Here is a 114,877-nt window from a genome sequence, read left to right on the forward strand (position 1 = left end):
CTCCTTGAGACATTGTCACCATAGCTGGCATTTTTGTGTGTGGATTTATAGCCTAAATTACATGAAGTATTAAAAAAAAACCCTTTATGTCATAAATCTCACTTAAAGTAGTCTTAAACTGCAAGTGTCTCTAAATGCCCGGCAGAAGCAAACTCAAATCCTCTCTGGAGGATTGCACCTTTATGCCATCCTCATCCTCAAAGAATCTACATTAGCAATTTTTCAGGGACAATGATCAGAACATAGTCAAAAATAACCAAGCACATAAGGAATAAGGCACTATGAGAACCATCTGAAACAACAGATAGCAGAAACAAAATTGCAGTAGTATTTGATTATAAAACAATTATGATTACTATATTTTTGCATTATTTAAAATTTTTATTTTACTTTTAATTGTGATATAACACGCATAACATAAAATCTGCCATCTTAACCACTTTTTTTTTTTTTTTTTTTGAGACAGGGTCTCTCACTCTGTCACCTGGGCTAGAGTGCAGTGGCGGCGTCATAGTTCACAGCAACCTCAAACTCCCGGGCTCAAGCAATTCTCCTGCCTCAGTCTCCTGAGTAGCTGGGACTACAGGTGCGAACCACAGTACTCAGCTAATTTTCCTATTTTTGGTAGAGATAGGATCTTGCTCTTGCTCAGGCTTGTCTCGAACTCCTGGCCTCAAGTTATCCTTCCACCTTGGCCTCCCAAAGTGCTAGGATTACAGGCATGACCCACTGCGCCGAGCCCACCTTAACCCATCTTAACCAGTTCTAAGTGTACAGTTCAGTAGTGTTAAGTATATTCATTTTGTTGTGCAACCAATCTCTAGAACTTTGTCATCCTGCAAAATTGAAACTCTATACCCATTAAACAACACATTTCCATTTCCCTCTCCCCCAGCTCCTAGAAACCATCATTCTACTTTCCCTCTCTATGAATTTGACTACTCTGGAAATCTCATAAGTGGAATCATATAGTATTTGTTCTTTTGTGACTGGCTTATTTCACTTCACATAATGTTCTCAAGAGTCATCTATGTTGTAGCAAGTGTCAGAATTTCCTTTGCTTACTACATTTAAATAAAGATAAAGTTAAAAATACATGTAGAAACAGGAAGCCATAGAAAATGACCTAGCAGATTTGAAAAAGGACCAAATAGAATTTCTAGAGATGAAAAACTCAATATCTACAATAAAAAATTTAGTGGACATAATTGGTAGCAGATTGGACACAGATGGAGGGAAAATTAGTTAACCAGAAGATAGAAAATAAGTCAGGAGGTTGGGTGTGGTGTACACCTGTAGTCCCAGCTACTCAGGAGGCCTAGGTGGGAGGATTGTTTGAGGCCAGGGGTTCAAGACTAGCCTGTGCACATAGTGAGACCTAGTCTCTACAAAAAGTTTTTAAAAATTAGCCAGGCGTGATGGTGCTCGCCTGTAGTCCCAGCTGCTCAGGAGGCTGAGGCAGGAGGATCGCTTGAGCCTGGGAGTTGGCGGTTGCACTAAGCTGTGATCATGTCACTGCACTCCAGCCTGGGCAACAGAATGAGAAGAAAAAAAGAAAGAAAATAAAAAAGAAAAAGTAAAATAAGTCAGGAGAAATTATCCAGGATGTGGCCGGGCGCGGTGGCTCACGCCTGTAATACTAGCACTCTGGGAGGCCGAGGCGGGTGGATCGCTCAAGGTCAGGAGTTCGAGACCAGCCTGAGCAAGAGCGAGACCCAGTCTCTACCAAAAAAAAAATAGAAAGAAATTATCTGGCCAACTAAAAAATATATATAGAAAAAAAAAATTAGCCGGGCATGGTGGCACATGCCTGTAGTCCCAGCTACTTGGGAGGCTGAGGCAGTAGGATTGCTTAAGCCCAGGAGTTTGAGGTTGCTGTGAGCTAGGCTGACGCCACAGCACTCTAGCCTGGGCAACAGAGTGAGACTCTGTCTCAAAAAACAAACAAACAAACAAACAAAAAAAAAACCCAGGATGTACATAGGGAGACAAAAAGATGGAAAATATAGATGAGAAGTTAAGAGACATGAAGGATATAATACGATGTTCTGATAGAGAGAGAGAGAGAGAGAGAGACAAAAAAGGATGGGGTAGCATGTTTAAAGAGCAATTACCTGAGGATTTGCACAACTGAAGAAAAACACCAATGTACAGATTCAAGAAACCTAACTGATTGCTAGTAGCATAAATGAAAGGAAATCTACACAGAGACATATGATACTGTTTACCACCACATAGTAAAAGAAAATCTCAAAAGCAGCCAACGGCCTTTTTATTCAAGAGACCAGTGGTTATACTTCTAAAGGAGACCAAAATCCAATGGAATTATACTTTAATTGCTAAAAGAAAATAACTGCCAACCTAGGATTGTACAAACAGCTAAAATATTTTTTGAGATTAAGAGCACACAGCATGAGGAAAACCTTTTTATAAAATTACAAAACAACTAGGCCGGGTGTGGTGGCTCATGCCTGTGATCCTAGCACTCTGGGAGGCCAAAGCAGGTGGATCACTCCAGGTCAGGAGTTCGAGACCAGCCTGAGCAAGAGCGAGACCCCATGTCTACTAAAAAATAGAAAGAAATTATCTGGACAACTAAAAATATACAGAAAAAATTAGCCGGGCATGGTGGCGCATGCCTGTAGTCCCAGTGACTCGGGAGGCTGAGGCAGTAGGATCGCTTAAGCCCAGGAGTTTGAGGTTGCTGTGAGCTAGGCTGATGCCATGGCACTCTAGCCAGGGCAAAAGAGTGAGACTCTGTCTCCAAAAACAAACAAACAAACAAACAACTAAAATTAAATAATATATTGTTTGGCCATACATACATATGTGAATAAAACTTTATTTAAAAAATAAAGCAATAATAAATACGAAATTTGGAATAGTGCTTACTTCTGAAGTACAGGGGTCAGCAATAGGGTGGAGGCACACAGAGAAATGTGGGGTATTGTTAATCTATTTCTTGGGTTGAATGAGGGATTCACAAGCGCTCATCATAGTTTCGAACAAACAAATAAATTAGCAAATAAAAGAACAAAAGTGAGCCATGCATATATTAATGATGACTGTTCTTTATGACCTAGGATTATAAGCAATCCAACTCTGTACACCTCAGTTCCCTGAGGAAAATACAGGGTACAAAAAGACATGTAATTTAGTCTCATACCCATGCATGCTGTGGCATAATTGGCCCTGCTGTGTTCATTGCCTCATACCCAACTGAAACAGACAACAGACTTCCTTTTTCTATTCCTTAAAAATCTCTTAAAAATTTTGGGCTCCCATTGGTCTATCTCTTGCAAAGACTGATAATAGTCTCCCAATATCCATTTCCCCCTTCTTATTTTTAGTTTTAGCTAGACACATGGCCACCCAGCTAATGACTACATTTCCCAGCTTCTCTTGCAGCTTTATGTGGCCATGTGACCAATGGGTCCAATGGGTTGCGAGTGGAAGTGACGTGTACCATTTTAAAGTCTTGCTCATATACTCAGAATCAGGAGTATTTTCACCTCCTCCCTTTTCCTTCTTCCTGTTTCTTAGTTATGATCAGAACTGATCTTTGACCCAGACATGGAAGCTCTTGCTGAATGTGGCAAGCACCCTATCACACATGGATCATTGCTACTTGAAAGAGAAATAAACTCTTACCATAAATAAGCCACTGTCTTTGGGGTTTTTTCGTTACAATGGCTTAGCCTGTACCATAATATAGTACCTGAACTTCTTTATTGAATAAATCCAATGAGTAGCCATCCACTGGGATCTAGCACTTCCCTTGACTCTGTTCTTTTGAAGAATCCAGCAGATTCTTCTTGTCTACGTATGTATCTCACTGAGTCTATGCTACTCCACATAAAGAGATATGTCCCTTTAATGTCAGGGTCACTATTGTCTCTAAAATTAATTTGGTAATAAATCATGTATTGTCTTGTGCTAGCTTTTATATTGTTTTAAATTGCTATTTAAATATTTTATACTTATAATAATCATCTTAATGGCTACCAATGAGGACATTAAGAGTTATAGAAGCTTAATTTTGCCTGAGGCTGTACATCTGCTCAGTAGCAAAATCAGGATTTGAACGCCCATCTTTTGGGCTCCAAGACCAATCTTGACTCTCAACCCACTTGTACCTTGTCTGTTTCAGAGATTCGTGAGCTCACTGAGTCTGGAGATTCCCTCCATCCCATAACTCCTAAAGAAGACTTTAACTAGAGTTAGGCCTTGGTTAGAACAGGCCCTTGGTAAATATTGGCAGTTCTTCCTCCATTGTCTCATCTGAATCATCTGTCCTCAGTAACTCTCAGGGCCATTATGTTCCTCCCTCTTTTATCTCTCTCTTTCCTATTCTTTCTCCTTTCTTCCCTTCCCTCCTTGCCTCTTCCCTCCTGTGCAGCAAAACTTCTAAGTGTGATTCCTGATTGCTCTAAGAGAAGGCAATGGTCTTTAACCTGGGAAAGTAGAGGAGACCAGGAAATGCAGGGAGCAAAAAATTGCAACACGGCCTTCAAATACAATTTGTTTGAACAGCATGATCTTTTAAGGGAATTTGAATTCCAATGCTTTCAGGCAGGTGGACGCTGTTCTGTTGCTACAGTCTCTACCACTCCCTATTATCTTATACCCCTCCACCTACTCACTTATTCTGCTTGCCTGGCCCTGAAAGGCCTGTTACAGTTGGAAACTCTTGCTTTAGAAGTATCTCTATCTCATTTGATAGAGCAAATGTGAAATTTTCTCTAACATGAAAATATTATTAATTTTTTTCTTTATTCCTATTTGTGACTTTTAAAATCTTAGTATTAGGTCATTTTTTCCTGTGGAATTACATCGCTCTCAAGTTACATACAAAAGTTAGTAGAAAATTACACTTTCATTTTGCAAATTAAAATATGTACTTCTCATGAAAATATCAGTCAAATGAAATGAGATAATAATAATAATAAACATTTAGTAACAGCTTACTTTGTGCCAGGCTGTGTTAGAATTTCACAGCAGTCTTACGAGTATAGCTATAATTGTATGTATTTATTTTCTCTGTGATAGTGCTGGGGGATGAGGGTGTATTGGTGTTTACACATTCAGACACCCAGATGTGGATTTTTTTACCTGCCAGGAGAGGAATCGTTCGTAGTTACTAACAACCATTCAGAATTTAGCTCCAGGTTGACCTGGAGTAAGCCCCTGCCCTGTGGGAGATGGCTCTGTTAATTTTCTGATTCTTCAACGAGACTTTGAAGAATCTCACCCATCTCCCTAGCAACTTTCAATTTTCCTGGTAACTTCATTGGATTCATTTTATTATTTGGCTCATTCTAAGGTAAAAGCATCTGTAGATTTAATTTCTAGTACTTTCCCTTAATTTGCTGACTCTACAGTTGGCTGTTCATTTGTTTTCTATTCCGGCTGTAATAAATTACCACAAACTTAGTTTAAGACAACACAAATTTATTATCTCACAGTCTTGTAGATCAGAGGTCCTGGTTGCCTCAGTACTCAACATGCAACTGATGTCTCTGCCCCAGGTTTTCAAAGGCAGAAATCAAGGTATCCTTGGCTGGCTGGGCTCTTCTTGGGAGATACTGAGGACGAATCAGCTTCCTACCTCTTTCAGGTCATTGGCTGACTTCTGTTCCTTATTTTATAGTTATGGGACTGAGATCCCAATGTCCTTGCTGCCTGTTAGCTGAGGGCTGCCTTTTGCTCCCAGAGGTCTCCTTCCAGTCCTTGCTCCTGGGCTCTTAGGGCAGCAGTTGTGCATGAAACCCTTCTCATGCTTGGAAACTCTCTGACCTCTTCTGCCATAACTCTCTGCCTCTAGCTGGAAAAAGTTCTCTTCTTTTGTGGGCTCATGTGATTAGATTGGGCCCACTTGGATAATGCAGGATAATCTCTTTATCTTTAGTTCCTTAACCTTAATTACATCTGCAGTCTCATTTGCCACACTCACAGGTGCAATACCAGGGGGCAAAGGACATATGGGCTGTTATGGGCTGAATTGTGTACCCTCAAAATTTGTATGGTGACGTTCTAATTCCCAGCCCCACAGAGATGTGACTGTATTTGAAGATAGGCTCTTTAAAGAGGTAATTAAGTTAAAATTAGGTCATTAGTGTTGGACCTAATCTAATACAATTGGTGTTCTCTTGAGAAGATTAGGACAGAGACACACACGGAGGGAGGATAGCAATCTACAAAGTAGGGAGTGAAGCCTCAGAAGAAACCAACCCTACCAGCACCTTGATCTTGGACTTCTAGCCTCCAGAATTGTGAGAAAATTAATTTCTATTATTTAAGCCACCCAGTCTGGGGTATGATGTTATGGCAGCCCTAGAAAACTAACACAGGTGCTGAAATTCTGCCTACAACAGTCATGAATGGCATTTGAAATCTTTGGATCTGAGTAAATTGCCTCTCTACAACTTGGCAGTTTTGTTACAAAAACTAAGTTAATTTTTTTGAAAACATATTTTAACAACGACTTTTCTTTTCAGTGAAAACATCATAACAATACAAAGATTTTTCAGTTAGGCTGTGGGATTAAACCAAATCAATTCAAAGACCTAGTTAAATCACTCTCAGTATACTCCGTTACATTTTAAAGAAATCAACAGAAAGTTCATGCTATCTGGATGTTCTATCTTTAATATACATTTTTTCCAACGTAGAGAGAAATGAAAATTTTGTTTTCAGGAGGTGGGGCTGCCCTGTTCCTAGATTTTCTTACCATTTTTAGACTATTATTTGTCCTCAAACCCTGCTTCCTAGGTCTTCCTGTGTAGCTTAAAAAAAAAAAAAATATATATATATATATATATATATATAGAATTTCTGTCCCTAGCCCAAACCTGCTAAAATCAGAATCTCTGAAGGTGGGACCCAGACAAAAATCCCAAGCTTGCATGAACCCAATAACCTGCTTTCTCCCTGCCTGAAGCTGGGCAGCAGAATCAAGCTAAAAGAAAAGTCACCCTATGAGGCGTTTTCTTGTTTGCTTGTATAAGTTTTTTGGGGGTGGTGGTGAAAACAAATTTATTCTTAACTCTGAGGTAATATATTTGATTACCAGATACAAAAGGACACCTTGTTCCAAAAAATAGAATTTTCTCAAACTGATGCAAATAGAATTAAAGAACGCAAATAGAATTAAGGAACACAAACAGAACAACATGCTGAAATAGCAAAAGTCAGAAGAACTCTCCTCCAAAAAGTTCCTGCCCATAATGGATTTTCTTTATTTTCTTTTTCTTTAATACTTTTTCCAAACCTCCAAGGATAATCTAGACCAAGGGTCCTATGAGATAGTTTTATACTATCAATTTACAGTCACCAATTTTAACCGGCTCTCAACTTTGCCGGGAAATCCTACTACACTTCTCTGGTTCACTTCCTTTCCTGCTCTCTAAAACGACTAGTCAAAACCTTTTGCCCCCAGATCCACGAACCCCATTTCCACATGCATACCCCGTTCTTTAGTACAATGAGGCAGCATCTTTCTTCCTCTATCCTGTTATCTGCCCATGCTCCTACCCTCTCTGGAACCTTCCATTTATCACTTTGGTTGACCACTCTTTATCTCTTCAAGCATCTTCTCTTCTCTTGGCTTCTGATACCACACTTACCTTGTTTTTCTTCCACCTCTGGGGCAACTTTTCTTCAAACTCCTTTATTGGCTTCCTTCTGTTTACTCTTAAATGTTAGCCTTCCTTGGTGTGCAGACCAAGACAGTTTTATCACTTTATACTCTCTCCCTAGGTAAACTCACCATGATTCTACTGCCACCTACGTGGCTGCCACTGAGGACTCCCACTACACCAATGACTCCCAAATCAAATCTGGTCTTCTATTTGGAGCTTCAACCAGCTTATTCAACCAGTGTGCCTCCATTTGGGAACTCTTCTTGGGCTGCTCAAACTCAACATGTCCCACACTGAGCTTACAACTTCTCCCATTCCCCACCCCAACTGCTGCTACTCCAGAGTTTCTTATTTAAGTAAATGATGTCAACATGCATCTACCCATTTTCCAGTGAACCTTCCTCTGGCTCATCCTCTACATCCAAAAAAAACAAAAAAAACAAAAAAAACAAAAACCCAAAAATAAACAAACAAAAAAATCTCACTACATTCTATCAACTTGCCCTCCCATCCGTCTTGTGAATCACTGTTTCTCCTAGCCATCTTATTCCATTTGTGCTATATAACACAATGCCACAGACTAGGTAACTGACAAACAACAGAAATTTATTTCTCACAGTCTGGAAGCTGGAAAGTCCAAGATTAAAGCACCAGCAGGGCTGGCTTTCCCTGCTTCCAGGAGGGCACTTTTTTGTTGCATCCTCACATGGTGGAAGGTAGAAGGGCAAAAGGCAGCTCTCTGCAGCTGTTTATAAGAGCATTAATCCCATTCACAAGGGTGAAGCCCTCATGATTTAATCACATTCCAAAACGCCTACACATCTTAATACTATCACCTTGGGGTTTAAGTTCTAACATATGAATTTTGGAGGAACACATCCATTCAAAACTTAGCACTATCTCCACTGCTACCATTATAGTTCAATCACCATCATGTCTCCTTTGGACCACTGCAGTTTTCAATACAGACAGTCCCCGACTTATGATGGCTCCGCCTTAACAATTTTTCAACATTATGATGGTGTCAAAGCTATATGCATTCAGTCAAGTACCCATACAACTATTCTGTTTTTCACTTTCTGTACAGTATTCAATAAATTATATGAGATATTCAATACTTTATTACAAAATAGGTTTTGTGTTAGAAAATTTTGCCCACCTGTAGGCTAATGTAAGTATTCTGAGCATGTTTAAGGTAGGTGAGGCTAAGCTATGGTGTTCAGTAGCTTAGGTGTATTAAATGTATTTTCAACTTATGACAGGTTTATCAGGACTTAACCCCATCATAAATTGAGCATTTGTACTTGTAATCTTGATAAAGCCACTAATGATGATACAGTCACATTGTGAGTTTGGGAGGAAAGGCAGTGGGTAAGTGTGTAGGGGATAAGGAGGTCACATTTATCTTCATGGGAAGTTAGTAGATAATGTTTAAAAATGATTAATCAAGAAATATTGGCATAAGAATATAATTTTGAGGCAAAGAGGTAAATAGAAGAGGAAACAGAAGAATTGAAGGTGGTTGCCTGAGGAAAGTGTGAATAGGGGTAGGGAGGGAGGAGTGGAGGAACGCTGGTTTATTATAAGGCTTAAGTATTATTGCTACACACACAATTTTAGTAAAATATATCTATGAAAATATAATTATTTCATATAATAAATCCAGATCATTAAACAAATTCCATTGGCTCCCTTTATGTTGGTGTGACTTTTTAAAAAATACAGTATCTTTGTAGATGCAGAAACAGTTTGATCTGGTAATGTGTAAGAACAGCTGGATAATTACATCATTGTCTAAACCGAGAACTTAAATCATTACCACTAGAAGTAGTTGGGGTTAGTCACCTTTTTTGTTTATCTGTGAAATTTTCTGGAACTGATTCATTATTTCAAATACTACACAATTAGAACTGATTCCAATTCCACCTTGGAAAGTTTGCAACATTTAAATTATTTTGAATTAAAGATATCTTAGTCTGTTTGTGCTGCTATAACAGAATACCACAGACTGAGTAATTTATAAAGAACAAAAATGTATTTCTTACAGTTTTGGAGCCTGAAAAGTCCAAGATCAAGGCACTGGCATTGGTGTCTGGTGAGGGCTGTTCACGGCTTCCAAGATGGCGCCTTGTTGCTGTGTCCTCACATGGTGGAAAGAAGAGGGGCAAGAGAACTTAAGCTAGTTTCTCCCACCCCTTTTATAAAGCATTAATCCATTTATAAGGGCAGAGCTTTCATGAATTAATCCCTTCCCCAAAGTCCCCACCTCTTAATACCACCACAGTGGGGATTAAGTCTTAACAAATGAATTTTGGGGGGACAAAAATATTCAAACTATAGTAATGTCTTTATGTAGATTTTTAAATAAACTATTTGTGCTAGAAGAATAAACATTTATTAATATAACAAAATATTGTAAAAGAGCTGATTTTTATCCTTCTATCTCATTCTAGCATTATCATTTTTGAACTGAAAAAAGTGTGTACTGTTTATTTAAAATTATTCTTTGTTTTTTAGGCCCCGAACTACATTTTTAAATTACTTGGGCAGATCTCATTTGCCAATCTGAAGCTCAGTTTTTCCCTTTCTGAGTGGGTTATTTTTAGGGCATTGTCATGTGTAATTTTTTGGTGGTAGCATTGCCCTTCTAAGTTCAATCCCAGGGTTGGGGGAGTGAGTTAATTAGGCATGTTCTGAGTCCCCATGGGTATCCTGAAAATGCAAGGGAAGAAATAGATTATCGGCAATCGTAAGGGAGGTGTCAAGGTTAAGATGAGCAAGTTTTCAAGTCAAATGGCCAGAGTTTGGCCAGAAGTGGTGACTTATTCCCATAATTCCAGCACTTTGGGAGGCGGAGGCAGGAGGAACACTTGAGGCCAGGAGTTTGAGACCAGCCTAGGCAACATAGGAAGACTCTGTTTCTACAAAAAATAAATTTAAAAATTAGCCAGGTGTGGTGGTGTGCACCTATAGTCTTAGATACTTGGGAGGCTGAGGTGGGAGGATCACTGGAGCCCAGGAGTTCGAGGTTATAGTGAACTATGATTGTGCCACTGTACTTCAGCCTGGGCAACAGAAACAGAGTGAGACCCTGTCTCCTAAAAAATAAAAAGGCCAGAATTCAAATCTTGGCTTCAACATTTACTGTGAATTTATTCTTTCTAGGCCTCAGCTTCCTCATCTTTAAATTACGTATGATAGTTATTTTTTACTAATTTTACTAATTTGTATAACAAACTACCCCAGAACTTAGCAGCATAGGACAACCATTTATTATGCACATGGATTCTGTGGGTGAGGAATCTGGAGAGAGCACAGGCGGTTAGCTTAATTCTCTGCATGGTGGGGAATTTGGACAGGGCACATCCAGGATGACTTGTCAGTGCTCTCTGAATTTGGGGGCCTCTCCTGGAAGACTCACTCACATGTCTGGTGACTACTGCCGGCTGTTGGCTGGTGGCCTCAGTTCCTCTCCACCTGGGCTTCTCCATGTGGTGTCTCTGTGTGGGCTCCTTTGAGCCTCTCCACAGCCCGATGACTGGCCTCCTCGGGGTGAGTGTCTCAAAAAGGGCAAGCCAGGTGGAAGCTATATCACCTCTTCTTAACCTAGTCTCAGAAGTCCCACAGTAACACTTCTACTGCACTCTGTTCTTTAGAAACGAGTTACCAAGGCTGGTCCACATTCAAGGGGAGAGGAATTAGATTCTACCTTTTGCAGGAGGAGTGCTAGAGAATTTGCCAAGGTTCAGGGGATTCTGGTTTTCTGAGTGTTCATAATCCAAGTTCCCATATTGGCCAGGTTGCCCAGGGAAGCAAAAGTCATCATAACAAGGAAATATTCACCAGTGAATCTAGATTTCCTGCCTCCTCTCTCGCCCCAACATTCTTCCTCACTGAAGCTGAGCACTCTGTGCACCGAGCCCCATCAAGTCAGCCTTTATTGCTCAGCCTCCCCCTGGTAGCCCAGTGTGAATAACTGCAACACACAACACAAGGCAAGTCATTTGCAAAGCATTATTGCAAGTCTTGCCAAAGGTTCAGGATCTCATGCAGCCATTAAAAAGGATGTAGGAAAACTGCTGGAATCACATGCAAAACCATTAGCAAACATGGATGTGACAGAGTTAGACTAGTTAATAAGCAGAAAAAAGAAAATCAATAAGCACATAACAGGCACTTCAAGAAAGCATGGTTTTAGGATAAATAAACTGCTATGTATTTGGACAACTGGAATGTTAAATGGTCATCAAAATGAGTGACTATGACTATAGCAACACACAACAATACGGTAGAATCTTAGCAATTAAGTGAAAAAAGTACTAAAAGAAGACATACAGTTAAAAACAACTATGTGTGTGTGCATATATATACATACACTATGCACACACACTTATTAGGACTATATAGAGACACAATACAACTATTAAACTGCCTGAAAAAGAAAGTAAAGGATAATGAACTCAGGGATCTGGATAATGATCACCCTGGGCCTGGGAGGAAGTGAAATGGGTTGGGGAGACTATACAGCCAGAGGCAAATTGCTAACCAGATCCTAACTTTATTTTGGGTGGAGGATTTGAGGGTGCCTATTACACTATTAAAAATAACTAATATTTTAAAAGTAAATAAAAGAGAGCCATGCATGGACCAATGAGGATATGTCATGAACCAAGAATTATGACAAATCTAATTGTACATATGAGGTACAATAAAAAATATCAAAATAAAACAAGGATAATAACAACATTTACCCATAAAATTGTTGTGAGGATTAAATGAATTAATATATTTTAAACATTCAGAACAGTTCCTGGCACACAGAAAGCACTCTACTATAGAAGTACTTCTGCTATCCTTGTTTTTACTTTATGCCAAGGGTTAACTGCTATTTATTAGCATGTGAAACTACTGTTTATTAAGCCGTATTGCAGCAGACACTGTTAGCTTCCTTCCCAGATACTTATTTCCTCTTTCTTTGCTACCAGAAATCTGCTTTTTTTTTCAGGATGGCAATGAGCCCAGACCCAGGCAAAATATTTGCTTTTCCAGATATTTGCTTGTGTAGAGGGTGTCCGTGGGAAACAGTCCTAGCAGATGACATATAAGCAGAAAGCTGCTAGGGGCTCTAGGAAAACTTTTGCCTTCCTGATAAAAGAAGATGTTGTGGCTGGCACTATCCTTATATCTTCCTTTTCCTTGCCTTAAATGTGGTGTGATGCCTGGAGCCTCAGCAGCTATCTTGTTACTGAGGCAACAGGCGTGAAGACAAAAGCAGCTGTGCTAAGGATGTCAACATGAAGGAGAAAACGAGTCTTATTTTAGTTTTTGCATTTTATTGCTTACTCTTCAAGTTGAGCATTCTTCTAAGTACTGATATGTGATTTTAAAAAATCTACGTCTAAATTAGCCTTAGTATTATTTTGACAAGCATAAAATAAAAAAATTCAAAGTCATGAGAAAGCATTGAGGTATAATTTAATTAATAGTATTTTTCTCTCAGTGGGACCTAAAATAGTGGTGCATTTTGTGGTTGATGGCATCTTAGATTTACTCAATTATGGCAAGAACTTTATATTTTTAGTTGTTCTCACAATTTGATTTGTGATCCTAGCAGAAGAGTTTGCTGGATCTCTTGTAACACTGGGTCGGGGAGTGGGGGTTGTGGGGGGGAGGAAAATTAAAATGTCAACGACATTTTAATTAAAATGACACATTATAAAGCTTTGCAGCCTAGTTCACCTATATCAGTTAAGAATGCATTTGGCTGCAGGGAACAGAGACTCAAACAATGATTGATCCATCGTGTAAACAAATAGAGATTTATTTTCTTTTCAAAACAGGAAATCTGGCAGTGGCAGTCTGGGTCGCTAGGAAAAGGTTAGACAGAAAACTACTGGGTTTTTTTTTTAAGCTTTTGAATATATTTAACTATCTTCCCCCCTCAACTATTGTATTAGTTATTCATTGCTGTGTAACAAATTACTTCAAAGCTCAGACACTATGATAACAAACATTTATTATCTCACAGTTTCTGTGAGGGAGGAATGCAGGAGTGGCTCAGGTGGGGTTCTGCTCAGGGTCTCCCATGGGCTTACAGTTAAACTGTTGGCTGGAGCTGTCCTCACTGAAGGCTCTACTTGGGGGCGGGGATCCCAGTCCCAGCCCTCTCACGACTGTTGGCAAGAGGCCTCAGTTCCTTGCCGGCTATGGGCCAGAGAAGTCAGTTCCTCACCTGGGCCTTTCCACAGGCTGCCTGAGTTTCCTCAGGACATGGCAGCTGGCTTTCTCCAGAGCAAGTGATAAGAGAGAGAAATAGAGAGGGAGAGAGAAAGAGAGGACAAGGGAAGCCACAGTATCTTTTACAATTTTATAACCTAATCTCAGAAGTGACATCCATCCCTTCAGCTGTATTTAGTTGGTCACACACACTGACCCTGTTGGGGACTGTGGGAAGAGGACAACCTAAGGGTATAAATACCAGGAGGCAGGGATTATTAAGGCAAACTTGAAGCTGGCTACCACATCTGTGTGTGTGTGTGTGTGTGTGTGTGTGTGTATTTGAAAAGCATAATTAATTAAAAATGGAAAAATAAATAAAAAACCTAGATAAAAAACAAAACGCCAAATAGCTGCTACTAATTCACTCTTCCACCCAATATATATATATATATATATATATATAGGCCTGTTTCAGCACATATTTGCTATCCTTTGGTTTTATTTGAAAATCCTTTTTTATTTAGATTTATTTTTGTCATTTAACCTATGTAGCAGGTAAAAAGTAATATTTTTGTATCTTATTGCTTATTCTTAAGGTTGAACATTAAAAAAGTATTTGTTAACCAGTTTTACTGCTTTTTCAGCAAGTTATGTCCTTTACCTAGTACATTCATGTATTAGAATGTTATTGATTCTTTCAGTATGTATGAGTTTTATATATAAAAAAGGTATTACTTTTTGTCAAAAAAGAAAAAAAAGAGGTGTCTGTCTCAATGGTGGGGAGCATGGGGACCCTGTATTCCTCTGTGGCAGAGCTCCAAGGAGGCAACAGGATTTCAAAAGAGACATCTTGATATTGTACCTCGGGAGGGGACTGGACCCCAAGTACTAGAGACTCCCCGCAAGCCCAGTCTCAGTAAGGATGCCTGCAACTCATGTGGGACTATAAGTAGGAGCTGGTGGGCTTCAAGGCCCCCATTCCTGGGCTGGCATGAGGTGGCTGTCAGTATCCCTGATGATGCCTCAGGTAGAAGGGCTGGCCCGTTTTTGGAACCAGGTGCTACATCTGGATTCTGAGGCATCTCCAGGAGCCAGGGGAGCCCCAGTGATAACAGAGATTGAATTTTCTTCTAGTCTGGCAATATCAGGTCAATTTAATTAGATTTTAAAAATGCAAATGGATACTTTGTATATATATGAGCTTAACTTCTTAGAGACATACTTTCCATATTTTCTTACTTAAAAATCCATCAACTTAAAAAATAAAGCTACTGAATGCTGAGTGCAGTGGCTTACACCTGTAATCCTAGCACTCTGGGTGGCCAAGGTGGGACGATTGCTTGAGCTCAGGATTTTGAGACCAGCCTGAGCAAGAGTGAGACCCCATCTCTACTAAAAATAGAAAAATTAGCCAGGCCCAGTGATATTAGTCCCAGCTACTCAGAAGGCTGAAGCAGGAGGATTGCCTGAGCCCTGGAGTCTGAGGTTACTGTGAGCTATGATGATGCCACTGCACTCTACCTGGAGCAATAGAGCAAGACTCTGTCTCAAAAAAAAAAAAAAAAAAAAAAAAGCTACTGAGATAATTTATGACCTCTTCTCATTCTTTTTCTCTTGGCTTTGTATACTACAGTATGAATTTGCACTTCAACTGAACACTGTAATGCAAGAAGTGGCTTTATTATCTTTATTTTTAAAAACTAATATAAAATCTGACTCAGCCTGCTTCCTCAAGGAGTTAGGGAGAAATCCTAATTCTTTCTTTCTTTCTTTTTCTTTTTTTGCCTGCCCATTCCTTTGTTCCCAAGTTCAAACAACCTTGGAATCTCAGGGAGGAGTTCTGGACTTTAGGCCAGTGTGGTCACTGTGAGGGGCTTGATGCCCAAACTTCAGTGGTCCTCACTGCTCAGTAGGCCTAAAGGGTATGGCTTAGAGCTCAGTCCAGCCAAGTGTCCACTCAGCGAACCTGTCAGACAGTCTGCCGCCCCATGCTCTGGGAGGAAGTCAGACACATGCCCCAGAATGGGCAGAACCTACCACCTGTCTATTTCCCCAAAGGTAGGGAAGTCCTACTTGCTGTAGTGGATTGGGAACCATTCCTTCTTCCCTCAACTTTTCAAATCAACACTCCCTACTCACCCATGTAATCTAGATCTTTGCCTTTAAGAGCCTAGATTTTCCAAAACAAAAGTCCTTTAACTCTCCAAAGGGGGAAGAAGTGGGCAGTCCTCTTAAAGCTACAAAGAGAAAATGCCTGTCATGCTTTGGTGGTGAATCAGCAGGGAAACCATCCCCAACTCGGAATGAGGTCATTCCGACAATAAATCACACTCCTGCATACAAAGCCCTCGTGGTCTGACTCTAATCCAACTTTCCAGGGGTGCCTCTGAGCATTCCTTCTCACGTATGTAGTACTTTTACTTCCTCAAATATCTTTTCTTCCCTCTCCACCTAGTTCATCTCTCAAGGTCATTCAGATCCTCAAAAAGGTGTCAGGGCTCTAGGTTGGCCTCTGTAATTCTGTTGGCCTTTCTTTTGTGGTTGTAAGCTGACTGACACAGTGCCTCACGCAGTATCCCAGGCAGGAGTGTGCCAGTAAGCTTTCCTCCATGTTTGCCTCTTTCATAAGAAGTAAGACATTTCCCAGAATCCCCCAGAAGTCCTCCCCTCATGGCTCATTGGTCAGAACTGGGTCACATGGCCACAAACAGCTGCAGGGGAGGCTGGGAAAGCAAGGTCCTGGCAAAGTGGAATGGGATCGCCATAACTGGTTTAGACAAATCATGATTTATGCCCAGACCAGAAACACAGTGCCGCATGCCTGCAAAAAAATGAGCCCCTTTGACAAGAAAAAAGGGAAGAAACGGCTAAAAAAATTTACCACAGAGATCTTGTTCCATTAACTATCCCTTCTTCTCCTTTAACACGTCAGGAAATGCTACTATTCTATTTGCCCCTTCCACTGAAACAGAGTGTTTAGATCCATACGTGGTTGGCCAGAATAAGGTTTACATTTCCCAGCCTGTCTCGCAGCTGAGTGCGGCCATGTGACCAATTTCTGAGAATGAGCCGAAAAGGGAAGAAATGGAGGTAAAGTCCAGGTATTAAGGAGAAAGGTCATTTTCTCCCTTTCTCTCCTCCCAGTGGCTGAGGTGTGAATGTGGTGGGGAGCTACCTGGGACCACACAGACCACCTTGAACCACCATGTCCTTACATGATGGAGCAACAGAGGAGGAGCCCGTGCCCCTGTAGCTTGCACAGAGTGAAGCTGCCACGCCAGCTTTGGCTTTCACATGAGAGGAAAACTTCCACCATGTTTGCGGCCACACTTAGATTCTAACAAACACAACTGCCTCCAATCCTCTGCCGATCAGCATGCGAAAGTCTCTCCTGCCTCAGTTTCTCCCTTGACCCTTCATTTCTCTCTAATCCACCTTCAGTCTTTCTCTGTGTTAGTCAGAGTGAACAACAGATACCAACTCTTGTCTGATTTATGCAGAAAAATCATAGATCATAGGCTTGCAGAGAAGCCTGGATAATCATATCTACCAGCTACCTATTGCCATACTGATGCCACATAAACGACCATAAAGCCTCTGAGGCATATAGCAATGAACATGTATTTAGTTCACAAATCTGTGTGGTTCACGTTATCTGTGCCTGGGGAGCTGGGCTGATCTCAGCTGATTCACTCAAGTGTCTGGGGTCAACTGTTGGCTGGCCAGGCAGCTCTGCTGATTTTGGCTGAGCTAGTGCATATGTCTGAGGCTCATCTGGCTGTTGGCTGATCTAGGATGGGCTCAGCTGGGCTAAGTCAGGGAGACTTGGCCTAGTTCCATATGTCTCTCATCATCCAGCAGGCCAGCCCAGACATGTGCTAATAGCAACGGCAGAGGGTAACAGTGAGGGCAAGCCTGGTCACACGAGTGCTTTTCAAGTCTCTGCTTATATAATATTTACTAAAAGCCCATTGACCAAAGCAAGTCACAAGGGTGAGCCCAGAGTCAGAATGGGAAGTTCCAACAAGATAAGGCCCTGAAGTGAGCTCATGAATGCAATCAATCTACTACACCACGTTCACAGGCTTTCCCTACAGGGTGGTAGCCAGCATCACAGCACGGAGCTGGGTCACTGAAGACACTGCTACTGCTACTGATGAGCATTTGACTCCAGAGTTACTAGAGGGTACTATGATCATGTAGTACCAGATCCTGAGTGCTGACGCTGCCACAGGTATTTTCCCAAACTGGGTGTTGCTGCCATGGCACTGCCCATCGATAGAATGGGTTCTTTTCTGCTTCTGTGTCTTCACATCACAAGCTCCTCCTAGGGTGGGTGCATTTTATTTAGCAGAGCCTATGACATGTGGCCACGACTTAGTTAACAGGAAGGGTGGGAAAGTGAGTAGCTGGCATTTTCAGCTACAATACTGGGAGGGGGGTCTGCTTCCCACAAAGTTTCATATTAATAGAGTGGGAAATTCTCCATATGTGGGAAAGAGGTTTAAACCATGGGAATCTACAAACCCAAAACAGAACAATAGTGACAAGGAGGAGGAGGAAAAATAGGAGGAGGAGCCTCTCGTTCTATTCACAGCTAAGCTTCTTGAAGGAGTACTCGTAGCTCACTTTTCTACTTCTCCTCTAATTCAATGCTGTAGTAATCAGCTATTGTCGCAATAATAATGCAACATTCAGTAGCTTCAAACTACAAGCCTGTGTTTTTCTCACTCATTCTCCAGGCTGCAGGTTGGCTGGGGGGTGGATTCTAGGCTTCAGTATGGGTTTTTGTCTGCTTCACAGTCTCTTATCCTCCTTGCAACAGTAGCTCCCCGGGGCATGCTCTTGACATGGTGAATGCCTCCAGTCCCCTGCCCATAAGCATGCGAAAGTCTCTCCTGCCTCAATTTCTCCCTTGACCCTGGGTTTCCCTCTAACTTATCTTCAGTCTTTCTCTGTTAGTCAGAGTGAGCAACAGATACCAACTCTTGTCTGATTTAAGAAGAAAAATCATAGCTCACAGACTTATAGAGGAGGCTGGAGAATCATGTTTACCAGCTATCTATTGCCACAAGAGTGACAAGAGGGAGAGTGAAAACATGCGATGGAAACACCCGTGGGGAAGAGGTGGAAGTGATAGAGGAGAAGGCAGTCAACAAAGGGTGAGCTATTAAGCCAACTGCCACAATGGACAATGTGAGCTGAATCCTATAAAGAAACCCTGGGAAACACATCTCAGAATTGTCCTACTTAAGTGCTGAAGGAGCTGGGGTATTTATCCAACTACTCCTGAGAGTCATTGGTTGAGGGCTGCTTCCAGGAGGAGTTAACTCCTACGCATCTCTAATAGGCTGGGAGTGTGAACAGCACGGCTTTCTGTAGCTCTTGGGAGTTGGTGGAAAAGACTTCAGGCAAAGAGATGCACCTGGCACCCCAAGAGGTCAATGGATCTTGGTGAGGCACTGACAGCATCTCCTACATGGTTTCTTCAAATGCAACTTCTCTTGTAGACCTCCGTAGTCCCACATATGCTTTATCCTTCTGCCTAGGGTGCTTTCCCCTCCCTTTCTACCTGGTAAACTCCTATTCATCCTTCAAGACCCTCCCAAGCTTCCTAAGCAGAGAAGACCACACTCCACTCTGTGTTTTCTTAGGACATAGTACACATCTCTATTTTTATCACCTCTCATACTGCTCTACTTACTAGCCTGACTCTGCCACTAGATTATACACTTGTTGAGGGCAAAGACTCTGTTCTTCACAGCTTTTCTTTTTTATTCTAGAGTGCAGTGGTGCAATCATAACTCACTGCAACCTTGAAATCCTGGGCTCAAGGGATCCTCCTGCCTCAGCCTCCTGAGTAGCTGGGATTATGGGCATGCACCAACACGCCCAGCTAATTTTTAATTTTTTTGTAGAGACGGGGTCTCGATATGTTGCCCAGGCTGATCTTGAACTCTTGGCCTCAAGCGATCCTCTTGCCTTGGCCTCCCAAAGTACTGGGATTATAGGTATTAGCCACCTCACCCGGCCACAGCTCTTAATATGGTTTGGTGTCTGAAATATAGTAGTTGCTCAATAACAGCTAGTTGGATGGAAGAATTAATTTCTGTCTACAGACTGTGACCATGATATGGTGTAGTGTTGCATTGAACTGAGGCCAACCTGAGGCAAAATCCTAGGTTTTTGGTTTTTTTTTTTTCTCCTTTATCACCTTCATGGTATTCCCTTTTCTGTTTTTTGAGACAGTCTTGCTCTGTCACCCAGGCTAGAGTGCAGTGGCGTCATCATAGCTCACCGCAACCTCGAACTCCTGGGCTCAAGCGATCTTCCTGCCTCAGCCTCCCAAGTAGCTGGCCATAGGCACATGCCACCATGCCCAGTTAATTTTTTCTATTTTTGTTGGAGACTGGGTCTCACTATTTCTCAGGCTGGTCTCAAATTCCTGAGCTCAAGCAATCCTCCTGCCTCGGCCTCCCAGAGTGTTAGGATTACAAGTGTGAGCCACGGCCCCCAACCTAAATTACCATAAATTTAGTGGCATAAAACAACAGAAATTTATCCTCTCATGGTTCTGGAGGCTGGAAGTTCAAAATCAAGGTGTCAGCAGGGCTATGTGCCCTTCAAAGGCTCTAGGGGAGAATCCTATCTTGCCTCCTCTGTGTTCTGGTGGCTCCATGCATTACTTGACTTGTGGCAGCATCCACATAAACTCCAATCTGCCTCTGTGGTCACATTGCCTCATTCACTTCTGTCTGTATCCTCTCTTATAAGGACATTTGTCCTTGAGTTTAGTACCCAACCAGGTAGTCCAGGATGATCTCATCTCAAAATCCTTAACTTAATTATATCTGTAAAGACTCTTCCCAAATAAGATAACATCCCAGGGATTTGGACGTAGACATATCCTTTGAGGGGGCCACCATTCAACCCACTATATACCCATTTGTACATTTTGAATTGGTACTATGTACAAATTTATGACAAGAGAAAAGAAGGAAGAAAGATTTATGTGTGACTGAACAGAGATTAAGGTTTCTACTTTTCTGTTTCCTGTTCAACCCAATTTTGTTCTTCTCTTAGGATCTGACTTTGAACCCTCCCCCCATTTTTATTAATACTTACTGTTGAAACCATATTATAGGAAATGAAAATAGAACTCTCATCCCCTGTGAGTGAAAGTTTAAAGTAGTACAACCACTTGGAAAAACAGTCAGGCAGTTTTTGCAAAGTTGAACATAGGAACACACCCTTAACCAGTAATTCCACTCCTACATCAATATTCTAGAGAAACACTGCTACTTGTTCGCTTACCTGGAAGACATGGATGAGAATGTTTACAGCAGCAGTTCACAGGGGCACAGCATGTGAAACAACCAAATGTTCATAGCACAGATAAAATGTGGTATTTATAAAATAGAATAGTGTACAGCAGAGAAAATGAGTGAACTACCGTTATCCTCATTGACAAGGCTAAATCTCCAACCATATTATTGTCCAAAAGCAGCAGGCAACAGAAGAATAGATAGAATAACAATATCAGCCTTACTATTAATATAAACAATATATTACTTAAAGTTACAAACATAGGTGGAAAGTATGAAGAAAAGAAGGGGATGATTAATACAAAATTCTGCACAGTGGTTACACCTGAAAGGGAGAAAAGGGGGAGTGCTCATAGGACAGGACTCCCAAGAGGCTTCTAAGGTACTGGTAATGTCCTATTATATAGCATGGGGAGCAGGCACATGAGTACAAATGTTATTTGTCAAACTGTACATATTAATTTTATACATTCTTTTGAGCATATGATATATTTAACATGCCATGAGAAAACCCTCCTTTAGGTGAGCATGTGGAGCAATAGAAAATCACACTCATTGCTGTGAGGATGAAAATAAATTGGAAAGACCACTTGGGAGGACATTTCACAATATCTAGTAAAGTGGAAGTTATGCATGTTCTGTGATCTAGCAATGCCTTTCCTAGGTATTCCTAGGCTGCACCTGAGAGCACTGGTTTTCAAAATTTCTGACCATAACCTCTTACTGAGAAATATATTTTACCTTACAACCAAGCACATCTATTTATCTATCTCAAGCGCACACAAATGCATACACATGCACATACATCTAAGTATGTAAAAAGCTACAACAAAAATTTTGCAAAGCAATACCTGCAACACATTTTGAATTTGTCTATTCCTGTCTATTCTGTTTCATTAAAGGTCCAGAACTTTAAGTTAATTTCAACGTACTAATAGTTGATGCTATGGTCTGAATGCTGGTGTCTCCTCAAAATTCATGTGTTACAACTTAATCACCAGTGTAATGTTATTAGGAGGAAGGGTCTTTGGGGGGTGATCAGGACATGAAGGTGGATTTGTGCCCTTATAAAAGGGGCCCCAGAGAGATTCCTTGCCCTTTCTACCATGTAAGGACACAGCTAGCAAGTACGATCTATGAACCAGGAAACAGGCCCTCACCAGACACCAAATCTGCTGGCATTTTGTAGTTCCCAGCCTCTGGAATTGTGAGAAGTGAATTTCTGTAGTTTATAAGCTATCCAATCTATGATATAAGCTACCTAATGTATGATATTTTATTACAGCAACCCAGACTAAGACAGTTGAAAAACTGTAATTTGAACAAAATTGTACTAGAGAAAATTTTGCCCCCTAAAATGTATAAAAGAATGTTGACCGAGCAATGTTCAAAATAAAAATAATTGGAAATGAGAATTGAGGAACATTCACATAATAGAACAGTATATTGCAGCTAAGATGAATAAACTAGAGTTCCATGTATTAACAGAATGTTGAGTGAAAAAAGCCAGTTGCTGAAACATATGTACAGTATGATGCTATTTATAAAGTTTCAAAACATGAAAAACATGTTGTTTATGGATACGCACATATGTAGTAAAAGTCTACAACATGCATGGGAATGCTGAACATGTAACTCAGGATCGTGGTTTCCACCAGAGACAGGGAGGGGAATGGGACCAGAGAGGGACAAAAATGGGACTTTAATTATATTTTAAGATTTTTTGTTTCTTAATCTTTTTCTTATTATTATCTTTTCTTTATTATTTATTGCAGGGGTTGGCAAACTACTGCTTGTGGGCCAAATCTAATGTGCTATTTTTATGTGGCCTATGAGATAAAAATGATTTTTTACATTTTTAAATTGTTGAAAAAAGTGAAAGAATATTTCATGCATATGACATGACAATATTTCATAACATAAAGTTCAAATTCAATGTGGTTCAAGTTTTATTAAAACCTAGCTATGCTAGTTTATTTGTTATACATATTGTCTATAGTTGCTTTCATGCTACAACAGCAGAGTTGAATAGCTACAACAGAGACTCTGTGGCAAAGCCTAAAATATTTACAATCCAGCCCTTTATAGAAAAAGTTTGCTAACCTCTGGTTTATTGTGTGATATATATTTTATAATATTAAAAATATGGTAATATTAAAGAAAAATTCCAGAAAAATAAAAAGATATATAATTCTACCATCTACCAAAATTTGCTTAATTTTTCCATGTTTTCTTCTAGTCTTTGACAAAACCCATATATTTTTATTGAAATCAGGCAAAGGCATTCTGCATTCTACTTTTTCCCTGCTGTACATCTTTTCATACATGTGAAATGTAGCTATGTAGCATTCAAATTTGCAGCCTTTAATGGTTCAATAGGGTTCAAGTTTACAGACCACACACCATAATTTGTGTAACTGCCTTGTTTAAACCTTTATATTCTTTTCATTTCCCCCTGTTTATTACTGGTTACAAGGCAAAGAACATCTTTGTATACAGAGCTCTCCCCCCCTTTTTTGACTTATATTCTTAGAATAAATTCCTAGGAATAAAATATCTAATCTTCCCTTTGCCCCCAAACTCTAACCACTCTTTCTTCCTCTCCCTACTCCAATAACCTCTTGCTCCTTTAGTTTATTCTTATCCCTTTGTCTTTTTGCTTATCCCCTTGCCTTCTCTAATGTAACCGATCTCTGTCATTTGGCTCTTCCTAGTGGTTGTTTAGGTACTAAAAAAGCTCTCTTGCCCTTAAGTCCCAGCTTGACCTCACCATCTCTTAGGTGGTGCAACATTGTGCAAAGCACTGTGAGGGCTGCTTCTTGCTCTAATTTCTTAACCCTCCCTTTCTGTCCTCACTGTGTCTACTTCCTTCACTCCACTCCTTTGCCGAGGTTAAAGTCTGTTAGTGATCTCTCTGTAAGTCCAAAGGCTTTTTTCTCTATTTTTATCTTCCCATTGGAGCGCCTGCTCTGAAACGACCTCCCTACCGTTCTTCAGGCCTTTCTCCTTCCCCTCCTGTCCTGCCTCTACTCACGGCTTATCTCTTTCATACAACTTTCTCAGCGGGTTGGGATATGCCCAGCTCTTTTCAGTCCATATTCAACCCAGGCATATCTCATTCCTTTAACTCAGCTTTGCCCCATTTTAAGTTGTTTTACTCCCCTTTGAATGAAGATGAAGGAGGGAAAAGTAAACACTTGCAGGCAGACAACATTAAGAGTCCTCTACTTATGGCTTCAAAATAATCAACCCTTGAGACAAGTTCAAGGATCACGGGCCATACTATGCTAGTCTCAGAAGATCTACAAAGTAAGGTCCATGGATTAGCAGCATCAGGGTCACCTGGGAGCTTGCTAGAAATGCTGAATTGTAGGCTCCACCCCAGACCTACTGAATCAGAATCTAGGCTTTTAACATAACCCCCAGGGATTTGCATGTGCAATGAATTATAAGCAGCATCGGTCCAGTGGACCACTAAGCACCTGCCATGAAAACCCTCCATCAAAAGGGCTCCAAAGACCCTTGGGAACCTCAAACCTATGATTTTTCATCTCTAGCTGGGCAAAGTTTGGTGTAAGGGTGATCTGGCTGTTGTAGCTATCACCCCTTTGATGGTAGCTGACCAACTGATATCCAGCTAGTTGGAGGGCCTCCCTTTGCTTCATTCTAGGTTCAGGTACATTCCTCTGAAGCTGCAAAAGAGTTTGAAGAAGACACACTGTCTCAAAAGATGAAGAGTGGTCTTCAATCAAGAGACAGACAACCTTACAGAATCTTTGGTACAGTGAGCACATCCTTTAGAGGTTGGGAAACATTGTTTCTATAAACTTTCCCAACAACAATGTGCATACATAACATAGAACCAAAAAGACAAGAAGTGTTTATATTCTTCATTCTCTCACTCAGTAAATATTTATTAAGCACCTACTACATGCTAAATACCATTCTAGGTGCTGGGGATACAGCTGGGAACAAAACAGACAAAGTCCTTGTCTTAGTAGAGTTTACATTCTAGGGAATGGAGATGGACAGCAAACAAGCATATGATATGTCTCACAGTGAAAGTGCTTTAAAGAAAAATAGAGTGGTGGAGCCCGCTATTTAGGATGGGTGTTTAGGGAAGGCCTCGCCAAGGTGAAGACATTTGGGAATATATGTGAATGAAATGAGGGAGCAAGCCATCCAGATTATTTGGGGGAAGAGAATTCCAAGCAGAGGAAATAGCTAATACAAAGGCTCTGAGGTAGGAACATATTTGGCATGTTCAAAGACTAGCAAAAGGACCAATGAGTGTGGTTGGAGCAGATTAATCAAGGAAGAGAGCGGAATGAGATGAGACTGAAGACGTCAGTGGAACCAAATCATGTAGGAGCTTAGATTTTATGCCAAGTGCAATGGGAGCCATTGCAAGGTTTTGAGCAGAGGTGTGACATGATACAATCTACATTTTAAAAGGCTCTCTCTGGCTGCTCTGTGGGGAATGGACTCTCAGGGGGCAAGCGTGGAAGCAGGAAGGCCTAATAACAGGTTGCTGTAAGGGTGTGTGGTTGGTTTAGATTAGGGTGGTCTTGGTGGTGGTGGGGAGAAAGGGTCCAACAATCTCAATGTCCCTATCAAATACTATTTAAAAAGTTATCACTGAGCAACTAAAGTGAATTTTTAAAATCTTGGATGGGAAATTGGCTTAGATGTAGAAAACTAAGGTAGGAATAATAGGGCTTTTCTGAGTTGAGCAATGTAAACAGTATCCCCTGGGAATCAGTGTTATTTAACATTTCATAAACGATGAAGAAAAAGGAATACTTTGAGACATTTCTAGGTACACAAATTATACTTTGCTTTCCACATAGTAAAATGTCAAGTCAATAGGGAGCATCTTCTGGAACATTTCTAAAGCTATGTAAGTAAACTGGAAAGTGTCTTGCCACATGGACAAGTGTAAGGCAGCTCACATAGGGGAAGACAATTCAGATGATATCTTTAAGACAATGAACTCTGAATGCAAACTGCTGTTTGCCACCAAGGTGAGGAATCTACAGAAGTTGTTGTAGACTTAAGACATCAGCTCTTCTAAAATCTGAAAGGCCAGCAAAAGTTTTGGCTGTCCAGAATAAAGGCAAAACATCAGCCTCAACAAAACCTCATAACATACCTCTTAGGGTTCAGTGTGCAGTACTGGTCATTGCCTCCTAAGAAAAAGAAGAGCCAGAGAAAGGCAGGTAAAATGATTAAAAGGACAGAGGGCTTTCGTTTCATGGGTTAAATGCCCATAAAGAAGATAAGATGAAAGGCTATAAAAGCTTGAAAGACTCAGAGAGAGTAAAACAGCCCTTCCATACAATCCCATGATTCTAAAATTAGAGGAAAAAGAAACTTGAAAATGAGGGTAATGTCTATGTGGAAAGAGGCCATTGGAGGACATATAAAAGAAGGTCCTTCTTTACACATGGGGTCCTTAGGTATTCTCCAGTATGTAGAAGGACATGTGGTACCAGTAAACGAGGTGGGGGAGGGGAGGATAACAGCCCATCTCAACAGTCCTTTGTTGGGACAAAAACTACTCTAGTTGGTGCTTGCTTTCCCTCTCTCCCCAAATCACTGTGGAATATAACCACAGAAACTCAAAAAGAGCAAAAACCACCAACAAGACATTCAAAAGATTCAAAATGCTAATATTAAAAGTCATTCTGGGTGAAAAGTAGATTGAAAATAAATTCAAGGGTGAAAGATTTATAATAGATTAATAAGGGAAATTAATAATGTTTGGGGGGGGTACATCCTTAATCTTTGTGGTTCACACCATGGAGATATACTATGTCCTCAAAAGAAATAGCACTTGGTAATCTGAATTGTGTGGAGAAAATAAGAACCTTTCCTTAAACTTTGAACTATGAACCTTTCCTTTCCTCGGCATCTGGGTTCTCACAGCCAGAAAGTGAGAGTTATGAATTGAAACAAGGATTAGATCATTTGCATTTCAGCCACACCACAAGTCCTTCAATAGTTTCATTTAACAGAGCCCAGGGAGACTTTGATGAACCGTTACTCGCCGTTACTCTAACAGTTAGTAACTCTGGGCTATCGGATCCCTACTCATCTTCCTTCCCAGAAAAACAAATCAGGATCTAAATGGAACAAGGAATGGGAGGGTAATAACCAGACCGTCATTGAGTTGAGAGATGTTAAAGGCAGGCCACAACCAACGCAAGGGCCCTTACTTTTAGGTCAAAGATTTATATATCTATTTATAGAGAGAGATATATGTATACATATATAAATAAAAATACACATTACGCTCTCTCCTTCCAAAAAATATTAGACTGAGGAACTTCATTCCCCACAAAGAAAACAAGCCTCTTTCCTCTAGTCCCTTTCATTACCTGCTTCTTCGCCCCTGGAGGTAGGAACTTTCAGCCCCGCCTCCCGCTCGCCGCGGCTCCGCCTTTCCGACCCACCTGTGTGCCCGGCCCCTGACGCCGTCGCTCAGCCTCAGCGGCCGCCAGGGTTCCGGCTCCCGATTGGCCGCCCGTCCACGGCTTGCGCGGCCCACCAATGGCAGCGGCGCTGGGCTGGAGGGTGCCCACATCCAAGATGGCGCCCCCGGGAGCTGGGAGCGGGTGACCGGCGGTGGGGAAGCGGCCTGGGTCGGCCCTCGGATTGAGGGGTCCTGGGGGCATCTCGCCGGGCACCCCGCCCTGGCCCGCCTGCGAGGCCTTCCCTGGGCCAAAGCAATGGCCGCCGAGAACAGCAAGCAGTTTTGGAAGAGGAGCGCTAAGCTGCCGGGAAGGTGAGCCTAGGACGCTGAGAGGGAGAGGGGATTGGACCAAACCCTTCCAGAGCCTGATCCCTAAATCCCCGGGCCTGGGGCGCCACCAAGGCCAGAAGACGGGTTTGGGGAACCCGGGCTGGGGAAGCTGGGGCTGCCTGGTGGCGGCAGGGCAGCTGTCAAGCAGAGGGGCGGGCAGAGAGCTTTGGGGACGGCTGGGTGTGGGTGCAGGTCCGGGTCTGGGGGCGGAGGTCTCAGGAGGAATGACCTCCGGCTGGGAGGTGGCTGAAGACCCGGCATAAGGGGCAGTGGAGTTGGGTGAGTAGCCGGTGTCTGTCCTGGGCTCGGAGGGCCATCCCCAGGGCTGCTTTCCACTTTAAACAGAACTCCCTTTCGGGGGTCTCCACCACGCACAGGTGGTTGCTGGCACGAGATGGCCCCTTTATTTGCTCCCCCATCTCGGCACGTTCCCAAAAGGTTCTGGTGGGAGTTTGGGGCGGCCTGCCGAGGGGGCTGGGCAGGAAAAGTAAGGACAATTCTCAAGTCTGACCTTAGTTTATCTTGAGTTGGCCCTTTCCCCTTAGGGATTATTGCAAGGTGACCACAGAATCGGGTTTATTCCTTTGGCATTTTCTAAGGATTTGTCCAACCCCAAGTGACCTCCTCCTCTTCTGCATTGTAATGCTCTTACACTACATGCAAATACACTAAATTCTTTCATTCTTCAGTTGTTTAGTTGGAGAGCAGACCTTCTAAGCTACTTTCTGCCCCACCGCCCCGCTTCTGTGTATGTTGAAACTCTTAGCAATTATCCATCCATCAATCAGCTATTGTTTTACAGTTTGAATTTGTTTGGGGCAGAGTCCCGAGAAGTACAAGGATTGTGTGTGTGAGGTGTGAATTTAAGATTTCTGCCAGCCACAGTCTACTTGGTGATGAAATTCATGTTTTGTTGTGCCCCACATGCTACCTTTTCTAATTGATTCAGGTCTTTTCCTTCTCGGATAATCCTTTGAACTTGTGACCCTACCCCCCCCCCCCCCGGGCTTTTTTTAAGCTAGAGAGAAATGAGAGTCAGTAGTGGCTATTAAGGATCCTATTAGACATATGGAGAATAGGGTGGGAGGGGAATATATCAACCTACTGGGTACTGTGAATACTATTTTGGTGAGGGGCACACCTATAGCCAGGACTCAAGCATTACAAAGATGATCCATGTAACCTAAAACATTTGTACCCCATTAATACTTTGAAATAAAAATAAAATTTAAATCACAGAATAAATTATATATCATATGCCAAGAACGATGTATGTTCTCTTCATGTGAATTTTCCTGGAATAAATACAAAGTTGATCATGATACTTCCAAAAAAAAGCCCCCCAAAACAAAAAAAACCCAAATGCTTGTGAAATAAAGTTTGTGTGTGATAAGTCTCCTATGCGTAAAATCTATAGTATTCGTTCCAGAGGTCAGTGAGAAAAGGTATTTCTTCATTGAGTTTTTCTTTGCTATGTAAACTGCATGTTACTGAACAGTTTAAGAAGTCTAAAGTATTTTTCTCTTTTCATCTTTATTAACTAAAATTAGAATTTAACATGTCTGAAATATTGAAAACTTGACTTTTCAATTGCATTGTGATATTGTATAAGCTGTTGCTTTTTTCTAACAGTTGATCAAGTAGAAAATAAAATGCAAATATAAAAGAAAAAAGCAAAGAGTGGGAATCAGCTTTTAGGAATACATATTAAAATAATACAAGGGAATGCAAAGATAGCTTCAGATTAAAGTGCTGTGGAATTACAGTGTTAATATTAGTGTTAAAGATGCTCTATGTTTTTAGATAAGCACCACTTCCTGCCATCTGATTCCTTTTTCCTTCCTGGTCTAGTGATCTCTCCAGTTGTGCTAACTGCAGTTTTCTGGGGGTTTCCATAATGAGATCATTAAATTTTGACATCCTGAGATTATAATCAGAATCAATAGGAAAATCATTATATCAGGAAGTAATTAATTTAAGAGATGTGAGACTTGGTGTGGTCTTTTGCCGTCTGACTGGTGGTTGCTATTAACAATCTTTTGTTTTCTATATTTCCTCTTTTGGACTACAGAAATACCTTTTTAAAAGCACTACTTTTGTGTGATATGAACAGAAGTCTTTTTAGTTTCTTAAAAGTTTTTGGCTTCCTTTTTCATATAGAGGGATAGAGAAAAGAACTTTTTTTTTTTTTTTTTGTCTCCTGGGCTCAAGCGATCCCCTTCCTGAGTACCTGGGACTACAGGCCCACACCACAACACCCAGCTAATTTTTCTATTTTTAGTAGAGATGGGGTCTCGCTCTTGCTCTGGCTGGTCTCGAACTCCTGAGCTCAAGCAATCTTCCTGCCTCAGCCTCCCAGAGTGTTAGGATTACAGACGTGAGCCACTGCCCCCAGCCGAGAAAAGAATTTTTGAGTTCAGAAAAACTTGGGTTATTATTTGGGCTGTCTTACCTAGCTAACCACAACAAATAATTGACTTAATTGCTTTAGGCCTCAGTTTCCTTATCTATGAAATGAGAATCCCTTTCACAGGGTTACTGTGAGGACTGGAGGAAATATATTTTTAAAGAACCTAGGGCAGTATTTACAACAGTATAGTGGCTTAAAAAATACTACTTATTAATTTTACTGTTATTAGAGCAAGTGAACATTGAAAAGAATGTTTCTCAGATCCTTACTGCAGCACTAGTTATTTATCTTCATTGTTTATTCTTAAGGCATTAAAATGTTTCCACAATTCATAATAGTTTTTTCTGTTTTGTTTTTTTGAGACAGGGTCTTGCTCTGTCACCCTGGCTAGAGTGCCGTGGCGTCATCCTAGCTCACTGCAACCTCAGACTCCTGGTCTCAAACGATCCTCCTGCCTCAGCATCCACAGTAGCTGGGACTAAAGGTGCACGCCACCACACCTGGCTACTTCTTCTATTTTTTGTAGAGACAGGACCTCACTCTTGCTCAGCCTGCCATAATTGTTTTTAGTACCTTGCTTGTTGAAGAGAAATATTGTTCAGCTGTGTGCTTTTAGCAGGGAAGCCCCAGGAGCCCCTGCTTATGGGAGAAAACTATCTGAGGTTCTTTTAGATAGAAGGGTACTTTGATTTAAGGAAAATGTTAGAGCATTTTCTCAAGAATAGAACTTCCGTTTGTATTTTTTAAGTCTTAGAGAAGAAAAACTTTTTCCTGAGTGGAGAAATGACACAAATGACTGTACTAGGTTCATTGAACCTTAGAACTGAAACTAGTTTACTCCTTTTTGCAAACTGAAAGGTTAAAAAATCAAAGTGATGGCAGGTTACTTTCAGTTTCTTTGATCATGATCCAGTGACCTTAGTGACAACAAATAGGAATTTTATTAAATAAAATAGCCTAAGTTCAAAATGAATGAAACATTTTTCTTTAAAATAACAGCTTTCTTGAGATATAATTCACATACCGCAAAATTCACCCTTTTGAAGTGTACAATTCAATGGTATTTAGTAAATTCATCTACAGTATAGGTGTTTTATGCAGTCATCACCACTAATTTCAGAACATTTTCAATATTCCAGAAAGAAACTCTGTATCCAGTAGAGTACATTAGCAGTCACTTCCTATTCCCCCTCCCTCCAGACCCTAGTGACTCCTATTTTCCTTTCTGTTCCTATGGATTTACCTATTCTGGACATTTCATATAAATGGAGTAATATGATATGAGGCCTTTTGTGACTGGCTTCTTTTACTAAGCATGATTTCAGGTTCATCCATGTGGTATTATGTATCAGTACTTCATTCCATTTCATGGCTGAGTAATATTTCATCATGTATGTATACCACATTTTATTTATCCATTCATCAGCTGATGGCAATTTGGGTGGTTTTTTACTTTTTGGCTACTATGAATGATGTTTCTATGAACATTCATCCACCGGTTTTTGTGTGGACATATGTTTTCCATTCTTTTGTGTATAAGTAGAATTGCTGGGTCATATGGTACCTTGATAGGATTAAACATGTTTTTAAGTTCTCTCAGTTATTCACAAGAGCCCCATGTACTTAATACATCAAATGGTGATTTATTGATGCTTAGGAAGATAAGAGGCAATCTTTACCATTGTGGTTAAAAATTCAGGCTCTGGAATCCGACTGCCTGGGTTCAAACCCCAGCTCCTCCACTTTCTAGCTGTGTGACCTTGTGGAAGTTAATTAACCATTCTGTGCCTCAGTCTCCTCATCTGTAAAATGGGAACAGAGTATCTACCCTATACAACTGTTAATATTATGAGAATTAAAGGAGCTAATGCATAGCAAGTGGTTAGGAGGTACTCAATAATGTTAGTTATTATAAGAATGATAATTACTACTATAGTAGCTCCAATTTTTGTTTTCTCCCTTTGCTTTAGTTTCTGAAACTGGAGTTGAAAAACTTTGATCTATGGTGTATTTAAAGCCTTCAGTGAGTCCTGGGCAGGAAACAAAAGAAAAAAACACAACTTACCACCCATTGTTAATTAGGCAGACGGTTTGTGGCGGCACAGAGAAGCCTAACGCAGGGCAGCTGTGGCTATCACGTGTTCATTAGTGATGAGGAGTATGATTCTGAGCAATGGTCCTGAAACTTCAGTGAGTCAGCTCCCTGAAGTTTGAGCCCTCACTCATGAGGGCTCATGAAGACATACATTGCCAGGCCCCACTTCCAGAGCTTCTGATTCAGTAGGGTAGGGCCTGAGAAGTTGAGTTTCTAACAAGTTCCCAAGTGCTGCCACTGGTTTAGGGGTTGCCCTTTGAGAACCACTGAGAACAGACCCTGAATTAGATTCAAAGAAACCTGAGTCCCAGTGCTGGCAGCTTTTGCCATGTGGATCTTGAACAATTAATGCATTTCCGTGGGGCTCTCTAGTAGGCATCTCAAACTTAACGTGTCCAAACAGAACTCTGGATTTACACATCTGCCCACCTCTGCAAAGCTGTTCTTTCCATCTCACTTAATGGTCCCACCGTTTACCAAGTTCCTCAGGCCAAAAATCCTAATGTCTTTAATTCTTCTCTTTCCCTTCCTGCCACATCCAATTGATTAGGAAGTCCTGATGGCTCGTCAAAATATATCCTGAATCTGAGCTGTTCTCACAACTTCCACCCCTACTACCCTGGATCAAACTGAATCCTCTCTTGCCTGGACTACTGCTATAACCTCCTCATTGGTCTTCCTGCTTCTCTTCTTGCCCCTCTACAGGCCTCCCATTTGTCATTAGAATAAAATCCAAATTCTCTAAGCCCTCCAGGTCATTAATGGTTAGAAAGATAGGCCAAATTAAGGGCTTTGATCTTAATCCTAAGATCATAATGAATCTGATAGAAGACTCAGTGTAATGGTCCCAGCCTGTCTGGGCAGGTGCGTTATAACCTATTCTTGGCTTGGAAATGTTTTACTGATAAAGTGAGTGACTAGAAGATATTAAATTATCACTAAAACAGCATAGATCCCTGGTTCTGGAAGACTTCCATGGAGTGAGTGTGTGAACTTGAATTAGTTGCCAAAGCATTTGGCATTTAAATTCCCATATTTGCTTTAGCTTTTTTCTCAGCACTAAACAAACACCTGTTGATTTTTCCTACCAAGGTTTTTTGCACTGTTCCAACAATGAAGTAAAACAGCTGTGCTAATACGTTCTGTGGTGTTGGTTTTGTTAAAGAGAATGACAGGTTGACCAGGATGTTGGCTCGTTTGTCTCCTGGCAACACATCCAATGGCATTCTTTACTCTGCAGATGCAGTGTAATTTCTTTGAGATGCAGCACACTAACCTCTAGTTTTTAGGTCTGTCTAGCTAGAGAAGCATCAGCCTAAGCAGAGGTATAGGTTTTGTAGAGTTCTAATCTTCACTCCCCAAGTATTGTTAAGTGCCTGCTGGTGTGTGTTGTGCTCTGCCAGGTGGTAAGAGGACTACAGAAAAAGACATGGCACTACCGTGGCTTTCTAGAAGCTGAAAATCTGTTTGGCACCATGGCTTCCCCTGGAGAGGACGCTGTGTATGATTGACTTTCCGGTTTTTCCACTTAGCATATGTTACTTTTGTAATCAGAAAAACTTAAAAGTGGAGTTGAGTGAAAACACATTGTTGAATGAAAAAAGCAAGATGTAGAATTATATGTACAGTGTGCAGTCTTTTATGTAAAGTTTAAAAACATAAAAAATACTGTGTGTTGTTTGTGGGTATATGAATATACGTAGAAGTATAAAAACAGATGGGAAGGATTCCCTCCAACTTCAGAATAGTGGTTATGCTTGGGGAGGGAGGGAACTGCAACTGGGATATCAGTAGCCTAACACTTTATTTTCTTAAAAAAAGAACTGTGATGAATGTTAACAGTTGTTACATCAGAGTGATGGTTAATGAGTGCTTGTTATATTGTTCTCTGTACTTTTCTTTGTGTTTGAAAATGTCAATTAAATGCTTTTACACTTGTGTTAGAGCAGATTTATTTTTTAACTTGTGTTGGAGCGATAAGCCAAAAGCCATGAAATTAAGTAAAATTTAAAGTAGCATTATGATTTAGGGTCATAATAAGTCATATATACAGTGATATTATTTATATAAAGTTTTATATGCAAAACAATATTATATATTACTTAGGGATACATAGAAAATAAAAATGAGTGTGAAAAATGCCAAATTTAATAGAGTAGCTTCCTAAGAAGGGAGGAGGGGTAAGCCAGGGGTTTTGACTTCATAATGTCCTATTTCTTAAGCTGGTTGTTGAGCACCTACCTGAATGTGCTTATATTATGATCTAACTCCCGTTTGTTTTAAGAATATATAAACCCTGATTTATGTATGTTAGGGAATCAGAAGGCATGAGTTAATGGATGCTGCGGGTGGGGACAAGAAAGTCTCATGGGGGTGTAGAATTTGAAGGTAATGTTGCAAGATGGATACAAGAGAAAAGGGATGCAGAAAATAGAAAAGCATTCCGAGTAGGGAAAAGAGCCTGATTTAATAATTCGAGTATGTTTGGAAGATGGAGTGGAGCCCAGCCTTCCCTAGGGTGGAGTTTGGGTTTGGGAGGAGTGGAGATGGTACAGGCTGATAGGTGAATTAAAAATGGCAGGAAATTGAGCACCTTAATCGTTGGTCTCTTTCAGTGTATTTTCATTTAGTCTCTGTAATCATGTTGGTTTCTCTTCCTTTTCTAACTTCTTGCCTGTCTTTTTTAGGTGCAATAAACTGATGTATTACACAAAGTGTTCCAGGTTCAGATAAAGAATATGTTAACAAATTCAATTTGGACTCTGATACCTTTGCTGATGAAATCCATCGTTTATCTTAAGGCTTTCTGGCTGTGCTAGCACATTGGGCTGACATCTTTAAACAATAGTTTACTGTGATTTTAAGATTTCTTTCCTAGATGGTAACTGATGGCCTCTGGCCCTTAAGCCTGCACAGTTAGGTTTGTTTTTTTTTTCTGCATGAGTTACTGGCAGGTGGTAATACTCTTTTAAGGGGAAGATTTTTCTACCCAGTCACCTAACCTAACTGGCCTGTTGAGATCTTCCTGCAGAGTTTATGCTCTGATTTTATATTTTACTATGAAGGGCTGGGCGCGGTGGCTCATGCCTGTAATCCTAGCACTCTGGGAGGCTGAAACGGGAGGATCGCTCAAGGTCAGGAGTTCAAGACCAGCCTGAGCAAGAGCGAGACCCCATCTCTACTAAAAATAGAAAGAAATTATCTGGCCAACTAAAAATACATATATAGAAAAAATTAGCCGGGCATGGTGGCACATGCATGTAGTCCCAGCTACTTGGGAGGCTGAGGCAGTAGGATCGCTTAAGCCCAGGAGTTTGAGGTTGCAGTGAGCTAGGCTGACGCCACGGCACTCTAGCCTGGGCAACAGAGCAAGACTCTGTCTCAAAAAAATAAAAAATAAAATAAAAATATATTTTACTATGAAGAGGGCTATGGCTCATCTTAGATTATTTGCAAATGCTAAAATGCAAATCAGTGGCCCTTTTGGGGTTTTTTTGGTGATTGTGTTTTACTTTTTGTTTTGTCTAACCCCTTTCCCCTAAGCCAAACTTTCCTTTTACTCTTTGGTTCCTCTTTTTTTTTTTTCCTTCTTCTTTTCCTCTGCCTGGGAAACCCTTTAAACACATTAAAGTAGTATTGTTTGCTTTTCAGAGTTTGTATTTCTATAGTAATATATATAATGGTTTGTTTATAAATAACCTTCCAGAGAGGTTTAGGGAGTATAGATTCTTATAAAGGTAGGAGCCATATCCATAAACAAGATCATACACAAGAAGATTCCCTCTGAAATCTCAATAGAAATAAATATGAAAATGATTGACTTGGCTACATTGTTATTTGAAAGCATCTTTAAGATCACCTCTGTTATGTGAAACAAAATACTGGTAAACTTGTTCCGTTTTCTAAATATCAGATAAGGATTAAATAATAAAAATGGAAGAGTGGAAGAAAACCAACGTTTCTTGCTTGGGCCCTGGGTGTGTGCTGGGTAGTGTTCGAATGTTTGCAAGTCTCCCTCACTACCTGCTTCCCATTAAATGAGTATTGCCACCCACCAGGAATTGTGCTAAAGGGCTTTTGACACATTAACCCATTTAAACCTTCCAACCCTTTTATGATTGCTTAATTTATTTCTTATAAAGGTGATACTTGTACATGATAGTAAATCAGAAAAGCACAAAGGGCGTGCAGTGAAAACAGTCTTTTTGCCACCTCATCCTCCATTTATCTGCTTCCTCTTCCAGACTGCTGCTGCTGGTGTTTATGTATTCTTTCAGAGATACTCTTTGCATGCATAGAGCTAATCATACATGAATATGTGTATATATCTTAAAGATTTTTTAAATGGTGACACATATATAGTTCTGCATCTTTTTTCAATTAATGTTGAGTTTATTACATTTCATTGGATATAGAATTGCCTCATTTTTTTTAAAAGGTGTACTATAATTTAACTAGTTCCCTGTTGATGATAATCCTTTTTCTTTTAATAGGTAAATTCAGCACATTTATATTTATTGGAATAACTGATATATTTGGTCTTAGTTATGTTTTTAATATTTTCTTTTTTAAAAATCTTTATTACATGGACTGTGCTTTGCGGAGCATGCGTGTATATATTTTAATAATTTGAATGATTTATCTTTTTATTCTAGTGATTACATTTAAAAGCATAACTTTATACCATATTTCTTCAGACAATATCTATTGAGTCCTTACCATGAGCAATGATGAAATTAGTAGTTATATTTTCTAACCCATCCTTCCCCACCTGCTTTTAGTTGATTATATTATTTTTCTTAGTTTTCTTTTTTTTTTGGAGGAAGAATTGGGGGTGGGGTTTGAAGCTGGAAGGACCCTCCATTGGGTAAGTCACTTCTCTTATTAGAGCCTCAGTTTACCCACCAGTGAATATTAGAAAGTGGAACCAAAATATGGAACACTTCACAAATTTACATATCATCCTTGTGCAGGGCCATGCTAATCTTCTTTGTATTGTTCCAATTTTAATATATGTGTTGCCAAAGTGAGCATTTTTCTGTCTTAAAACATACTATGCCTCTATCACTTGAGCTGTCAGCTTAAAATATCTTTTGAGCCCTGTCAGTAAAAAATGAGGAAATCACTGCACTTGTTTGTCCGTTTTTCCTCCTTCCTATTTTAACATTTGCCAAGTATATTACTTTTACATTCTTTTCAGTAACCATACAGCCTCAAACTTAAGACTTGGACCTAGGGTTAGATCGATTCCACTCATCCTTTTACCATGGTTTCTCCATCTCATAGTTAGTTGAAGTTGTCCTCTCATAGTTTCTTCAGGCAGGAGTCGAGGAATGCATATTCCCTGAGTTCTTACATGTTGAAAAATGTTTTTCTGTCACCTTTGTATTAATAATTGAACAATAGTTTGGGTCAGTATACAGTTATTCTTGGGTCACTTTTTTCTTTTAAGTGTGATATGTTATACACAGAAAAGTACATGAAACACAAATGTATGATACGGTGGTTGATGAATAATCACAAAGTAACACAAAGTGAGCACACAGAAACTCCCGTGTCCCCTCCCTCTTTTCCCCCAGAGAGACCTGCATCCTTTATGTTAATCCCCCCTTGCTTTCTTTATATTGCTACTACTGTGCATGTCTCCCTAAACAATAGAAATTATTTTTGTCAATTTTTGAAGTGTACACAAGTAGAATCATATGGTATTTACTCCTTTATACTTTGCTTCTTTTGCCCAACATGACATTTGTAAGATTCATCCACATTGTTGCTTGCAGCCCTACTTCGTGTATTGTCCTCGGTGTATAGTATTCTACTATGTGAACATACCGCAGTTTATTTCTCTATTCACTGTTGACATTTGAGTTATGTCTAGTTTGGGGCTAAGAAGAACCATGGTGCTTTGAATAGTTTTATATATGTCTCTTGATTCACTTTTGTATATATTTCTCTTGAGATACATATTTTGGAGTGAAAACACTGGGTCTTAGGGTATATATATTTCATTCTTTCTAGATATGGCTGAACTGATTTTTGAAGTTGTTTGTACCCTACCTGCGGTACATGAGAGTTCCTTGGGCCACCTTTCGCTTGGTAGTGTTGCTTCACTGTCTTTTAGCCCAGTGAACCTTTAAGGTAGGCCATATTCCCATTTTAGATGAGAAAACAGGCTCAAAGTAGTCAGGTAACTTGGTCCAAGTTCAAAGCAGTATTGAATGCCAGAAGTGCCATTTGAACTCTGCTCTCTCCAACTCTAAAGCCCATTACCTTTCCACGCCGTTTTCTGTACACATAGGGCTTCCTGACAGTCAGGTGTGTAAAGCACTGAAGCCCTACCAGGGAAAATGAACATTATCAAAGACTTTGTTTGTCTTTTTTTTTAAAGAGTAGGTTGCTCTCTTTTGGAAATGGCTTGAGTATATTCATTCTCGGAGGTAACCTATTTCTCAACATCCCATCCAATTTTGTGATACAGATGGTACTCAGCCAAAATATTTAGTTTCCTAACTAAACTAAACTAACAACTTGCTGCCTCCTTTTTTCATGCTTTTAGCATCCAGCCTGTGTATGGAGCACAGCACCCGCCTCTGGACCCTCGGCTCACCAAAAAGTAAGTCAATACATTTTTCCTTTTATGCCTCTACTTCCATCACCCCTGCACTCTCCTTTATTTTGTTGAAATGACAGTTTCTACTTTGGCCTTTTCCAGGTTCTCTTCTGCCCTATTTTGGACCAGTGGACGAGCAATCATCTTACTTCCAAATGGTCCATTACTAAATGGGAAATTAACTCACAGTAGAGATTTTGTGTTTTGGGGTTTGGTGTTAGATTCTCTGGTCAAAAGAGAATGTTAAAAGGTCTTTATTGGTCCCTGAACCCAGGTAATTGCTGACCCCCAGGTCTTCTAGCATGAGATCTGGTTTCTGGGACTTACTTGCTTCTGAATATTGATAGCTCTGCCACCTTTTCCTCACTTACGCTATGAGAACTGGGAAAATATAACTTTACATTGGCATTCTCTAGGTTCTCTTTCTCTTTGACACACTCAGGGAGACCCAGGCATAGATACAGAGTTAAAAGCTCTCTGGATGCTATTTCTTTAGTAAATCTCTAACAAATTATTCTCAAACACAACAGAGACTCTAGTTAAATCTTAATTTTAGAGACTTCTTTCTGGGAAAGTTGTAGTTTGTAATGATAGCTGAATGGTTTGGGAGGTGTAGACCTAGGTGCTTACCCTTCGGGAGCCTGTGTAATTATATCCACCCTTTCTTCCTTCACAGTCAATGGGGAAGTAAAGATAATGTGCAATTATAATTCCAACTATCTGACATTCTGGAAAAGGGAAAACTATGGAGATAGTAAAAACATCAGCAGTTGCCAAGGGGTGGGACTTAGGGGAGGGATAAGTAGAAGGAGCACAGAGAGTTTTTAGGGTGGTGAGAATACTCTGTATAATACTATAATGGTGGAAACATGCTCTTATACATTTATCCAAACCCACAGAGTGTACAACACCAGAGTGAGCACTAACCTAAACTACTGACTTAGAGTAATTATGATGTGTCAGTGCAGGTTCCTCGATGGTAACAAATGTACTACTGTGGTGGGGGCGGTTGATAATGGGGGAGGCTGTGCATATAGCGGCGAAGGGAGTAGATAGGAAATCTCTGTACCTTCCTCTTGATTTATTAAGAACCTAAAACTGTTCTAAATAAATAAAGTCTTTTACAAAAAGAAGGAAAAAATATAATGTGCATTAAGGTATTTTTGAATACTTACAAAAATGCTATATGAAATATACATTATCGGTATTTAAAAAAAATTTTTTTTTTTTTTTTTTTTTGAGACAGAATCTCACTCTGTTGCCCGGGCTAGAGTGCTGTGGTGTCAGCCTAGCTCACAGCAACCTCAAACTCCTGGGCTCAAGCAATCCTTCTGCCTCAGCCTCCCGAGTAGCTGGGACTACAAGCATGCGCCACCATGCCTGGCTAATTTTTTCTATATATATTTTTAGTTGGCCAGTTAATTTCTTTCTATTTTTAGTAGAGATGGGATCTCTCTCTTGCTCAGGCTGGTCTCGAACTCCTGAGCTCAAACGATCCTCCCACCTCGGCCTCCCAGAGTGCTAGGATTACAGGCGTGAGCCACTGTTAAATAACTTAGCTGAATATGTGGTATACTTTCTATAATTCTACCTACTTGTTCTTTTTGTGATTTGGCAAGTATGTAGAAGACACAGTCTTCTGAATTACTGTGGGAGCATGACTGCTGTTCTTGTCTCTAAGATGCACACTTATTATCTCAGAAACCATTCTAGTATAAGCTCCTTGAGGCCAGGGACTTTGTTTTGTTCACCCGTATACCGTTAGCACCTAGAACAGCATGTGGCACATAGTAGGCACTGAGTACATGTTTCTGGAATGAGAGAATGAAGCTATCTCGTTTACTTAAACAGTGGGCTTTTCTTTAATGTTCCTTGGTGTGCACCTTTTATATTAGCTCCTCACAAGGGGAGCGTGTTTTCTGTGATATCTGTGTAGTCTGTCCATTAAATAGAATGAATTCTCTTTCTTTCTTATCAAGGATAGATTACCTGGTCTGTTGGCACATGTGGCAGGCACTATTGATTACCTTGGTAGTCATCCCTGACCCTGCTTGCTTTTTCCATGCTTAAGAACCATAATTTTATTCAGATATTGAGTAAGCAAAAATACACTTAGGGCAGGTATTAGAATTAGTTTGAGCCTCTTATGATAATTTTTTTGTAATCCCAGTGACTGGTCTAGGGTGGTCTCATCTCATTTGTTCTGGCCTATAAAAGAAAGTCTCTTAAGGGTGGGTTCTTGGAAAGATATTCTTTTTTGATCAGAGAGATCATACGATGAAGGAAGCCTCTTTTTGCTGCCACTCACTTGTTCCCTGCTTTTTGAATGTGGTAGAATGGAAGTAAGATGCTGAAAGCTATGGCAGCTAACTGGTAATCCTGAGGGAAGGGCCAAGAGAATTGCAGACACACCAGCCCAAGTCCTGACATTGTGGTCTTTCCTATTTAAGCATCACAGTTGAGTATTCTCTTGTAACAAAAAGCATTCTCGTCGCAGCCAGGAGTTATTGATTAGTAATAGATCCATTCCAACACATTTTATAATAACCTTTGATAAATATGTGGCTAACATATAAATCTTTCCATCCACTCATATGTAAGTAGACCTATGATAGTAGGTCTACTGTCTCATTTTATGTTTTGATCAGGGTCACCATGTGCCATCTGCACCTGTCATCAACTGAGCTTTCCCTTATTCTATATTTAGGACATATCTTCAGAATATCACCATATCCCAAACTGCCAAGGCAAACTTTATATACTCTTGTTTTCTTACCTGTTAGTGATATAAAACAATGAATATTTTCACTGGTCATTCAGCAGAGTTGTAGTCAGACTTTCAACAGAAGTAATCACTTAGCTTTGCAATTTGGGGGGAATTTAATTGTCACTCAATTAATTGCTCACCTTTTTCATGTCTGTGGTGGTTTGATATTAATACTGCACAACATGAGACCACATCTAGGTCTGTACCAGATTGTTTTACTCTTTCAGATTGTTGCTATAAAACATTTATTGCCCTTATTTTAGTACCTTTGTTGGGACATTTTTATGACTTTCTCTGCTACATGATTATTGTTCCACTTCAGACCATCATTAATTACTGTGTGGCTAATCCCCATCACAGTGAAAGCCTTTATATAGGGTCTTCAGTCATCTAAACTGCACAAGCACAGCAAGTCATTCCCTGTCCATGTATATTGACTTCGATTTGCCAGATTATTACTATTAGTGATAATATTGGCTGCAGTAATTTTTATAGCTCAGATGAAACTAGTCTCACTGATGAGCAGCTCCACTGGCCACTTGATAGGATAGCAAGCTTCTAAATTTATTATTTTCTGAATTGGTGCTAAAGTATGATAGGTTCTAGTTCTGAGTTATAAAGCAAGTTCACATGAAGCCACACTGGTTACTAAGATGACTGATTTATTTGAATGTTACTAAATTTCTCCACTTGCTTCAAATCACTTACTGGTGTCAAACATTTGTTTAAAAAATTCTGTTAAGTGGAACAACCACATCAGTAAAACAGTGTAGTAGTATCAAATTATGGAATGGTTGTTTTTTTTTTTTTTTTGGTCTTCCCAATCAGTGTAACCTATGGCCACTCTTTTTTTTTTTTTTCAAACATACTCTGAAGTATTTGTGTTACTATTTAACAAGTTACTCTTCACCAGTCAGCAAACCTTTCACCAAGTCTTGCTCAAATGTGCCATTCGTTATGTTTTTGAAAGTTTTTAGTGTCACCTGCACTTTTCAGATCCCGTTTTCTTTGCCAGTTAATATCTCCATGACCTTGGGCATATTACTTAAACTCTCTGAGCCTTAATTTCTTCATCCATAAAATATAGTAAGACTCACCTCACAGAGTTGCTGTGAGGATTGAATGAGGAGTCTGTAAAGGTGTTTTCTAAACTATAATTTGGCATACAGTCGTAAGGTGGTATGGTGAAGGTATCCATCAGAGGTCAGTTGGGTTGTAACTTTCACATAGTTGTGTTTAATCCTGATTAAACTTCAAACCACACCGTGGCACTCTTGTACCTTGAGTTAGGTATAATAGTTGGGACCGTGTTAAAATGAGGTAGCCTATAAACTAAAGGTATCCCCAGCTGGAATTACCTGGATTAACTTTTTTCTGTAACTACTGAGATCAACAAGGAGGGGAGACGTCTCTCTTCCAAGGACCCCATCCCTAGATGTGGCTTCTTTCCTTCCAGGCTACCTAAGTGACACACACAGTCTATTCTGGGTAGACAGGAAGTTTCTCCTACAAGGTGAGAGCGTTGGGCTGTTGGGGAAACTTATAGCTGGTGTGGGGCTCAGTTTATTTGGCAACTCCTCTTCCCAGGCTGCAGATCCTTCTAGGCCTTTACTCTCTTCTTTTTAACTAGTTTTTCTAGATGGAGTAGTTAGCACATGCTGGCTCAGGAGTCAGGTAGACCTGGATTTGAGCCCAGACTTCAGTGCCTGCTCATGACCTTAGTTTAGTAAGCTTCAGTTCCCTTATCTATAAGTGGGAATAATAGTACCTACCTCATAGGCTTACTAATAATCATTAAATTAGAAAATGGGTATATATAAAAATTAGTACTGGTACCTAGTGAGTAGCCAATAAATGTTAATTTTTACTTATGTGTATATGTATGAGCTTAGGTTTCTCCTCTGGAGAGAGCAAAATTAATAAACATGGAAAAGCTTCAAAACCTTAAGTCTTACCATTGTTTTTCATTGTCCCTAGTCTGTAGAGTTTTCTTCTTTCTCTCAGAAGTGACCCAAAGTATCTTTTCACTACTTGCTTTCCTCTTTTGTTCTGGTGGGAGGTTCTCACCAACCTTGTTTTGTCCTCAAACTCCTACCCTTTGATAGGTGACACCAACCCCTTCCTCTATAATGGCCTCTTTCCTCAGGACAGAGATGACTTTTAAATTGGTTGGTTGAGTTTTGGTTTTGTGGGCTAGGTGTCCCTAAAATAATTTCTGGCAGCCTCAAAATGGTCTGCCTTGAATCTCATATCTTTCTGTCACAGGGAATGACAGCCTTTCCTTCCTCCTTTCTTCTTCATTGTGTTGGAAAGTGCCCTTCAATTTCTATTTGCAAGTATTCATTTGCATAAATTCCAGTTCATAATCTACTTCAATTGTATTGAATTATCATCTGCTTCAAAAATATAATGAAAACCGGGGCCAAGACGGCAGGCTAGAAGCAGCCTGCACTCGCTGCTCTCAAGGAGAGGATTAAAGGTTGTGGGCTAACGCTTGGCGAGAGCTTTGTGGATTATCAAAAGTGACTGGAGACACCCAAAGTGGGGGAGAGAGAACTGGGGTGATCTGCTCGACGAGATAGGAAGGTACCTGGGGGAAGCGTCCACACATGGGGAAGTGTTAGGGGAGAGTTCCCCAGGGCTCTGTGCTCCCCCAGCGGACGCTGCAACACAAGCTGTGAGGGGCTCCCCCACCACAGCAGGCCTCCACACTAATTAGGGAGCTGCTTGGAGACCGTGCAGCAGCATTGCACCGGAGAGCAGGCTCAGTGGGGTCCCGCCAGCTTCTGGTCTCAGGTTGCTGCAACAGATGCCACTGTGCACTCTCAGCCCCAGAGTGCCTGGTCTGCAGAGGGGTCAACTTCACTATAGCCATCTCCCCACTACCCCTGCCAGGCCCGGGAGGGAGTAGGGAGGGTAGGTACTCTCACACACACCATGACTGGGTGCTGTGCACCTTCCAAACTCCTCCCACTGGCCACCTCCCAGGGGTCCCAGCAGAGCAGGTGCCCACTGGCCCTCAGCATCTGCTGCTGCCATCTCACCATCTCAATATTGCTGCTGCTACCACCTGAGTGGCACCATAGCAGCTGCCAGAGTTGACTACCCTGGATGGAGGGAGAGCCCCAGCCACTGCCACTCCCTAGCTGGGCACTGCATGTCTCCCCAGGCCCACCAGCCATGGGTGGCCCAGCTGCTGTAGCCTGACGACCCACCCTGCCACTGGCCACAGTCCCACAACCTGCCCAGGCACCAGCCAAGGCCCCTTGACCTGTCCAGGCATCTGCCAAGGTTCTTTGACCTGTTCTGCTACTGACTGCAGTCCCACGACATGCCCAAGCACTCATGAAGCTCCCATGACCCACCCCACAACTGGCTGTGGTCCCCTGCTGCACCTAAGCACCTGCCGAAGTCCTGCAACCTGCTGTGCTGCCAGCTGCAGTCCCACAACACAGCCAGGCACCTACAAAGGTCCTGCAACTTGCCATGCTGCTGGCTGCGGTACCACGATGCTCCCAGGTACCTGCCAAAGTCCCGTGATATACACAGGCACCTGTGAAGGTCCTGTGACCTACCCCACTGCTGGCTGTGATTCTGTGGCACACCCAGGCACCCACCAAGGTCTTGCAACCCACCCAGGCTCTTACCAGGGCCCGCTGACCCATCTGGGTACCCACCAAAGTCACACAACCTACTTAGGTGCCTGCTAAGGTCCCATGACCTGCTCAGGCACTGGCCAAGGTCCTGCAACATGCCCAGGCATCTGCTAAGGTCTCACAATGCACCCAGGTGCCAGCTAAGGTTATGCCACCCACCTCCATGGAGAGGGACTTGCCTAACACCCAGGAAGAGCTTCCAACAGTGGCCTGGGAACCAATCCACCAATATGAACCTATGTTCCCCAGCACCAGCTTGGACTGTGACTACCACAGGGGAATGGAATGTTGCAGGAGAACAGCTGCATTACAGGTTCTCAGTGCATCCACCCCTCTCCTGCCAGATCAGTCCCCCAGAGTAGGACACAAAAGTGCTGTCTAGGGATCTCTCCTCTTTCTCACTAAGTAGGAAAGTTCCCAGCAAAGAACAGGTGTACTACAAACCTATCAGCCCTGAAGTGAGAGAAGAGGCTTCAGATGAGAAGAAACCAGCAAAAGAATTCCAGCAACATGAAAAAACAAGCTCATTCAACACCCCCAAAGGTTCACAACAGATCCACAGCAATGGACCCCAGCCAAAAGGAAATTGCTGAAATGATGGAAATGGAATTCAGAATGTGGATGGCAAACAGGATGAATGGGATTGAGGAGAAATCTGAAAACCAACACAAACCAAAAAAATATTTTAGGACGTGGATGAAAAATATGAAAAATTTGCTAAAGAGATAGACAACATAAGAAAGGATATAACAAAACTTAAAAAAATGAAAGAGTCATTTAGAGAATTATAAAATGTTGCAGAAAGCTTCAACAACAGGCTTGACCAAGCAGAAGAAAGAATCTCAGAGCTCAAAGACAAGACTTTCGAAATAATCCAGTCAGCCAAACATGAAAAAGTAATAAAGTAAAATGAACAATTACTTAATGCAACTATGTGAAATGAGCCAATATATGAATTATAAGTATCCTGAAGGGAGAGGAAGAAAAAGCAAAAAGCATGGAAGACCTATTTGAGGGAATTATTGAGGAGAATAACTCTGGTATCACCAGAAATTCATATATCCAAATACAAGATGGTCATTGAACACCAGAAAAATTCATAGCAAATAGGACATCTTCAAGACACACAGTCATCAACCTGGCCAAAGTCAAGAGAAGGAGAAAATTCTATAAGCAGCAAGATGAAAGCAACAATTAACCTACAAAGGAAAACCCATCAGGCTAACAGCAGATTTCTCAGCAGAGACCATACAAGCCAGAAGGGATTGGAGCCCCATTTTTAGTCATCTTAACAGAACAACTTGCAGCCAAGAATTTTGTATCTTGCAAAACTAAGTTTCATAAATGATGGAGAAATGAAGATTTTTCCAAACAAGCAAACACTGAGGGAATGTGTCACTATTAGATCTGCCCTACAGGAAATGCTCAAATAGCACATTAAATACCCACCAGTGTAAAAACACCCAAAAGTTAAAGCTCACAGCTCTTATTAAACAATAGCACAAGAGAGAAAATAAAACAATAAAGTATCATCTAACATGATGAACAGAGCATCTCACATATCAACTTAACATAAATGGTCTGAATGCCCCACTTAAAAGACATACATTGGTTAAATGAATGAAAAAACCCAACCCAAATATTTTCTTTCTCTCAGAAACAGATCTAAATCACAGTGACTCACGCAGACTCAAGGTAAAGGGATGGGAAAAAACTTTTTAATGCAAATGGAAACCAAAAGCAAGCAGGTGTAGCCATTCTCATATCAGATAAAATAGACTTTAAATTGACATTTAAAAAAGACAGAGATGGTCATTATATAATGATAAAAGGAGGAATTCAACAAGAAGACATAATAACCCTAAATATATATGCACCTAATGTAGGAGCTCCCAGTTTCATAAAGCAAATCCTTCTAGATCTAGGCAAAGAAATAAACAGTAGCATCTTCATTGCTGGGGACTTCAACACCCCACTGACAGAACTAGAACTGGACAGATCATTAAAGCAGAAAATGAATAAAGAAACACTGGACTTAAAGAGGACTCCAGAACAAATGAACCTAACAGACATTTACAGAACATTCTACCCGAGAACTACTGAATATACATTCTTCTCATCAGCACATGGGACATTTTCCAAGATTGGTCGTGTCTTAGGTCACAAAACAAGCCTTAGAAAATCCAAAAAAATAGAAATCATTCCATATATCTTCTTAGACCACAGTGGAATAAAACTAGAAATTAATTCCAAGAGAAACACTCAAAACTACAAAAAGCCGTAGAAATTAATGATCCTTGGGTCAATGATGAAATTAAGATGGAAACTCAAAGATGCCTTGAACTGAATGACATAGGGGACATAAGCTTTCAGAATCTGTAGGATACAGCAAAAGGGAAAGTTCAAATGCCTACATCAAAATGACAGATCACACATTAACAACCTAATGTCACATCTCAAGGAACTAGAAAAAGAGCAAACCAAACCCAAAGCTTGCAGAAGGAAAGAAATAACAAACCTCAGAGCAGAAGTAAATGAATGGAAACCCCCCCCCCAAAAAAATGAAGCCTCAATGAAACAAAAGTTGGTTCTTTGAAAATGTAAAATTGATAGACCACTAGCCAGATTAGCCAGAAATAGGAGAGAAAGGACTCAAATAAGCTCAATCAAAAATGAAAACAACTGATACTGTAGAAATACAAAATATCATCTGTGAATACTTTGAAAATCTCTACGCAAATAAACTAGAAAATCTAGAGGAAATGGATAAATTCCTGGAAACACACAACCTCTCAAGCCTGAATCAGGAAGAAATAGAAATCCTGAACAGACCAATAATGAGCAGCAAGATTGAAGCAGTAATAAAAAATCTCCCGACAAAAAAAAAGCCCTGGACCAGATGGATTCACAGATGAATTCTACCAGACCTACAAACAACTGGTACCTATCCTACAGAAATTATTTCATAACATTGAGAAGGAGGGAATCCTCCCTAACTCATTCCATGAAGCCAGTATCACCTTGATACCAAAGCTAGAAAAGGACACAACAGAAAAAGAAAGCTACAGACCAATATCCCTTATGAACATAGATACAAAAATTCTCAACAAAATACTAGCAACTGAATTCAACAACAGATCAAAAATCTGGAGGCATCACATTACCTGACCTCACTTGATTATAAGGCTATAGTAACCAAAACAGCATGGTACTTGTATAAAAGTAGAGATGTAGACCAATGAAAAAGAATAGAGAACCCAGAAATAAAACCATATAGCTATGACCAATTGATCTCTGACAAAGCAGACAATAACATACACTGGGGAAAGGGAGCCCTATTTCATAAATGGTGCTGGGAAAATTGGATAGCCACATGTGGAAGAATGAAACAAGACCACCTCTCTTTCACCATATAGAAAAATTAATTCAAGATGGATAAAAGACTTAAATGTAAGGCATGAAACCATAAAAATTCTAGAAGAAAACATGAGAAAAACTCTTCTAGACTTCAGCCTAGACGAAGAATTTATGACTAAGATCCTAAAGACATTTACAGCAACAACAAAAATAAATAAATGGGACTTGATTAAATTAAAAAGCTTGTGCACAACAAAGGAAATAATCAACAGAGTGAATAGACAACCTACAGAATGGGAGAAAATATTTGCAAACTATACATCCAACAAAGGACTGGATGTTAATCCAGAACCTATAAAGAACTCAAACAAATCAGCAAGAAAAAAAACAAACAACCTCGTCAAAAAATGGGCAAAAGACATGAACAGTAGTTTTTCAAAAGAAGATAGACAAATGGCCAAGAAACATATGAAAAAATGCTCAACATCACTAATCATCAGGGAAATGCAAATTGAAACCACAGTGAGATACCACCTTACCCCTATCAGAATTGCCATTATTAAAAAGTAAAAAAACAATAGATAGTGGCGTGGATGCAGAGAGAAAGGAAGACTTATACACTGTTGGCAGGACTGCAAATCAGTACAACCTCTATGGAAAACAGTATGGAGATTCCTCAAAGAAATAAATGTAGATGTATCATTTGATCCAGCAGTCCCACTGCTGGATATCTACCCAAAGGAAAAGAAGTCATTTTATCAAAAAAAAACACCTGCACTTGAATGTTTATTACAGCACAATTCACAATTGCAAAGATGTGGGACCAACCTAAGTGCCCATCAATTCATGAGTGGAAAAAGAAAATGTGGTGTGTATATACCATGGAGTACTGCTTAGCCATAAAAAGGATTAAATAATGTCATTTGCAGCAACTTGGATGAACTGGAGACCATTATCCTAAGTGAAGTATTTCAGGAATGGAAAAACCAGACACCTTATGTTCTCACTACTAAGTGGGAGCTAAACGATGTGTACACACGGGCCCAAAGAGATATAAAGGACATTGCAAACCAAGAAGGAGGGAGGTGAGGGAAAACAACCTGAGTACAATGAATACTGTTCTGGTGATAGACACACCAAAAGTCCTGACTTAAGCATTATACAAAGTATCCATGTAACAAAAACATTTGTATCCCATTGATATTTTGAAATAAAAAAGTAATGAAAACCTCTAATGCATTAAAAAGGTATAAGAAAAACATAATAAACACCCACATACCCCCCGATCCAGCTGATTTACCTCCTTCATTTGGATGGGAAGCTGGTCGTCTGCTAGAACCTGCCACTCAGCATGGCCTGCCTCTTGCTGTCCTGTTTTCTCCTAGGCCAGGGTTTGCATATGCTTCACCCCATATTAGACCATCAGTTTCCGGTCAGCTTTATGACCTGAGTGAAAAGTCAGCTTCTTGATTTGGTGATTTATTTAAAGAGTTCTCAAAGCTTCCAGTATTTATGCAATCTTTGTAGCCTCCAAGAAGGAAAACGATAGTAACCACATACTCCTGTGTAGTATTTCGTAGACGACAGATCTTTCTTACACATCTGCCGATTTGTTCTCAGCCGCAGACCCCCTGAGTTGCTACTGCAGGTGGTGGATCCTGGATTCCCTTTCACAAAGGAGAAGCAGTCGGTGGATGAGTGCAGAACATGCAGCCTCAGTATGTCTGCAGAGGAGCAATTTGCCTTTTGGCCAATAGGTGGATTTTTATATATGCAAATATTTGTGCTGCATTCCCTCAGTTTTATTTGCTTTGGTTTGGGCACTTCTTTGTTTCCTATTTTTCTTTCAATAGGCTTATGTGTACTCTTTGGGAATTGATGAAGTCCAGCAAAACAACCTTTTCCACTGATTAATAGAAATGATATGTTCATTGTAGGAAATGTGACTAATTCAGAGAATTATAAAAATGAAATTAAATATCACCTATAATTCCATAGCCTAAAGATAAGCACTGTTAAGATTTTGATGTATTTTCTTCCTGGTCTTTTTTATGCACATATTTTTTTTAATACAGAGATCATAAGAAATGTATAATTTTGGGCCCTATTTTCATTCACTGTATTGAGATCATTTGCTAATGTTAAATAGCCTTCAAGGTATGGTTTTTAATGGCAGTGTAACATTCCATCTGGTAGTTAAACCATAATTTATTACATCATTTCCAATTTCTAGATATTTATATTGTTTGTAATTTTAACCAAAATAACTAACCCTGGTATAAACTATTTTAGATCATCTTTGTATCTTATGGTCAGAGGTTATGAATCATTTTAAGGTTCATGGTGTGTACGTTGCCAGATTGTGTTCCAGAGGATTATACAACATATACCCCCTCCTGCAGAATTAGTTGGTCTCACTACACCTTAGTCAGCACTGAAGAGTATAAGTCTTTAAATCTTTGCTAATTGAATCGGTGAAAAATGGTATCTTGTTTCCATGGCATTTGGGCTGTTATAATCTTGTATTCTTTTGTATTTTGTGTAATAGATTTTCCTTTTCTTGTTATTAGTGTGCACAAATAATGCCACAGTGATACCACTTTTTCATAATAGGGACATTCTGATGAGCTGTATGAGTTACCAAACTGTATTTATTGACATTAATAATTTGAACTCTCTTTTACAGTAAGTATTGGACTCATTTAGGGAGGGAGGACAGGTTAGCAGACCACCCACCTCTATCTGAAGGGAAGAAATCTCTCTTGGAGATGGGGGAACTTCTGCCCTTCTGGCAGAGCCTCTAGAGTTACCCTGTCTTGCTAGGGGCAAACAGTGAGGCATTTCAATGATGTTTTTACTGCATTACATTCTGGTCCCCATGTACTGTAAACTCACACAAGACTATACCCTCTGCTTCCCTGTTTGGGGTCTGAGCGATGCTAGATGAGACTGAGTTAGAAGTGTCCTAACCAGTCTCCTGGAACGAGAATAAAGGCCCCCCAGACCTTAAGGGGGAGTGGGGCTCAGGACACAAAGAGAAAAAGCTTAGGAAGGTAGGAATGGTTCACATGACTCTTTGGACTAGGTCCCCTTTTCTCAATAGGTTAATCTAGTGTTTCCCAAACTTCAGTCATGTACCATATTCATGATTTTTTTTTTTGGCCATATTCTGTACTATTATTTACTAAATACATTTTAATTAAGTACTCATTTACTCAAATAGATTTATTTTTTAAAAATAAACCTTGTACTTCCATAAATGGAAAACCAATAATATTTGCAATAAATAGAAAGTAACCTTAAAAATACACACAGTGAAAAACAAAACAGTCTTATTAAATTCCACATCAAATCCTATTGCTAGCAAATATGTTGATCCTGACGCTGCCCTCATTTTGTTAAAAAAAAAAAAAAGAATCTTAAAGACAGAGTAGCACCAAACTTAGACTTTCTGCTCAAGGCTAGCAGAAGGACTTTAACAAAATAAAAAAGGGAACAACTTTTCATATTGCGACTTAATGTTCAATGCTATATATATGGAATACCTAAAATCATTTCCTGTTCTGCCAGTAGTTTATGTCCCACTCTAATGGATAGTTTAGGTTATGTTGTCATAGCAAATTAACTGTGAAATCTCAGTGGATTAACACGACAAAGGTTTATTTCTTGTTCGTGCTACGTGTCCAAAATGGGGTGAAGAAGTAAGGGTAGAAGCAGACTCTGCTCCACAGAGTCACTTGCTTACCCAGGCTGAGGGAGGCGCCACCATTTGAAACCTTGCCAGTCACCATGACAGAAGAGAGGTTATAGAGAACCCGTGCCTATTCTTTTATACTTTGGCCTGAAAGTGATTACCTCACTTTCCTTCTCAGCCTATTGGCCAGAACTAGGCATAGCCTTGCCTAAGTGCAAGGGGGCTGGGAAACATAGAGGAACACATGGGATATTTGGTGACCATCGCTATCTCTGCTGCATCTGTCTCTGCTACATAGGGCTGGCCTGGATGCATCTAGATGAGGAATGATGTGGTGGTTTTTGTTTGAAGAAGCTAATGTATGTATGGGGTTGTTTGTAATATTATTAATCTTGTATTAAGCTAGTGAAGGTGGTCAGGTGTGTCAGACCATTCCCTGGTAATGGTGTCTCCTTTCTTGAAGTTTCATTAAAGAACGGTCAAAAGTCAACACGATTCCTCTGAAGAATAAGAAGGCCTCCAGTTTTCATGAGTTTGCCCGCAATACCAGTGATGCTTGGGACATTGGTGATGATGAGGAAGAGGACTTTTCCTCACCTTCTTTCCAAACTCTGAACTCAAAAGTTGCTTTGGCAACTGCAGCTCAAGTTCTAGAAAACCACAGCAAGCTGAGGGTAAAACCGGAACGGTCCCAGTCAACGACATCCGATGTTCCTGCCAACTACAAGGTCATAAAGTCCAGCAGTGATGCCCAGCTCTCCAGAAACTCCAGTAAGTCCACCCTGCCCCCTCCATAGCCTCAGCCTTCTCAGCAGAATGCATTTTAAATAAAAATGATCTTTTTAAAAGGCAGCACTCAGATCTTCCCTTGGGTGACAAATGAGCAAGCCCAAGCCAAGGTTCCTCAGTGAGCCTAAGAAGTCACAAGCTGTGCTTGCCCCTCCTGCCTCGGTGGCTCTGGGCCCTCACTTACTGACACCCAAGTCTTGCCTGGCATTCTCCTCTCCTCTTCCTTTCGTGTAGTGGGGTCCAGAACTTATGTGGTTTGATGGCTTCATGTGGCTTTAGGCATGGTCAGGTTTACGAATATTGACTAATGCATGTAAAGTTGTTAGTGGCTGGATTTCACAAACGTTTTGGCCTGTTGTTTGACTTCTTCAGACCTGGAGAACACCCACTGTTTCCTGTTCCTGAGGGAGGCACCAACATGTGCCTGAAGGCACCAGGTCACAGCTCCCTGAGGCAGGCTGCCCATCGGGTAGGGTGGGCTGGGGTGGGTGGGACAGGAGGAGAGGCCTGCTCTGTTTCTATTCAGGAAACTGGCCTCAGTAACTGGTTGAGGCAAGGGTGGTTTTATAAAACGTTTGGGGGCTCTCACTATACTTTTTTCAGTATTCATTGTTGTGTTTAATGTTGCATTAATGGATGTTATGGAAGTTGGTTGTTCTGAGCTGGAGAGGGAAGTGCCTTCATTCTAGTGAGAGTTGAAATGGCTCACTGGTAAAGGATGAAAAGGAAGTGGAAGGTTGTCAGAGCCCTGGACTGTATCTGAACCTTCTGTGCCATGCCCAGATGGGCATTTCATGTTGATTGACTTGGATGCCCACAGCTACAGGCTGTGGAAGGTGTCTGTGCACCATGATTGAAGGTCTCCAAAGGTTCCCAGCATGAGGAAGGCCCCCACCACAATCCCTGATGAGCTGTCCTTGTGCAGCAAGGACCCCCAGAGCATTCTCCTCACGGAGGTTCCCTCCTGTGTGCATCTGTCTGGACGTAGCTGGTATCTGAGATGCACATCTGTCTCGGCTTTGCAGTGTGTGGTCTGCATTTTCTAGGCCCCCTGTTATACTAGGCATCCCACCCAAGTGCCTTGTGGCAGTTGTTTTTGTAAGCCTTCTAGTAGTACTAGTTAATTAGAATTCACTCTCTAATTTTTGTTGTAACTACTACTTTTTAAGGCCCAGATATATAAGCTCTCACTTATAAATTACTAAATCTCTCTGAGCTGTAGTTTCTCATCCGTAAATAGTTATAAATTCCTGCCATATATTGTAAGAACCCAATGAGAGATCATATGTGTAAGTGACCGGCATGGTGCCTTACACATAGTAAGCACTCGATACATGTTAGTCCTATACTACTTATTCTTCCTGCTGACCATCTGTTCTAGAAATCTCCAGAACCAGACAGAGTTCAGCTTGAGTCTGTGTCCTGTAATTTCAGTCATATCCTGGCAGAATTAAAAACTGGTTCATTTTGGTGGGAAACGTAGGAACAGAGAGGAACTGCAGCCACCCAAGGCAGGATGGCCTTAGGCCAGAGCTTCTCCCTGGTGTGCAGGGCACACTGGTGGGCCAAGAACAGGTTAAGGTTGTGCCGGGGATATTGATCCCCTTCGCCCTTGCGGTGGCCAGGTGGGGCCTAGGGCTTGTGGAGAGCAGCCACCTCCCTTACTGCAGTGTGCTTTGCAGTGTCATCATTTCTCGTGTGCCCAGTGGTGTGGAAAGGGAAGGAAAACACTGCCTTAGACCGTGTTGCTACCAAACAGATTATTTGGCACCGAGACAAGTTTCAGGTTGGGGTATGAAAGAAAACATTTGATTTTTTTGATTTTCCTCTGGAGTCATGAAGAAAGTTTTCTGAAGTTGCTGCAGCACCTGGAGCGTGTTAGCACATAAGGTGTCTTGGTCCGCATGGTGTAAATGCAGCCCTTCCTCTGGGCGGCGAGTGGAGCCGGGCTGGCTTCCCGCCCCCCACTGCCCCTCCGCCGGGCGCCGCGGGCACACGCAGCCCTGGGGGAGGACACAGATGCTGAACGGTTAGGTCTAAGGCTTTTCAGAACCTGTGCTCTTCACACAGCCCGTTCTTCTCTTTCCCATGACCTCAGGTGATTCGTGCCTGAGGAACCCGCTCCACAAACAGCAGTCGCTCCCTCTCCGGCCCATCATCCCCCTCGTTGCCCGGATCTCAGACCAGAACGCTTCTGGGGCTCCCCCGATGACCGTCCGGGAGAAAACCCGCCTAGAAAAATTCCGTCAGCTTCTCTCCAGCCACAACACTGACTTAGGTGAGTTCTTGTGAGCCCTGGGCAAGGTAGGGGCTTTGGTGACTGGAATTCCCAGAGACCTGGAAGCTATTGCTCTTTATTCTTCCTTCTTTTACTTTTCTAGCTTCTCCTGATATGGTGCCCAGTGCAGTGACATGCAGGTATTAAGTCAGAAGTATGTTACTAGGGATAGGGACCCAATTAGGTGGGACTGGTTTCTGTGGCCTGTAGACCATAGTGCAACTATTCTGGCTTGGTCTTTCCTACCTCAAGGGGGTTTTCACTGAAATCCACACCCACTGGTCTTTCAGTTCCCTTCTAACTCTCATCTCTGAGCTGACTGGATGGCTACTGCAGGGGCGTGTCCTTGGCACTTTGCTGCTCAGGGCTGTTGTTCTGGGCTTTTCCCTGTGCTTATGGGTAGCAGGTGGTGGTGGTCTGACTCCTTCGGTAGGAAGCATCAGGCAGTGCTGGTTGCAGTTTGTTTTCAGGCACTTGTGGGAAGAGCTAATCCAATGTGGCTGTGTTCTGTTTGCAGATGAACTGAGGAAGTGTAGCTGGCCAGGGGTTCCCAGGGAGGTTCGACCTGTAACCTGGAGACTCCTGTCGGTGAGTTCTGCCCACTGTGTAGAGAAGCGTGAGCCTCACACAGCCCTTCTTGCCTGATGAGGTTAGTCTGGACACATTGGTCTTACTCCATAGACTTCTCTCGTCCTGCTGGATGTGACAGAACTGTGGGACTGTAGTCCTGTTTCTGTGCATAAAGAAACACATTCTTGAGAGTTTATTCCTACACATATAGAAGAGCACAAGCTTGTCCCTATAGTCACAGCCTCCCTTTCTTAACAGTGAGGAGGAAGACAGGGTGGTCCCAGCACTAGCTTTGAGCAAGCTCCAGGATTCCTCGAGCTTCACTCCTTTTTTCAGTAGGAGTAACCAATGAGGTTGAAACGCACTCTGCAGCTGTGAAGGGTTGATAAATGGGCCTCCCCTGGAAGCCTTACTAGTGCTGCTTTCACCAAGTATGGAGCACTGTGCCAGCCTCCACGATAGGAACACTTGGGTTTCCTGAACTTGTAAAATTCATTCATTCTTCTATTAAGGATTTATTGAGGGCCTGCTGCTTTGCCAGGCACAGTGCCAGGTGCTGTGAACAGATACAGAAACGAATAAACCACAGCCCCTGCTGTCCAGGCACTCGCCGTGGAATGCATTACGTCAGCACTGCAGAGAGAGGAAGGGTCTCTCTCCTGGCTGCTCTCCCCACCCCACTCCTGTAACCATGTGAGCGTTGCCTCTGCCACTTCTAATAAGTTTGAATGCTATTCAGAGTAGATTTGGTGAGAACGGAAGGGGAACAGAAGATAGAAGAATTAGACTGGAATCTGGACCAGGGATGAGAATGACAGTTGGCCTGGAGCTTTGGCTAGGAGGGGGCTGCTGCCAGAAGTTCTGTCTGGACGTTGTAGCTGCTATGTCACAGATTCCATTCAGCTTCCTGAGCCGGTAACTCTGAAAGTTACACTGGAGAAGAATGTGTAACTGGCATCAACTTACTTGGCATGCCACTGAGATGCACTGTAGAGATTGCTAGATCCCTGTGATTCTCTGAAGTATGCCCCTGTGTACACGCAGCCCTCGCAGGCCATGACTTGGGTCCAGTTCCCTCCCACTGACCTACATTCACTGCTCTACTGTGCCAACTCCGGCAGCTCTGGCGTGCTCGGCAGCAGTGTGAGCTCCAAGCGCAGTGCAGGGCCAAGGGAGTGAACAGCCCTGGGAAAGCTGGCCTTGCTGCATCTGCCCACATGTGGATCTCATTGAGTGAGGACAGGGCGAACACTGAGTGGCCAAAGCCAAAAAGGGATTTACCCTTGTCCTCTTGGCAGTTTTCCTTCTGCTTCCTTGATAGTTTCCAAGCCATTTCTCAGGCTAAAATAAAAATTAAGAATTCATCCAACCAGTGTCTGTCCCCATCTGACCGTCAGTCTTGTCTACAGGGCTATCTCCCAGCAAACACTGAGAGGAGGAAGTTGACCCTGCAGCGGAAGAGGGAGGAATATTTTGGCTTCATTGAACAGTATTATGACTCTCGAAATGAGGAACATCACCAGGATACCTACAGACAGGTACAGTTGTCAACCTGCTGCTGCTTACTAGCCATACTCTTTAGATATGTCTCCTAGTAGTGCAGTTGGGGTATAGATTTTTCAAGTCTTCAGGCCGTGGTGTGCTGGTTAGAAATTATTCATAAGTTTATTCTCAGAACTGCTTCACCTCTTTCAGCAGCTCTGATTCTAGCCATTTTAAATAAGTAAACTTTTTTGGCATTAGTCAATGGCAGTGCTTCTCAAACTTTAATCTACATACAAGTCACCGAGGATTTTAATAAGATTCTACTTGGGGATTATGAGAAAATGCACATTATGAGTCAGTAGGTTTGGAGTGAGGCCTGCACTTCTAACAAGCCTCTGGTCCACAGACCACGCTGTGAGTAGCAAGGTTATAGAACACGAGAGGAGTAAAGGCAAACTCTCTCAGGAATGGTCCGGTCCCTCTGGGCTGTGACCTCAGTGTGTCCTTCTGGCTGCTACAGTACCTATTCAGGACCCACACCTGTCTCTGCAGGAGCCATAGCCATCAGTAGTCTTGGCAGGGAATCTTCCATCATTGCCTGTAGTGGTCCTCATGGCCCACAGAGGGGTCTGCTGGCAGCATCACGTGTGGAGGGAGGAGAAGAGTAGTCCAGTGGTTACAGAAGGTGGAAGATGGGGGTGGGCAGCTATCTAATATACAACATACCCCAAGAACAGAAGTAGCTTCTGCTGCAGCAGACACAGTCTTTTGGATACTTAAACTGGACATTGAGAAATGCCCGAACTGAAACCAACCATAGTGACTTCTTTGGTAACAGAAGTATGGACTTTTAGCTCCAGTTACTGAAGGCCAACTCCCCCTGGTCCCTCCCCACTTCTTACACATCATGACCTCATAAGCAAGTCTTTCTCTGGTTCCCTATTTTGGCACGTTTTTGCGGCTGTCGGAGCTCTTTTAGTTTTTGAACTGTGGATGAGTAAGATTCTGAAAGAGGGGTACACACTTGTTTCATACCTGTTGCATAAGTGCCAGCCCAGAGTGAAATGGACTCCAGAGAAATAGGAAAAAGCAGTTAATTCTCTTAGGTTGTGAGGCCTATTGCTATTTGACTTAAATGGTTAATTTGGGGAGGTTTCCTTACTATTAATAAGCTATTACTAAAATGGAAACATATTCTACATGAGCAGGTAGGTTAACTAGATTTTTTTGTGTCAGTCAGTTCTTTTTGAAGATAAACTGTGCTTTCTTACTCCTTTAATTTCTATTTCTAAAGAAAATAACTCGTCAAAAGGACAAACTGGCATTTTGTTTTTGGACATGGCTTCTGTCTTCCAGATTCACATTGACATTCCGAGGACGAATCCTCTCATTCCGTTGTTCCAGCAACCGCTTGTACAGGAGGTGAGGGAATTACTTAATGTTCTTTGGCTCTTCTCCCCCATAGCTCTGTGGCACCTACCTTCAGGTTTACGGCTGACCGTGATGGTGCTTTATGTTCACGTTTGGAGCTTTGGTTCTTTCAGAGCATGTTCTCATGCGTTCTCATTCATTCTTCGTAACAAATCTGTGAGCAGAGTAGCACTCTGAGAGGTTAAGGAACTTGCCCGGAGCCTTGAGGCTACCTGGTGACAAAATGAAGAACCCACATCTAGGAATTCCTATTCCTGTGTTTGCTCTACTTTATCAAGCCGGAGGTAGTGATTTTTAAAAATTGTGGTAAAATATACATTATATAAATTGTATCATTTTAACAATTCTTTAGCATACAGTTCAGTGATATTAACTATATTCACATTGTTTTACAAACATCACCGCCATCCACCTCCAGAACTTTTTTCATCTTCCCAAACTGAAATTCTGTACCCATTAATTATTAACTCCTTTCCCCAGCGGCCTCCATTCTACTTGTCTCTCTGACTTTGACCACTCTAGGTGCCTCAAATAAGTGGAATCATACAATGTTTGTCCTTTTGTGTCTGGCTTATTTCACATAGGTTCATCTATGTTGTAGCATGAGTCAAGACTTCCTTTTTAAAGGCTGAATGATATTCCATTGCATGTATATAACACATATTGTGGATCCATTCATCTGTTGATAGACACATGGGTTGATTTCACCTTTTGGCTATTGTGAATAATGCTGCCATTAACTTGGATATGCAAATACCTGCTTGAGTCCCCATTTTAAATTCTTTTGGGTATATATCCAGAAGTGGAATTAGTAGTGATATTTTGAGACCTAACCAGTTAATAAAGCACATGGAAGGTCTCAGTAGGACCATTATGTTTTGACCCAAGCAGTAGCTGTAAACTCCTTGAGATTGGGGCTTTCCTTTGCAGCTTTCCAGGAGCCAGGACACAGAGTGTTAGTGCTCTCTGAATTGAGCTTTCAGTTCTTGTCATAAAGAGAGATGGTGGTAAAAATGCTCAAAATAATTTCTATTTGGCTTTGAATTATATTCATAATTGTTTAAATGTAGATATTTCTGCTGGTGGGATCCTTCCTTCATGACTTGCCAGTAGCATAAAGAAGACTTTGAGGGTGACACTATTATTTTATCTATAAGATTCAGCTCAAAGGAAGCTAAAGATCCATTTAGGATCCCTTTGTTCCTCCCATTTAGTTTCCCACAGGTCAGCCCTGTTTATTCCTTATTTTATCTTGAAGATGTTCAGATACTTATCTTTTGCCTGTGCATGCTTGCTCTAAACACGGAGATGGGGAAAGTTGTTTGTTTAAAAGGCTTCTCCTAGTAGTGGAACTTGAATACAAAGACAGAATCTCAAACTTTATTCTTTCCAATTTTTCTTGAATCACCTTTTTATCTAGCAGGCTCTAGTCATCTTAAAGTAAAAATGCCAACCAAGGAGCAAAGAACTAAGTAACACTAAATAGAGAAAGGATTGCTTTGCAAACCTGAAAGGTACTTGACATTGACTATAGTAAGTCAGAATTACTCACACTAGTAGAAGAGGTGTAGGACAAACCTTCAGGGGTTATCCTCTTCACCCCTCTCTATGAGGCGGGATTATCCCAGACTCTTACAGTGAAGACCCCATGGTCTCCTCTAGTAACCAGGCTCGGTGCTGTTCAGTTCTCACCTCTTTGGCACCTTCGCTTGTACAGTGTGAGTGTGTCTATGTTGTCCCCTCCTTACTAGAGAGGGATTATCGCAGGTCTGATTCTGAACAGCTAGCTTCCACGTACTTGGCCATTGTTAAAGCCAATTACCAGGGATTCGTGTATTCACAAGGGGCCCATTGTGCAGAGAGGAGAAGCCCTTGTAAGTCCTTCAGAAAGACTGCCCTGGAGGAACTTTTTAACAGGGACATCCAGATGGACACAGGCCATAAGAGCTACAGGAAAATAGAGTGGGGCAGGGAATTCTTGATCATTCTAGCTTGCACTGTAGTTTCTAGGAAAGAAGGGGGATCATTTAGCAACAGAGAGGGAAGAGTGTAAGAGTGCTTCTGTTAGAGTGTTGGACTTTACACAGATGAGGAGGCCAGGCCCTTCCCTCAACCACACGGAGCAATTGGGTGAGTCTAGTGGAGGCAGAGACCAGCTCACTTCCAGGCAGGGCTTTGTTTTCACTGCCAGTAAGGGCAGAAATGTTGACAGCAGAAGTGTTTCTCAGCTCTCGGCCAGCTGGAAGGCAGACTCAACTGTGACAGAGGGGCTGGGAAACATCCTTTATTGTGTATCTAGATTCTCTGCCCCTCCTACACTGATAACAATCTCCGGAAACCATATAACCATTTCCCTTTTATTGAGCTCTCTGGGAAGTTTTTCTCCCTTGCACCTACTTAGGAGGGCCTCTTCAGACTGACCGAGAGCTGCCTGGTTGGGACTCTGCAGTGTCCATGTGCTGTGGAGACCCTCTAGTCTCCTTGTCCTACCGGCATGTACTCACCTCCCCTCTGCTGCCCCTCTGGTGAGGTCCACAGAGACATGAGGCAGCCCAGTCAAAGCCAGTCTTAGGAATGTGTCAGGCCCGGGAGTTGTCATCAGGATGGAGGCAGGCGATGAGTATCATCAGGTTGAGAGAAGACGAGGAAAAAGCGCAGAGAGCCTACTGAAAGCAGAGGGGAGTAGAGTTGAATGGGACAGGGGCCCATGTGGTCCCTGTAAAGGGACTATAAAGATCTTTCCTTTGTCCCCAGCCTAGGCCTCTGGCTTCTTGTGGCTAAGATACTTAACCTAGAGGCTTTCCCATGGGGGCCTGGTTGAGTTCTCTGTTCTCAAATTCCAAACTGTAGGAGTCCATAGGATTTGGTTTATTTGACTTCCTATCCCCAACAAATGTCTGAGTTGCATCCTGATATATGAAGTGACTTCCTGCATGTATAGTCGTCACTTGTTCCTAGTCAAGCTGAATTAAAACTAAATTTAGATCTTTCTTCTCAGTAGGGAGAGAGGAGAGGGCGGTGCAGGAGGTATTTCCTCTCTAAATCCTGTAACGACCAAAAAAGATTTTAAAAAGGTATCAGAACTGGGATGTTCTCATATCTTGCTCTTAGAAATAGAAAAGCAGTATCTACAAATGAAAATGTGCTGGCTTGAATTAATGACATCCATTGCAAACCTTTTTTAAGTCGTTTTTTGTTTCTGTCTTTCCTTTTCCCCATTTTATATCATGGTGACCAGATACTGAAAAGATAAATAAAGAGCAAGAAGTATCTACCCCTACTTGAAAATAACTGGTGTGTTAGAAATTTTTGCATTTATATACTTCCTTCGACCCACAGTATTTTAAATTTTTTCTAAAAATTCTATACTAGCCCTGAGATAAATTGTAAAGTAGGTAAATGGAGGGAAAGAGTATGTCCCCATGGTTTAACACTCATGTCTTTCTTTCTCATTTTCCTAGATCTTTGAAAGAATTCTATTCATTTGGGCCATCCGACACCCTGCCAGTGGGTATGTCCAGGGAATTAATGACCTGGTCACTCCATTCTTTGTCGTCTTCCTCTCAGAATATGTGGGTAAGAAGCATGAGTACCAAGTTGAACAAGCTATTGCTTTTTCTTATCTGCCATCTGTTTGTTTGCTTTTCCCAAGAGTGTAGCCAGTGGTTATGTCTTGTTAAAAAAGAGATAGTGTCCTTGGAATACACAGCTAAAACTACTTTAACAACAGTTGCAGCCTGGCATTTATCTCTTGGGACGGTTACAGATCTCACCTAAAAAGACCTGCTTTGTCATAAGAGTGACCAAAGTGATATATTTATGTTCTGCCATAAACAGATGGTTTGATGATTTATTTGAAGTTATTTTAGGATTGTTTTGAACTTGTCCCCACATAGGCCCTCATCCATGAAAGCTGGATTTTAGATTGGACGTCAGGCCTGCACTCTTGAGTTCACTTGCTGTATCTTAGGAGCAGGATGTGGACTTGTGGAGAACAAAAGGTTGTAGCAGCAGAATCCAGTTCATATGGGAGGTGAGGGAAGGGGCCAAGGAAAGTTCCAGGACCTCCTTCACCTCTCACCCCACTGGGCTCTTGTCACTTTGGAAAGTGATTAGATTTCATGGCAACAGTTAAATTTTCTTATAGTCCCAGCCTCCTCCTCCAGGCAGCCTAAATTAAGCAGAGAGTCTTAAAGGAGTTGAGGGTCCTGTTTCTCCTTTTTGGTTTCCTCAATCACTTGTGCTTGGAGGTTCATAGGAAAACCCATCTGTCATGGCCTGATGCTTTGTTCCTTTAGTCAGGTAATGAGAAGCTCATGTAGGAATAAGAACATTGAATGGGATCTTAGAAAACCGTCCATCTAATCCCTCATTTCTCAGATGGGTTGTGAGACTCCCCACCTCCTTAATTAGTGGCAGGGCTAGAACTTGACCTTTTTCTTTAGACTCTGAAGGTAATGGATTATTGTGATTTTTGGAGGAAGCATTCCATGGGGATCAGAGGTTAATGAAAAGTGGATGACAGTGGAGCCCGCTGGTGGGGGGCATAAGAAATGCCTCACTTGGTCTGTCCTATTCAGGCTTTCCAATGGGGCTCAGAGGGATAGTGTTTTGTCTGGTCTTTCATGAGACAGTCTCAAAAAGTTAAGGCAACTGAATACCATCCCTTGTTCTGCTTAAGTAGTAGCAACCAGGGTAGAAGTAAGGGTGGAAAGTCCCTCTTGCCCCCTCTATCAGTAAGCAAGACTTAAATTTAGCTTCCAAAAACATATGAAGAAAGCTTTTTCTAGAAGACTTTTTCACACATACACACACTCCCCACATTGATAGGTCAACTTTTGGAGGCAGCTTTATTCTACTGTGTTGTTTATCAAGAGAGCAGTTCAACTGATCTATTGGATTTTGGTTTGCTTCTTGCAATATTAGTTTTCTAAAATATTAATAGTATTAAAGGATTAGCCTAGGAAGATATTAGTCCATTTGTTAATCTACATTTGAAATCTAAATGCTGGCGTGAAATCTCGATATTGTTCCAGTTAAAAGTAATCCTTGGCAGCTGCAGTTCTGATTGGATATTGAGTTATCTTGTGAGCTGCTAATTATGTCTTGCACCAAGCATGTCTTCACTTTCTGTGGGTGCCCATGCCATTACCGCCTCCACTGCGTCGTCCCAGCAAGCCCTGCGCCTTCCTGTGGTGGCTGTGACGGCTTTCTCGTCTCGGTGCAGCGCAGCTCATTTCATTGCGCTTCACGTTACTGCACGTCGCAGCTATTTCACTTCACAAGTTGAAGGTTTGTGTCAGTCCTGCATCGAGTAAGTCTGTTGGTGCCATTTTTCTAAAAGCATGTGCTCACTTCATGTCTCTCTGTCACATTTTGGTTTTTCTCATTCATTACTATATGTGTTATGATCTGTGATCAGTAATCTTTGACATTACTTTGGTAATTGTTTCAGGGTAGCATCATTACACCCATTAAGACAATGAACTTGGTAAATATTGTGTGTGTTCTGACTCTTCCACCAACCAGCTGTTTCCCCATCTCTCTCCCTCTCCTGGGGCCTCCCTATTCCCTGAGACAACAATATTGAAATTAGGCCAGTTAATAACCCTACAATGGCCTCTAAGTGTTCAAGTCAAAGGAAGAGTTGCACATTGCTCACTTTAAGTCACAGGCTAGAGATGATTAAGCTCAGTGAGAAAGGCATGTCAAAAGCCAAGACAGGCCAAAAGCTAGCCCTCTTGTGCCAAACAGCCAAGTTGTGACTACAAAGGAAAAGCTTGTGAGGGAAATTAGAAGTGCTACTCCAGTGAACACATAAATGATACAAAAGCCAAAGAGCCTTATTATTGATATGGAGAAAGTTTTCATGGTCTGGATAGAAGATCAAACCAGCCACAACATTCTCTTAAGCCACAGTTTAATCCAGAGCAAGACCCTTAACTCTCTTTAATTCTATGAAGGCTGAGAGAGGTGAGAAAGCTGCAGAAGAAAAGTTTGAAGCTAGCAGAGGTTGGTTCATGAGGTTTAAGGAGAGAAGCCATCTCCATAACGTAAAAGTACAAGGTGAAGCAGCAAGTGCTGATGGAGAAGCTGCAGCAAGTTATACAGATCTAGCTAAGATCATTGATGAAGGTGGCTACTCCAAACAACACATTTTTATTGTAGGCTAAACAGCCTTATACCAGAAGAAGATGCCATCTAGGACTTTCATAGCTAGAGAGAAGTTAGTACCTGGCTTCAAAGCTTCAGAGGACAGGCTGACTCTCTTGTTAGGGACTAATGATGCTGGTGACTTTAAGTTGAAGCCAATGCTCATTTACCAGTCCAAAAATCCTAAGGCCCTTAGGAATTGTGCTAAATCTACTCTGCCTGTGCTGTATATATGGAACAACAAAGCCTGGCTGACAGCACATCTGTTTACACCATGGTTTACTGAATATTTTAAACCCACTGTTGAGACCTACTGCTCAGAAAAAAAGATTTCTTTCAAAATACTGCTGCTCATTGACAATGCACCTGGTCACCCAAGAGCTCTAAGGGAGATGTACAAGGAGATGAATGTTGTTTTCCTGCCTACTAACACAATATCCATTCTGCAGCCCATGGATCAAGGAGTAATTTTCAACTTTTAAGCCTCATTATTTAAGAAATACATTTTGTAAGACTATAGCTGCCACAGGTAGTGATTCCTCTTATGGATCTGGACCAAGTAAATTGAAAACCTTCTGGAAAGGATTCACCATTCTAGACGCCATAAAGAACATTCATGATTCATGAGAGGAGGTCAAAATATCAACATTAACAGGAGTTTGGAAGAAGTTGATTCCAACCCTCATGGATGACTTTAGGGGCTCAAGACTTCAGAGGAGGAAGGAACTGCACATGTGGTAGAGATAGAAGAGAACTAGAATTAGAAGTATAACCTGAAATGTGACTGAACTGCCATAATCTCATGATAAAACTTGAATGGATGAGGAGTTGCTTCTTATTGATGAGCAAAGAAAGTGGTTTCTTGAGATAGAATCTACTGGTGAAGATTCTGTGAACACTGTTGAAATGACAACGGATTTAAAATATTCCGTAAACTTAGTTGATAAAGCAGGAGAAGGGTTCGAGAAGATTGACTCGAACTTTGAAGTTCCACTGTGAATAAAATGCTATCAAACAGCAGTGCATGCTACAGAGAAATCTATTGTGAAAGAAAGAGCCAATCAATCTGGCACACTTCATTGTCGTATTTGCCACTGCCTCTCCAACCTCCAGCAACCGCCACCCTGCTCAGTTGGCATCCATCAGCATCGAGGCAAGAGCCTCCACCAGCAAAAAGATAATAATTCACTGAAGGCTCGGAGGATCATTAGCATTTTTTAGCAATAAGGTATTTTTGTATTACGGTAGATACATTGTTTCTTAGTCATAATGCTGTTGCACACTCAACAGGCTACAGTATAGTGTAAATGTAACTTTTATATGCACTGGGAAACCAAATATTTGAGTGACTCACTTTATTGCTTTATTGCAGTGGTCTAGAACTGCGCCACAGCACCTCTGAGGCACGCTTGTATTTAGCTGATCAGCCCACATGCTGAACAGGAAAACTGCTGCTTGCCCACAGCGTTTATGCCCTGAAGGGTGGGTCTCTTTGCTCTCCTAGGGGCCAGTCTGGGTAAGGCTGCACTTAACTCTCTCCTCTGCGACAATCGGTCTTTGGTACCTCCTAGACTTAGGAAGATGGGGCCCATTCATTTTTCTTACAAAGACTTTAGTTATGCTAAATTTCAAAGATATGTAACAGTGGAAAAAATAATACCATAAGTCCCCATATACCCTTCACCCAGCTTCGGCAGCCAATCTTCATCTGTATATCACTCTTCTCTACCTTCTCACCCTTGTGAATTGTTTTGAAGCAGATCTCAATATCAGACATCATATATTTTCATCCATAAATATTTCCACGTGTTATCTCTAGAAGTTAAGAATTTTTAAAAAATAGACAGCTATAATGGAATTATTACATCTAAAAAGAAATAATACCTCCTTAATATAATCTAATATACAATAAGTGTTCAAATTTTCCTAATTCTCAAAAAGTCTATTTAACAGTTTGAATCAGGGTCCAAATCAGAGCCGCATGTTATAGTTGGTTGATAATTCTCTTTTAATCCATCAGTTTCCATCCATCTCTCTTTCCCTTAGGAGTTTGTAAGTTTAGCCCTTATTTTCCTGGTTTTTAGCCTAGGGCCTTGCCATACCAAGCAATAATATCACCTTGATTTTTAAAGCACTTCACTGTTTGCGAAGAACCTTGACATATCTGATTTTATTTAATAGGGCTCAATATCTCTTTAAGGTAGTTGTATCAACCCATTTTGAGAAATCCAAGGCCCAAAGATTTAATGAGCTCCCCAGGTCTTTTGACCTTAATACCTGTGCTGTTTATATGACTTGGTGGTATTACAACTTAGATCCTTGTCCTCAAACTTCTTTTTTTTTTTTTTTTTGAGACATCTCACTCTGTTGCCCCAGGTAGAGTGCTGTGACATTATCACAGCTCACCACAACCTCAAACTCCTGGCTCAAGTGATCCTCCTGCCTCAGCCTCCTGAGTACCTGGGACTACAGGCATACACCACCACACCTAGCTAATTTTTTCTATTTTTGGTAGAGACGGGATCTTGCCCTTGTTCAAGCTGGTCTCGAACTCCGGACCTCAAGCGATCCTCCCGCCTCAGTCTCCCAGAGTGCTGGGATTACAGGCGTGAGCCACCACGCCTGGCCAAGATCCTTGTCCTCGAATCTAATGGCTCCCCCTACTACATTCTCTCCTCCAAAGCAGGCTGCAGATTTCTTATTGCCTTTTAAAAAAGATTTCAGTAGCAGTATTAATACATGCTCAATTAAAAAATCAGAACAATATAGAAGTGTTATTATACACACGCACCCCCCCCCAGGGTAGCTACTGGTGTTAACCTTTTTGTGTGTGTTCTTCCAAACCTTTTCCTGTGTGTGGATGCAACTGTATATATTTCTTTGCTGTGCTCAGAAAAATGAGATCAAACTATCCATACTTTTTTATATCTTGCTTGTTTTCATTCAAAGATAGCAAAGCTAGATTTCCAAGATTTCCATATAGATCTACTTCATTATTTTCAGCAATTATGTTATTTCCATAATAAGACTTTACTATAGTTTATTTAACTATTCTTCTAAAGGAGGTCATTTAAGCCAGGAGCGGTGGCTCATACCTAGCACTTGGGGAGGCTGAGGTAGATTACTTGAGGCTAGGAGTTCAAGACCAGCCTGAGTAATGTAGTGAGACCCTGTCTCTATAAAAACTTTTTAAAAAATTAACTGGGCATGGTGGCGCATGCCTGTAGTCCCAGCTACGTGGAAGGCTGAGGTAGGAGGATCACTTGAGCCCAGGAGTCTGAGGTTGTGGTGAACTGTGATGATGCCGCTGCACTCTACCCGGGGCAGCAGAGTGAGACCCGGTCTCAGAAAAATTTAAAAAGCCATTTAAGTTTTCTACAATTTTTAGCTAGTATAAAAAACATTGCAATGAATATCCTTGTCCATATTTTCTTATGTATTTGTGTTAAAATACATATTTCTCTGAAAAAGTCCTAGAAATGAAATTGCTAGTCCTAAGAGCGTGCCAAATAGGTACTACTAAATTGTACTCCAAAAATGTTTACGCCAGTTGGTATTCTAGCCACTAATGTGTGGATGCACTTTTCCTCACATCCTTAGTGAAACTGGGTATCTTATTCTAGTTGTATTTCACCAACTGGCAAACAAACCATGGTTTGTTTGAAATGGAATGTCAGATGCTTCAGTTTTTGTTTCCACTTGCTCATCAGTGAGGTTGTGCCTCTTTTATGTGTATTACTGTTTGTTTCTTTTGTTATCTGCTTGTTCAATCATTATCCATTTTTTTCGAATGGATTATTGATCTATCTTGTTTTGTAAGAAGTTTTTGTAGATTAGCTCTATTCATCCTTCATCTGGTATTCAACCTAAAAATATTAGGTTGAATCACATGAAATTGCTAATATTCAACCATTTTTGATACTCCCCCCAAACAGGGGAATTTTATATGGTTCCAACTGATATTTTTTCCCCAGGCCATCATTTGTCTCTTAACTTTGTTTATTGTCTCCTTATATAACTACTAATTTTTATGTAGTCAAATCTGTCTATTCAGAAAGTATTTATTGAGCTATTACTATGTACCAGGAGATAGCGTGGCTAAAAAGGTAGATGTGGGCCCCACCCTCCCGGAGCATCCTGACTGGTGGGGCAGCTCACAAACAAGGAAACAAGTACTTGCAAACTGTGATGAAGACCGTGAAGGAAACATCTTCTCCTTGAAGGTTTTTCGATTTGGTATCTTGCTTAAGAAGCCTTTCCTCTTCCACCCAAGATTATAGAAATACTCTCCCATGTTTTCTTCTAATACTCTTATGCTTTGTTTTTGTATTTAGCTTTTTGAGTTCCGTAAGTAATTTATTTTCCTGTGTGGTGAAAGTTGAGAATTAAAGTTTCTATTCCAGTTGGCTAGCTAATTGTTTCAACACCATTTATAAATAGTACATTCTTTTTTTACTGATGTGAAATCTCTCTTCATAATATTATATAAATTTCTTTAATTACATGGTTCTAGTTTCTACTTCTCTATTCTGTTCCGTGTATCTTCATTCCTATCCAATCACCACACACAGCTTAGATTTTTTAAGCTTTGTAGTGGGTTTTTTGTCTTTTAAATTCCAGGGCCAGTCTCTTTTATCATCCTTTTTTAAAACGTTGTCTTGACTGTTCTTCCAGATGAACTTTATTATTTTTTTATTTTTATCTTTTAGTTTGTGGTAAGAACACTTAACATGAGATCTACCCTCTTAATAAATTTTGAAGGGTACAATACAGTATTGTCAACTGTGGGCATAGTGTTGGCCAGCAGATCTCTAGAATGGATTCATCTTACATCACTGAAACTTTGTACCTTCTAACAGCAGCTCCCGCTTCCGCTTCCCACAGCCCCTGGCAACTTCCATTCTACTGTTTCTGCGAGTTTGACTATTTCGACACCTCACATAAGTAGACTCATGCAGCATTTGTCCTTCTGTAAACTGGCTTATTTCTCTTAGCATAATGTCCTCCAGGTTCATGCAGATGAACTTTAAAATCAACTTGTCAAATTTAGGAGGTAGGGAACAATTCTTCATTTAAAGTATTTGCTTCAATAGTTTTAATATATTTACAGAGTTGTATAACCATCACCACAGTCAATTTTAGAATGTTTTTATCAAACCAAAAAGAACCCCTGTACCCTTTAGCCATGACCCCTAAGCCTCCCATCCCCTAGGCAACCACTAATCTTCTGTCTCTACGGATTGTCCCATTCTGGACATTTCCTATAAATGGAATTATACAATATGTGGTCTTGTGTGTCTGACTTCTTTCAGTTAGCATAATGTTTCCAAGATTCATTCATGTTGTAACATGTGTCAATACATCATTGTTTTGTATGGCAAAATATTCTTTGAATGGACATACCACATCTTATTTATCTATTCATCAATTGATGGATATAAATTAAGTGTTAAAGAAACAAGGCATGCAGACTTCTCCCCAGCATCAAGGCCTTTCTTGAACAGAGATACAACATTGTCGTGGCCAAGGGTAATTCTCTTGTCTGGGTGATAATGCTGCTTTTCTGTGTTTCTCTCGTGGTGCCATGTCCTCATAAGGCAGCTGCTGTAAAAGCCTGTTTGCTGTGGCCCCTCTGGCATGACTCTCCCTAGTGTGGAGGCCTCGAGTGCCTTTCTCCCATGGAACAGGCCAGCAGTTGCCCCGGTATCGGAGGCAGGTCTCACCAGGCAGCCCCATCTCGCTGACCCAGCATGGGAGATCTGCCCTAGTAGAGCTGTGGAGTCCATGTGCCACTGGGTCATTGTTTGGCTTCTCTCGTATCTTTTCCCCTTATGTACCCTCTACCACCCTTACTGCTTTTATAAATTAATATTTGGGCCTACTTTATACTTTGTGTCTTGTTTGTTGTAAATTATTTGAAAACATGGAGATCCAGTGACTTCTCTCTGAGTTGACAGAGAAGTTGTCTTTAGCCAGCCTGGCCCCTAAGCAGCTTCTTTATCTGCTGAAGTCAGCTGCTCCTATGAAAGTGGGTCCTTTGCACATAAGCCAGCCGTGTCTGGGTCCAGGGGTGACATGGCAGAGGGTTACCCCCGGGGCGATAATGTCTCTGGACTATGGTATTACTCTTTACTCTCAGCTCCAAAAACTTTTGGGTTTAGACAATATTATCAATCTAGCTCTGAACATGTTAAGATCCAATATATTGGCCGGGCGCGGTGGCTCACGCCTGTAATCTTAGCACTCTGGGAGGCCGAGGCGGGAGGATCGCTCAAGGTTAGGAGTTCAAGACCAGCCTGAGCAAGAGCAAGACCCCATCTCTACTAAAAGTAGAAATAAATTATCTGGACAACTAAAAAAAATATATATATATAAAAAGATCCAATATATTTGACAGTGTGGGCATCCTCAAAATAAACTACTTAACAGCAACTATTTTTTTTTTTCTTTTTTTTTTTTTTTTTTTTTTTTGAGACAGAGTCTCACTTTGTTGCCCAGGCTAGAGTGAGTGCCGTGGCATCAGCCTAGCTCACAGCAACCTCAGACTCCTGGGCTTAAGCGATCCTACTGCCTCAGCCTCCCGAGTAGCTGGGACTACAGGCATGAGCCACCATGCCCGGCTAATTTTTTTTGTATATATATTTTTAGTTGGCCAGATAATTTCTTTCTATTTTTGGTAGAGACGGGGTCTCACTCTTGCTCAGGCTGGTCTCGAACTCCTGACCTCGAGCGATCCACCCGCCTCGGCCTCCCAGAGCTAGGATTACAAACAGCAACTATTGAAGTGATATGTATAAGGAAATCACATAGAGAGCAGGGCTGTGATGTGTCCTTTTTTCAAAGCAGAGTGGTGTTTTGTCATTTCTTTCAGTACAAAATGCAACCATAATTATCAAATAATTTTTTCACTTTTCCTTTCCAGGAAACAGCACGGTAGGATTTTCAATGTAGATTTTACCTAGAAGCATGATGGCAAGGGAACTCCCAGAACAGAAGTTTTTCCCAGACCTCTGACTTGTGTGTCCAGTTCCCTGGGTGACATTTCCACCTGGATATGTCATAGATGATCAGTTAGGATTAGCCTGGCTGCATGTGACAGGGAATCCCAAATAGTAGCACCTTAAGACCAGGCATGGTGGCTCATGCCTGTAATCCCAGTACTTAGGGAGACTGAGGTACAAGGATCACTTGAGGCCAGGAGTTTAAGACCAGCCTGGGCAACATAGTAAGACCCCGTCTCTACAAAAAAATAGAAAAATTAGCTGAGTGCAGTGGTGTGCACCTGTAGTCCTAGCTACTTGGGAGGCTGAGGTGGGAGGATTGTTTGAGCCTGGAAGTTTGAGGTTGTGGTGAGCTACGATCACACCACTGCCCTCCAGCCTGGGTGATAAGAATGAGACTATATCTCTTAAAAAAAAAATAGTGCCTGAAGTAAGATAGAAAAGCTTATTTCTCTCACATTAAAAGCCCAGAGGTAAGTAGTCTAGAGCTTGCTTATATGATGCTTCAAGATATCAGGGTTCCAGGCTCCTTTCTCTCATTCTGCCATTTCAGCATGTGGTTTCCTTCTCACGATGCCAGATAGTTGTTTGTGCTCCAGCAATCACATCTATATTCCAGCCAGTATGGAGGAGGAAAGGAAGCAAGACATACTCCTGTTTAAGGACATTTCCTAAAACTGTGCATGACACTGGCACTTGAATCCCTTTTGTCTGAACCTTAGTCTCATGAACACACCTAGCTATAAGTGAGGCAGAAAAACATAGTATCCCAGGGGACCAGTACCCTTAGGGGCCCTATCACCAAGGAGGAAGGATGGAATAGTTATTTGTAGGCAATCTTTGCTACCCATAGGCTCCTCAAACTCAGTGTTTGACTCCTTCCCTCAACCAGCCACCCTTTTTTTCTTAGTTGGCAGCATTTCCTGTCACTTAAGTCAGAAATGCTAAGAATTGTCCAAGATTCTCTTTTCTTACTCTTCCGTATCCCGTCATTTACGAAGCTCTGATGATTTCATGTTTAGGTATTTCTTGAATCTGCTTCTTCCTTTCCATTCCCCCTGTGACTGCTCCTGGCCAGGCCTGGATTGCTGCAAACCCATGTTCCGCACCATTCAAACACAGACCTGCCCATGCAGCTCCTCTGCCTAAAACCCTTCCTCAGCAGCCCATCGTCTACAGGTTAAAATGTCCAGGTGCTCAACTCAACATGCAGGCCCTGTGTAATCTGCTCCCTGCCTCACCCCTTAAACTCGACATTCCACAATTGACATTTTAAATCTAAGGCCTTGTCCTGCATCATCTCTTTATCCCCTGGGCTAATCCTTGTGCACCGTTTAAGACTCCCCTTCCTCCTGAAGCCTTCTCTGAAATGCCCACCTCTGCCTTCCCAGCAGTACTATTTCCATAGCTCTGTACATTTCTTCTGTAAACTTTACCACACAGTTACTGTCTATGTTTCCCTCCTGCCCTCTGCTACCAGACTGTGTGATTTTTTGAGGCCAGTGACTATTTGAAACATCTTTATATTCCCAGTGCCTTCGTTTTTGTGTCCAAACTAGGCATGTCCACATGAATGAGAAACTTTGTGGAATACTCAGGAATTAGCACAGCTTTGCTGGGCCTGGCCACTGGAGGGCGGTGGATCCCACCTTTCTGATACTGTGCTGAGTTAGCCAAAAGCTTTCTCCCCTAAGGGGTGGCAGTGGACACCCCACTCATTCGGCGCGCATGGCTGAGCACCTGAACCATGCTGGTGCCGCTCTGGCACTGGGGTCACGACCACGACAAAGCAGACAAAAAGCCCAGCCTTCTCCTCGTAGGTATTTATTCAAGGGAAAAGAAGGCTTCTAGCCCCCACAAGACCCATATAAGAATATTCATAGCAGCTTCATTCATACAGACGAAAATAGAAACAGCCCTGGTAGCCGTTAACAGGAGAGCAGATACTCATACTGTGGAACAGCACTGAGCAATAAACGGGAATGTACTGCTGATAAATGCACCACGTGGAAGAATCTCAGAAACCATTAAGCTGGACAAAAGAAGCCAAATACCAAAAACAAAGTACATATTGTATGATTCCATTTATATGGAGTTAAAAATAGACAAAGCTAATCTATGGCAATAGGAATGAGAACAAAGTTTGCCTGTGGCGGGATATTGGGCACGGGCATAAGGAAACTTCGCTGGGGGGATGGAAACATTCTCTGGACTGAGACAGTGTTTTGCCATAGATGTAGGTACTTACCGCAAGTCGTAGAGCTGTGCACGTATGTGCAGTTTACTATATGTAAATTATACCTTTCAAAAAAATCCCTTTCTTAGTTTATTTGTTTTTTTTATTTCAGCTCATTATGGGGGGACAAAAGTTCAGGTTACATATATTGCCCATGCCCCCCGCTCCTGGCCCCGAGTCAGAGCTTCAAGCATGTCCATTCCCCAGACAGTGCGCATCGCACCCTTTCTTAGTTTAAATTCTGGTGGGCAGAAACACGATAAATTGAAAACAATAGCTATTTGTTAGAATGTGACAAGCGTATAGATAAAAATAAAGTAGGAAGGAGGTAAAGGAATATGCCGTGTTGGCAAGAGTGGGAACAGAAGGCAGGTTTTAAACAAGGTGGCGAGCCAGGGTCACACTGAGGAGATGACATTTGGACAAAGTCCTGAAGGAGGGAAGGAGATGAGCCCTGTAGTTTTTAATAGTTAACACTCAAACTTTCCCAGAAGAGGAGTCATTGCTAGTAACTCCCCACAGGCCCAGGTGCCGTGGCCATGTCTTGCTCCTGGGCTGCTGTGGAGTAAGCTCATGTCTGTGCTCCCAGTTCCTGGGCGGCCTCGTTCTCCGTCTCATGTGTGACTCTGCGTGTGACATCAGCTCTGCCCATCCTGTTCTTCCCTGTCTGACTAGGTGTCGAGGCCAAAGATGAAGCTGGACACACTTCCATCATAGTGGGGGTTTTCATTATTGTCTCAAGAAGTCATTCCTTTGATTTTTTAAATATGAACTTTATATTGAATTATAATACACACTTAGAAAAGTGCATCTGTTATACATGCACAGCTTGATGAATTTCCCCAAAATAACCAGCACCCATATGAAGACATGGAACATTTGCAGGACTTCAGAAGTCCTCTTGTGTTCCCTTCCAGTCCCTACCCCTGTCCTCTCCCCACTTGCCCCTGCAAGGGTAACTACTTCACTGACTTTTAACATCTCGATTACTTTTGCTTATTTTAAAACTTTATCTAAATTGAATCATACAGTAAGAATTTTCCATTTTAATGCTGTTGGTTTGGAGGGAATTGGGGTTGGGGTTGATGCTGAATTTTTAGCAGCCACTGTTTGGGAGTCTAACCCTTTCCTCAAGATGCCTCCTGGCCCCGTCTTCGTGGATGAGACAGCCTATCTCATGCGATAGGCAGCTGGAGAATATTGAGGCTCTTCCCAGCAACAGACGTCTGTAGAGATAGCCCAGCCAGAGTGGTGAGCCAGGCCGCTTTCAGCTGACCCTTGAGAACTCTGTGTGTTTATGTGTTAGTTAGTTAGGATGCCCAGTGCTGGATTTCCTGTCAGAATAGGAGGTGAGTTCTCCAAGGGCAAGTTGTGGCTTGTCATCTCTGGGACTAGAAGACTTAGCCCACTCTTCTCCTGGGCGGTGAGTTGAGTGGTGCGTAGCACTCTCTCTCTCTCATCTGACTCCAGGAGTGGGAAATTGTAGCAGAGGAGAAGCTGAGACAGCCAACATACTCAAGATGTTTGAGCCTAGATGAGGAGCCTCTATGAGCAGCTGACATTGGCATTGGGGGCCCAGGACCCTCCCAGAGCCTGTTCACATCCACAGTGTCTTGGTGACATGCTGCCCATCACTGTGGGAGGTCTTTGGGCAAGTCCTAGGAGGTTAGTGTGTGCTGGACCTTGCTGTTCCTTTGCCCCGTCACCTGAATACTCGTAGTTTGGCTCATGTAATCTGGGGTCCTATAGCCAGAGCAAAGAGGCTGACTTAGGCAGTGGCAAATAATGTTTGCTAAACAAAATAATACAGAAACCTAAGGGAAATAGAGAAAACTTGGTGGCATGTTGGTTTTTAAAATTAATTTTAACCTGGGTATCTTGACATGTATACCCAGGCTACCCCACAGGCCAGAGTTCATGTGTCGTTCCAAGTTAATAGTCACCACCCCGATTGACAGGCACGGTGTCAGGAAGGGCTGTATGGTCAGCTGCTACTCTGTGTCTTCACAGCATCTCATCCCTGACAGTCAGAAACATGGGCCTTGGCCGGGCGCGGTGGCTCATGCCTGTAATCCTAGCACTCTGGGAGGCCGAGGCAGGTGGATTGCTCGAGGTCAGGAGTTCGAGACCAGCCTGAGCAAGAGCGAGACCCTGTCTCTACTAAAAATAGAAAGAAATTATCTGGACAACTAAAATATATACAGAAAAAATTAGCTGGGCATGGTGGCACATGCCTATAGTCCCAGCTACTCGGGAGGCTGAGGCAGGAGGATCGCTTAAGCCCAGGAGTCTGAGGTTGCTGTGAGCTAGGCTGATGCCACGGCACTCACTCTAGCCCGGGCAACAAAGTGAGACTCTGTCTCAAAAAAAAAAAAAAAGAAAGAAACACGGGCCTCATCGAACAGAACCGCCGCCCCGTGCTCTCTCCTCTGTGGGAACCTCAGGATAAGTCTTTCCTCCAGCCATCTCTCCGGAGCAAACATCTCTTCAGAGGCCTCTCTCCTTTCTCTGTTGGGTGGTTTGGCTTCCCTGGTTTAACTGAGCGGCCTTTGTCCCTCTCTACGCTTTAAGGTCTGCAGTGGTGTCGCCACCTTGGCCTCTGCCATCAAGTACTCGCCTGAAAATACCAGATGAATGACACCCAACAGTACCTTTATACAGCACTAGAACCACTTAAAAATTATCACAAAGACGTGATTGGATGGATTCCTTAACACTTTCCTTGAAACTTTTTGGATGAAACATTTAAGTTTCTGTTTTGTGGAGTTCTTTAGATGTATGGTCAAAAAGATTTTTTTCTTTTTCTCAGTTTACTTTTGTGATCAGAAAATATTATGCAAGGTATTCTTATGAGTCCAGTTTTAAAAATAAAATAAAAACAAAGGCACGGATCAGGTAAACCAGAGGCTTTTAGAAACTAGAAAGGCCATCTGCCGCGAAGGCTGAATCATTCTGACCTACCAGATCACAAAATCTAGAAATTGCCCTGGGATCACAGATGGTTCCTGGGAAATGCCTACAGCAGTGAATAGACAAGTTACTCTTGTCAGCTTAGGCAAAACCAGTTCTTCCCAAGGCTGTTGGGGAGTTTTTGAGGCATATATCAAGCTAATTTTAGGCCCAGGACTCAGAGTTCTCAGAAAAATAAACAGTTGACTGGAGCCGCCACTCAAGTACATTTTATCAGCTAATAAATGGGCATGTTCTTTGTTAAGCCCAGAGTGGGCAATTTGATTTTTATAAAGAGCTTTTGGGTTTCCTCTTTCAGATGCTTTGCCTCTTAAAAATGGCCATAAAATATCCTTTAAAATCTTTTTCCCTCCTGTCTGAGTCCTGGCTGCTGTATGCTCTGTCATGACAACCAAAGACGCTGTCCTCACTCGAGACTACGCTGCTGGCATGGTTTCCTGTTTCAGCTTCAATTATATGTTGAATTTCCTCAAGTGGACGCTTAATGACCCTTTGGAACAGATTGTTTATGCTGAATGCAGCCCTTCAGAGAGCATTTGCTCTTCCCTTTCTCCCGGCTCTCAGCTTTGACTGAATGTTTGAATTTTATCCTCTCAGCAGGCAGCAAAATAGAGCTAAACTCTCCCTTCTGCTCTCTGAGATGCTGGTGGGCATCTCACTGTCTCTGAAAACAAAGGGCTAATGGGCGGATAATGGCCCCCAACCTGAGGCCCCCAGGTAGAGTTCAGCGCCTTGTCTCTGCTCCCTGGACAGTGAAAGGTCCGGAGTTGGCGCGGTTACTGAGCACGGCCTCTTATCAACTCATGTTGCTGGTCAGATTTTCCCCTTAAGACCAAAAGGCAGAAGTGGAAAACTGAAAATTGACTTATTTTCAATGTATGTTTTAGGGTGTAGGTATTATCATTTAGTATTAGGTTTGGCTGCAAATAACAGAGATCCAACATACCAGTGGCTTAAATAAGATGTAAGTGTATTTGTTCCTTTTATTATAGTAAGAGTAACAATAATAACAACAATAATAATAATACCAGCTGACATTTACATAATGCTTATTTTATGCCAGGCACTGTTGTTAGCACTTTTCACATATTAATTCTTTAATCCTTACCATATCCTATGACAGTGGTGCTGATATTGCCACTTTAACAGATGAGGAACTGAGGCACTGAAGGTGAAATCACATAGCTAGTGAGTGACAGCCAGGATTTGAGCTCCACGGTCTGCTTCCAGAGTCTGCTCTTAACCGCATGTTATTCCGTCTGACAAATAAGCCATAGGTGGCCAGGGCTGATATGACAGCTGTGTTCCCACTGTCCTCAGGGACCCAGGCTTTTCTGCGTTGTTGCTCTGTGGTGTGTGGTTTCCAATCCTGCTTGCATTTCCATGGCAATGTTCTGGAATCCTAGAATGCTTAGGTTGGAAAAGACCCGTCTAATTATTATGGAGCTCTGGTCTTCCTTTGGGAAATGTGTATGAGACATGGCAGGGTGGTTTTTGTCTTGAGCCTTCCTTGTGGGTTTTACTTTTATTCCCCCCTGGGGCCCAAGTTGTCTGCATACTTTTTTCTTACAACCCTATTTTCATAAAGAGGGAGCCGCTGCCTAGGATGGGTTAGTGTGAGCAGCCGTGCCCACTAACAAGGAAAGCCGCCCCTTCCTTGAGCACTGTTGTGAGGCTGGTCCTGGAGAGTGGTCTGCCTGAGCCTGTGACCCAGAGTGGTTCTCACAGGGGACGATTCCTCAGGGCACTGTTTGTGGTCGCGACAGTTGGAGGCAAGCCAGTTATCCATCCCTGGGGCAAAGGGTAGAGCTTGGTAGGAGCACACCACACAGCAACACAGACCTTAGAAATGGGAGGTGGATAGCCCAACATCATTTAACTGGACCGTCTATGTGTGTATCTCCATCCAAAAAAGAATATGTAATGTTTAAGGTAGGAAAAAAAAGAAAATGATATTTCCTGGAAGCATTTTTTTTAAAAATGTGAGTTCTCAAATGGACCTTTATATGTTATCTGAATTTTTCGTTTCTTTAAGCTTAGTGTTGTTTTACAAATCTTTATTCTTTTTTGGTGATAAAAAGCAAGTGTAGTCAATTGTGCCTGTTTTTTCATAAAATCATGTGCATTTTTTCCTAACTATAAAAATTATGCTTATTGTAGAAATTTTTAAAAGTCCAATAAAGCTTAAAGAAAATAAAATCCTTTATTCCTACCACCTGGTGAATAAACACTGTAAACCCTGTAATATTTTGTCTTTCCCCTGTGCTTATATAAACACATATAAATATTGTATGTACAGTAGTTGAGAGTACATCAGAAATAATTCTGTACCATGCTCTTTTCCCCTTAACACTGTGACATACTATTTCATGTCATTACAAATTCCTAATAAACTTCATCTAAAATAACTATATTGTACCTACCGTGTACCGGGCACTGTGGTTAGCACTTAGATGTATATATTTACTGTGACTGTGCTTTGAGTTGGAGTTTTAGGTCATTTTCAGGGTCATGGCTTTTCTAACAAAGCCAACCCACCCTCCTCAAAAAGGCTGTTTTTTTTTTTTTAACAGCCTTTGATGTCCATAAAAAAATGGCTCTTTAAACAGGATGAGAATCTGAGAGTTGTTACATGTTGTCACAAGGAGGTTCAGATATAAGTCTTAGTAATAATTCTTAAAAATGGAAAAGCTGGGCTCTGAATACATTTTGTCAGATGACTGTGTCTCTCTGTAGCACAAACTGCAGGGAACAGCCTGTTTTTGAAACAGGGCTCGTGGGTCTAAGGAAAAAAGCTATCTTTGGGCAGAACTCAGGGGCCTGAGTGTTTCCATGTGTGGCCTCTGACAGGCATGCGGCGGCCTGTCCTGTTGGGCAGGGAGAGTCCTTCTTTCTACTTCACGTCTTTGTGGCGGGAGGGGAGAGCTAAACAACGGACTTTCCCTTCAGGTTTCTTGAGGGCCGCTAGCGCTCTCCTCACTGGCATCTCAGACCAGATGGCTCCTGGCTCCTGGTACTCAGCGTGGGGTTTCCCTGAGAAGCCAGTAGATAGTCCTCTTTAAAAAAGATTCCATAGCTAAATAAGCTTGGGTAAGCTTGGGAAATGCTGGATAAACAAAGTTAAGCGGATTTACTTAATGCAGAATGTCTTATAACTTCTCAAATCCTTTTGTATGCTATAATCTGTGTGAATCTCCACAATGGGGATACAAAGTGCAACGTTTCTCGACCATATTTGTCTATGGAACCCCTGTTTTCTTCAGTATCCCATAGAATTGATGTTTTGCAGAGCCCATCTCGGGAAATACCAGCTTGGTGGAATTATGTTCCAGAAGCACCCACAGGCATAATCTTCTTTCACACGCATGCCTTCACTTCTGAGAGGCAAGACCATTATCTGCCTTATCAGAATTCAGGGGTCCACCTTTGAAATGAACTGTGGGGGCTACTTGCTCCCAGCTGTTCTTACTGTGCAGAAGTGTGAGTGTGCCAGACGGCTCGCTGAAATGAAATGGAGGAAGGTGTCCAGACCATCTCCGGGAAGCTGGGTACAGCTCACTGAACATGTGGCCTGAAGTAGCATTTTCTAAAACCAAAGGAGCAAATGCAGAGGAAGAAAAAGATAGGTTGGATCCAGTGGGTTGGTGTGAGAAATGTCCTGTTGGTGTTGTAATGAGATCCTCAGGAACTTGCCTGTGACACATTTGTCCACCTGACTGGGGGAGTAGAGGGCCAGGCCCTTGTTCCTTAGCATCAAGTTAGCCCGGTTCTCACCTGGCCTTAAGGACCCTTTTGAAGACACTAGACTATCTTTCTCTCTCCATTTTTAGACAAGACCCCTGGAATTTCTTCACCTTTTGTTTTACAGAAGAGGATGTGGAGAACTTCGATGTGACCAACTTGTCTCAGGACATGCTGCGAAGCATTGAGGCCGACAGCTTTTGGTGCATGAGCAAGCTGCTGGATGGGATCCAGGTGGGCTGCTGCTGCCCTCGCAGGCACTGCGGTCCAGGGCTCCCTGCAGGCTTCGGTTTCCTTATTGCTCTCCTGTGTCAGGCAGGGCCACCCACCCAGTATGGCTCCGCCTCCTTCTGGTCTCTTCATTAGCTTTATAGCTTTCAGTCAGCAATGGGCTAGTGTCCCCTGGAATCTGATGAAATCTCCACGTTGCCCTGGCTTTGTCATTAGATCAGGCCCCTCCTTTCTGCTGTGCACCCCGAGGCATGTGGGTTTGCTTCCACTGTGCAGGGCTTCCCTAGGCTTTCCCCACACTCTACTATCCTGTAGGGGCCTTTGTTTCCCAGAACACTGTCACCGGCCATTGGCACTGGCTTTGGAAGACAGCCTGTGCCTTTAAACACATTTCAGTGAACTTGAGGGGTGATGGCACAACCGTTTGGAGTCCCTGTTCATCCTGGGCTCTGTGTCATTTGCAGGATAACTACACCTTTGCACAACCAGGGATCCAGAAGAAGGTCAAGGCACTGGAAGAGCTTGTCAGCCGGATCGATGGTAGGTTCAGAGGAAGAGGAGTTCTCTTGCAGTGGCACAGTATGATTCTCAGATGAGCCAGTTATACTTGCGGGTCCTCTCCTCAGCTCCCTTCCTAGCCGTGGCCCTTTCCAGCGCACTCAGTGCCGTTGGCAGCACCAGCACCCTTCCACGTCACGTCTCAGCGGGAAGGTGAGGTGGGAACTCTGCTGCGATCTCAAGTTCTTCTTTCCCCCTAGTTTCCTATCTGCAAGTTCTATCACTTCTCTCAGTCTCTCTCCTCAGGTCACTCCTTCTCCATTTCTCTAGCCACAGCTTTAGTACAGCCATTCCTAGATTTCTGCAGCTTCCTTCTAGAAGGGCTTGCCTCGTCCATATTCTTCCCTCTTCCAAACTATGTCATGCAGCTGCATCTTTCTAAAGCTCTGCTCTGGTCAGGCCCCTCCCCTGCTCTGACGCCTCCTGCTGCTCTCCATTGCTTAGCCTCCGGCTTGTCTTAGAGCTCCTGGGCCGGACCCCGGGTCCTCCAGTCTGCCCGACAGCCCCGCAGGACTTTCTTTCTGTCTCTCCCTGTGACCTGTGTGGGCTGGGGAGACTGAGATGTGGCTGTTCCTGAAGCAGATGTTGTTGAGGAACAGGAGCCTTACAGGAATTCTTTGGCTTTGGCCTGGAATCATGGAATGTGAGAACTCAAAGGCAACTTGGGAAGCTCTACTGCTGACTGAGGGAAAAACCGAGGCCCGGGCAGAGAAGTCGGAATTAAGTCTCACGTGGGATACATAGAACCTGACAGTGAGGTCGTCTCACGTGGGATCTCTAGCAGCCGTTCAGCGGTGGCAGCTGCCTTAGGACTCTACCTGGTACCACACCAACTGACCAGTGTCGTGTCCTGGTTTTCCTACTCACGGGTTTTCTACTCCACCCAAGCAAAGCCTTCATCCCCCACCCCCACCCCCACACAGCAGTTGTATAGCTTTCTCTCTGCTAAAACCTTCCTTGGTTTGTTCCACTCACTCCGGCATCCTTTGTGACTTAGAATTTCAATCTTCCAATCTCATTGGTCCATTCACAGCTGTTTCATACAAGTCACATGTGGGATGCTTTTTCTCTGTGTCTTGTTGCCCTGGCCCAGCTGTTACCCCCACGGTGCAGGCTGCTGGCATCCCTCACCGGGAGCCTCGTGCGGGCGCGCTGCCCTCTCCTGGGCTAAGCTGGCGCCGGAGGCTGGGCGTTAGTCAGGTTCCAGAGGGCAGAGGCTGTGGTTTCTGCCACTGTCTGTCCTATCGTCATTTCTTCTGCCCTTAAAAATACCAGATAAATACCAGATAAATAAAGGTTTAGTACTTTAGGATAGTAGATTTTTTTTAAATATGTATATTTTTATTGTTTCTTTGCCAACTCAGAAAAACATGAAATTAAAAGTAGAAATCCTCCCCATTCCTTAGATTCTTCTCCCCAGAAATAACCATTGTTTATAGTTCTTCTTTCAAGAACTGTATTAAATATTTACCACATGCCAGGTGTCACTGTAAGCAGTTTATTTGTATTTTCTCATTTTATCTTCCCGAAAACCCTCTGAGGCGTGAATGATTATCCTCATTTTATGGATTAGGAAGCTGAGGAGGACAGTGATTTAAAAAAACAATCCTTTTAAGCATTATCTGAAGGGCTGTCACGGAGAGCAGGCATCAGGTGTGTTCGGGGGGCCCAGAACACCACAGGGACACCAGAGGGCGGTGTGGGAGGTGGCCGCTTTCTGTGGACTATGAAGAAGCGCTGTCTGGTGCGTCGGCTCACACAGCAGTGGAGGAGGCCGCCGTGAGCCGCGTCGGGGACCCCTCTCACTGGCAGTGGTTAAGTCCCTGCTGGCTGGCCATCTGTCGGGGACGCTGAAGAGGAACTCCTCACTGGAAGGGGGATGGCCAAGGTGACCACCGAGGTTCTTTTCCATCCCGGCTCCTTCTCCGATGAGTAATGAGGTCAAACAGCCAAGCGAACCTTATGCCTCCTGCTCTGCGGCAGGGCAGCCCTGCGAGGGAGGAGGGGCACCTGGCACTGCCGGGTGTTGAAATAGTACGAGCGGGCTGAGCTAGCCATGTGGTGTTGCTGTGACCTGCTGGAGTCGGACAGGGGCCTGTCTGCCCTGGCTTCCCAGTGGGGGAGGGGATGATAAGAAGTGGAATCTGCCCTTCTGGTTCCTGTGACCCTTTCAGAGTGCGATCCTCTAGCTTGTGCCCTGGGGCCAATGACGCTTCCTGTTTCAGAGCAGGTACATAATCACTTCAGGAGGTACGAGGTCGAATACCTGCAGTTTGCCTTTCGTTGGATGAACAACCTGCTTATGCGGGAGCTTCCTCTCCGCTGCACCATCCGCCTGTGGGACACATACCAGGTATGAAGGGACCCCCTGACCTCTCCGCGCCACGCTGCCCTGAGGGGCCCAGCTCCCGCCCTGGTGTGGAGTGTGGCTGCTCAGAAGTCCCCACACCTCCTCTCTACCTCTGTGTCTGCCTTAGCCTCAGGGGCAGGGGCTTTGCTAAATCTTCCCATGCTTCTGGCCGTGAAGGGGCATTGTACTGCTCTCCCACCCTCCAGAGGGATTGGAACTGAGAGGACCAGAGCTGGATCCTTGTCAGGGCTTGCAGACCTAACTCTGTTCTTTGCTTCCCAGTCTGAACCAGAAGGGTTCTCCCACTTCCATCTGTACGTGTGTGCAGCCTTCTTGATCAAGTGGAGGAAAGAGATCTTGGATGAGGAAGACTTCCAGGTGAGTGGCCGAGAGCTCAGCCTGGGCTGGGAATGAACATCAGAATGGGAGTCAGCCCCTCAGAGGGGCTCTGCAGACAGAAGCTGCCCCAGCAGGAAATAGGAATAGGAAGGGTACTCAGAAGAGGTTGCCCCTTCCAGTTGGCAGGAAGTCACTGGGCCCAGAGTTTGTTGGTGTGAAAAGGGTCTCTGTGCCAGCAAGGCTGCGGAGTGACTGGGCAGGCCCGGGAGGTCTTTCATTCATACACTGACAAGCATTTGTTGAATGCTGGCCATGTGTGAGGCACTGGTTGAAGGCATAGGATATATCGGGAAGTGAAACAGACAGAGGTCTCTGTTCACCATAGAGCTTACATACAAGTTGGGGGAGACATACAGTAAACAAAAGCATAGTAAATAATAAATGTAAAAGAACTTAAAGATGATAAGAAATATATTTTTTTAAAGTAGAGCAGGGTAAAGGGCTTATTAGGTGGTAGAGAATGGACAGGTTTGTAGTTTCAAGTAAAGGAGTTATGATAGACTCACTGAGAAGGTGACGCTTGAGCAAAGGCTTGAGGAGGGTGAGGGCACAGGCCATGTGGACGTCTGGGGGAAGAGCGTCTGGGCAGAGGGAGCAGCCAGTGCAAAGGTCTCAGGGAGTGACATGGCCGGGCTGATGAGGGGATCATGACGGTGACCAATGTGGCCTGAAGCAAAGCGATCCAGGGGAAGAAGGAAGAGGTGAGATCGGAGAAGTCACAGGGACCCAGATCACAGAGGACTCTGTAGTCATTGTAAGGAGTTTGGTTTTTACTGAGTGGGAGGAGATCCGCAAGAGAGGCTTGAGCAGAGGAGAGACATGATCTGACTTACGTTGTAAAAGGATCACTCTGGCTTCTGCGTAGACATGTAGACTGCAGGTGGGGGCGAGGGTGGAAGCAGAGAGGCCGCCCAGGATGCTGTTGTAGTCTCCCGGGTGAGACCTGAGGGCGGCTTGCACCTGGATGGTGACAGTGGAGGCGTGAGAAGCAGCCAGATTTTGGATCTATTTTGTAAGTAGAGCCAACAGGATTTCTTGATAAATTGGGTGTAGAGTTTGACAGGAAGGCATGAGTCTGGATGACTGTACAGTTTGTAGAGAAGGCTGTAGGAGGAGCAGGTTTTTGGAGGAAAATCAGGAGTTGGTTTGGGCATGTTGAATTTGAAATGCCATTGGACATCTAAATGTAGACTAGGCAAACAAATCCAATGGAGTTCAAAAGAGAGGTCTGGATTGGACCTGTACATTTAAGAGCTTTTCATTAGATGCTCCTTAAAGCCAGGACACTGGATGAGATCCCTGAGGAAGCGAATGGAGATAGAGAAGCGGACCAGGGCCCGATCCGGGCACGCTCCTACATGAAGGGCCAGAGAACACAGGAGGCCGAGAGGGGACGACCCGTGAGAGTGCAGCGTCCTGGACGCCCTGGGTGGGAGTGCTTCAGGGTCCCTCTGAGGAAGCTCAGGAAGGGCCTGTGCTAGCTGGTGGGTGGGGGAACAAGGATTGAGGAGAGAGATTGCTCAGCTCTGTGGGCTGCAGAGAGAACAGCCTGAAGGTCGTTCCTGGTCACTATCTGGGGGTGGGAGTTGGGGGCTTTTGTTTTTACACTTTGTACATTTCTGAACTGAGGGGTTGGTTGGTTTGTTTTTAACAGGTATATGTTTCTTTTAAAAGCAGGGGAAAAAAGCCAGAGAAGGTTGAATGTTCTTCTAAGTCCTGACTGATAACACAGGTGTTCTCAAGGGCAACGGCATCTGAAAGGATGCAGCACCATCTGAAACTGGCGTTAGGTAGTGACAGAACAGAAGCCTGTTCGGCAGACAGACGGATAAACAGGGCCCGGCTTGCCCAAGCAAGGGCTGTGGAAGGAAAGGGAGAGTGGATGGGTTGACCTCCGTGAGGAGACACTAGTTGTGGCGCCGAGGCTGCAGGCTGCTGATTAAGAACCACGGCTGTGCCAACAAGCAGCACGTGTGACACCCTAGGACAGATGAGGACCTGGGGCTGGAGTGGCTGTGTGCCGTGCGAGCTATCGATTTTGATAACGTGGCTGAGGGGAGCAGGATATGGGCAGCGGAAGTCCCATTTAGTTATCACAAGCCAGGCCCAGAGAGCCTCGCCACCTGTGGTCAGAGTGCTGCGTGCGTTAGCTCGGGGAGCTGGAGCTGATTCCTGGAACAGCTTTTAGCAGTTCGCGGTCTCGGCGCAGCAGAGGACAATACTCTGTAACTTTACAACTAGGTTAACCATAGAGGGGTTCTTTACTGGGGAGCATATTTGATTATCTGATAGGTTTGAGGTCTTTTGGCGATAACCCACATGTTGGGGCTGTGTGGACACGTCAGTTAATCCGACTCCTGAAGGAGTCTGACCTCTTTTAGACAAAATAGAATGGGGCGATTAAACTGGATAATCTGCAAAGTTCCTCCCACCTCCCACAGTTCTAAAATTCTATGAATAATAAAAGATGTGCCTGGCTGTGTTAGGCTAAACAGTGTCCTTTAGAGACAGAGGTTGTGGCAGACCTTTGTGGAGAAAATAGGCACATGCATTCCCACTGCTAAAAGGCTGCTGCTTATTAAATTACTGTGAAGGAAGCTCTGTAAACAAACACAGGTATGGTAGAAAGCCAAACAGGCCCAGCCTGGGACAGAAGTTTTAGGACTAAAAGCTGCAGTGAACTGGTTGCAGAAATAAAAGTGGGAGTTGTGGCAGTTTTAGCAGACCAGCCACTTGTTACCCTTAAAGAGAAGGGAAGAAGAGCCAGATGTAAGGGGAGCCAGTGGAGGGGTTCCAGAGGGGAAGCAGCCACCTTCTTACCAAAATTGAGGACTGTGTAGAATATAGTACAGTGGTTAAACCGTGGTCTTTGGAGCTAGACTGCTTGGGGTCAAATCCTAGCTCTGCCACTTTGCAGGCATGCAGCTGTAAGCAAGTAACTTGGCGCTCTCTGTGCCTCAGTTTTCTTAGCTATAAAATGGAGATAATAGTACCTACCTCCTAGGGCTATTGTGAGTTTACACAAATTATACATGTGAAGTAGTTAGAATGGTATATTTGGCAAATAGCCCTGAAAACAGTGAGCTTTTTATCATTAATATTATTACTCCCTGCAGTGTACTCCTGAATCCAGGGAGCAGTGAAGACAGAGCTTAAAAAACCTAAGTTTCTAATTAAGTAGTTTTTAACTGAATGAGTAGACCACGCTAGGTTTATCCTGGGTGAAACTGCTGAGCTGGCTGAGCAAACTGGGCTGAGACGGGGCATCGAGTATGCGGGGGGGCAGAGGACAGGGTCCCAGCTGCGGGGAAAAGAAGGATACCTCCTCCCTGGCCAAGCAGTTGTCTGGGGCCACTGGCTGGGAGAGGGAACCAAAAACTGATGGAGGATCACATTAAGAGGCACATCTGTGCACAGGGCTATAGGGCAGGATGGCTGCGTCATTAGGGACCCAAGGGCTGCTTGAAATGAGAGCTTCTAGCAGAGCTGGACCAAGGCTCTTCATGGTAGCAGGAGGCCCTCGACAATTCTGGCCCTCAGCCTTGGCTGGTGTAATAGAATAATGACAAAACGTTAGATTGAATGCAATTGTATTTATAGGTCAAAATATTTGAATGTTGGCAGTTTCATAAGGTTCAATCTAATAATAGCTCATTTTTAGCTCTCCTAATGTGCAGGCACTATTCTAAATGTTTATCTGTGTTAACTCATTTAATCCTTGCCATAGTACTATAAGGCCATAATTAATGCCCCCATTTTACAAATGGGGAAACTGAGTCATGGTGAGATTACATAACTAGCCAGGGTAACCCAGGGAGTGAGTGGTGGAAACCCAGAATCCACTTGCTGAGCCCTTGTGCTCTGCTGCCTCTCTACCTGGGGCCTGGCCAGGTGCGTCCTGGAAGCCTTGAGCTACACTCCCGCTGCGGCAGTCACAGGCAAGGATCTGCTTACTGCCCGCCTACCCCTCCCCTCTCCCTGGAGATTGCTGACAGGCTTTCTCCTCACAAAGAAATGTTTAACAAAAAAATTGGCTGTTTTAAAACTGAAAAAGAATACCTCCAAGGTCCTCCCTGTGATCTCTTCCTATTCTGGCTCCTGGCTTTTTCTGGTTCCACTGCCAGAAGGATCTATGCCCTCCTGCTGCCCTCTCAAGCTCTCCCTCCCACGTGGCCTGACACCTTCACTCATGTGTCTGTGGGCAGCAGAGGCTCTGTGCACCACAGCTGACTACAGCGGGCAGTCCTGGAGACTGGTGCGCGTTGTGAGCAGGGGACAGCTCTGGGCCTCTGTCTGCATCCTCCCAGCACCCCACCCAGGCCAGCAGAGCGCACTAGGGAGTCTCAGGGGTGTACAGTCCATTGTTAAATTAAAAAATCATAGCATTAAGAGTGGACTTTCAGCCTCCTACCCTCTGGCCAAGGCTGAACCTGGAATGTTAAACTGGAAGAGCCACAGAATTAGCTCCCTGGAAAACATGTTTTTATTCCTGACATCCATTGGCAGAATACATCATCAAGGCAGGTTGCAGAGGTCAGACTTCAGGGAAGACTTCCCAGAGCAGGTTCACGTCCAACCCGGAAGGACAGGAACTGGCTGAGTGAGCTCTGTGAGTTCCTGTGGGGAACACAGGGAAGCCGTCTGTGGGGGAGTGCAGCACCACATAATTACAACCAAAACACAGAGGGGGTGCCCGGGGAAGTAGGGAAACACCTCCAAAATCCAGAAAGTCAGCATGAGCTGTGCCAAATTGTAGGCACTTAGACAAGCAGCATGCAGAAAATGTATGCAGAATAAAGTGACCCACAGGAAGCCTGAAAACTGTTTGACTCTAACATATTTCTAGGAAGAGTGTGTGCCCAAGTCAGAAAGGACGGGCACCTGAGCAAATGCCTGGTCACTCTACAGTCTTAGAAAGTAATCTTGGGAAAAGCAGCGCCTGGGAGAGCCCAGAAGAACATGGGAGCCCACAAAGATGTCGGGCAGGTGCCAGCAAGGCCTCAGATGGCTCACAACTGGTTTTGAGAAGCACCATGCAGGGGACTTCAAGGACTAATAATCAAAGTTCTGTTAAATACATAAAAAGGTCACACCTATAATCCTAGCACTTTGGGAGGCCAAGGCATGAGGATCACTTGAGGCCTGAACAAGAGTGAGACCCTGTCTCTACAAAAAATGGAAAAATTAGCCAGGCGTGGTGATGCACACCTGTAGTCCCAGCTGCTCAGGAGGCTGAAGCAGGAGGATCTCTTGAGGTTGCAGTGAGCTATGATGATGCCACTGCACTCTAGCCTGGGTGACAGAGTGAGACCCTGTCTAAATAAAAAATAAATACATACATACATAGAAAGGGAAATGACAAGGGAGTCAGTGGGACCAGCTAATGACTCTAAACTGAAGTATCAGCTGGTCTTCTATCTTAGGGAAGAAAACCTTGGAGAGATTCCCACTCTGAAGGTTTCTTTTGTAGGAAACAGGTCAGGGTTATTAAATGAAATAGTGCTAAGCCCGTAGGATGTTCCAGGCCTAAATACCAAACTAAATGTAAATAAATCCCTTGAACCAGATGGCATCCACCCACCACTTCTGCAGGAACTCCAGGGCGCAATTGTGGAACATTGCCCAAACGCAGGCCCTGTCTCTACAGACATTTGGTGAATTGCCAGTTTGAATCCTGCCCATAGGAAGGCTCAGAGGGAGCCCTGGGAACTGGAGATCTTCCGCCCAAAACAAGCTGGTGTGAGAAAGGGCACGATTCCTAGACATGTGAACAAAAACAGGCCACTGAGGGAAATGCTATACAGCTTTCTCTGAGAGGAAAGCTTGCCAAATGGCACGGGAAAAACCAATGCATAAAAGTTTGACTCTCAAAAGTTTATATGCAAGGGAATGTTTTCGAAAAGTTGAATTGGGACTAGGGGAAATGTTTTGCTATCTCACTGATTCTCAAAACAGGAGAGGCTTGTTTTAAAGTAGTTATTTGACTAGGAAAGTATTTTTACATGCCTGAATACACTTTACATTTGCAAAGAGTGTTCCGAATATTGAAGAGAGATTCTACATGCAGTATCTTATTTAATAGCATATATTTTATGTTCTTTTGCTGTTAATACATTCTATCTTTGGTTGTGCTAGCCCTTATTGCCAAATAAAATTAATCAGCTCTTGGTCTCTGGCTGGGCCGCTCCCATGCACAGGAGGGAGAGAAGGGGGGACGGGGAGGAGGCCACGGTGGCGGCACTGATAAAAGTTCGTTCAAGAATTTAGATGTGACATCTGCAGCAGGTTCACCTCGCTCAGCTGTTAAGACAGACCGGATGCTTCATAAGAATTGTCATCTGTTATGCACAGAGAGCCAAAATCCGTTACTGAAATTGTCTGGGTGAGCTTCCTGCTGGGTCTAGTAATGCATTAGCAGACAAAGAAGTTGAAAAAGAAGGTTGGCATATTCTTTGGATGACTTGGCAAAGTGTGACACCAACATGGCATCAAGCCCTACTATGATTCTAAGGACTTCATGACTAAATAAAAATGAACAAAAAAAACTTACTCAATTCTTCAAGATTTCCTTCAAACAGCCTCTTTTATGACACTCTTCTTTTTGTTCCCTCTACTTTATGCCCCATTTCTCACTCCAGGGCAGGCAGTGTATAGTATAGTGGTTCTGAGCACCGGCTCTTGAACCAGATTGTCTGGGCTCAAATCCCAGCCCCGCACTAATCCGTGACCTTGGGCAAGTTCCTTAACCTCTGTGCCTCAATTTCCTCATCTGTAAAATGGAGGTAATAATATGTATCTCATAGAGTTGATGTGAGGATTAAATGAACTAATATAAAGCATATGTAAAACATTTAGAGCCCTGTCTGGTACGTCGTAAATGCTCAATAAATGGTAACTGCCACTATTATTATCCTTGATGTTCTCCTTCTTCCTCCATTCTCCCATCTGTTGGGCATTCTCTAATGAGCTTTCCCTGTACCTTTCCCTTGTCGAAGTCTCTGCTTATTACCTACCATCCTTCTTCATTAATCCCTTTTTAATTGTTTTTTCCACCCCTCACATATGACTTGAATTCCTTCTCTGCCATATTGCTTTTTCCTTTGTGGATGTGTAGATTCTCAGCAGGTAACTGTGTCTGGCCCTTTTTTTGCTATTTTGGCCGTTTCCAGCTTTCTTCTGTGAAAGGCGATTGCGTTTTTTCCATTAGTTGGGAACCTGTCCCTGATGATTCTCCTATAAGCTGTCTTCTCCTCCCAGCTGTAGTATTTCATCTGACTGCATGACATGCTTAATGCTCCCATGAACTGGCTTTGTAACAAATCTTCAGTCATTCCCTGCCCTGGCTGTGCCTCTTCTCTACCCCTAGATAATAGCTCCTGATTTGTGATTAACACCTTTGTCCCCCAGCCATAACTAGTCAGTTTCTACTTTTTAATCCACTGGGCAGGGTTTCCAGTTGTTGCAGCACTATGATGGGCAGTGCGATGGGGTCAGAGCTGAAAGTGGTGGTGCTGCAGTTTCTAGGCATAGCCACCAGGTGGCAGAGTGGTTCCTTAGAGCCAAATCTCTCTTTGGGGGAAGTGGGGAGGTTAACTTGTCCAGGGGTATTATTATTTGAAGCTTCTGGGAGGTTTCTGTTAAGGCTAAAATAATTAGAAATTATAGTCGTAGCCCATCTCAGCAAAGAATATTATTCTCTTCTAGAGAGCTCAGCCCTTTGTTGGCTGTTTTTGTTTGTTATCAATTACATAAGTGTATATAACCATTATAGAAAAATTAGAAAATTCCAAGAAGAAAAAATTTGCGGCCAGGCGCAGTGGCTCATGCCTGTAATTCTAGCACTCTGGGAGGCCAAGGCGGGAGGATTTCTTGAGGTCAGGAGTTCAAGACCAGCCTGAGCAAGAGCAAGACACCCATCTCTACTAAAAACAGAAAAAAAATTAACCAGGCAACTAAAAATAGAAAAAATTAGCTGGGCATGTTGATGCACGCCTGTAGTCCCAGCTACTTGGGAGGCTGAGGCAGGAAGATCGCTTGAGCCCAGAAGTTGGAGGTTGCTGTGAGCTAGGCTGACGCCTTAGCACGCTAGCCCAGGTGACAGAGCAAGACACTGTCTCCAAAAAAAGAAAAAAAATGGTACCTGAAATCTTACCACACAGAGATAAATATTACAAATTCTTTTTCCCCCCCTTGAGACAGAATTTCACTCTGTTGTCCTGGGTAGAGTGCAATGGTGTCATCATAGTTCCCAGCAACCTCAAACTCCTGGGCTCAAGCGATCTTCCTGCCTCAGCCTCCTGAGTAGCTGGGACTACAGGCGCCCACCAGGATGCCCAGCTAATGTTTCTATTTTTAGTAGAGACAGGGCCTCAGTCTTGCTCAGGCTGGTCTTGAACTCCTGAGCTCAAGCAGTCTTTCCACCTCAGTCTCCTAGAGTGCTAGAATTACAGGCATGAGCCACCATACCCAGCCTATCACAAATTTCTTTTAAAAATATTGTAATTAGGGCCAAGCAGGCGTGGTAGCTCAGGTCTGTAATTCTAGCACTTTGGGAGGTCAAAGCAGGAGGATCATTGAGGCCAGGAGTTTGAGAGCAGCCTGGGCAACATAGCAACACCCTGTCTCTCAAAAAAATTATCCAGGCATGGTGTTGTGCATCTATAGTCCTAGCTATTCAGGAGACTGAGGTGGGAGGATCGCTTGAACCCAGGAGTTCAGGGCTACAGTGAGCTATGATTATACCACTGCACTCCAGCCTCGGTGAAAGAGCAAGATCTAGTCTCTAAAAACAAAAAAATATATATTTTTTTAGTTCTGTGTATTTTATGTACTTAAAACCATTATTTTGAGAAGGAATCGATAGACTTCTGCAGACAGCCAAAAGAGTCTAAGGTACAGAAAAGGTCAAGACCTGTATAAAAGAGGGTCTGCCTAATTTAGGATAAAATTTGGCTCCATGAGGAGAACATTAAGCAATACCTTTTCTGGTTTGTGTGGGGATGGGAGCACATTGGGGGAAGGAAGTAGGAAGCAGGAGAGAAGAGTCAAAGGGGCCAGAGGCCAGGGAGTTCATGTTCCAAGGTCAACATCTTAAAAAATAAGTTGAGGTAGAAATGATGTTTCTCTTAAAAAAGAAAGCTTTGAGGCAGACAGGACTGAGACTGAGATAGAACCAAGGAAGAATTGCTACTGTGAGAAGTGAGCACTCCGGAGATGTTCAGATCTGTTAAAAGAGGTTTTTAAAGAAACGATAGCATCTGGTGGGTTGAGTGAATATCAGTAACTAGTTGAGTAGCTGGCCTGGTTGAGTGAATTTCAGCAACAGTGTGTTTGGAGGGGTGTGTACCTGGAGGGTGTGGGAAAGACGGTGGGTGCCAGCAGCCAGGGAAGGAGAGAGTATGGACATACAGAGAAGCATTATGTTTCTCTGCAGTTTCACCTACATTGTGACTTAGGCTTCGAGTTCTGTTCTCAGGCTTGGGGATCTAAGGGAAAGACATTATAATTAAATACTCAAAGCAGGCGGATGTAGAGTAAATTTTGGTACATTTTACATCATGGAAAATTCTTTGGCCATTGAAAACATCTACCAGGAGTCCTTAACATTAGAGGAAATGCTTATGATAAATGCTGGGTAGATTCAAAATTATATAGAGAAAATATTTCAACTGTGTAAAATGTGCAGGAAAAGGGCTAGAAGGAAATATGCCAAAATGTTTAAAAATGGCTTCCTCTTGATCATGAATTTATGGACAATTTATTTCCAGAATTTTTACTTTTTACTAAACAAAACTTCACAGAGCGTGTATTAGCCCCCAAAAAATGTTTCATCACACAATAATATACAAAGACTTTCTTTGAAAAGGTACAGCAGAATGAGAAAAAAGTGAAAGATTTCCTTGCCAAAGGTAACCAGTTTACCACCTCACTGTCTACAATTTTTATATACACATGTGCATAGATAAATCTATTGTATTTTTTCTTTTACCCAAGTAAAAGAGGTCATACTATAAAGGGATCATACTATAAAATTTTCCTGCAACTTTCCTTTTTTGTCCTGCTTAAAATGTCTTCTGTATCTTTCTGTGTTGGTACATGTAGACCTACTTCATTTGTTATATAAATGCTGCCTTGTATTTCATGGTATGGGTAATCCATGCTTTATCTAATCATTCCCATACTAATGGGCACTTCCCTGGTATCACTTTCCCCACTATTTGAAGCAGTGTTGCAGTGAATACCTTTGTACATGAGTGTGGATATTTTCCTAGGATAGGGACATAGAAGCAGAGTTGCTGAGTCAAAGACCATGAGCATTTCTAATTTTGATAGATATGGCCTGTATTTAAGATGATATAAGGCTGGGTGCGGTGGCTCACGCCTGTAATCCTAGCACTCTGGGAGGCCGAGGCGGGTGGATTGCTCAAGTTCAGGAGTTCGAGACCAGCCTCAGCAAGAGCAAGACCCCGTCTCTACTAAAAATAGAAAAGAAATTATCTGGCCAACTAAAAATATATATATAGAAAAAATTAGCCGGGCATGGTGGCGCATGCCTGTAGTCCCAGCTACTGGGGAGGCTGAGGCAGTAGGATCACTTAAGCCCAGGAGTTTGAGGTTGCTGTGAGCTAGGCTGACGCCACAGCACTCACTCTAGCCCGGGCAACAAAGCGAGACTCTGTCTCAAAAAAAAAAAAAAAAAAAATATGATACAAACTTGTCGACTGTAACCAAGACCCCAAAATAAAAGTGGCTTAAAACAAGATAGTTTTTTACTTTCCTTCAGCTGACAGTCTAAGTGTGAGCAGTCCAGGGCTAACGTGGTTCCAGAATGTTGGGGACCCCACTTTCTTCTGTCTTAGTGCTCTGCCACCTTCAACACATGGCTTCAGTAGCATGGTCTAAGATGACCACTTCCACCCTTCCGTTCATATCCGTTTGTCTAGGGAGGAGAGAAGGAGAAGTTTAGGGCAGAATCCAGAAGTTACATCTATCATTTCTGCTCACATCCCAGACCTGGTCAGAAATTGATCATACTGGCCACACATAGCAGTGATGTGCCATGGGGAGCTCTGTGCCCAGCTGAGCCTCTAATACTGAAGGAAGAAATCTCATAAAAGATGCACAAGACTTCTACACTGAGAACGCAAAATATTGCCCTTGGGTGTAGACCATATTCAGATCAGCTAAAAGCATTTTTTTTTTCTTAAGTAACGCTGGTGTGTGAGTGGGCCACGGGCATCCTGCACGTTACCTGTTCATGTCACTCATCTGGTTTCCTATGTGGCTGTTTGCCTTTTTTCTCACTGATTTGTAGGCAGTCCTTATTGATTATATGTATTGGCCTTTTATCTTTTATAGATGTTATCAGTATTCTTATCAGCTTCTTATATTTTTATCTTTGTTTTTGGTGTCTCTTGACATACTGACATTTCAAAATTGTATGTAATCAAACCTGTAAGTCTCTTTATGACTTCTGGATTTTGTGTCTTACAACTATTACCTTTATAATTGGGAAAAATAAGAATATCCACTTCAGAAAGAGAGACAGAGAAAGAACATGAAGCAGCAGCAGCAGCATAGATAACTAAATTACCAGAGATAGCCTAAAATCACACATTCATTTTTTATTCCACTAACCTCTTTAATAGACTGTTTTTATGGAGCTGTTTGAGGAACCTGGACTTTGAAAGCTGAACAGGATTTAGATAAGTGGAGGAGAAAAGTGTTCCAAGTAAAAGGAACAGCATGAGTTAAACAGTAAATGTGTGTGAAGAGGACCGGGCTGGATGGGGGTGTACGCAGGAGACGGGGGGCCATAAGCCAGACAGGCAGGCGGAGGACGGTCTTTGGAGACGGCAGAGGGTAAACGTGACTGCAGGTGAACAGTGGAAGTACGAGGAAAATGTCAAATGCAAAAGGATATGTGCTGCAGTCTTGTCAATAAAGGTTGAAAAAAAAGCAAATTAAGTACCTAACAAAAGAGAAACGGTTAAGTAAATTAGGGTATAGCCACCTGATGGGACTGCTGGCATTGAGAAGAATCATTTTTGAAGGTTGTGTGGAAAAACATGAAAATTATAGTAAAAAAGGATGACCAGAATGCATACTAAAATCACGATTACAGCTATTTAAAGAAATATGTGAAAAAATACTGAAAAGGAATACTTTGAGAGAAGTATATTTGGATGAGTGATTATTTTTCTCTCTTAAAAATCTTTATTTAGGCCGGGCGCGGTGGCTCACGCCTGTAATCCTAGCTCTGGGAGGCCGAGGCGGGTGGATCGCTCGAGGTCAGGAGTTTGAGACCAGCCTGAGCAAGAGTGAGACCCCGTCTCTACTAAAAATAGAAAGAAATTATCTGGCCAACTAAAAATATATATACAAAAAAAAAAAAATTAGCTGGGCATGGTGGCTCATGCCTGTAGTCCCAGCTACTCGGGAGGCTGAGGCAGTAGGATCGCTTAAGCCCAGGAGTCTGAGGTTGCTGTGAGCTAGGCTGATGCCACGGCACTCACTCTAGCCCGGGCAACAAAGTGAGACTCTGTCTCAAAAAAAAAAAAATCTTTATTTAAAATCATTCTCTATTTAAAACATTTTTAGAAGAGGCAGATGTTGGTGGATCAGAGAATCAGCAGAGGCTTTTCGAGCCTTCCTGAGGTGAACGAGGGGCCGAGGGCCGTGTGCTGTTTGGGAGGAGGGGGCTGGACGCTGGGGTGTGAGGCCGAGGAGGAAGGAGCCGCATCCCAGGCCTTGGTCCCTTGGACTGCAATCTGGAGTGATGTCAGAGTCCTCTCTTGCATTCCAGGGTCTTCTCATGCTGCTACAGAACCTACCTACAATACACTGGGGCAACGAAGAGATTGGGCTGCTTCTCGCCGAGGCGTACAGACTCAAGTACATGTTTGCCGATGCCCCGAATCACTACCGCCGATAGGTGCTGTCTCCCCCGGGGACCCAGACTGCCCCCATCTCTGATGGCAATCTGATCACTGTGGCCACTGTGCGAGCCGTGGACCCCGGCCAGGAACCACTCCTGTTGTACAAAGCTCACGCCCGCCGCCCAGGTCTTAACTTTCTGGTGTCCACCACTCCGTGTCTCCGGCTGTGTCACTTGGACCACTGTCAGTATTCCATGCCGTGTGGATGGGCCCAGGTCTGGGAGAGGACAGAAAAGGTGGTACAGGGTTGTCTGCCCCTTGAAAAGAAACTGGAAAAAAGAAGGGGAAGGCTCAGGGTGTCACTCCCGTCGTCCCTCCATGGACTGGCTGTTTCTCACCTCCAGGCCCCAGCTGATACAGTTGATTTTTGTGACATAGTTTGATTTGATCACAGGTCAAAAACGCCTTATGTGTTCAAAAGACTCCTGGCCCCTCTTCCCTCTCCCTGGTTTCCTAGCCCTTCTCCTTCTGCCCTAGTCTGAGTCAGCGAGGGACAGCTTTTTAATAAGACCATTGCTCTAGGTGGAAGAGGCACTGATGCTTATAACTCTGGGAAGAGGCCTACACCCAAGGGCTAGGAGTTTTATTTTTCTTTTTCTCACCAGATGTCTGTGTGTATGGGTGTTCATGTGTGTACACACCCATCAGCATTTAGTTATGTGTCTGGATTTGTGTGTCCAAACTAGCCCCATCAGACCAGTTGGGAAGGGCCCCAGTGACCAAGCGTACAAGCGCCCCTTGAGAAGGATCAGGTCGGGAGGGAGAAGGGGCTACTTACCTCTCCAAGCCCTTTTTCCATGATGACCCACTCCAAGATATTATGTGTAAATTGTGTTATTATGTATATGGGTAAAGATGTACAAATATGTCCTCTTTGTAGCAGATATGATTTTATATTTATAATGTGCATCAACATGTGAAAGCAATCTAGGTCACTAGCACAGATGAAGTTGCCAGGCAGGCAGCTTCCGCGTCTCCAGGTTGGTTTCTGGGTGCCCCGCTCTGGGGGGAGCGGAACAGGAGGCTGCTAGAGTCTGTCTGGCTGAGCAGGTGGAGCCGCTTCGAAAACCAGTGGCAGCCACCTCAAGCACCAGTGTCTCAGAGTCCCCCCTTCTTCCCACCCCTCCCGGGCCTTTCTGGAGCATCTGCCCTGCCCCCACCCCACCCCTAGCAGCCAACCCTCGAAGGGACTGCAGAGGCAGACAAGTCCATTCTGTGTGTTTTTAGTTCCTGCCTTTCCCCCGGAACCTGGGGAGAGCTTTTATTTTTACATTTTTAAGTCAGCATTGTGTTCAGGACAAAAGCTGTGACTGACTACTCAGTGCCAAGGAAAGGGATTTCCTGTGTGTCCCTGGGGTTTGGGGCTCTTCTCAGAGAGCGGCATTCGTTGTCCCCTACTGTCACCTTCTCACCCTGCACAGCTCAGTGTTCCATTTTTGGTATTTGGTAGTGGAGGGCTGTTGGGGGGCAAGTAGCTGTCATCCTCTTGAGGAGCCAAGCAGTGTCCCCAGGGGGGGGTGACACCCTTGAGTCTCTTTGCCAGTGAAGACCTTGAGTCTCTTTGCTCCCACCACAGCACCGCAGTATGAGGTCGGTTTCTCATCTGGAGCTGTTTCTCAGGCATTCTTCCCACCCCTCTCCTTTCCCCTTCGGCGTGCCTCAGTAGTCTCCTTCGCAGAGCGAGAGGGCTCTGACCCTCCCTCAACCAGACTAATTAAAGAAAGACACTTGTGTTCCCCAAGTGGTGGTTTTATTTTTTTAGTTTTTATGTTTGTATGGGAAATTGTGGATAAAGTGAAAGAATTGTAAATAAATGGTGTATTTCCTCCTTCATCTGCTGATTTTTCTCCTGTGCATTCGTGTAACCTAGAACCTAAGGAGTCTCTTTTTCTTGGTTTTCTCTTGCTGATACCAGTAGCCCAGGGAGGGGGCAAGCAGGGGATGAGCAGTCAGAAGGCATTCGCAAGGGCATCAGCAAACACTTACCAGCACCTACTCTGGGAAAGACACTGTGCAAATTACAAAAATGAATAACTTTGGTCCTAATAGCTGACATTTATAGAGTACCTTACCATGTGCCAAGCACAGTGATAAGCACTTTACATAGATTATTTCACTTATCCAAAAGGAGTACATAATCTAATGGAGGGTAGAAAATGGGCTAGAATTTCAGTGCTGGATGAAAGCCTAGAGATATCTGATTTAACACTCTCATTGTTCACGGAGGAAAACCCAACCCAAGGCCAAGACAGGCAGCATCAGGGAGCCAGAATAGAGTGTAGACCACCCCGGCTTGCCTGTTCCACCAAACCATATAGAACTGAGACTGGCCCTCCATGTAGGGTCTCCATTAAGCCTATTTAGGTTGTTGGCTGTTGGTTTTTCTCTTGGTAACCCTACTGTGAAATGTCTCAAGAAAGGTAGTTGACTACATTTTTCATCTACCAAGAATAGATTCAGATGGTTTCTCTATCCAGAACTTCTTCCTAGTATTTATTTGAGAGTGTTTCTTGGTTGTAGTCATTAGGAACTATGTAAGGACTAAATTCAGCTATGTGGAACAGAAACCAAAATTAGCAGTGACTTACACAAGATGGAAATTTACTTCTCCCTCATGTAAATGTTCAGAAGTAGGCAACCTAGGGCTGGTATGATGACTCCATTTCACAAAGTCCTCAGGAACCCAGACACCTTCCCTGGGTCTTCATGGTCAAGATGGTGGCTGGCCCTCCAGCTGTCTCACATCTACTTTCCAAGCAGCAGGATGGATTAAAGAGGGGACAAAGAGGAAGAAGGAAACATGCCAGCAGTGTTGTAAGGAAGCTTCCAGGAAGCTGTCCCAGGATATTGGCTCTAAAAATTCCCGGCGGAACTTAGTCCAGAGTAGGTTGCACCTGGTTACAAAGGAAATTGGGGGGATTGGGCTATTCTAGGCAGCAATATGCCTGGCTAAGAATCAGGATTCTATTACTATGGAGGAAGGAAAAACAGACGTTATGATTCGGGTAACAATCTCTACAGTAGGAACGTAAGAGAAAAAGTTGGAAGTAGAGACAGGCTTTCCCATAAGTGTGCAGTGGGGAATGTGACTTCAAAATTCAAGTGACTGTCACAATTAACTTTGGAATTTAACCTTTGTCATGTAACACGGACACTTTCTACTCGATATTATTTGGACTGAGGCCATTGATCCTGAAGCTAAAAATAACTAACCTGAACTAATCTTCATTAAAAAATTCTATTTTTTATTTATGCAGGAAGTCAAGCATTTTCTGAGATAATGTTTGATCGTGACTAGAAAATTGATGAAACCTTCCAAATTAATCCTGGCATACTCTGACCTACAGTTTATCCAATGTTTCTGCAATCTAAATCTCTACAGTTTTACTTAAAATAGGCCCTTCCTGTGTTTTTATTCACCTGCAAAGGGATAGTGGCACAGATTCCTGAAACAGTGACCTTATTTGCTTCTAGAAGCAAGAGCCTCTTGTTGACAGCATTTGGCTTGCCTTCCTTTGGACTCTGCAGGTCAAAACAGCTTTGTGAAGCTCTGAGGTTTAGAGACAGAAACTAAGTGCCAGTAACTGAGCCTTTCATAGTCTTGGGCTTTCCAACACTTCCTGGTTGGAGACAGTTTGGAAAGCTGCTATATACAGCAAGGTGGTGATTTTAGATTCACAATGAAAAAGTTGGGATTCACACAGAATCAGAGCATAAAGTACATTGCCACAAGACCAGAATCTTCTGAGCCCTGTGCCAGCTTGCCAGGGTAGTCGCAGTGCACCCACAGCTATGACAAGTCAAAGCATCCCCTGAGGGAAAGCATCCCCTTGTTTTGGCAAAGGCCAAATTAGGATTCTTGGAAGTAAGAAGAACCCCTGTGCAACTTGGTTCTGCAAGTCATTTGTGAGGTGTGGCTTCTGCATGGTGACTGTGATCGTCCCTACCGGAAGTGACAGCTGTTGGGAATCTGGCGATTTTTTGCTTGTAGTAACACTAAGCTTGTCCCAATAGTGAGCCCACTACACTTGTCCCACCCAGCCTAGCTATTATCTGAGAGAGGAAAATCCAGACCTCTTCAAACTACTGGTCTCCAAACTTTTTTTCCCATCCTTTTAACCTATCTATGTCTTTACATTTAATGTGGATTTCTTAAAGACTGCATGTAATTGGGTCTTGTTCTCCAATCCAGTCTGACAATCCCTTGTTTTTAATTGGTGCATTTAGACCATTTACAGTTAATATGGTTGGATTTAGGTCTACCATCTATTTGTTTTCTGTTTGTTTCCTTTGTTTTTTGTTCCTCTCTGCTCCCTTTCCTGCCACCTTTTGAATAATTTGAATAATTTAATGTGTCTGTTGACTTTTGGCTCTATCTCTATAATTTTTAAGAGGTTGCTCTAAGGATTACAATACATATACCTAACTGTTCACTACTTACAGTTAATATTTTATCACTTCAAGTAAAATGCAGAAGGCTTACAACCATTTAGATCTTTTTTACCCTCCTTTCTTTATGTTATAGTTGTTATATCAGGGGTGTTCAAAAAGTTCATGGAAAATGCATGTTATGAGAAAACTATGCATGGATTTCAAAATTTTTTTGCAGCAAAATAAACTCATACTAACTTGTTATAGGATCTAGTTTGAGGCACTAAGAAGGACAAGACATCAGTTTGAAAAGATCCCCTATCAGAGCAACAAATACTCTGCTAAAATTGAAATAAGAACAAATATCAAATTTATGGTGAAGCTTGGATAGAAGAATGGTGAAATCATTGACATTTTACAAAAGTTTTATGGGGAAAAATGCTTCAAATCAGCAATTTACAAATGGATAACTTGTTTTAAGAAGGGATGAGATAATGTTGATGATTAAGCCCACAGAACCAGACCATATCAATTTTCAAGGAAAAAATTCAACTTGTTCATGCCCTGATTAAAGAGGGCTGATGATTAACAACATAAACAATAGCCAACACCATAGACATCTCAATTGATTCAACTTACTCAATTCTAACTGAAAAAGTTGAGCAAACTCTCCACTTGCTGGGTGCTCAAACTATTGCACCCAGATCAGCTGCAGACAAGAGCAGAGCTTTCAATGGAAATTTTAAACAAGTAGGATCAAGATCCTGAAGCATCTCTTTGAAGAACTGTAACAGGAGATGGAACGTGGATTTACTAGTACAATCCTGAAGACAAAACACAATCAAATCAATGGCTACCAAGAGGTGGACGTGGTCCAGTCAAAGCAACAGTGGACTGGTCCAGAACAAAGGTCATGGCAGCAGTTTTTTGGGGATGCTCAAGGCATTTTGCCTGTTGACTTCCTGGAGGATCAAAGATTGATAACATCTGCTTATTATGAGAGTGTTTTGAGAAAGTTAGCCAAAGCTTTAGCAGAAAAATGCCCAGAGAAGCTTCACCAGAGGGTCCTTCTCCACCACAGCAATGCTCCTACTCATTCCTATCATCAAACAAGGACAGTTTTGTGAGAATTTGATAGGAAATCATTAGGTACCACCTTGTAGTCCTGATTTGGCTCCTTCTGACTTTTTGTTTCCTAATCTTAAAAAATCTATAAAGGGCAATCATTTTCCTTCAATTAATAACAAAAAAGACTGCATTGGCATGCTTAAATTCTCAAATGAACTAAATGGCTGGTATCATCACCTACAAAAGTGTCTTGAACTTGGTGGAGCTTATGTTGAGAAATAATTTATATTTTATATTTTTATCTGTTAATTCCATTTTTCCATGAACTTTTTTGAAGTCCCCTCATATGAATCACATCTACATACATTGAAAACCTCACCAGATAGTATTATAATTTTGTTCTCATAGTCATACATATTTTAAAGAACTGAAGAGAAGACATTTACTTTTTGTGTTATTTCTTAAGTTCCAAGTTTCCTTCTGGTATATTTATTTCCCTTCAACCTAGAAAACTTCCTTTAGCACTTCTCTTACAGCAGGTCTATCAACAATTTGCTTAGTTTTCTTTCATCTGAGAATGTTTTTATTTTGCCTTCATTCCTGAATATATTTTCTCTGGATATACTTTTGTTTTTCTGGTACTTCATAGATATTGTTTCACAATCTTATTTCTTCCTTGATTTCTGGTAAAAAAAAAAAAAATCCACCATCATTGAAATAATTGTTCTACATTTAATTCATCATTTCTTCTCAGACTGCTTCTTTTAAAAAACTAAGGTAAAATGTACCTAACATAAAATTTACCATCTTAGCCAGTTGTGGTAGCTCATGCCTGTAATCTCAGCACTTTGGGAGGCTGAGGCAGGAGGATCACTTGAGGCCAGCATATAGAGACCTTGTCTCTACAAAAATATATATTTTTTTTAATTAGCCAGGTGTGATGGCACATGCCTGTAGTCCTAGCTACTCAGGACACCAAGATGGAAGGGTTGCTTGAGCCCAGGAGTTCAAGGTTACAGTGAGCTATGATTGCACCACTGTGCTCCAGCATGGGTGATAGAGCCAGATGCTGTCTCTAAAAAAAAAAAAAAGAAAAGAAAAAAAGTACCATCTTAATCGTTTTTAAGTATACTGTTCAGTAGTGTTAAGTGCATTCACGTTGTGCAATCTCCAGAACTCTTTTCATCTTGCATAACTGACATCTATACCTATTAAACAACAGCTCCCAATTCCCTTCCTACCCCAACCCCTGGCAACCACCATTCTACTTTCTGTCTCCGTGAATTTGACTATGCCATGTACCTCATATAAGTGGAATCATATAGTATTTGCCTTTTTGTGACTGACTTATTTAGCTTAGCATAATGTCCTCAAGTTTCATCCATGTTTTTAGCATGGGTCAGAATTTCCATCCTTCTTAAGGTTGAATAATACTCCATTTAGTATATATTCCACATTTTGTTTATCCATTCATCCATTGACGGAAACTTGGGTTGCTTTCACCTTTTGACTATTACAAATAATGCTGCTATGAACTCAGGTATACAAATATCTCTTCCAGGCTCTGCTTGCAATTCTTTGGGTATATACTCAGAAGTGCAATTGCTGGATCATATGGTAATTCCATTTTTAATTTTCTCAGAGAACTGCCATACTGTTTCTCAGACTGCTTTTAAGATTTTTTTCAGAGAACCCCTGTCTATTATTTCATGATTTTCTGCCATTTCTTGGCAAAAATGGCAAAGACTGATGCTGTTTTAAGGAGACTGGAGCAGAAGGCTGCAGAAGCAGATCAAATCATTGACTGTCGTACACAGCAAGTTGCTTTTCTTAAGGAGAAAGCAATATTGCAGGCAACTTTGAGAGAAGAAAAGAAACTTCGAGTTGAAAATGCTAAGCTGAAGAAAGAAATTGAAGAACTGAAACAAGTTTTCTGGAATTTTTTTGTTTAGTTGGTTTTTGCGTTCATCCTGTTTGGGGTTCGCTGGGTTTCTTGAATCTAAGTCTTTCACCAAACTTGAGAATATTCAAAAATTTTTTTCTACGCTAATCTCTTTTTTTTTTTTTTTTTTTTTGAGACAGAGTGTCGCTTTGTTGCCCTGGCTAGAGTGAGTGCCGTGGCGTCAGCCTAGCTCACAGCAACCTCAAACTCCTGGGCTTAAGCGATCCTACTGCCTCAGCCTCCCGAGTAGCTGGGACTACAGGCATGCACCACCATGCCTGGCTAATTTTTTCTATATATATTTTAGTTGGCCAGATAATTTCTATTTTTTTTTAGTAGAGACGGGGTCTCGCTCTTGCTGAGGCTGGTCTTGAACTCCTGACCTCGAGCGATCCACCCGCCTTGGCCTCCCAGAGTGCTAGGATTACAGGTGTGAGCCACCGCGCCCAGCCTATGCTAATCTCTTATTGCTCCCTTAGGACTCCAATAATATGAACATTAGATTAGACCCACAGTCCCTGAGACTCTATTTCTCTGCTGAGAGAAATCTCTTTCCCTTCATTTCAGGTGTGCTTCCCTTTATTCATAGAACATAGTTATAATAGCTGTTTTAAGTTGATAATTCTAACCTCTGGGTCATTTGGGGGTTGGCATCTTTCGATCATCTTTTCCCATAAAAATTGGTCTCATTTTCCTAGGTCTTTCTTGAGGGATTCTGAATTGTATCGTGTATATCTTGAAGAAGCTGTCTGTACGGTGTGAGTTTCTCCAAGTTTTTTCCTCTTTTCTCTCACAGCTTTGACCTGAGAGCAGGTCCAGTTGGGGAGCTGGACGATAGCAGAGACGGCAAAATCTCTGAGAGAAACGCCATTTCTATGACCAGAGGGCTTGGGGAAAAGCCCCTGTGAGCCAGAGAGTGTGGAAGGGAATCCTCATTAAAAACATGTCTTTTTCTCTCTCCTACATCTGTCCCAAGGGCAGGCTTCAATAGTGGAGCAGTGGCAGCAGCAATACGAGCAACTAAAATTTCAAAAAGAACTCCATTATGCTGGTAAATTGACTATGAAAGAGAGTCTCCCTGGGAGCCAGGGAGTAAAGGGGGAATTTCAGAAAGAAACCAGGTAGAGAGGGGGATACCCTAATTCTGTGTACGAATCAGCACGATTTTTACATGGTAAAAACAAATCTAAAGCAGTATAGCAAAGTCTTTGAAAAACTGAAATGACATTGGAACCATGGCCCACAGAACTTGCAGTTCGAACCTAACTGGATTGATTGCCTGCTAAGATAAAACAAAGTCAACATTTTCTAGAGCAGGGGTCAGCAAACTTTTTCCATAAAGGGCCAGATAATAAATATTTCAGGCTCTGTGGGCCATACAGTCTCTATGACAACTACTCAGATCTGCCATTGCAGTGGTAAATCAGCCATGGGCGCTCTGTAGATTAATAGGCATGGCTGTGTTCCAATAAAACTTTACTTATAAAAACAGGAGGAGGGGCCGAGTGCAGTGGCTCACGCCTGTAATCCTAGCACTCTGGGAGGCCGAGGCGGGTGGATCGCTCGAGGTCAGGAGTTGGAGACCAGCCTCAGCAAGAGCGAGACACCGTCTCTACTAAAAAAATAGAAAGAAATTATCTGGACAACTAAAAATATATATACAGAAAAAAAAAAAATTTAGCCGGGCATGGTGGCGCATGCCTGTAGTCCCAGCTACTGGGGAGGCTGAGGCAGTAGGATCGCTTAAGCCCAGGAGTTTGAGATTGCTGTGAGCAAGGCTGACACCACAGCACTCACTCTAGCCCGGGAAACACAGCGAGACTCTGTCTCAAAAAAAATAAAATAAAATAAAAACAAAAACAGGAGGAGGGCTGGATTTGGCCTGCAGGGCCTAGTTCATTGACCCTTGCTGTAGAATTTTAACGAGACCCAGAGTTTCTTCAAGCTTCCACTCCCCTCCCTAATTTGCCTGCTCGTTTACTTTTCAGAGTCATCAAGCAGTTATATTTTGTCCAGAATTTTTAGTTGTGATCACAGGGGCCTGCAGTGGGCTTACTCCATCTTGTCTCGCACTAGAAGGCCTCCTAACTTGTTTGTGACCACAGCCTTCAGTAAAACACACATTTTACATTGAGACCCAATACACACACACACACACACACACACACACACACACACACACACAAACACAAACACACACACGAACAATGTTTCCCAAGCAATACTCACCCTTTCTGTGTGTGATGGCCTTTTTTTTTTTAATGGTACTAAGACTCATTACTCAATATTAACCTGAGTTTGAAAAACACAGCTCTACACATTATTACTGAAATGGGAGAGGTAAGGCTGCTACTAGCTGAAATATGCTTAAGCGCATTTCAACAAGTTCTGAATAATGTATACCAGAGCTGATGGTACAATAAATTTATGAGTCAAAAAATGTAATGAAAATTCTCATTATAACCTTGGGTTGTAGAACTCAAAGTTCTCCTTATGAGAAACACCCCCACTCTGTGCTCCTCTTCCCCGACCCTGGACAAAGGTGAACTGAGTCAGGATCTCTGTGAATTTTAGTAATAGCCAGCTCAGAGTGATATGATTCAACTGTGAGTCATCCAAGCCTAAATTTTATAGTAGGTGCTTGATACCTCATATGACTTGCAAAATAAACAGCCTGAAGCCAACTCTACAGCAAGAGGAAAGCGAGGCGGTAGTTATTGATGCCTGATTCCCATGGCCACCTTCCACTTCCTTTAGCTTCCTTCCTTTCTTTCCTCCTTCCTTCTCTCCCTCCTTAATAAAATCAGATGGGTAATAAATATTTGAACTGGATGCTGATCCTTGAAACAGCCAGTGCCCCAACCAAAGTGGAATGCGGTGGATACCTACAATACTAATTTTAAGTACCTCCAAAATATCTGCCTTCATTACTGATTTCAGATACTTCCAGAATATAATAAACTTGATTGAAGGTATCACAAATATCTTACAACTCTATTCCCGAAACCCTGTGTTTACATAAAATAGCATTTAATACACAAGCTGCCCAAAGAAATGGTTCCTTTTCCCCTTCTTATCTACTTCTGGTTTTTTAAAACGTTTACTTTACAAAAATAAAAGACACCTTCCCCTGATGTCTCCTCAGCATAGAGTCTTACATTATGGGGGTGGGTGGAGAGGAGATGGTGGTAGAATAAAGGAGTAAGAGCAAAGGTGGGAGGAATGAGAATGTGGAGCCATCAGTCCCGCCTCCCCACTCCCTCCACACACACTGAGGCCGCGTCATCCCATCTGGGTGTTCACCTCCCCGCTGCCCCCAGTCACCCTGAGATCCTCCAAGTCTGTGGTACCCATCTGTGCACTCACTGCCCACCCCACCCTCAAGATGGCTAAATGCAGCAATCTGTTGAAAAGTTGGCCTGTGATCGCAAGATTAGAGAGTACTTATCAATGCTGTGTACGGAAACTTATTTTTAAAAAAAGAGAGAGTACTTAGGAAGTACTTTGCTTGAGATGCTACATTAAGACCCCTTTCTTCTCTACTCAATCTTTCAAAAACATAATGAAAAAGTTCCATCTCACCCTTATTGAACCTCACACAGGGAAACCACGCTTTAAATCTGTTGGCAGAGCTGTGCCCCCAAAGTGGATCACCCTCGCTCACAGAGGGAACTAGTTGGCTTAGACATTTTAAAAACCTGTCTTGCTTGGGCATGGGTTATTTAAAAAGTCTAAAATTGATTGAAGGTATTTCAGCTTTATAACTTCACCAATTTAAAGAGGGCAAAAACATCTTGTTTCTATGTCTCTTGGACAAATGAGCACAGAAAAGGCATAGGGAGATAGTGTTTATCTGCAGAAGCTGACACTCTATTCTTCCACAACAGCAGCTGACAATTATTGGGTACTTACTACGTGCCAGGAATAACTGTCTTATAAGAATTAACCCTCAAAACAATCCTATAAGTTCAGTGCTATAATTAACATCATCTTCATCTTACAAATGGGGAAACAGGCTTGGAGCAGCCAAGAAACTTGCTCAAAGTCTCGTATCTAGGAAATAGCAGAACTAGAACTGTGAACTCAGGCAACCTGGCTCCAGAGTCAGGTTACAGCAGCTTCTAGTTTACCATTGAATCAAGGGCTGGTCTCACACAAAAGCCATGGAATGAGCAAAATGCCATCCTCTTACTCTATCCTTTCACCCCATCTCCATTCCAGGGAGAAAAAAAGGAAGGAGAGCCGGGCAGTGGCTCATGCCTGTAATCCCAGCACTCTGGGAGGCCGAGGCTAGTGGATTCTTTGAGCTCAGGAGTTGGAGACCAGCCTGAGCAAGAGCGAGACCCCGTCTCTACTAAAAATAGAAAGAAATTATCTGGCCAACTAAAAATATATATAGAAAAAAATGAGCCGGGCATGGTGGCGCATGCCTGTAGTCCCAGCTACTCGGGAGGCTGAGGCAGGAGGATCGCTTGAGCCCAGGAGTTTGAGGTTGCTATGAGCTAGGCTGACGCCACGGCACTCACTCTAGCCCGGGCAACAGAGTAAGACTCTGTTTCAAAGAAAAAAAAAAAGAAAAAAAGGAAGGAAATGAGAGAGAGGAAGAACCAGTTGTTTTTTTTTTTTTTTTCTTTTTTTGAGACAGAGTCTCACTCTGTTCCCTGGGCAAGAATGCCGTGACGTCAGCCTAGCTCACAGCAACCTCAAACTCCTGGGCTCAGGTGATCCTTCTGCCTCAGCCTCCCGAGTAGCTGGGACTACAGGCATGCGCCACCATGCCCAGCTAATTTTTTTCTATATATTTTAGTTGTTTGGCTAATTTCTATTTTTAGTAGAGACGGGGTCTTGCTCTTGCTCAGGCTGGTCTCGAACTCCTGAGCTCAAACGATCCGCCCGCCTCGGCCTCTTGATCATCATTTTAATTGAGTAACTTGAGTTCTAAAGTCTGGCAGAATCCATGCTCTCCTTCCTATAGTTTAGAGTTGTTTCTGGCAAGTGGCTGATCAACCAGGGGCTACGTTTCCTAACCTACCACCCTCCACCCTGCCTCGGATCTAGATGGGGTCGTGTGACCAGTTCTCTCTAGTATAACTTTTGGGACAAGACAGTTAAGAAGCAGGTGTGCCTTCTCTGTTCTCTCTTCCCCTGTTTTTCTCTCTGGATGCAGAGGACTCCAAGCCCTGGGGAATAGCAAAGCCACAGGATGAAAGTAGTCTGAGTCCTTGAATGATTTTATGGAAGACTGTCCACGTCCCAGGAACACTGCACTAAACAAATACATGAGAAATAAATTTCTATTATTTTAAACCACTGAAATTTGGGGTTTGTTACAGCAGCTAGCATTACCCTTACTAATATATGAAGCACACACCAATGACTGTTCCAAGAACCCCCAGCATGTCCCTACACCCTTTCTGTTCCAGTTCTTTATTGCTGCATAACAAACCACCTCAAAACTAAGTGGTTTAACACAACCATTGTATTGTGTTCACAGATGCTTTGGGTCAGGAATTCAGATGGGGTACAACAGGGATGGCTTAGATCTACTCCACGACGTCTGGGGCCTCAGCTGGAAAGACACAGGGCTGGGCGTGATTCATTGTCAGGGGCTGGTATCATCTAGGAGCATCTTCATTCCCATGTCTGTCGTTGATGCTGGATGTCAGTTGGGACCTCAGTTTGGGCTGTTGGCCAGAACATCTGCATGTGGCCTCTTCATGTGATCGATCGCTCCACTTCTTCATGGTGACAAGGTCCCAGGAGGGGGCATCCCCCAAAGACCAGGTGGAAGGTGAATCACCTTTTATGACATAGTGTCACTTCTGCTGGAGTCACATGCCCACCTGGTTTCCAGACGAGAGAAAAAGACTCCACCTTGCACCGTGAGCAGTGTCAATGACACATTATAAGGGGAAGTAGGTGGGAGATCTTGCTGCAATCATCTTGTGAATGTGTAATCGGCCACACTTCCTTTCCATATTTCTCTCCGCCCTCTCCCTTTCTTCTTCTTGCTCTGTGCTTCCCCCTCTTCCTGTCATTCCCCTCAACCCCACTCAAGCCTCTCCACAGTTGGCTCTTTCTGCCATTCCTCAGCTCTGTTCAGTTGACATTAGTTGAGCATATATACTGTGACAGTTGTCAGAGCCACAGACAGATAACATCCTACTTATTTTCTGCATCCTGCTCTCTCTTTCCCCTTCAATTTTCCCTCTTGAGATGGGGGTAAGACAGAATTTCTGAACCTCAGCATTATTGACATTTCGGACTGGATAATTCTTGTCGTGGGGCTATCTTGTGATTTATAGGATGTTTAGCAGCATCCCTGGCCTCTACTCATTGGATTCCAGTAGCACCCCTGCCCTTGTCATGACAATCAAAAATGTCCCCAGACATTGCCAAATGCCCTTTGGGGAGCAAAATCACCTCCAGTTGAGAGCCATTATGTAAGAGAGGTGGAGTTAATAAAATCCCCAAATCTTAGAAGTCAGTAGTCTTCAAACTGTTTTGATCATGCACTCTTAGCAACAAAACAATGTCTGAGAATACAGCCCATATGGGCATATTTATTTACTCATATAGAGTCTACATATCCTCCATGTTCCTTTATGTAATTATAAAATATTCACAAAAATGGACATTTTTAAAAGGATGGGATAAAAACCTAGTTAGGTATTCTGTTATATTCTTTTCACAAACAAATGAATCATCTGTGCACTCCTAAGGGTGGCCATTCCTACTGCTAGACTGTAATGAATGCAACCTTGGGGCTAGATAGGTCTAGGCGCACAGCCCTGGCTTCAGTTCCCTGCACTGCCATTTACTAGTTGAGTTGCATTCATTCCTTCATTCAGTAAAATGTCAGGAATACAGTGGAAAATAAGACAACCCTCAAGAAGCTCACGGTAATGAGAACTTGGGCAATCTAGTAGTCTCAGGTTTCTCATAGGTAAACGGGAATGTCTTGCAGGATGGTAATGAGGATTAAGTAAGAATATATGAAAAGCATGTAATAGGTACTCAAAAGTGGTACCTCCTGATTCATTGCAGGGCTATTTGTGACAGCAGAAGAACCCTACTGTATATCAATACGGGACTGGTTAGTAAACAATGGTACATCTACACAATGGAGTAATATACAGCTGTAATGAGAAAAGAGGACTATATGTAGATATTGCTTTGGAGTAATCTCCAGGATATACAGTTAAATAAAACAAGTGAGGTGCAAGGGGCAGGAGTGGGACTGAATAAGTGAAGCCTAGAGGATTTTTTTTAGGGCAATGAAACTATTTTCTATGATATTGTAATAGTGGATACATAACACTATGCAGTAAGTTTCTATCAAAACTCACAGAACTTTGCAATAAGAGTGAATCTTAATGTATACATTACACTTAATGTATACATTAGTAATTTTTCATGTAAAATGTATATAAATTTTAAAAAATCATTTAGCAGGACAGGGAATCCCAGATAGAATGCAGACTATGTGACAAAAGAATCTAATTGTATTACAAATGTATGAAACAACCTCTCTGAAGGGTGTGGGAAAAAGAGTGCTGACCTAAGAAACTTTGGAAATGGGTGGAGTCTGTCAAGACTAAAGGCGAAAGACCAGCATATAAGTACTAAAGTTATTTCCATGAGCGGAGGGTTAACAATTCTGAAACCACTATACACGTACACTGGAAGTGAACAGTTAAGTGAAGGAATGACAGATGGTGGGAGCCAGGTTTCTCACTTTTGAAGTGGAAGGTTACAGATAAGAAAGGCAGGGATGGCTCGAATGATCCAGGTGGTAATAGATTAGAGTTCTTTGAGACATCAGGATGAACTCATGTTTAGCTTACAGGTATATATATATGTGTGTGTGTGTGTGTGTGTGTGTGTGTGTGTGTGTGTGTGTGTATGTATATACACACACGTGCATAAATATTCATAAATATGTGTATATAGAGGGGTTAGTATTCACCTATATATTTACTTGCCCTGTCAGCTGAGAGGGCCTAGAAGCAACAACATTCCAGTAGCAATGAGTGCACCTAGTGCCCAGATTTTGGTTTCTAACGCCATTTTCCAAAAAAAGGAACCAAGGCTCCTTGCAGAAATGGCTGATTCTATGTATAGGGCATCTTGTGCCAGAAAGTAAGGAAGTGCCCAATAAAACACAATAATGAGAGTATGTCAAAGGGACACCATAGCTAACTGAAAGAGCCCTCAATGGCCAAAGTAGGAACAATTTGAGTAACAAATAAAGCAGTATTGGATTATAACCCAAAGTATAAAATAAATACCCACAGGTCCATACTGATATAAACATATGAATGAATACTCATTTGTAAATAATCAAAATAAATAAACAGGGGAGAAGAGACAAAATTCCTGTGCAAAAAATTCCAAATAGTTTAGGCAGAGACTTTGCCATTAAGGAAACGGAGCATAATTCCCTCTTTCTGAAGTGTAAGCTGGGAAGGGAATAATGACTTCCTTCCAAAGAGTACAGTATGGAAAGAGTATCCAAAGAGTAAGTTTACAGTGGAGAAACCTGACAAACACAGCCTCAGCCAGGTGAACGTCGACAGTGATAATTCATGTTGAGAGCACACACCCTTGATATAACATGATGAGAATGGCACTTTACCTCTGTGGTCTTCCTCCCCCAAACCCATAACTCCAGTCTAATTAAGAGAAAAACATCAGACAAATCCCAATTGAGGGAACATTCTATGAAATATCTGGCCAGTATTTCTAATTGTCAAGGTAATCAAAAGCAAGTCTGAGAATCTATCACAGCCAAGGGGAGCCTAAGGAGACACACAGACTAATTGTCAGGGTGGCCTCTAGGAGCACTTACTACACCTGGGACAGAATGCTAAGGTGGGGTGGAGGCACCAACAGGCACCCATATATGTCATAAGGAAGCACCTCCATGAGTGCAGCTGTGGGTACCACCAATTTTCCTGACCCTCTGTGATGTCATGGGCTGAAGTTCTTGATCTGAGAGTGCCACACGGATAAAACGCTCCAGGTTGGGGCTGCAACCATGCTTAGGAAATTAGGCTTCGGAAACAGACCCAATCCATCATTTAATTTGTTAGTTTGGGAAGATTATTCAACATCTCTGTGCCTCTTTTCTCATCGTCCCTAAAGTAGGAATTATAATTGTAACCACCGTCATCATACTGTTTGTGAGGAACAAATAAGATAACGTATGTAGGGTGCTTGGCCTACCTAGTACTTAGCTCTCAATAAACGTTAAGCCATTTACTATTATACTTTGTATGATTCATTTAGTATACACATTTTCTCCTGACAGAATTTAATATAAGAAAATTCTTAACTAGGTATTGGAAAACTGAAAAGACAAAAGGGGTCACTGCGCTATCAGAGGTAGTCACCAGAGGTAGCAGGTATCACACTATACTGGAGAATCCAAGGAAAGAGGTTGAGCTTTTTAAAAAAAAACTTTAAATTAACAGCTTGGGGATGATTTACACACCATAAAATTCACCCATTGGAAGCATACACTTCAATGACTTTTTAGTAAATTCATACGGTTGGGTTGTGCAATCATCACCTCAATCCACTTTTAGGACATTTCTATCACTCTTCCCCCCAAAATTCCTTCAAGCCCTTTTACATTCAATACTCACTCCCACACCTAGCCCCAGGTAATTGTGCTTTCTGAATAGATTTGCCTAGTGTCATTTTTTAAAGAATTCGGTAACAACAGGAGGTCGTGCAAAATAGATGCTGTTTCAGTAACAGAATAAACACACTTAAAAAATTAT

General features: G+C 42.5%; 1 protein-coding gene and 1 non-coding gene across 5 annotated transcripts; one reads left to right on the forward strand and one right to left on the reverse strand.

The window, feature by feature from the left end:
• Positions 1 to 27,707: 27,707 nt before the first annotated feature.
• Positions 27,708 to 99,541, forward strand: TBC1D22B (TBC1 domain family member 22B). 4 transcript variants are annotated; one of them, XM_045541870.1, is made up of 13 exons: positions 27,708 to 27,971; positions 39,051 to 39,107; positions 53,042 to 53,349; positions 55,466 to 55,645; positions 56,163 to 56,233; positions 57,625 to 57,753; positions 59,057 to 59,122; positions 62,593 to 62,707; positions 81,360 to 81,466; positions 81,928 to 82,003; positions 84,247 to 84,374; positions 84,654 to 84,749; positions 97,576 to 99,541. In XM_045541870.1, exons 1-13 carry the CDS (start codon positions 27,916 to 27,918, stop codon positions 97,702 to 97,704), a joined length of 1,518 nt encoding a protein of 505 aa, XP_045397826.1. In that variant the 5' UTR covers positions 27,708 to 27,915; the 3' UTR covers positions 97,705 to 99,541. The 4 variants fall into 4 exon arrangements, 3 of the variants coding, with proteins under 3 accessions (XP_045397826.1, XP_045397827.1, XP_045397828.1); XM_045541871.1 differs by lacking the exon at positions 97,576 to 99,541 and adding an exon at positions 91,056 to 91,319; XR_006733244.1 differs by lacking the exons at positions 84,654 to 84,749; positions 97,576 to 99,541 and adding an exon at positions 82,090 to 83,909 and having other exon boundaries at positions 84,247 to 84,317.
• On the reverse strand, positions 37,423 to 37,528 carry LOC123633665. Its single transcript, XR_006733691.1, has one exon. It is a non-coding gene; the product is annotated as a U6 spliceosomal RNA (small nuclear RNA).
• Positions 99,542 to 114,877: the final 15,336 nt, after the last annotated feature.

The sequence above is a fragment of the Lemur catta genome, chromosome 2, assembly GCF_020740605.2.
Source record: "Lemur catta isolate mLemCat1 chromosome 2, mLemCat1.pri, whole genome shotgun sequence".
NCBI lineage: Eukaryota > Metazoa > Chordata > Mammalia > Primates > Lemuridae > Lemur > Lemur catta.

What these genes read in the sequence shown, in the direction of transcription:
- TBC1D22B (XM_045541870.1), top strand. Translation starts at nt 27,916, where the DNA reads ATGGCCGCCGAGAACAGCAAGCAGTTTTGGAAGAGGAGCGCTAAGCTG. An exon ending in CCAGCTCTCCAGAAACTCCA is followed by an intron (nt 53,350 to 55,465) that starts GTAAGTCCACCC and finishes CCATGACCTCAG; the next exon opens with GTGATTCGTGCCTGAGGAAC. An exon ending in GCCTGTGGGACACATACCAG is followed by an intron (nt 84,375 to 84,653) that starts GTATGAAGGGAC and finishes TTTGCTTCCCAG; the next exon opens with TCTGAACCAGAAGGGTTCTC.